Below are 113,344 nucleotides of genomic sequence, written 5' to 3' on the forward strand. Positions count from 1 at the left end.
AACTTTTAAATAAAACTCTTTTTTATATATAAAGTCTTTTTTATCTTATATAATTAACTTTATAGATTTTCTTAGGTAATTCTATTATATATAAACTTTAAATACTGCCTATAATACTCTATAAGCCTACTTACTAGTACTTAACTTATAGATTAGTAAGGATATAGTTTATAAGTATATTAATACTTTAGATCTAAAAGCTATATTTATTTTTTAACTTATAATAGTATAGGTTTTCTTTACTTAAAGTATTTAGTTACTATACTTCCCTATTAAGCTACTTTTTATAGAGAGAGCTTTTAAGTAAATAGTAAAAGAGCTTATACTTAAAAATAACTAGCTAAAGTAACTGGTTATTTATTTACTAACTATAGCTAATAGCTAATACCTATCTAGCTTTCTTTTATACCTTAAATTTAGCTTTAAAAGTTAAATTAATTTAAAGGAAAGTAATATTATTACTATTAATTAGTTAGTTATTATAATAGCTAGTAAAGATAAGCTATAAGTATTATTAAATAACTTTTATTAGTTATATATTAAGTAAGTTTAATATCTTAACTATAATTAAAGTTAGTATTATTAATTTTATATAGTTAGGTAAAGAACTTATATTTAATAAAGGCTTAGTTAGTTTTTTAATAATTTTATAATTATTAAGATAACTTTAAGGATAGATAGATTAAGAAAGGTTAAAGTTATAGGGGAATTATAGATTCTATTAGTTAAGCTTTTTATAGCTTTTTAACTAGTTAGGTAATATATTTATTTTAATTAAAGTTACTTAAAATACTATAGCCTAAAGGTAACCTTATTAATTAAGTTTATTAAGATTTTAGTCTAGCTAGAGACTTTATAGTTAATACTTTTATAGCTATTATTAAAATATCTAGGTCTTATTTATTAGTTATTACTAGGTAAAGGCTATAAAATAAAAAAAGTAAAAAAGGTTATCTTTATAGTTAATATAAGCTTAACTAGTTAAAGAGTAATATTAATATAAGTTATTAAAAGAAAATATTATTTAATATATTTTAAATTAAGGTTATAAAATAAAGCTAAGTTAATATATAATATAATAAAAAGGAAATATTAAGTAGCTTTATATATATTTAGAAAATTTAAAGAAATAATATATAATATTAAGTTTACTTTAAAAACTAATATATAAGTCTTAATATACTAGCTAAATAGTAAGGTAAATAATATACTAGGGTCTTTTATCTTTTAATAAATTAGCTATTTATTTCTCTTTAACTTTAAAGTAAAGTATATACTAGGCTTAAAAAATAGAATTATTAATAAGCTATTATATAAGCTAGTAAGGCTATTTAATTAGTTAAATATAAAGATTAAAGAAGATATAAAAGATTTTATTAACTTTTACTTTAATATAATTAAAATTAATAGATCTTTTAAAGTCTTAAATAAGAATTATATATTTAAGTTAAAATACTTAGCTTAATACTTATTAATATTAAAAAGGCTACTAAGGATAATAGATTTTTAATACTATACTTTTTAAAAGTAAAGTAAAGTATTTTTTATTTAAAGTTACTGACTCTAGAAGTACTTATAAAGGCAGTAAAAGTAGCCTTTATTAATTAAAAAAAATTTAGTAATTTAAAAGTAAGTAATTAAATAATACTATAAAGCTAGTAACTATAAAAAGTATAATATAACTATAAACCTTATTAAAAGAAGGTATTATTAAAAGAACTTTTAAAGGAATATAGTAGCTACTATTAAGTCTTATAAGACTTATTAGAAATATTACCTATAATACCTAAAGGAGAAAGTCTAATATATAGTACTAAATAATCCTTTTATTAAAATCTATTTTAATACCTAATATATATTAAATAACTAAAAATATAAGTATTTACTTAAAATATATTATAATTTAATAAGCTAGATTAAAGTTAAGCTATTAAAAGTATTATTAATAAAAGTAATAGTATAATTTATTAAAAGCCTTATTTTATACTTTAGAATAATTATAATTTTTTTATAGCCTTTACTTAATAATAACTAATAAATAGGACCTAGATATTCTAATAATAGCTATAAAAGTATTAACTATAAAGTCTCTAGCTAAATTAAAATCTTAATAAACTTAATTAATAAAGTTACTTTTAGGCTATAGTATCTTAAGTAACTCTAATTAAAATAAATATATTACTTAACTAGCTAAAAAGCTATAAAAAGCTTAATTAATAAAGTCTGCAATTCCCCTATAACTTTAACCTTTCTTAATCTATTTATCCTTAAAGTTATTTTAATAATTATAAAATTATTAAGAAACTAACTAAACCTTTATTAAATATAAGTTCTTTACCTAATTATATAAGATTAATAATACTAACTTTAATTATAATTAAAATATTAAACTTACTTAATATATAACTAGTAAAAGTTATTTAATAATACCTATAGCCTATCTTTACTAGCTATTATAATAATTAATTAATTAATAGTAATAATATTACTTTCTTTTAAATTAATTTAACCCTTAAAGCTAAATTTAAGATATAAAAAAAAGCTAGATAGGTATTAGCTATTAGCTATAGTTAGTAAATAGATAACTAGTTACTTTAGCTAGTTATCTTTAAGTATAAGCTCTTTTACTATTTACCTAAAAGCTTTTTTTATAAAAGGTAGCTTAATAAAGAGGTATAGTAACTAAATACCTTAGGTAAAGAAGACTTATACTATTATAAGTTAAAAAATAAGTATAGCTTCTAGATCTAAAGTATTAATATACTTATAAACTATATCCTTACTAACCTATAAGTTAAGTACTAGTAAGTAGGCTTATAAAGTATTATAAGTAGTATTTAAAGTTTATATATAATAGAATTACCTAGGAAAATCTATAAAGTTAATTATATAAGATAAAAAAGACTTTATATATAAAAAAGAGTTTTATTTAAAAATTAAAAGAGCCTTTTAGTAGGTAAATAAAGCTATAGTTAATTAAATAGAATTTGCCTAACTAAGTATATTTACTTTATAAAATAATAACTAATACTAAGGTAATAAATAGTAGTATTAATAGTAATTTAATAAAGGAAAATAATTATAATAATTATAATAAATAAGAGACTTAAAATAAAAAAGGAACTATTAAAAATACTTTAATAATATAATATAAAGACTATTAAAATATTACTATATAATCCTAAAGCTAATAATTTAAATAAGTATAAGTATTATATACTTTAGAAAGTATTAAAAAAGCTTAAATATAAAAAGAAATATATTTAAGTAAATAATCTTAAATATACTCTATTTATTAAATAAATAGCCTTAAAAAAATTATATAGATTTTTACCCTTTTACTTTATATATAAATAAAAGCCTATATACCCTTTAAAAATTAAGTATTTTATATAGTAATTAATTAATTAAAATATAATTAATATATTAAAAGAAAGGCTAAAAATATAAATCTATATTTTAAAAATAAAAAGGTTAAATATAAAAAAAGCTAAAATAAAAGTTATTAAATATTAAAAAAAAGCAGCTACTTAATATAATAATAAACTTTAATATAAAATATAATAATAATTACTATAAGTTAAAGACTTTATTTTTAAATATAATATACTAAAAGTAAATAATATATTAATTAGGTATAAGTTAATTAAAAAATAAAATAGCTTATTTTATATTATTAAGTATTATTTAAAAGCTAACTTTTATATACTTTAAAAGCTAGGTATAATATTACCTTTAAGTAAATTAGTTTATAAAAACTAGCTTTAAAAGTTTATTAAAAATAAAGATAAATAGTAAACTTATAAAAAAGACCTAAAGCTAGATAAGGAAGTAAGAGGTATTATATCTCTATAAAGCTTAATCTTTAATATTAAAAGTACTAAACTAAATAATTAGCTAAGATTAAAAATAACTTAATTAATACTATAAATAAAAGTAATCTTTAATTCTAGGAATAAGATTAATAATAATAAAAATAAAAAGGAGGATTTAAGTATACTAAACCTAATACTAAACTTATATAAAGAACTACTAATATACTTTAAGGTATAGCTAAAAGAGCTCCTAAAAGCTAAAAGAGATACTTATAAACTAATTAATTAATCTTAAGATTAATTAAAAAAAGTAAAAAGTAAAAGCTTTTAGCTTTATAGTAATTAAAATATAAAAAGTAAAACTAATAATACTAAAAGTATTTAATATTAATTATATTTTTAATAAAAGAAAAAGAAGTAAATAATAATAAGAAAAAAAGAAATAAAAATAACTGCTTTTATAAAGACTTATAATTTCTATAAGTAATTATTTAATTATATTAAAAAAGAAAGAGTAAGATTATAAATTATAAATTATAATAAAAATTATAAAAGCTTAAAAAGAGAATATAAGATTTAGCTAAAATAGGGAAAAGATACTAAATAAAAAAGCCTTAAGAAATATAAATAAAAGACTAAAAGTAAATAATTACTTAATATATAAGAAAGATAAGCCTTTAAATAGCTAGTAGTTTACTAAAATAAAAAATATAAAGTCTAGACTTAAAAAAGATAGATTAGCCTTAATATACCCTAAGAACTTAAGATTTAGACTAGATATTACTTAAATACTTAAATAATATAGAAAATATATTAAAAATATACTTTTAATATCTTAAATAAGTATTAAATATATCCTAGATTTCTTAAATATAATACTAAAATTATAGATTTTTAAAATATAAATTTTAAAAAATTTAAATAAAGTAAGATTTATTATAAGGAAAATATAATCTTAAAAGCTAAAATATTAACTAATTACCTAGCTTTATAAATCTTATATTAAAAACTTAATCTCTATTACCTAAAGATATTTTATTTCTTACTTTTTAGCTATTTAATTATAAATTTAATACTTTTAATTATTACTATATTATCTAGTTTATTACCTTATAATATTATAAGCTATTAGTAAGTAATTCTTAAAAAAAACTAAAAGTTTAATTAATTTATAAATACTTAATAAGATCCTCTAGCTTATAAAAAAGAACTTACTTTAGTAATACTATCTTTTTTTAATAAAAAAGCCTTAAAAGGGCTAAATAGGAAATTATTAATTTAATAAATAAAAAGAAAGTACTAGTTATAATTAGCCTTTATATTTTAAATATAGTTAAAGTATTAACTATTTTAAAAACCTTTAATTAAAATATAATAATAAAAAGGCTAAAGGAAATATTTATTATTCTAACTAGTAATAAAAAAGTAAAAATTAATATAGTTTTAGTATATTTTAAGATTATAAAGGCTAAAAGAACTAATTAAAAAGGCTTTAAAGTAAGGCTTACTTTTAATAAGCTTAGAAAAAAACTAGCCTTAATAGTAAGCAAACTTAGCTAAGATATATATAAGCTAGAGCAATTAATAAATATACTTAGCAAGCTATATAGTAAAGGTAGTATTACTTTAGCTAGTAAATATAAGTATTTTCTCTTAAAAAATAAAGGCTAATTTAATAGTTAATATTAAAGAGTTAAAAAAAGAAAAATATAAAAGCTTAATATATAGGGGATACTATATTTAGTTAAAAGCTATATTAATATAGATTTAAATATTAAAGGAATTAAAGATTTAAAAGATTAGTTAGTATAAAAAGTAATATAAAAAGTAATAATATATATAAGTATATAAAAAGTAGAGTTCTTAAAATCTTTTATATTAATTTAAATACTACTATATAACTACTAGTAATAATTAACTTTATAAAAAAACTTAAATTTATAAATACAGTAATTAGTAACTATAATAAGATTTAAAATAGCTTTCTTTCCTTTCTTTAAAAAGTTAAAGCTATTAAAAGCTTTAATAAATATAATAATAGGTATTAGTATTAAAAGGTTAAAGTATTAAAAGAGATTAGTTAAATAAAAAGAATTAAAGTAAAAATTAAAAAAATAAAAAAAAAAAAAAGAAATAAAAAGTAATAAAAAAAGAAAAGATTTTAAATTTAAGATAAAAGCTTTAAGTACCTAATTATAATAAATTACTAATATAGCTATATAAAGGGTTTCTATAAGTATAAAAAGCTCTCTTTTCTCTCTTTTAATTCCTTTTTTTTTCCTTTATCTAATATATTACTTACTTCCTACTTTATTAACTAACCTACTTTCCTACCTTTATACTTTAAGGCTACTTAAAGCTATTTTTAATTTATATTAATAATTACCCTTATCTCCCTTTTATACTAACTTATACTCTTATTATTATAAATCTTATATTTATATATATATTTCCTCTATTATACTAAAATTAAAAGTACTTAATTAGTTAGTTTTATACCCTCTAAGTCCTATAAAAGCCTTATTATACTAATAACCTACCTTACTTTTAAAATAATTACTACTCCTTACCTTTAATTACTTATAATAATATTTAATAATAACTACTAGACTAGTAAATCTTTATATATATATAATAAAAACCCTAGCCCCTTTAATTAAAAAACCTAGACTACCTAGCCTATACTTAAAGAAAATAATAAGTATTATCTCCTTTACTTTATTAATTAAACTATATAGTATCTAATTATTTATAGTAAATATTATATTAAAAATAGTAAAGGAAACTTTTATAATATTAAAGAATATAATAATACTAATAACCTTTACCTTAATATAGCTCTTATAATATAGCTAGCTATAGTTTATCTATAAAAGAATTAAAAAAACCTTAAATTATTTAATCTTTTAATATATAATATTACCTATATCTTTAAATAATATAAGGTAATTACTAAAAAAGCACTAATATTAAATAGCTTTAAAAGATAGCTAAAAAATAGTAAAACTAATATAACCTAGCTTAGCTACTATTCCTTACTAGTTTAATTACTTAAGTAAATAAAGTAAAGCTAATATATTAGTAATAAGGCTTTAATATAGCTTTTAATAATAACTTTATATAAAATAACTAATATTTATTATATCTATAAGTAAGCCTTTACTATTTAAAGTAATAAAAGCTTTATTAACTTACTTTCTTTAGCTAATACTAAATAATTAAATAGATAATACTATAAAAAGAAGCTCCTAAATAAAGTATTAAGAGTTAAAATAGACTTTAGCTTCTATACTTTCCTTATTAATTAAAGACTTATAGTTATTAAAAGGAAGTTTATTAACTTAATAGTTTACTTTAATAATACTAAATACTAAGTCTTTATTTTATAAAACTAAATAAAAAGCTAACTTTATATCTTTAATACTTATAAAGTAAGCTAAATATCCTATATTAAGGCTATAGTTTTAGCTTAAAAAGAATAGCTAGTAATATATAATATCTTATATAACTTTAATTATTTTACTTTTTTATTAATATATTAGCTTAACTTTAATAGCTATAAATTACTATCTATTTAATTACTTAATATAATAATATAATCTTATATTAGTTTTAAATATATAACTATAAAAAGATTTAAATTATTTACTATACTAAATATTAATAATAAAAAAGAGTTTCTTTAATAAAAGGCCTACTTATAATATAGTAATTAAGTACTAATCCTTTAAAAGACTATAAAGCCTAGTTTTATTATATATTAAAAAGATCTAGTATACTCCTTAACTTAAATAGTAATTCTTAAAAAGCTTAAAGTAATATCTAGAAAATACTTTTATTAAAAAAGAAAAAAAGATAATAAGCTAACTAAAGCTATACTTTAAAAAAGAATATTTAAGTAAATTAAATTATTAAAATAAAAGTAAAATATCCTTTAAAACTTAAATAAGCTATAGCTATTTAATTACCTTAAAAAATATAATTATATCTATATTAAAAAACTAGGCTTAAAAATAAAGCTAGATTAAAGTAAATATATACTTTAATAAATTAAGTCTAAGTCTTATAATAATATACCTATTTAAAAAAAAGAGAAGTTTTATAAGCCTATTATTATAATAAAGCTAATCTAGATAATAAGCCTTTAAGCTACTAGGCTTATAAAACTTAAAGTAAATATTTATAAAACTATACTAGATTTTAATAGTATTTCTTTTTAATTTAAGCTTTAATAAGTAATTAATTTATTTAATTAATTAAGCTCCTTTTTATAAAGGTTATTACTAATTTCTATTTATAGCTAGGACTATAGCTTAATAAAACTAATATACTTATTTCTTTTACTTTTAAAGACTTTTTTACTTTTAAAATCTCCTATATCCCTAAAAGCTTAAATTTACCTAGCTTATATAATAATTATAAAGCTAGCCCTAAAATCCTTTATAATAAGCTTACTTCTTTAAGTTAATAAAAAACCTATTTAATATCCTTAAATTACTTTTAATAAAAAGAATAAAAGACTTATTTAATATCCTTAAACTCTAAATAACCTTATTACTAATTAATAGTTAGTTAAGGTTACTTTAATAAAATAATTAATACTTATAAGCCTTACTTTACTACTAGAATTAAATAATTATATAGATCTTAAGTTACTTATATATTAGCTAAGGTACTAAAGCTTTAGTCTTTTCCTTTTTTTACTTCTATTACTTAGTATTAAGTATACCCTAAAGCTAATTATATAGTTAAGCTTATAACTAGAAAGCTAAGAACTAGTAATTTACTTAAGCTTAATATTAAGTTAAGTTACTATTATAATTATAATTAATAAGCCTATAGCTATTAAAAATACTTTATATATAATTTATTATAAGATAATAAATAGGAATAAAAAAGCTATAAAAAAGATAATTAAAAACTTAAAAGTTTATATTTATAAAATAATTAAGGAATTAAAAATATAGTACTTACTTATTTAAAGAATCCTTAAATACTTTTACCTTTTAACTTTAAAAACTTAAGCTAGTTTTATACTTACTAAGCTAATAAGCCCTAATTAGTAAGATAATATCTAAAATACTATAATAATTACTTTCTATCCTAAAGCTTAGCTAGGTTAATTATATAAAGAATAAATAGTAATAAAGAATTAAAATTAATATAAAGGAATTAAGTAGTTTTTTAAAATAGTAATTAATTAATTAATTAATTATAGAGAATATACTAAAGTAAAAAAGCTTATTATATATATATAATAGCTTTTAATAAATTACTTACTTAATATAGTTTCTTAAGTATAAGGGTATATATTAAAATTATATAAGGACCTGTATAATAGTTAAGGTATATAGCTTAAGGTAAAAGATCTAGCCTTATTAATAAGAATAGAAAACTATCTATCTTAATAGATATAAAAGGATAGGACCTTAAGGGGGATTTTAGCTTTTTTATACTTTTTTAGACTAAATTTTATATATTTTATCTTTATATCTATTACTATTAAACTAATTACTTAATTCTTTATTTAATAATAAAAACCTTATTTTAATTAAACCTTTATAGCTAGTTATATAAAACTTATAATTAAAGATATATTAAGAAATATTATCCCTTATAGTCTTTTCCTTATTATTATTCTTTACTTTTAAAGTAATAAGCCTTTATTATAGCTATTAGATTAGGTAATAATAATAGCTAATACTAGGTATATTTTATAGAAGTAAAATATATAGTTAAAGTAGTTAAATTAATAATATAAATATTATATTATAAGAATTAAGGGCTATTATAAAGTAAAAGAAAGGAAATAAAAGGAAAAAAAGAAATAAAAAAGCAAATTATAAAATAAAGGTTTTAATATTAGGGAAAAAACTATAAATATTAGTAAACTAAAGCTAGCTTAATAAGTTAGTAATAGATTAAATTAAGTTATAAGGTAATATAAAGCAGTATGAGAAATATAAATTAAAAGTAAATATAGCTAATTAATACTTAAGAAAAATATTATTATAATATAATAATAGTCTAACTTATAAATTATATATTATTTAAAATTAGCTATATCTTTAAGCTTAAGAAGTTAATATAACTCTTATAAACTAGCCTTCTTATAGTTTTAATTTTAATCTTATTAAGAGTCTTTAGAAAATATTAAAAAAAAGGATTTATAATAATTATTTTAACTTATTATTATATTCTATAATAGAAAAATCTTTAAAGTATCTTATTAAAGTAGCCTAAAAGGTATAACTTAAGATTAAAGTTAATATTATTAAGAATATAATAGATTTAATTAAAAACTAACTTAAAGATTATTATTAAGTAAGAGGCTATTATATTAAGTATTAAGTTATATTTCTAAAATCTCCTTTTAATTTTTTATAAATTAATATATATTTTATTATAATTAAGTAAATATTACTTAGTTAATTATATTATAAAATAGCAGTTTTAATCTAATATAGTAGGTATAGATTAATATAGATCTAGAAGTCATTAGAACTTTTGCACAGCATTATACTGTAGACCTACCTACCTTAGGTAAGGTTAGTACTAAGGTGCCCTGGAACGTTTCCTATCCCACGCTAGACCTAAAAGAAAGTACGATGGGCACAATTCACTAACAATTCTTTCTTTATATTGATTCTATCCCGTGGATTGAATATCTTTACCCCTCTACCCTTGGCATCTACCCATAAGGAACTAGGCAAAAGACATTTCTGTTGTCGAGTTAACAGATAGGATCTTCTGTATACCTTGGGCGTTTGACTTCGCGTTGCTGACATCGCCTCATTAAGATGGCCAAAGGACCCCTCCCGTCCACAAAAATGACCAGGACTCAAGCTTTGGACGATCTGATAATGGGAGTAAGTCTTTCACTTATCACCACATATCGAACCATTCATATGCTGAGCTGAAATTTGCACTTCTGCAGACAAATAGCAGTAGCATCGTTTCTAAGCGGAGCGTAGAAAGGCTCTACTACCCAGATGAACTGCACTTTTTCCGCTACTTCGTGAACAAGTTCCAACGAAGAGCCCCTCTCATCAACCGTGGTTACTGGCTAAGGCTCAGAGCCATTGATGTGATCGTCCGCCAATTCGTCACCTCGCCGAAGCCTGGGCGTAAGAAGGTAGTTATCAACTTGGGAGCAGGAAGGTAAGTCACTAACTATCCTACCCCCCTCGAGATGCATATGCTCAGACACGTTCACAGCGATGTTCTTCCGTGGCAATCCTACCATCGCTATGGTGACTCTTGCGAGAACACATTGTTCATCGATGTCGACTACCCGGATCTCATGCTCAAGAAGCGGGCTATTGTTCTCGGAACACCGCAGCTACATGAGTTACTGGGTGGCAGTCCGACCATCAGCGAAAAAGTCACGGATCAGATACTCCTCCGTAGCGACAAGTATTGCCAGATTGGCTGTGATCTCAGGGAACTGGAGTCTCTTCAAAACTGTTTCGAGTCATTCTTGAACTTGAATGAATGTTCTGTGTTGTTTGTTGCCGAAGTATCCATAACTTATATGGACACATTCTCGGCTGATGCTCTGGTTCGATGGGCTAGCTCTATGGGACAAGGTAAAGAAATCTCCAAGTCGCTATCGGAATGGTACAATTTAGACTGATCGAAAACAAGCCGAGTTCTGTCTTCTGGAGCAGATTCTCCCCCACGGGCCTGAACACCCCTTTGCCAGCACAATGCTGAAGCATTTCAATAAACTCAATACGCCCCTAAAATCGGTTGACGAATACCCAACCGTAGAAAGCCAGCGCCGTCGCTTTCAGGAACGGGGTTGGAGCAGCGTCGATGTCTGGGACCTTTGGGAGGTCTGGAATAGCGATTTGTTTCTTGACTCAGCCGAAAGAGCTGCCCTTGACGACGTCGAACCTTTTGATGAATGGGAGGAGTTTGTCCTGTTCTCAAGACACTATGTCGTGTTGCATGCCACGGCTTATCATAAAGCTGAGAGAGGTGTGGGCCAATGTGGTCAAGCTGGTGTTTGCAATAAGTATGTCAAAGCAAAGGTGACAGCATTAGGATCGTTGGGCGCTCCCAAACGTCGATTTGGTGCGCCTCTGGTAGCCTACAGTCCAGAGGGAGACAAGTTTCTTATTAACGCTTTGGGGATGGGTATCAAAGCAAGACTCGATTCCTGCGATATCTATTCTCTTCAACAGGACAGTATGGCTCTGGAGATATCACCTGCCGGACCAACTGCAAGACTGTGTCACGCAACCGTCGACATTGGACATCTTGGCACTTTACTTATTGGAGGTCGGGCTTCTCCGTCAAAGGCTCTCAATGACTGTTGGATCTTCAAGAAGGACTCCAACCGTTGGGAAAAGACCTTTGATCTCCCTGCACCGCTGTTCCGGCACTGCGCTGTTCATTTACCAGGCTCATCTCTTGCACTTGTTCTTGGTGGCAAGACAGGACCTTCCAATATTTCACCAGATTATTATGTGTTCCACCCTGTCAAAGGGTGGCTCAAATGTTTAGTGACTGGCGCCAAACCCAGCTCTACTTTTGGAACACTTGCCGTTGCTTCACCAAGTCACGGAAGCAAATATGGCACCTTCCAGGGACTGGTGGCAGGAGGAATAAGTAAATATGGTAAAATCAACGAGCAGGCTTATTTCTGGACTATCAACGTCTCGACCGATGTGGTATGTCGACTGTACACAAAAGACGAGTGGCTATTTTCCGACTTGAGGAGCATCATGTACAATTTGCTGACGGAAACATAGCCACACATTCACTTTGAAATAGCCACGGACTCTCATGGCTATGCAAGGTCACTTTCAGTCTTTGGTGCCCAAACAGCAGCCGTGGAGTCCTCGCACTTCGTATGCGGTGGCGTGGGACAGGACCCATCTTCACAAGGCCAATCTATGACTTGCATTTCGGTCAAAGAGGGGCATTTGGAAGTATTCAATGTCGACTTGAGAAGTGATGCCAAGCGATTGCCTTTCATGGTTGGCTCTGCGACTGTTTCTTCTGGCTCTGAGCTTGTTGTTCTGGGTGGAGGGGCGACCTGTTTCTCCATGGGAACATTCTGGGATACCGGCGTCTACAAGATCGATCTCACGAATACTCTCTCAGAAATGCCACATATCCGGCCGGCGACTTGTAGCTCAGTCTCAGTCAACTACCAGGATTCGCCTAAACTTACACATCCAACAATCATCATTGATTGGCATCAGCCGACTCTCAAACCCTCGATCAAGTCGATTGCAAGAATCAAGCTACAATCGAAATTTGACTTTGAACAACTGGTCGAGAACAGAAAGCCAGTTATCATTGAAAGCTTAGACCTGGGTGGCTGCGTGGATAAATGGAGCCCCGAATACATGATCCAGCGCGTAGGTCAGACGAAAGAGGTTTGTCCCTGAGTTTGCCCCAAGCCTAGCCGCATCTACTAATGTGAGGCACCAGATCGTTGTGCATGAATGTCAAAGTTCAACAGGCAAGATGGACTTCAATTCCAAGAACTTTCGTTATGTTACCGAGCCATTCTCGGCGTTCATGGCCAAGGCCGCTAGAGGTGAAGCGGTGTATTTACGAGCTCTCTCGGAAGCAAAGCCTACTGAGTCCCCAGCCAATCTTCAAGACGACTTCCCAACTCTTGCCGACGACTTTCAATTGCCAGAAGAACTTAGTTTGATCAAGGATCGGATGTTCAGTTCCGTGCTGAGGATATCCGGCCGAGCAAAGATGTGGCTACACTACGATGTGAGTAAACGTGGAGATTATGAGCTGCCCCATTTGGCTAATCAACCGAGGGCTTCAGGTCATGGCAAACGTCTATACTCAGATCCAAGGATCAAAGCGGATGGTTCTCCTTCCGCCAACGGACGTTAACAATCTGGCATTTGCGCCGGGTGCCTCAAGCTCAAGCCTTGATGTTTTGGAAGCCCTAGACAAGCAGGAGTTGGTGTCGACGACAAATCCGTACGAAGCTATTCTTAACCCGGGTGATCTCCTGTATATCCCAGCGATGTGGCTTCATACTGCTAGCCCTACCACCGATCTCAGCGTTGCGGTCAATGTCTTCTTTCGTGACCTGGACAGCGGTTATTCAACAGGCCGAGATGTGTATGGTAACAGGGATCTGGCAGCGTATGAGAAGGCACGGCAAGACATCAGCCGGATTGTAAAGAACTTTGACCGGCTGCCATCTGAAATCCGGGATTTCTACCTGAAAAGACTCGCGGATGAGCTGTTTCACAAACAGCACTGATGAAGGAAATTGATGGACGGACCCGAACGATCGGAGGCGGAAGGCGAGAAGACTCTGTGATTAAAGATCACACACGCCCTTGGCTCCATGCGCTATGTTTCACCCCATTAGCGAATTTACGAGGACCCTGCTCGGGCTTTCTTTAAACTCCAGAGAACGCTGCGGGTGAACTCAACGTTTACCGTTAAGATGAAATTTGATTCAATGAGACGTATTGTCTTTGGCTAAAGTCGAACGGCCACTGGGGCTAAGGTTGACTTTGGATGGTTGGATATACCGCGCAGACACACACATGCACACCCACCCGCCAATTCATGGCAAATTAAACGATTAAAGGATTCTCCTGTTACGAGGTTCGACCACACTTGAAAACATCATGATTACGCTTGTGTTTGCATATCACGGATGCATCTCTCGAATGGGAGCGTTTCTACATGCCACAGTGCTGTTTGCCCCTTGCAGAAGCGTCGGCTATTAGCCCCGAGCCCCGCCCAATGCCCAACTAAGCTCGCCAGACGGACGAGCTGAAGCAGATAGCTAGTTCCCAGATCCACATTCAATGCCCCCTTCGATCGTGCGCTTATCCGATGGATCTTGGAAAGGGTATAAGCGACACTATGATCATTAACAAGCCTGAAGGCTCCCGGAGCCCGTAAAGAGACACAGGGGCTGCGGCTTGATCATCGCATATACATTTGGCGTAAGACGCATCAATCGGGCGATGCCAGTATGCATATGGGACGAGGAGACATGCGGAACGTCAAAAGACCTTGGTTGAAGCATGTTAAAAAAAAGAAGCTTTGACTTTGTGGATTATATAACCTAGCGGTGTAGCTAAAGTGAGATATTCCCGGGCCCTCATCGTCACCAGCCAGCCGACATCACGGCAAAGCAAAACGCTGGTTACAGCGGGCCGGCCACAATTACGTTCGTCGTTAGGTTTAAACAATAACCCAAACAGTTACTGTACGGTCCAGGATATGGTGCCCCCACAGTACATGCTCACAAGCGATGGCATGATGGCATGATGGTCAGCTTGCTACACTCGCACCACGACAAGTCATTGAAATCCTTGAACGTCTGAAGGGCTATCTCCTTAGAGGCCATAACGCTTGTGGGTCCCACTGACGTGATACTGTAGCTAACCAGTATATTTCCTTATATTAGCTAAGCGATTTGCTATAAGACCCTGTATGCCTCTTAGCGTGTCTCCACAAGCGTTATGGCCTCTAAGGAGATCTTGCGATTAAGGTTTACAAAAAGGGAGAGCAAGACAAGAGGGAGGTGGAGGGTTTCCCTTTCGGATACTTTAATGTGATCCAATAGACTGAATGGATGGGTGTTGGTGGCATTGCATTCCTGCCTGAGATCTGGGCTGGCTGGCTGGCTGGCTGGCTGGCCGGCCGGGCTCTCAGACACCATCTCCATTACGTACCGAGCGAGTACCGAGGATTCTCACAGCTACCTTACCTACCTATCCGCCTCATGGCAACACATGTCCCCTCCCTCACGTCCGTGCTTAGAGTGAGACCGAGGCTTATTGTTGAAGCGGGCTGTGACGACACGGCGGGAGAACCGAAACCAAAAAGCTTAACGTACGCAGAATACAAAGATGGGGGAAAGTCGAGCATCGTGCCAGCAGCACTGAGCTTTGAAGCATGGCCGCCATCGAGTGGTCACCAAAGAAAATTCAATTGCACCACTGATTCGGCACCATACTTTGCCTCCTGTTAACACTGTCGGCAAAGCCAAAAACACATGCAACTTTCAAAGATAGACAGACAATGCCAATGCACACCCATCTCTCTAGATGGTTAAGGCCGGCCGACTCTTCCGCCCCTCTCCGAAAGGTGTTCCAAGAACGACCTTACGCAAGACAGACGCCATCAAATTAATTACCATGGTGTGCTGTGTTGTGTATATTGCAACTGCTATCAGCTGAGCTTGTCCTCAATTTTGGTAACATGGCAACAACACTAACACAGACACAGACACAGACACAGACAGTGACACAAACATGAAATGCTGTTGGCTTATCAATTCCGCAAGCCCACTGGCTTGCAGATCAATACTCGAATGGATTCTGCAACCCGGGATCCGTAGCGAACGAGACTAATGATGAGAGGGAAAACAAAAACAACAAACCGCAGGCGAGATCTGACCAGGTACCTAGTCTAGGAATCCTAGCTTGCGATATCCGTACCCAGATATCAGGATCTTGGATCGACATTGTGTCGCTAATAAAGTTTAACAACAAACGAGCGAGCTCAGACCACACACACAGACCCATACTGTACTGAACAGAATACATTTATCCCCTACGTATTTGCAATTTCCCGGCAAAATGGTAAAGCCGGATCCTCTTAGTTGTTTGTCTTCAGCGCAGGTTCCCGTGTGTCCGGCTCAGAGGGAAACATTTGTGCCTCGTTAGGCCAGCATCCGTCTCATTGTTAGGGTGGACAATGCTGAAGGAGTGGAAGCAGAGATGTAAGATAAGCGATAGATCTCTTTGCTCAATCGCCCTTGGCTTGGTCGGGATGACCTGTTATTTTTTCTTCTTTTACCCGTGTCCTTGCCCTTACCCTTGCCATCCGTTAATGCTCACCAATGCAGCCGATGCCTAGCTGAAAGTGAACTAGCAACAGCATGAGTTCTCTCTCTTTTTTTTTTTTTTTTTACATGTACTTTGCCAAGCCTCCAACTTCAAGTCCCGAATCCTCCGGCCTCGACGAATCGCAAGGCGTGAAACTCGAGGGTTGAGGTGATATGAGACACCTGGCTCCGGTATGCCGTGCTGTGTTCCCCGCTCTCCCTGCAGGTCTGATCCAAATCATCTTGGGGTCTTAGCTCACCCCCTGCACTCAGCTGTCCATCCCCTTGCTTGCTTTTCCCTGACAGGAAGGCAGACAGGGGAGGAAGAGCATGATCGGCTTTCCAGCACTGGTCCCAAGAACCTGGTAAAATGATTTGAATGTCTGTTGGTAGCAAATGTCGATGTCTTTTGCAGATCCAGAATCGCCATGGATGTTGGCTATAGTACTGTACAGTACAGAACCTACTTGGTACATTGCTTAGTCTTGTAGAACCGAGAAGACGACATTCAGACCAACTTTATGCTATCGCCTCTTGTCCAACCCTTCGTCATCCCCGAGGAAGCAACTCCATCACGCTAGCAGGTTGGTGAGATATGTTGACAGCCTCCGGCACTAATCTCTAGAACTTAATGCCCGTTGTACGAAATTCGGGAACCATGGCTTGTCTTAGCGCCGTCATCTTAATGAAGCAGGGAAGCTATCAAGCCACAGCTGGGCGGCCACCATGCTCCATTAGTCCAAGACTCGAGGTCCTCAAGAAAGCGCACTTACTAGCTAGCACCTTTGTCTCTTGCTGAGCGCCAAGCATCTCATTGTCCACGTCTTGTCTCTTTGTGGCAACCAGAATGCAGGCTTCTCCCTTGCGCTGGATCCAGAAACCCCAGCTGCTGAGTGGACGGCCAGCTCCCATCAAGTCCTTATTGCCTATCCGTAGTGGCTAGGCCAATATGGCAAACTCCACCAGAAACAGCCCCCAGGTCCTCGTCCTCACTACCTGACATGCGGGTGTCAGTTAAGAACATATGTTGTCCCAGATGGCTTTCCTGTCTTGTCAGAAATCTTTGCTTTCCTCAAATACGGCAGCAGCAACTTGTCGTTGCTCTTCCACGTACCTGCCACCATGTCTACAGAAGAGTTGCTGCAACGGTATGAAGGTCATATCGTGCCTCAGAGTTACAATGCTGGCTTCGTTGCCCTGAGTTATGTCGTCAGCCTGGTCGGCGCTGGTTCAACCCTTGAGCTCATCAATCGAAGAACAGGTTTAAGGGGTCTGTTCAATCAGTATGTCTCTACCTTAATAACCAAATCCCCAGATTTCTCCACACAAGGGTCCTAACCAAAACAGCCTCCTGCTCATGAGCTCAGCAGTTACCATGGGTGGAGTATCCATTTGGTGTATGGTAAGTCAGATTGCGTCTTATTTCAAGATACCTGGTTAGACTTATCGTCTCTTTGTTTCTGTAGCACTTCATCGGAAACAGAGCCATTGATCTCGCCGATGGCCAGCCAGAATTGCAGGTTGCCTATTCCAGCGGCTTCACTGCTATATCTTTCTTCGTCCCCATAATAGTTCTTCTCGCTGCCTTCATGGCCGTTGGCACCAACAATGTCGTTTCTTGGTGGAGGCTTGTCGCAGGTGGTGTACTCTGCGGGTCTGCGGTCTGCGGGATGCACTACCTTGGCAATGCTTCTATCAACAACTATACGTGCGTGTACCAGCCGTCATACGTCATCGGATCGGCTATCATCGCCATTGTTGCAAGTAATGTGGCATTGGCCATGTTTTTCGTGTTTCGGTCGATGTGGGCGAATGCCTGGTGGAAGCGAGTCATCTCAGCCGTTGTCCTCGCCGGTGCCGTGTCGGGGATGCACTGGTGCGCTTCTGTGGGCACCCGTTATCGACTGAAGGGGATCAAGCCCAACGGGAACGAGCCATCGAGGACAGGGACCGTTGTTGTTGTCATTTGTTTGGTAAGTACACGGATGCCCCGGTCTCTTGTAAGACCAAGAGCAAGGAGTGCTAACACAGAAAAGTCATTAGGAGCCTGCTTCATCATTGCCATGTCGGCTATTCTTCGAGCTAGGAACATGAGAAGGTCCGCCCTTCGTGCCCAGCAGATCACTCTCGCAGCAGCGGTCTTCGATAAAGCAGGAAGGATTCTCGTTGACCCTGATGGATACATCCCAAGTACCGTGGTGACTGATTCTTTCCTGGAAAAGGTAAGACTGGACTCCGCCCAGGTTATCGCGAATGATGCTGAACATAGCAGGATGCCAAAGAGGGTTTTAATACCGGCCACCCGCTGTTCCATTGGATGTACCAAGCGTCAAGAAACTGGAACATGATATGGAGCCTTGTTGGGGGAATGAGACAACATGTGTCACAACTTCCACATTTCCGCACTCATAAAGATGGGCGACGAGGCATCCAGCTTGTGAGCGAACACGGCGAGACTATCGACAGCTATGACGTGATATTCAGAGAGCTTTTTTGTCTCGCCGCAGCTGCTCTTGCTGATAGACTTCGGGAGGACTTGGCATCCATCGGAGTCTTGTGGGATCAAATTCTGCTGACAGGTGCCAACGGTAGACGGCCTCGGCCCCAACTGCGCAAACAGTCAAATGTTGGGACAGGCTTGGAAGGCAGTGGCGTTAACGAGGAGGTTCAGAACAGCCTGGACATTACGGAAAAGGGCCTGCATATGGAGAGCCACGACTATGGGCGCGGATCTCTGATGTTCCTTGTCCGCCGTTCCGAGTCGGTTCGCGATACTGAGCGGCTGATATCCACTGGATATCGGTTTGCCGAGTTACATCAAGTCAGCGACCTCATCAAATCGAGTATGCAGATCAAAACCCATGACTTTGAGACAAAGCTGAGGGAGATGGCTACATATACAAGTGAACACAATCACATTCGCCAAGGCACCCACCTGGGCTTCTTTGCTGTCCGAGCTCGTGTCAGTTCTGGCTTCGAAGTCTTGGTGAGGAAAGGCGCACGCCATTTGCTCCCATCGATGCCCTTCCCTTTTGAGAATCTTGAAGACTGGCAAATGCACTACCTCAGGAGGTTCGAGAACGTGCCAGTATCCAAGATCGTGGAGAAGTGCAAGGAAGACTCTCAACGGAGTGATCGAGAAGCTGAGTTCGCTGGGCAGATTGCAGACACCATCAAAGCGTTGCGCGAATCGACACAGGAGCCCTTGCTCGAGGATGCACTTCTCACATCCACAGCATTCCGCATACCTTGTCGTGGGGATGAGAAGCGATTGGAGGCAACCATGATAGCTGTGAGACTGGTGATTCCCATTCATTCCGTACTATCAAGCCCCAACTGCGAGTTCGTGCCCCTCAGCTTTTTCAGAATGCGTCAGGTATCAACCCAGTCCTATCAGGAGTTTACTCGAGGGCTGCACCAGGAGTTTGGCCACATCGCGAAGACGGCGAAGCGCCAGGAGGGCTCCCAGGACAAGATCGGCCCCGCCTTGTCCAGTCGGTGGCCGTTCGGGCGATCAGAGACGACTCGAAGTTTACGAACTAGAGCAAAGTCGCTCTCAAGAATATCTGGGCACGTTGTATCATCAAATGACTCGGCGAGGTCCAGCTCGACCATCAACCTTTGCTCGCCAGGGACTAACGCACGAAGGCAGTCAATCGACTCAGGGGAAGGATCGAGCACATACGTTCCGCGACAGGAGCCACTACAAGCAACTCCATCATATGGCGGCATCATGGTGTTTCAAGAGATTACTGTAGATGTACAAGAAGGGGGTGAGACGACTGCAAGGAAGCCAAGTCATGGTTCTGAGGCCGACACAATAACGATTGAGAGGACAATATCCAAACCTTCAGCTGCAGCAGGTATCGAGCTGCAGTCGATGGGGCATTTTGGCGCCAACGATATTGGCACCCAGTTATCCAACGATATCGAGGCTGGTAAAGGGGGGCACAGCTATGTTACGTGTTTTGTTGATATCCTATTTGCGAAGACGGTAGAGAGTCGCTAGGGAAGGGAGAGACTGGGCTGGATCGGCGGATGGATGTTGTTTACAATGTACGCGTGCATTTCCACTGCATTGCGTGTTTCCTTTGCTTGTTTCTAATGGAGTGCTGGGCAGCGAGGTTTGGTTTGAGGAGTGGGTGGCGTTTGGTTTCTTCGATCAATGGATGGTCTGGCAGACAGGCAGGCAGACATAGAAGATATTGCTACAGATGGAGCAAAATAACGCAACTCTACAATTGAGATTTCAAGATTGGGACCAGAAGATGTAGAGATGTCAGTTGCCTACTAACTAAAGTACTACCTACAGTTAATTGATTGTTGGTGGAGAAGCTTACCTATTGCCATACTAACGTAAGTACTAACTTGGGTACCTTAGGTATTACCCAAGGTATGGAAGGTAGGTAGGTAAGGTTCACCTACCAACCTAGGTAATTTTGCTCTGCTTTGATAGGTAAGTAAGGTTGATATCAACCTTTGGTACGGTTCATCGCGCTTACCCCAAAACCAACTCAAAACCCCAGGGCACACTCAAGGAGAAGGAGAGAACCCGAACATAAGAAGGAGGCCTTGTCTTGATTTATTACATGTGCCAACACCTTTCATCATTTGGAGGTGAGGACCTCCCCCTCTCTCCCTCTCTCCCTCTCTCCCTCTCTCCCTCTCTCCCTCTCTCCCTCTCTCCCTCTCTCCCTCTCCCTCTCTCTCTACTCTCTACAGATATCTTCTTCTTCTTCTTTCATTCTCCCACTTCTTTGTCCCCTTTCTTCCTCAAGTAAGGTACTTACTTAGGTATCTCTCTATAGTAGGTAGTTGCGGGTGTATTCGATCTGCGATATCGTTCGTCATTGCAGTACGACCGAGACATCGTACCCATCAATGTCGCATAAACAATCCAACACCTAGTTACCTGTTCATTCTTACAGACACACAACTTCGCATACAGTTTCGGTCCAGATACCACACAGCTTCTTCATCGCCATATCGCACCAAGTCTCTGAATAGACTACCGCTGAAGCTTGTACTGTACTATTGCCACAAATGCCGACCTTTGCAGGCGTGCCAAGAGGACTCGGTCGTCGGTTCTGGCTACCAGGCGTTGCCACTACATCTGCAGCTGTTCTCATCTATAGCTACCTTCCCGTGATTTCACTGGCCATACATCACCCGCAGTTCCGCCTCCAACCTTTGGTGCCGATGGCACTTTCAAGCTTCCTCGGTTTCCTCGCGTCAGAACACGCGAAGAGCAGCTAGACCTACTCCGAGGGAGCTCACGGCCTCAAGTCCAGCAATATGACATACTTGTCATTGGTGGTGGTGCCACTGGTGCAAGTGTCGCCCTTGACGCTACTAATCGTGGCCTCAAAAGTAGCTATCGTCGAACGTGACGATTTCAGCAGCGGCACGAGCAGCAAAAGTACCAAGCTGGTTCATGGAGGTGTCCGTTATCTCGAGAAAGCCGTCTGGAACTTGGATTATAACCAGTACTTGCTCGTCAAGGAGGCTCTGAAGGAGCGCAAGTACTTCCTACAGACGGCTCCCCATCTGAGTTCCTGGCTCCCCATTATGCTGCCCCTCGATAAGTGGTGTAAAGCTCCCTATTACTGGGCCGGCACTAAGTTCTATGACTTTCTCGTTGGCAGTGAAGGCATTGAGGGGTCTTACTTTCTGACTCGAAGTAAGGCACTTGAAGCCTTCCCTATGCTTAAGCCCACGGATCTTGTCGGTTCTCTCGTGTACTACGACGGTGCACATAACGATTCGTGCATGAATGTTCTATTGAAATGACCGCTGCCCTCTATGGTGCAACTGTTGTCAATCATGCTGGGATCACAAGACTTATAAAGAATGGTGACGGAAACCTTTGCGGCGCAATAGTCAAGGATCTTGTTTCCGTAAAGGATGGTCAATCAGCCAAGCCCATCACTGTTGACGCAAAGAGTGTCATCAACTGTACGGGGCCTTTTACTGACTCTGTCCGAAAAATGGACGATCCAGGCTGCAAGGAAATTATGGCCCCAGGATCTGGAGTTCACGTTGTTCTCCCTGGTTATTTCAGTCCAGGAAAAATGGGATTGATCGATCCGTCAACGTCTGACGGCCGGGTCATCTTCTTCCTCCCATGGCAAGGCAACACTATCGCAGGCACCACCGATTCCCCTTCGACTATCACACAAAATCCTCTACCCGACGAGAAGTCTATCGAGTGGATCCTGAGCGAAGTCAGCCACTATCTGTCCCCAGAGATAGATGTTTGCAGAGGTGATGTCCTCGCAGCCTGATCCGGTATTCGCCCGCTCGTCAAAGATCCCAAAACCAAGAACACTGAGTCCCTTGTTCGAAACCATCTGATTAATATCTCCGCTTCTAGATTGTTGACTTGTGCAGGCGGGAAATGGACAACCTATAGGCAAATGGCAGAGGAGTGCGTAGACTTGGCCATTCAAGAATTCGTCTCGAGCCCCAGCCTGTTACAGATGCACCTCGCGTCAGCGGTACCGATCTAGTTGACGATGGGGCAATATTGGATGGCAAATGTCAGACGCACAAGGTTCGTTTAGTTGGTGCTCACGGCTTTAGCCCAACACTATTCATCCCTATTAACCAGCACTTTGGGGTTGAGACTGAGGTCGCCAAACATTTGACCGAATCCTATGGTGATCGTGCCTGGACTGTTGCCTCACTTTGCAAGCTGACTGACAAGTGCTTTCCCGCCCGCAGTGAACGCATCTCTCAGCTCTATCCATTTGTTGATGGCGAGATTCGATATGCTATTCGACACGAGTACGCCCAGACGGCCGTTGACGTTCTCGCTCAACGCGAGCGACTGGCCTTTCTCAATGCGCAAACAGCCCTCGAAGCCCTCCCCTAGGTAATAGACATCATGGCTGAAGAGCTCAAGTGGAGCCGTCAACGAAAGAACCTTGAATGGAAAGAATGTGCGTACCTCTGACTAATGTCCCATCCCATCTGTATCTGTATCTGTATCTGTATCTGTATCTGCCATGACTAGGTTACCGCGCTCACATAAACCTTTAGCTGTTGCCTACTTAGAGTCTATGGGTTTGCCGAAGTTGTCGACGCACCAATATATACAAAGACTGTTGATTCAGTCAGGTTTTTGTGCTTGCCCTGCGCAAGTTGGAATGTTGGAACACCTCATCTTCCAAAGTCAAAGATTGTCTTTTGCGTCTGGTTTGATATTCGGCCTGGCATTCCAGACCAACACATTCCGAAACTTTACTACTGTCCCGGGCTTGCTCAACTGGACTTTCTGTGGTGTTACGTTCTTGTTACTGATGGCGTTGGCCCATTCCTTGGAGTCATACTGAAGCCTATTTCTTCTCATGTTTATTAGCCGCACAAGAGTAAAGACAGCGAGGTTTTGTTCATGTAATATGTTTTAAGACATTAAGTCTAGGTTCCCTCCTGTTCAGGAAGGATGGGGGTATCATGGCTAACTAGACACAAGAGTCCTTCTCTTTATTTTCTTTGTCCCCATTCGTATTAGTCCAAAATCGTAACCGAAACCGAAAGGCCGTAATCGTCATCGTCAGACCGGGCCATTCATGGCTTTTCTTTTTCTTTGCCACCCGTCCAGTCGTTCATTTCTCGCCTTGTGAAAATGCAGTCTCAACACCCACACCCTTTGAATGAGTGGCCCAATGCGTACACTCAAAGCCAAATGATCTTACAAATGAATAAAAATGACCTTACAAACCCAACCCGCGCGATGCAATTGAAACCAGATGACAAATAATGAACCCACTAACGCCTTGCCTGCCGTAAACGGCCACAGTTGTCATGATGGCCGGTGACAATCTCATGTATGCAAAATGCCAAACTGGACGTCGTAACAATGAAAATCAAACAATAAAACTGGCCTATAAGCAGGTCCAGGCCCCAGCGCCTCAGGCAGCTGTCTCCATCTTGCCCACAGATGACGAAGAGCCAACGCGGAAGACTCGCTGCAGCAAGCTGTGCTTGCTACCATTAGCTCGCCTGTAGCTGAGAGCAAAGGCATCAAGACCTTCGGTGGAGCTTGTCGAGTCCCGGCTTGGTGAAGCTTCACGCCTTTCGAGTTCCGCATCCCATCCATACATGTCCTCTATTGGAGAAGCGTATCTGAATGCTTCCGTTTCTGAACTTGTCGATGGGTACCTCATGTCCTCGTTGCTGGTAGTGGGCGTGGGCAGGTAATTTGACACATCAGCCATTGGCATCGAGGTGTTATCGATGTTGTTGTTTCCTGCATAGTCGGAAGATACTGGCGGAGGAAGCAGATCAGGACGATATGAAGGTGTGGCGGAAGCCTGGTGGCTCTGAGGAGTGTACTTATTCCCCCCCGACTGCATATTGGTTACAAGCGCTGGGGGCTTGTTCTGTCGTCTTCTCATACGTATGTTCCTTTGCACGAGAGACGCCTTCGCACTGCTTCGAGCGGTGTCGGATTTCGCGGCCGTGCCGTCACCAAAACCACCATCATGTTGGAGGTCAGGGTTGTGGTACCAACCACCATCCGCTGCATTCAAGTTGCTATGCAGTGGGTGACCATGGTACGAGCCTTCAGCCTCAGGAGCTTCTTGAGAAATCTCATGAGCCCAATAGGCTTCGTTGGATGATTCAGGCAATGACGCGACCTGTGACCCTCATAAAGAGTCGTGATGCATATGATATCCCTCAGGTGGAGGAGGATGAGATGAAGTAGGGGCGGAGCGTGTTCGTGAGCTCTTGCGATTGAAACCCAGTTTGGCGCCCATCTTCTTCCAGCCCTTGTTGTGAGCAGCCACAGCACGTTGAAGACCTCCTGGAGAAGTTGTAAAAGCCCATTCAGAAGTAGGCGGTGTGGTGGGGGGAGTCATGGGCTCCATACCAGGAGTCGAGTTACAGTCGCTGTCGTCAGTCAGGGACTCAGGGTCAGTATGATGCATGGAGTTCATTGAGCGGACGGGCGCGCCCATTCGACTGTTGCTGTTTGAGGAACGGCGAGATCCACGTCCATGCTCGTCGACGGGTCCATCAAGCTGCATGGGGGCGACAGATTGGAGAAAAGGTAAAAGTAGCGAATCGTTCATGAGTTCATAGAGGATCCGACCGGCCTCATCCAATTGTGCTGGGTGAGGGGGTGTTGGGCCGCAAGGAAGGCTGAGCAGCTGATCGCGGATACGGGCCGGGAGATTGACCTCTCGAGGTGCACAAGGGATGATGTAAACCTGCATAAGTTTTTCCCACAAAATACAGACACGGTCGTTGGTCTCTTGTGTGCGGTTCGGGTTGTTGGTAATCATCTCATTGTAGAAGGCGGCGTACCGTTGCGAGTCGAGCGTGAATTCGAGACTCTCCATGCAGTGGTTTTGCGAGAGGTAGGCCATGAAGGCGCTGAGGGTCCATGGTGGCGACGCAACATCGAGAAGAATTTCGGTCAAAGATGGCGGCCGAGAACCTATTGTGCCATTTGGTGTGGAGGCTCCAGACATAAAGGCCTCGCTGACAGGCCTTGACACAGGCGAATCGACGTCGAAGATGTCCTCGAAGGCCGAAGAAGGTTGAGGGGATGGCGGAGGTATGTTGCATCCGTGGCATTCGAGAGATTGCCTCCGCGAGCGTGATACGCCCATCATTCTGGGGTCAGGAACGCTTCTGCGCGTCCCAGGCCAAGTAGTAGAGTAGTCAAAAGATCAAACAGGGAAACGGACCAGGTCTTGGAGCGTTTCCAAGGGAGGGGACCAGGTCAAGTAATAAGAGCGACACCAAGTGGGGACTGTATATTCGACGCAGTAAGACTGGCCCAGATGCTCATATGGCACAGAAGGAAGAGGCGTCGGGTCTAGAAGTAGGCTACCGCAGGAACGATAAGGCCATAAAGGACAAACTATCCTGTGAACTTGTCGATGATAATCACAGAGTGGACAGGCAGGGAACGGCCGCAGTGGTGACGAGAGATATGCGGAGGAAGGTGGCTTGTTATGGCGTCAATCTGTACCACAAGAGGGTGCACGATGAAGAAGACCAGGAGGCGAGAGATAGGATTTAGAAAATTGCCAAGATCGAGGGTTCAGGATCGCAGATACGGAACCAAAGTCGGAAATGCCCAACAACAAGATAGGTAGTGGAATTGGTGATCCGACGTGATCACAAACAAAGTCCGCCTGGAGGCTGTAGATGTGAATGTTTCGAGGGCAATCAATCCCAAAGCGGAGATGGCGCAAGGCAGGGTCGAGGCCGTCGAGGTTGCTGTGTGGTCCCTAAAGGATTGGAATGTGAGGGTAGTTGGAGCGGCGAGCCGGCGAATGTCGTCGTAGACAGATTGCGGATGGTGACCTTCTCAGAGGGCTTGGCGAAGGCCGGGCAGAGAAGAACAGAAGTAGGAGGCGGACGAAGGCGATGAGTTCGACGATGCGCAGCCGGCCGTGAGTCTATCGGGAAGACAGGTGGACGTCTAGGGCGAAAGAGTGATTGGGTTTGGGCGAGAGGCAGTTTTGAATACAACAGTAGGAATGCGGACCTGGGGGATCCAAAGTGTAATAAAGGTCGAGACCCAGATATACTGTAGAGTAGGCTGTGGGCTGTGGAGGTGAAAGGACGAGTGAGGGACCGTGGGCGCGGCGGGCGTATGAGCGGCGTTGGAGGAGCGCTAAAGTTCAGTCAAGGCGGCAGATCTGCTGGTTGGTTGGCTGGCTGGCTGGCTGGCTTGTTAGTTTGGTCTGGTCTGATGGTATTGGGTTTTGGGGATCTTTGTCAAGAAAAGGAGGGGAAAGGAGCTTACAGTTGAAACAGGACAGGACAGGTGCCTGGCTGGTATGCTAATTGTGCTTATAGGAGTATCGTGTCGGAGATTCAGATCAATGGCGAAAACAGAGCGTGCTCTGCTCTGCGTGCGTCTCGATGTCGATGTGAGTGAGTGACGAGTTATAAGGAAAAGGCCGACAATGTCGTGTGTGTCGTCACCTGCGAAACCAAACTGTACATTCAATACATACAGTACAGAAGGCGATCAGAGCGGGCGATGAATGGGGCTGGGGCTGGGCTTGTCTTAAAGAGAAAGCCCCCGACGAGAATTTGCCTTTTCACCCCAATTCTCTCTCCCTCTCTCTCTCTCTCTGTCTGTCTCTCTCTGGAACAGCTTGGGCTACTAGTGAGGGATGAGGAGCCAGACGGGGACAGAAAACAACCTAGGGTGGAGAGGTTGATGTGGAGATGAAGGACAAGAAACTGAAAGAGGCCGGGATGGAAGGGAAGGGGCGGATAGAATTGGGGGGTGTACTTAGTAAGAACGACGTCAATCGACGCCAGTGCAGCGGAGGGAGCGAAACCAAACCAAACCAAACCAAACCAAACCAGCCAGACCAGACCAAGCCAGACCAAACCAAACGATCGGGAGACCAAAGAATTACTGTACCCAGGGTACGGCAGAATAGCACTGGGATCCCCCGTTATTGACGGAGAGAGCAAAGTGCTTCAGGTCTCATTCACTGATTCAATCAATTCGGTCAATAGTGACTGGAGTGCACGTAGAAACGAAGAGTGTCTGAGGGACCGTCTCCAGTCTGTGCCTGCTACGTTTGCGACACCAGCCAAGTTACAGCGAAGAAAAAACCGAGCCTGGCATGACGGGATCAACGAGAGCCAAACATATGACAGATACAAACCAGGGGCGGGGCCGGGGGCGACGAGACAGGCCACTCCAATTGGACCTGCCCTACCTAATGTATCCCTGCGAGGGTATGTATGTATGTAAACAGTACGGAGTAAATGTACATGCATACCTAACCCTTACCTACCTACCTAGATAAACCTAATGGATGGAAGATGGAAGCCGACAAAGGTGAGGTCGGGTATGCTTAGGTGGCGAAGACGAAATGGAAGGTGCAAGGAAGGGCAGGGGCCACTCAGCACTCACCACAAGGCCATATTGGGCCCGGGCGGGGCTCTGTCAGAAACCAATACTGTACTGTAGTTAGCGCCCCTTACAGCCCAAAGCCACTGGACTGAACTGATCTGCCCCAGTGCCCCGGTGCTCTCAGGGTAGGCCTCCACTAGGTAATTAGGACAATGGACATCGCATCGCATCGCCACGACTGGACGAATGCTGCTGTCAGGGGGTCACCTACAGTACAGTAGTAGGTAGTTGACTAATCGTGCCTGCAGAGTACATACATAGTACGTATACAGAATTGCCCAGTTGAGGGTAAGGTACTACCGTTTAAGAAAAGAACTCCTCTGGAAGCAATTTCTCTTCCTCCTCCTCCTCTTCTTCGTCTTCTTTCTTGTTTCTTCTTCTCTACCAAGGGTCCAGCTTAAACATATATTCTCTTTGTTAGCATGGGGTAGGGAGGTAGTCGAGTATGTAGTTCCTAGGGCATATCCATACTTAAAAAGGTACTGCCTACCTAATGTATTAAGGTGTCTTCCGGTTCGACTTCCCTTCCCTTCTTTCTATATATGGAATATTCTATTGTCCATCCATTGGAATTAGTAGATTGCACCGCCTCGTGACTGAGTTAGTACAGAGTAAAGCATCAAGATAAACTCTACGAGCTGTTGTGAAGTATGATCCGAGAACCCATGAGTGGCTCAAAGCATCACAGCAACATCAAGCATTTACCAGAGAAAGGCGCTTTCGCAGCAGCATCGATAACCTGACACGCGTAAAAGAGTTGGGGAAAATCCCCTGATTCAGGCACGTGGCTGCCTGAAGAGAGCATGGCTCATGAAATTGAAAACGAGCGACCACGAAAAGTTAAAAAAAAAAAAAAAAAATTGAAAAAACCCCGACTCTTCTAACCCAGGTTACCTATGGACGGACAACGCCGAAGGCTACTTGAGCTGAGATCAGAATTATGTAAGTCTTGTGGGGACAGTGAGGCTCGAGCACGGGACGGAGGGACTGAGTGTGGCAAATTACCTAGGTACTAAGTCGGCAGGGCGTGACGCAGTGGCACTAATAAGACGGCGGGTGAAACGGATGGTCCCTAAAGGAGCAGCAGGCAACGCACAAGGACGGTGAAGTGCCGTGCCGTGTGCATTGCAATGCAATGCAGTGTAACGGGTGATGGATGGCATGGCTAGGCCTGACTCCCTGAGGGCGATGCTTGACCATCATCGACAGGGACACCGGGTTGGTTCGTATTGTATGTATACACATGTCTGTAAACTTACTGTTTTGGTCATCCCATCCGTCAGATCAGATCAGACACCTAGACACCCTAGACCCCGTGATCGATATATGGAATCACGCTAGAAGGTTAGAAAGGGCAGAATTGTGGCTAATTGTGGAGGCTCAATGGGGTCTCTCTATGTACCAAGTTTTGTTTTGTTTTATTAGGTGTTTGTGTCTGTCTGCCTCTCTCCTTCTTTATCATCTTTGCTCTCTGATCTCCTGGTGATCTGTTCTCGACCCTCACCTAATCTACTACGTAGCTGTTGTCATCTCGATCGCAGTGGTCAGGCCAGTCATTCATCCAGGTGAATTAGCTCTACCAGAACAAGATGATCACAGAGGTAAATGCAGCGCAGCGCGGACAGGACAGGACACAACACAGCACAACACGCCATTGCAATGCACATTTTATTACATATCAATATCGGCGCGGGGATAGGTACATACATATGACGAGCCAATGGTGGCAGGTTTCCCCGCACACTCTCACCTCCAATGGTCTTTTGTGACGAAATGAAGGGATCGATCGATGGCTCTTGTGAGAAGAATGTGTGCCGTACCATCAAGGTAGATCAATGAATGTGGTGTGTTCAATCACCTACTCCTCATGATCTTTCATTGCGATACTCAAAGTATTCATTGATCTCTAGTCTGGGTATTCAAAGGAGGCTCGATCCAATGATCACCAGGCAACCAGGGCATGCAATAACGGGAGATTTACATTCCATGTCAAGTTAATTACTGGCAGCCCTAGCCGTGAGTGATCAGTGATGTCCTCCGACCCGACCTAATAATCCAATGAATGAATGAATGAATGGGTGAGTGGGCGGGCGGGCTGTGGGCAACCAAAAACCAAGGCGGGATCGTCATCTCTCGGGCTTGGCCTTGACCTTGACCTCGACCTCCACTGACTGCTTTGGGTAGCTGGCATCGACTTTTGCGTCACAAATACCTCTCACTGATCAATATCAAGTTCTTGACGTCGGAAGGAGTTCATAATCAGAGCACAATGCATGCATGCATCAGATGCGCTGCATTACGATATCTTGTTAATGCCGAAAAAGTGGTATGCAGATTGCCTGCCTTGCCTCGAAACCGAAAGTGTGTAGTGTAATCAGTGATGAACAACAAACAACCTCAGCAAGCACAATCCATTGTTGCATTGATGCCTGTAAATAATCCTCAGAAGGCCTTTGTCTTTGCCAACTGATTAAGTCGATGACCTCTTGGCAGCCATTTATTGCCTTGTTGTCAACCGCCGCTGTCCCAAACCAACCTCACCTCTACTAACTAATCTGGCCCTCTCACAAGATCAATCAAATGCCGTCCCTCAGTACCAGGTGGCCTTGCGACTGGGCCTTCAACCCTCAAATTCATCTTGGCTTTGACGCTAGAGAGCGGTAGCTCGGCCGATCGCGATGATAGCATCCTGCTGTCCCTATTGGCCGCGTCAAGAATTATACATACAGCAGGCTGCGTACTGTACAGTAGAAAGGAAACTGGGCTTCTCCAAGCTCCCATCCCCAGCACCCCAGGCACTCCTAACTCCTCTGGTATAGTGGGAAATAGGTGTGCTTGTTTGTCAGTTTGTATTCATGGCTACCGAGCTTCGGAGACTTCAAATAAGCGGGCGCCATCTTGCCCAGCTGCCCTGGTTTGCTATGCACCAAAACCGCACTGCACCGCACGGTACCACGATAGGACGCGGCTTGTAGAGTTTCTGATTCCACTGCGACATCTTGGTCGATCGTGCTGGATGCAGCGTACATTGTGACGGCCTGAGTGTGATTTGCTGGCCCCTGGCCATAGTGGTCAACGGGCGAAAGGTCGGTGAATGTTCCAACACCAACCCTTGGATCCTTGATCTACCTTACTTTGTATGTAGGTCAGAGACCACCCACCCCCTCGTACTGGAGGCGGGGAGAGATGCCGAATCGCCCAGAAGAGCCGCAAACTGCGAGATACCTGAATTCATCACGACCTTTTTCTTCTGCAGCACGGTGACCAATTGACATTGCGCGATAATGGCTCAGGTCGAGAGAACAAACGCCATGGATAGCCGCGCTTAGGCGAGCCACTGCGGCTTCAAATTGAACAAGTACCAGTATTAGCAATAGAATGCATCTAATCCTTGCAGTCTTGTCCCAAATGCTTCTTTTTCAATCACCTTGTGTGTCATATTCCGAGGAGACCAGGAAAGTCTCTGTTTTCAGTGATGAGTGCAGATTGTGGAGTGAGTATAGACCCTGAAATATATTCGGGTGTCAAGAGTTGACAATGGAGATATCGAGATGCCCGATGTCGAATAATCGTGACCGTGTTACACCCGTTCTTTGATCAAGCACCTTAGCCAAGGTAGGCAATAGGGCATCGAAATTTCATCTCGGCGCACCCCGAGCCTCTGCTCTGAAGTACTTATTCATTCATATCTCGTTACCGGACCGGAATTCGTCAGTGGAGTTCTGACCCATTCAACGAAACATCTGACCACATTGTGGCGCCATATGATCAAGGAGCTTGTCCTCAAGTCTAGGGTGACAATATCATCTCAGCTGGAGGCCAACAAAGGTCGGTTGAGTTCCCAACGCACGTATGTAAGAGCAAGGTGTAGTTGGTGGCTGGTTAGGCATGCTGATGGACGGACGACAGCATCGGCTGTCGATCATGATGACAGTGATTCACGCCCACATACCGACGTCAAGTTTTGTGTAATGAGAAAGCTCCAGCTGTCTTAGCCGTAACTGGCCTTGCCCTTCAATGGGGGACATCTCTGAGAGGGATCCTTTGGAATGGACCATGCCGTCATTCTGATCACCCAAACGGTTTTTTGCATGTCTAACCACGTTAGGAGCATGGCACAGGGCTGAGACTTCATTTTGCAAACGGACTGATTCTGGGGGTTCCTTGAGAAGGAAAACGGACACGATGTTATATGTGTTGATGTTGGTGTTGGTGTTGATACTCAAGTCTTGCCCCTACCATCGAATTGTCTCTTGATGCTCGCCATAAGTAGTTAACGATTATTGGTACATGTGAGCATGAGCCATCATCGACAACACACCAAGGCAGCCACAGTTTACGAGTGGACATAATGGCACTGACAAGTAGTCTCGTAGGGATCAAACCCGTGTGCGTGCAATGCACTACGATTGTGCCCAATACAATACCCACGGCGGTCGAGATCAAGAACTACCCTACCCATGGTGCAATGCTACATACATACACAATGTGCGCCAGGGTTTCGGGTAATACAGGAAGCCAGGTTCAACAGCACAGGACAGTACGGCACACCATTTCTTTCCAACGGATATGTTACTACCTGTACGTTAGTAAGTTGTGGTCAACAGCCATGGATGGATGGATGGAACGAGGCCAAAGAAACAGGTAAGGAGCAGAAGCACGAGCCATGACAATAATGAAACCGACAGACAGAATGCCAACCGAATGAGGAGATGCTATGCTTCTCTCGGCTTGGGCCTGAAGCTGTTTGTTCGTTCGTTTGTTGGTGGCTGTGGCTGGGCTGGACTAAGCTGACCTGGCTGGCTCATTCTGGAAGCCTTCCCGTGCTGGATTCCTTCTAGAAACATTCTGTACCCAGATAGGTAGGTAGGTACTCCAGCTTCCGTTCTATTTCGTTCTGGAAGCCTTCCTAATTGGACCAACCGGCCCTGGAGCGCTGGAGTATCTGTTCACATAGGTACGTGTACACGAACCACACCACACCCGTCCTTGCCCTGCTACCCTACCCTCCCTACCTTACCTAGCCTAGTCTAGGTACCGCAGCCCTTGGATTGGATGGGGAGTGGGTGGTCTAAGAGTGTCACCACTCATCAACTCCAACCGGCCTCGCCGTGTCTCCATCTATCACCACCAAGTCCAACGAAACACATCGCACCCGAGCCGAGGAAGAAGGGTTGGAAGCTGAGAAAAATTCTTTGTCGTAATTGCGTGCAAGCCTACCCACGATCTCGTTGTCGCCCCGGCAGAGTTGGACCCAATTCAGCCAATTCCGCAGCCCTCCGCTCCCCCTCCCCTCTCGGCGCGTTCCAGAAGACTTTTTCGAAGCCCCAAAGAAAAGCTTTTATTGAAACTAGTATCGATTTTCCTGTCTCCAATAATTGCAGCCAGACCATCCATGTCAGGAAGCTTCCGCCGCTGCAACGGCCCGGAACTTGCTTGCTTGACACAGGGATCTCACACCCAAGCTGGAGACATGAGTCGGGACCCTGCCTACGGGTATCAGAAGAGGATGCCGTTGGCGCCGTCATCTCTTTGCAAGAGTTATATCGCACCGCCTCACATTGCTGACGTACAGCCTAGACTCGGTGCGATCGATGCCTTGTGAAAACGCTATGCTATCCAATGCAAAGCTCTCTCCCCCCCCCAGCATCGCGTGGCCCAGTAAGCGGACGACGCCGTGTATATTTGCGACATTTAATATGGTGTCATATCCCTGGCGTCTCTAATTCTTTCCAAGATCGGTCCGCATCGGCAGAAGGATTGTGAGAAGAATCAAAGATGACCGGACGGACCAACTCCGTAGCCTGCCTGCCTGCCTACACAGAGTCGCCATGTACCGGTAGTTGTGGACGCGATGCGATACCCATAAGTTCAATCCAACAGGCGGTAAAAGTTGACGAGGGTAACATCGTTTCGCACTGCCCCGATTGGTAAAATACAGATCGTGTCATTCAGGACAGACAGACAAGCAGGCAGGCAGGCAGGCATCTGACTTATCGAAGTCTGGTTCGTCTACAGCAAACCGTGCGTATGACAAACAAACCAACAAACAGAAACCTTTTGCCTCCAGCTCATTTCAACTTTCGTCTAAACACCAGAACCGGCCATCGTCACTGACTTAGGGCGTGGATATCGACGGGCCTATGTCTCGATCCGCCTCTTTCTGGTGCATTGCCTGTGGCAAAACCGCTTCCACATATTGAATAGTGCCCTGCGGCTGAGGACCCTGGATCACCACGCGCCTATTAGTGTCGGCGTACCATGGCCATGGATGCGATGCCTACCTTATTTCGAATGGCTCCAAGTTCCTGAGTCAACTTAACAAGCATGCACGCCGCTTTGCATGGGCCTCGGATATGTCAAGGCTTTTGGGCTTGGTGGAACGTCCAAGTTATCAGTTAGTTCTACTCAAATGCCCCTGGTAGACCCGGCCTTTCTTTGTCGGAATCTGTTTGCTACAGTCTTTGTATAATCCCATTGCCAAGCTTTTCCAAGGGTCTCCATGAGTCCTATGCGAGCCACCAACAAATGCCAAGGTTGGATCGAACTTTCTCTCTGACAGCACATCTGAACTGTCCTCGTCTTGAGGGCCATCATGGTGGACAGTGTGCCTGTGCTGTGGCTGAATGAAGGTTCTATTCTTCTAGGGCCTTTGGGTTTGTCCTTTCTTGCCTATAGCCATACCGAGTTGAGCGAATCACCAAGTTTTGCTACATTTATCCTCCCGAATAGAAGCACCGGCTCAAGCGCCTACTGTTGACACATGTTTGGGCCACGAGAAATTCCTCAATTCGACACAACCTTTCGATCGTCTAAGCGAAGGGTCAGATGGTGACACCGAAACTTATCGATGGCCGACCTCGGCGTAATAGAATAGTAAGAGAGGGGACGACACGCACGACTTTGATCCCACAGTCCCAATAGATTCAGAGGCCCACGTATCGCCCACTTGGCTTGTGGTGTTGTGGGGGATGGCATCACAGACCCGTTGTTGCTGTTGTCTCTGACGCTCGTTTATGACGCTCGCTTATGGCTGACGATTTAGCAACTGTACCTAAGGGAATGCGGAATATTACAATGGCACGCTAATGGCACAGAAATCTGCGTGATCGTCGCCTTCGTCATGTAGTTCTTGGCTCACGCTTCTCTCGAGACTGCCTAAAAGCACAAAGAACCCATCAGGTCTTGTCTTCTCAGGTTTGTGATTATTTACAAGCCACTCGCAGCATACCCCGGTCGCTGTCTGTGGCAGACCAGAGGTTAACACGCGAAAATTTGTGATAGCACGCAAATGCAAGCCTCGTAAGCAAGGGAGTCTAGAGGGTGATTTATGTTTTCTATAAAACAGTCACAATAAACACCAAGCCTTATCATGGGCTAGGCACCTAATCACGAACATGCTTCATGATACAGAACAGAGAAAATTGGCTAACGAGAATTGTATTTATGTACTTATTCATCCAGCACTGCGGCTAGGCTAGATCAACAGTCGTTCTTTCGTATATCAAATAATAGCTATAACTCCGACAATGAATGCAATGCAGTGGTATCTCACCCGAAACACTTTTCCCCGGTACTGTCCCCGGTACTGTCCCCGGTACTGTCCCCGGTACTGTCCCCGGTACTGTCCCCGGTACTTCCTCTGCCTGAACGCCTTGTACCAAAGAGCCATGCCTGCCCCTTCCATAAGCCATGATAAAGTAGTCTATATTTGATAAGTGTTATCCGATGCGTGGTATGGGAATCCTAATAAGCTCGTAGGTCAAAATCATTTGTAAACCCGCCGTTGAGAAGCATGCAAGCAATGCGAATACGCTGAGTGGGCATGTCATCAGCAGTGTATGCCTCAATAGGACTAATGCCCAAGGAGAGGCACATTGCGTTAGTGATAGTATGAACACCGCAGTCGTGGCCATTGTTCTGTAGAGGAGCCTCGTGGAGAATGGTCTTCCATTCATCTTCAACGAACTTTTCCTCCAAAATGTCTCGGATCCACGCCATGGCACGCGCGGTGTAAGAACGGTTGCCACCTGCATTGATCGAATCCATGTGAGCAACAGTTCGCTTGGAGGGCCGAATAACGAGTAATGTCCAGTGCGAATGTTCGCAAATGGGTAAGAGAATAGTGTCGATGTCGAGGAAATTTCTTTTCTCGATACCGTATCGGCGCAGGGTCCTCTGGGTATTGCCGGTACCCTGATCTTGAAGGCGTTTGAAAAAGAATGAGCCCGGAGTCCAGATCTTGCGCGTGTTCCGCTTGACATCCTTAATGCCGGCAGCTGAGTTGATAGCTCGATCGAGCCAGACAAGAGACGCGTTGACAATTTCGTCATTTAGCCATTCAGTTGAGGACACAATCTTGGCGAAGTCGTGTTTTCGGAGGTCGACACCCTCGGCAGACTTCGCAAGGCTCGTGGACGATGCAGCATTGAGTGTGTTCATTGCCCTTGTGTGCCATTCTGGTGAGACTGGTGCAACGAATGTCTGATTAGGTTCGCGAAGTCCTCCAGATCGAGCGAGGCGTTCCTCGCGCTCTTTCCGAGCCTTTTCTTCCGCCTCAAGCTGCACTGCCTCAGCAGCCAAACGAGCCTCTTCAGCAGCTTTCTGGGTAGCCTCTTGGACTTGATGGTCAATTCCGGCCCTAGAGTCGTCACTGATCTGGAGATCAATGGAAGGAAGCTCAAATAACTCTCTGATACGCGTATGAAAGTCACGTCCATCGTGTTCTTCTAAGCGGCGACGGCGGAGACATTGATCAATGCTCAAGGGATTGAATGTGGTCTTTTTGGGTGGTTCCTCGGCGGGAGCAGGAGCTATGTTGAGCCATCTACGAGTCCAATGAGGGCGTTGCTCCTGAAATGCCTGGGTCGGGGGAATGGCCTCTCCCGTTGCCTGATCATAGTCAATCTGTTTTGGCACATCTAGACCTAGACGTGTTCTTGGTTTCGGACTGATCGTGTCGTCTGTAAAGCGTACAGCCTTGGGTCGACATGTTACGCGAAGACGCTTGGGCGTGATCTTTGACGGATGCTTTCGTCGATTCCGAAGAATAGATCGGAGAGTTCCGGTTTCACTTGAGGTAAGAGGAACCTTAGGAGTGAAGTTGGTGATGTATTTGGTCTTCAGGGTTTGATGTTCGTTGCTTTCCTCATAAAAGGTTTGGCGATAATCCGCAGGTGTTATCCGCTTGATCTTCTCATGAGCAAACCCAGCGCGAAGAAAGTCTGTTTTGTAGTAGTGAGGGCGAGGCACATCAGGACGAGGATACGATGGCACTGGCTCAGGCAGAGTAGCCTGAACGGCGGGTTTTGTAGTTCCTGCCTCAGTGGGCAAAGCAGTTTGTTCATCAGGTTTTGTGTCGATTTGCTCCTTAAGCTCATCGGATTCAGGAAATGATCCTGGCAATAAGAAACGCGTCTCAAGGTCAGTTCGTGGTGGGGTAGGGAACATGTCCTGTAGCTTGCCACGGTACTCTTCAGAGTCGACATAGCTTGGGGCAGGAAGGTTGCGAAGGATAGCCTTAATATCAAGCACAACTCGATCCAGGAATGCCTGTGAAACGTTCCAGTAATCTACCCCATACTTCTTGAGAATATTGTTGCAAACAACAGGAAGCGCGGGACCGGATAGAAAGTGCTTCATCGATTCGAGGTGTGCGGCGAACTCTGTAGAGAGTCCGTAATCAAGAATAGGAGGAACAAATTCATTGTTGTCTCGAATTTTGACGATAACGCCGACTTCGTAGATTCTGTTCAAGTAGTCGTAAGTCCTCTGCAGTTGCAAAGTGAAGATATCGTAAAAGTCATGGTTTAAAGCGTCAGAACGATTGACGGCATCGACTATGTCGGTGCTCAGCGGTGCCAGGTCTTTGTTTGCTTCCTGTCGGGCTCCTTGCTCGAGGCATTCCCAGACTGTCATGAAAGACTTGGCGAAGTACTTGTAGTCAGCCAGCAATGTGGTAAGGCCATCTTGGCCGATCCAGCGGAGCCCAGCACTCTGCCCAGGAGCGCCTGTGTTGGAGACCGCTTTGTCATCACAACTGGTGCTAATCTTGACACGCTTGTTGCTGACTTGGTTTTCACTCAAGTAAGAGCGACATTCTGCAATTTGATAAGACTGAGGTCGTACTAGTAACGAGTTAGAACAGAAAGAACGCAAGGTTGTCAATGTCATGGGGAGGTTGAAACTTACAGATTCTGGTGATCATCTCACCAATGCCTGTGAAGGCCGAATAGAGGCTAGATATCATCCTGGTGACAGACCTGGCTCCCGTTGTGATTCCGAGCATGCGGCTAGAGGTCTACAATATCAGGTTAGTAAGGGCAAGCATGCAAATAATACAGAGATGCGCTTACATGGGCCTGTTGGCCAGATTCCTTGCTAGGAACAGTCTCTCCTTGGCGAAGAGTAATGATGGGGGTGGAAGTGTCAGTGACACCGATTTGTGCGGCAACAAGGTCGATCTCAGTATCTTCGGCGCGACGCTTACGTGTCTGTATGCCATCGACAACAACAATATTGGGGTCAGAGATAGAGGAAGAGGTAGTGGAAGTTTTGGGTGTGGGTGTGCTGGGGGCACCGTCATTTGTGTTGACAGTTTCGGGCTGTGGTTTGGGTCGGGGTTTTTGATTGCTGTAACGATCAAGATTGGGGGGAGACTCTGTGTTAATGAATCTTTGGTGAAGAACGGGATCTTGAAAAATCTCGCGGCGCGGAAGTGGTGAGTCAATCAAAAGACGCGCAGTAGGGCGCCTAATCTGCCGGGGAGGAGTAACAAACTCAACCTTTGGCGAAGACAGGGAGACTTGGACCTGGGTAGTTGCCTTAGCCTTGGAAATGATTTGGAGCTGCTGTCGTTCGCGTCTCCTTTCGGCAGCTTCCACGATATGCGAAGGCACGTAGCTTCCCCTTTGGTTAGCGGACTGGTGGACCGAAATGCGCGATTGAAGCGAGAAAGACATGACGAGCGAAAAATTGGGTTTGAAGTGAAAATTCGAAAGTGCAATGTGGAACTTGGTCCAGACGAAGCAGTAGCGTTCGTGAAAGAAGAAAAGGGAAGTGAAGTGGTGAAATGAAGTTATCGCGATCCAGTTGGAAAACGAGGAAAGAAGTAAACAGCCGGCAGGGAAATTCGATGTCAACAAAGCAACCAGGGCTACCAGCAACGTGCTTTTGTTGTATTATATCGCAGTGACAATAAAGCAGATGCAAACCGTGGTGCAGGTGCCAGCAAGTGTCAAGCAGTGTTGAGCAGTAGGTATCGAGCAGTGTCAAGTGTAAAGTACGAGCGGTGAATCGAAAGAAATCGGGAAGCTGCGAAGCCAATGCGAAAATGTTCTTACAAGAATCGAAGTTACGAACGAGTCAGAATGAAGCTGATCGAAGATGCAGTTGATGTTGATGGTTGGAAGAAGAAAGGAGGAGGGTTCGTGTCGAAGAATCGAGTTCGTTATTCTACCACGCCAGATCACTCGAGCTCGGGCCCAAGACGCGTGAGTGCGACGACAATGACGTCGCGTCGAGTTTTGCTACAGCCACTTCCAAATTAGGTCTCCTTTATCCAAATCGGTCCGGTGATGCCATCACGACCACGCAAGCCCATAGGGGATGATGTCCTGTGGAAGGTTACCTACAGTGGTCAGCTGAAAGACGTGAAGTCTTTCAGCCTCTCAGGACGTGCAGATGGAGGTCAGTGCGCCCGCACTGACAGGTCAGGTGGGGCTACGCGTGACGTCGCCGCGATTGGTCAAATTCACATAGCTACCTACCTTAGTAGGTACCTTACCACCTAAGGTATCAAGTACCTACTTAGGTAGAATTGGAGGACCTCAGGAGCCAATTATTCACCCCAGCATGATGGAAACGACAGTGACGAATACTACTGTTATCTGAAATGGGTCTTCTGAGCGCGCGAGGGTAAGATTTGATGGAGTGAGATGTTTGAAAAGATCTCAGTTGATCGATTATGAGACTGTATAAAACGACCTGGCTGTCCAACCTAAATAAGATCTTGCAACTAAAATAAAATAAAAAACATACAAAGACCCCTTGTTCTATCCGTCAAGTTATGAATCTACCCCTGGTAAGTTAGTACGGAGTAGTGAATGGTTCCCAGAATAGGTGGGCTCAAGCCAAGAAATTATAGGACAAAGACCAGTAAATCAATGCTAACTTTTGACGTTATAATTGTTCTCTAGAGGCAGGACTCTCGATCGCTCACCCCCATGTCTGAGGTTATCGGATTTTGTTGGCGCCTCCGAATATGCAATGGCAGGGTTCGCGATTGATTTGCTGAGCTTCTTGTAAGGAAGAGACACATGGCCACCTGTCAATCGCTTCGTCGAGAAATTCTTTTTCTTTGTATACTTATGGAGTAATTTCAGCCGTAGGATGATCTAAACACTGTATATGCACATTCGCTAAAACATCATTTACATCAAATCAGCGTGCCCCGACAACCTTTTGTGTCAATAATCTCCAACCCCTACAACTGTGCCAAAGTAGGTCCCAACTTCTTTGTGCAAAAGGTCGAGAAATACTCGTTCAAAGCATCCACTGTTCCGCTACCTTCGACAAGGCTTACCACGATTGCTACATATCCATCAGGTCTGACAACGACCACTCCGCCAAGCTCTTCATCAAGACCCATTTTGGCATGGGCTACAGCATTCGCCTGAGGGAATCGTGCATCGGACCGGTCATCAGCATAAACATGGTCCCTATATCGGGCAAGTACTCCAGGCACATCGCGAGAGATTTCGATTTCAGGTCTCTTGGACGAAAAAATCGTGGAGATGGTAAAGAATCGGCTGTGTGGAAGATGCTTCTCATGGTATGAGACCTTGCCGATATCGGGCCGCTGGTAAGCTGCGTAGAACGACCGCTGGCTACCGAGATGATTGGCGAAATCTTTCAAAGCCTGGCGGGTCTTCGAAGGGACACCTGCAAAGACAAACAATCGGAATGCGCCGTTCAGGGGTACTTCCTGCTCCAAATGCACAACGTTGGCGTCAACTACTCTTGTTACATTAGAGTTGATAAAAAGGCGGCCGGTTCGTAGCTTAGTCCCCTTGGGGTGAATCAGTGGGGATTGTGCACTATGTTCTGGTGACCAGTTGAAGACGTTGGGCTTGTAGTAAACACCGTATCCACTGGTAAACTCGCACGACTCCTTGAAAACATTGATGAACTCGTTATCCTGAACATCGTTCTTGCCATGGTTGGCTGACGCTGCCTGGACCTCAGCAGCCGCGGGTGGTCGCTGAGAGAAAAGCTTCGCATATCGGTTATCAAAATCGAGGAGAGATTCAGCGACATGCTTGCGTTCGGTTTCATATGTCTTGAGGACTTCCCTGTTGGCGAAACCGGATTCAACGGCGTGGATCTTCCAAGCAAGGTTTTGGGCATCAAGGAATGCTGTGTTCATTCCCTGGCCGGCCTTGGGCTGTGAGGCGTGTCAGCGCGTGGTGATAGTTGGAGTACGGGAGGACTTACACTATGTGTATGGCAAGCATCTCCACCAAGGAAGACTCGCTGGTCCAGAGTGTATCGTTCTGAGATGCCTTGTCCGATAGGATAGACGGAGTACCACTCGACACGCTCCCACTCAATAGAATAAGGCTGCAAGATCTTCTTTGCCGATTCTTGCACTTGCTCCTCGGTGGCTGTTCGTCTGGGGTTCCAATCGGCATCTGTAGACGATGCAATCTGAATATAAAGACGGACCATGTTGTCCTCTCGCGGAATGACCATGATGGAGCCGTGCTCGCTATGGATGGTACATTTCATCTGAGCGTCGTCAGTAAACTTTAAAATAAGGCATGTTGAGCAGCTCAGCTTACCTTGATGTCAGGGAAGTCGGTTTTCACGACACCATCCATGACACCCCAAACATGAGCGATGGGATCCTTGTGGTGAACGGCAATGCCTAGCTGGTTGCGGATAAATGACCTTGCACCCTCGCCACCAAACAGATACTTGGCGTGAATGGTCTCCTCGGCAGTACCGTCGACATGCTCCAATTCGACAGTGACAGGGTATTCGGGGTTGGACTTCTCATCAGATGTAAATCCCTTGATTGTCCATGGCCGTTGGACCTGTGCTCCATTCTTCTCGAGGTCGGAGATGAAGACACGCTCGATCAGACCTTGGTGTAACAAGGTTGTGAAAGGGTATCGAGCATCGATAAAATCAGGGCAGCTGGCCCATGTTCCAGTCCGGGCGATACCCTCTCCTGACGAAGCTGGATCCCAGAAGGCCACTTCATAGACGCGAGCTGGGTGATGAGCCATGATTGCTGACTTCAAGCCCATGTTGCGAAGAAGGTCCAGAGAGCGTGGCTGAATGCCATCAGCTCGACCGGTAGGTGTTGGCTCAGCTCTGTTATCGATATGCTTGATCTTGTAACCCCAGCGAGCAAGGCATGTTGCGAGCATGAGGCCAACCGGGCCAGCTCCAACAATGACTAGCGATGTCAGAATTCAACTGGTTGGTATGGCCAACAGCGTCAGACTACTCACCAATGTCATAGTATGGGGCACGATCGGGCTGTGATTGAGACATTGTGTAGTAGAATAAGAGGCGTGGGTTGAATAGTCAGGTATCTACTGGTGTGATCAAACTGAGGAGACAAGAGGCAGAGTTGATGGGGGGTCGCATATTATATGCTAAATGCGAAAGGCATGATATCCAGAGATGCCGGGGGTCTGGCCGGACATGCAGTAAGCAGAAGTCCGGTGCGACTCAGACCCGAGGGGAATTGACGGCATCAGACTTCGGTATGGGATGTGGAGTACATATCTGCTGTGTGGCGCATGGTTTTTAGATAGAGATTCTGGCCGAAATGTTCTAGCCAACGGAAAATATCCGCTTCGTGGTTTGGCGAGACGAATAATCACTTGTCGTCATGGGGTCGAGCTGTCTTGAGTGTGGGGTTTCTGGGGCGAAGAGGAGACCAGGGAATCGAGACTGCCTATTTGGGAAATCGGGAGTTGATTTCGGGAAGCCGCAACCGGGTCCGGCTTTTGTCTCGGTTGCAGGGGCGGCGGAGAACGATGGAGCCTGTTAGTATCGGGCCATGAAATACTGCTGCATCTTAACATATCTTAACTGTCGTACTGCAGCGCCCGGGAGTGGGTCCTTCGAATGCCGGGCAGGAGGCCGAGATCTCATTTCACCAAGATCCAGTCCTACCTGACATTTGACAATGAACGGTCTGGCGTTAGTAATCGACTGGGGTTGTGTTGAATGAAGACATGAAGGTCCTGGTCCTGTTCCCAATTTATGGTGTGTAAGGAATTCCGTTCGCCATATTGGACTGGCAGATTTGACTGTGATGATTCTCTCTACGTAATACCCAGGTAGCCTTCATCGAGTGAGTGCGCGAGAAGGAGTCTTCCCATTGGCTTAATTACCCAGTATTTCTATGCTGGAAAGCCTAGCGACCTACGCGACACCACCTCTGATACAGAATTGCTCTCCTGACTCAACGAACCATTTCCTGAGCTTTACTAAAGCTGTACATATGACTACCCTAGAGGTCAGGTAATGTAGAAGGAACTCTGCCTTTGAACTTCCCTGTTGTGTGTCAAGTGCCGAGTATTCGAAAATGGAAGTCGCTATTCTTTTAATACCTAAGACGCAGGCGATATCACGAGTGTCGTTGCACTGGGAGCACATCCTCAAGATGTCCCTTTCACTAGGTTCGCCAGCTTTGCCCTGTGATTTTCCACGTACAACAAGTAAAAAAGTTCACATAATGAATGTCGAAACGCGACATATTTTGCGAATCACCCCTTGAGAGGCTTGTAAGCTGCTATTCGGACCTGAACGAACGATTATTCAAGACCAAGTGATATTGGAAATGGGCGATACCACACAACTTTCTGTCTGTCTCGCAAGAGACCGGTCCTTGAACATCACAGATATCTTTGACGAAGAGAGTCAGTATATGCATGAGATAAACTTAGAACGTCAACTAACAGATACCTCGCAGAATGCCGCAACGTTCTTGTGAGATATTGTGCCCACATACCTCGCAACTACCAGTACCGTGATGGAATTCGGCTTGTCAGATGCCTCTGCAACGACAAAGAATGCTTTCTGACGTGATTTAGGTCTTCCTACTACTACGAGACCACCTTGGCGATGAGTTCCTTGGGTACGCAGGAGGCGTACTCTACGAGATGATTGAAGTCGATTGCCATCATTCGGATGACCCAGGTGCAGCATTTCAGCGTTGGAGACATGATCACTTGAACAGACATGTGGGGAATCCCTCAATGGACTCATGACAACCATTAGTTGACAAAAGGAGCAGACTGATCTCGAACTTCCTCATGTCCCGCACCTCACAACTGTCACGTCCAATATTGTACCGACAACTGCCCTGGTAGACTGGAGGAAAAGTCACCCTCAAAGATATCGCACTCGACTTTCAGACTACTCACCTATAATAACAAGGTCATCGCTTTACCCAAGCGGTATCGGTATACGAAAGAGCTGGGTGATAGAACATACAATGTATATTTCATCTCGCGACGGGGGTACCCGTGCGTTTCGTCAGCTCAAGGCCAGAGAGTTTCACGAGATGCAATGGAATGAGAATACGATTCATAAGGGCAGACTGGTAGGTGAAAAATCAATTGACCTCGGCGAACTACCCAAAAGGAGAGCCACGGAAAAGCATCAGGCACAGGCTGAGCGCGGTCATCACCGTCGATCACTAAGCTCCAAAATCGTCCGTTCGGAAAAGATGACTCAAATTATACATATGTTCCGCGTGACAGACAAAGGAAGCGGAAAGAATGAGAATCAAAAGCCTGCGCTGGTCCAAGATAATCATTCCATCATTATGGCCCATGAAGCATTCAAACAGCAGTTCGATGCTCAGGTCAGGGACTGCGAAATACCCAACGCCAACTTTGCAAGGAAGTTTGGGTTGTTCACCAGCGACATGTCGCTTCCACCTTTCATAAGAGAACTGCCTGTCGCCGAAGATAAAGCAATGGATATGGTAACTGCCTCACCAACAAAAGAGGTATTAAACTCTTTGAGGTTCCACGGGCCTTTCACACCTCAGCTTTGGTTCGACAGTGGCATTGATTACAGATGGCAACACCGCTCTCATTAGTTACAATTGATGTTCCCGACGGCGTTGCAGGGTGTGTTAAATTATGACAAGCAGATGAGGTGAGTGTCTCTGAAAAGCCTTGTTGGGGACTTATGGATCAGTTCAACCGCAAGGCAGCATGAGTAAGACTCCAATGAGGCGGTACAGGTCTCCCAAAATCGAGGCAGAGGATCGTGAGTGTTGCATTATCATTGACACTTGTTGCCAGCTGACCACAATTCAGCACCCAAGTTTTCAACCGGTCCATCCGAAGTCCCTGATTCATTCACTCATTCATTCATGCATTCATTCATTCACCCTGCTAGCATTTCTTCCCCCCTGGCTTTCGTTACAGTACTTTACCTGAACCTCCACCGTGATATGTTGCCATCAACCTGTATTACTCGGAGCTACTGTTAAGTAGCTACTGGGATAAGATTCTGGGCTCGATGCAACAAGACAGTTCGATTAGAGGGCGCTACTCTGACCCTTCAGCATCTGCATTGACGCCTTTGAGAAGAGACTTCCTGGATATCTCACCAGAATTCGAGTCGCGAGCGCGGTCGCTATCCCCGCGCAAGCGTCTTGTCAAGCAACCCCTTCATATTCGCATGAACTTGACTGAAAGTCAAGTTGACAAGATTACGGACGCGTATGCCATATTTTTCTATTAATCTATATTTCCAACTAATTTCCCTGAAGTTTCAGTCATCAAGTCGATAAGAGCCCAACCAAGGCCGCTAAATTCAAGAAAAAGTCTACGATGGCCACTCCAAGAACCACTCCAAGGTCGACACCACGAAAGAACAAACCAAGACTTCTACAGCATGAGTATTCCTACGGTTGGACTACTAGAGAAGATGGTCCCTCTGATGTGAATTCTCCAACCTTTTCGGAGCTTATGCCCGGTCGCCATTCGGGTTCTTCCAAGGACTTGTTCTCTGCCAGTTTAGCAGAACGTCGACATATCAACCCGCCTTCTCCGTTGCAGCTTGGGAATCTCCGTCATAGTGGGGCAGTTCCTCGGCCAGCCGAGATGGAAGATATTCCCGATTCAGTCTCTCCTTTGGGGCAGGGAAGCTTTGAGCGTGAGCCGATCTTCGACGATGATACCTCTTCGGTCTACTCCCCTCAACAAACTGCCCGCCCATCACCTCTTCGCCTCAGCCACGCCAGATCACAATCCAGATTCAATGGTGCTGGAGAGGGCTACTTTCAAGAGTGGAAAAGGACCCATGATTCCTCCATGATCAAGGAGTCGGTAAGCCATCCAGAGGATGTAGTCAATAGGCCTCGACGCTCGAAGAGCTCTGCAGATGGGCTGAGACAAGCTCGAGCCATCGCAGTGCAGTCTACACCGATCCCACAAGTCATAACAGTGGGCTCTGATAACGGCAACTATCGTCGGGCTGTCCAAGACACTCCCGTATTCTCACCACTGCAATTCTATTTCAGAGGGACAGACTACCCAAGCTCCAAGAAGGGCGAAAAAATAATGATTGGGGATAACGGGTGGCTCGAACGCCCTGACGGCGGCCCTGATCAAAGCGCAAAGACGCCCCAGAAGAAGACCGGAATTTTGGACAACATCAAGAAACTCGCAAAAGACATGGTATGTTGGTGAAATACAGCGTCAGATATTTGTACTAACTCAGCCGCAGACGGAGCTTCATTATACCTCTCGTCGGGCGCAACCCGCAATCCGGTCTCGCCCGACATCACAGGTCGCCATTTCACTAAATGCCAGAGAGCAAAGCCTTCTCTACTGCGAACTGGAGTTCAACCTGAGCACTGCATTGAATGACTATATTACGGTGCAACTGGACAAGGGTCGGCTTGTGCCTGACAAGCTCAAGAAGGTAGCAGATACGTGGCATAACAAAGGCCGACCAAAGGTTGTTGGTTTCCGCTACGACCTGGAGACGCAGCTTGAACTTATCAACTTGCACGTCGACGATTTTCGCTTCTATGGCCGCCGACAAGCCGATCATGTTGAGATTGGCGGGCTCCTGCACGCCATGAAGGTCAATGCCCGAGCAATGTGCGTCCGAACACTTTGCCAGCCAGATTCTGTGATTGCGAAGCAGTTGGTCGACACCCAGTCAACCTTCAAAATGCTTGATGTCCCTGACTATCAGCAGCGCGCGCTTGCTGACATAGCTCAGTTCTTCAAGGTGATCGTGGAGCGAGAGCAGGATGTTCGAGAACACACTGGAGGCAATGGCAGGGACTCCAGCAACCGGGGCGAGCGACGGTGGACAGCGGTTCAGGAAGGAATATGATTGAATGGACTTGTTACTTGTGACAAGTCATGGTTTTGGTCTTGTTGCTTTCGATGGAGTTGAATTGGTTGGACAGCACGTCATCATGGAGTTGGAGTGTTGCAAATAGGGCAGGTGATTCAGCTGCGGTAATCCTTATCATGATATGCGAATGCATTGTAAAATCGATACGAGAAGTAACCCCAGAATTCGCCAAAGAGGACTCCAATAGGTACATGAAACCATACATGACACCGTAAGCACTTTAAAAACATAACAGTATCGACTATGTAAATATCCAAGAGGCGCCAAGTCATGTTCTCGTGAGATCCCCCAAAAGTTGATATCCAGATTGATGGTTCAGCCTGTGGTAATGAAAAACACTTCTAGTACGGCTCGCAAAATTTAAAACGTCACCCAACATAAACCAAGAGAAGAAGTAAACAAGAAGAAAATAACGAAAGAAATACTATCGTGAGACGTCATAATGAAGCAGTAATCGGTTGTCGAGGGGCAAAAAGAAGGGTCGACTATTGGCGATAGCGGTAGTTGTCCTCGCTTCTACGTCGCCTAGGTTCTCGATCTTCGTATCGCGGATCATCGTAGACGAAGTCATAATCATCATCATCATTTTGGGGTAGTGCCCTGCCGCGATCATACCGGTCACGGTCACGGTCACGATCGCGACGGTCGTCCTCTCTGTCACGGTCACTGGATCTCCGTTGCTCATAACGGGGCATCTCCTGCTCGCGCACGTAGCTGCGCTCACGCTCCCAGTCGAGTTGGCGTCGTCGGTCTCGCTCCCTAGAATCTTCAACCCTATTGGCGAGAGCATTGGCTCCTAGGCCACCGGCGACAGCGCCGAGAATGGTGGAAACGAGACGAGTGCGGTCCTCATTCTCGTCTTCGTAACCCCGGGTCTTGTGCTTGCGGCGTGTTGCAGCTTCAGTCGCCTCGCGAGCTACAAGACCACCAACGACAGCGCCTAAGATACCGGCGCCGATGCCGCCGGCGGAATGAGAGAAGTTCTCATCAACGACGTTCCGAGCGCGGGTAACGGGACTCTGTGAGCGGTTTCGTGAGCTCCGTCTGTCGTCATAGTCGTCGTCGTCCGAGGGAGGACGGGAACGAGAGCGGCTGCGTCGGACCATGGTGGTGTTTGGTGGGACAGATCGTGGGCGGTTCTGTGACTCGGGAGGCTCGAGGGTCATGCGCTCCCGCGGAGGAGGAGGCATGCCGCCGTAGTAAGGATCATCAAGACGGGAGGTTGAGGCATAAGGAGGAGCGCCAGGAGGAGGAGGGCCTTGTTGCTGAGACCCTGGGGCACCACCGGAATAGTTGTCGGGAGAAAAGTCACGTCGGCGACGAGAGTATTCTTCGTACTCGTAGTAGTCTTTTGACATTGTATGATAAGGTAGGTAAGGGAGAGGGGGGATCTGCAAGTAAGTGTAAAGTGTAAAGCGACGCAGACCTAACGAGACGGTTGGTTCTGTTATAAGGCAGGTAGGTATAACTACTCCGTAGAGGAGGGGAAGTTGGAAGCTTATATTATGTGGCTGAGGTGAGGCACCCTAACTCAAAGGATGGACGTACGTCAGCCTTATGAGGACGGGATAAATACTGTATTGCACTCCGAACACGCCCTGTAGGCAGGTACAGTTGGGCATTTCAATGTCGTATTTTAAGCCGCCTCCCGCTCAACTCAACTGAACTGAACTGACCTGGGGAGGCCGATGACGTTGTCAAAGACCCCGCGTGTGGCGTAGCATTTCATCTCATCATTAGGTTGTTACACAGCCTCAGTTCAACACGTGTATTGTGATTGATGATGAAGAATTCTCCAAGAGTCTCTTTTCCCTTGAGCTGTTTGACGACCTCAAATGATGAGAGCACAAACTACCTTAGGCATCAAGGTATCCAAGGGAGGCCAAGTCAATCTTGACCTCCCCATTTTTCATTAGCTGAGAAAATCACAACTGTGCCCCCGAATTGACAGTCTTGCTTGTGATGTATGAGCTTTGGGTTCAAACGTTGCGCCCGAGTATCAGCCACACAGATGATCCATAGATACCTTAGGTAGGAATGGTTCCGCCGATGTCTTCTGACAGCATGGTCAAATAGGAACCTAGCTCAGACCTGTAATCACAGCACGTTTCGGGCTACCGTCCCGTTGCCCCGCCCGGGTTTCCAGCACCCAACCTTATTATGAAACAAGAGTCAATATTGGATTGGATGGATGCTCAACTCAACTGGCAAATAAATTATGGATCTCTCAGTGGGTAGGCCCGGTACTGTAGGTACTCCGTACTAGTCTAGGTACTGTACTCGAACGGCTGCATCCAATGGGTTATTCATTCTAGCGAGAAATTTACCCTACCTCGGTCGTGTCCAATAGGTACTTATATACCTACCTAGCTAGTAGCATCATGTATGTGGAATGCGGTCTCGTATGAAGAGACTTCATATCTCTTCCGACAAACATATCTGTACTACGAAACCAATCAGAATCAACGTTCAAGCTTATTATTGACCCTTCAATGAACTCGAACTCGAAGTCTTGCCAGATAGAGCAAACTCAACAACAGAATCATCATGACGACGAGTTAGAAGAGAAGCTGGGCTCTGTGGAGGCCATGCAGCAGCCCGACAGCGGAGAGTCGATCAATGAACTTGAGCATTGGAACAGCCCTCGAATAAACTCGTATCGTTACTATGCCACCAATTTCTCATTTCTCATCATGGGCATGAATGATGCATCTCCAGGGGTAGGTCAACTTACTGCCTCTACCAGACTGACTCGGTCTACTAACTACTATACCTGCCCACACACAGGCTCTGCTGCCATATGTGCGTGTCTTCCACTGAATCGTCTACTCCTCATCTCTAATGTGAATAGATCGAGACATACTATGGCATCAACTACACCACCGTCTCTACTCTCTTTCTCGTACCCGTAGCTGGTTATGTAGTCGCTGCACTCACCAACAACTGGATACACTACACCCTAGGCCAACGAGGCGTTGCAGTTCTTGGGCCTCTCTGTCGCCTCGCCGCCTACATTCCCGTGGCACTTCACCCTCCATTCCCAGCGCTACCCTGTGTGATGCTGTTTACTGGCTTCGGTAACGGCATCCAAGATAGCGGCTACAATGCCTGGATTGGCAACATGCACAGAGCCAACGAGCTCCTGGGTTTCCTCCACGGCGCCTATGGCCTCGGTGGTACCATTGGCCCTCTGATCGCGTCCGCCATGGTAGCTGAGGGGAAACTGAACTGGTACACCTTCTACTATATCATGATAGGACTTGCTGTGGTTGAGCTTGTTGTCGGAACAGCCGCATTCTCGGGTGCAACCGGCCAAGTGTATCGACAGCGAGTTCGCTACGACGAAGCCAAAGACCGTGCAACAACACGCATGGCACTCAAGAAACCCATCACCTGGATAGTGGCCGTCTTCCTCCTGGGGTACGTTGCGACTGAGGTCAGCTTGGGGGGTTGGATTGTCACTTTCATGCTTCGAGTACGACATGCCAAACCTTTCCTTGCTGGCCTGACAGTGACACTGTTCTGGCTCGGGCTGACATTGGGTCGGGTTGTTTTGGGCTTCGTCACAGAGAGGACTGGTGAGAAGACGGCCATCATGGTCTATCTTGTGCTCTCCATAGGGTTGGAACTGCTGTACTGGCTTGTCCCCAACTTCGTCGCCTCCGTCATCTTCGTCATGCTTCTTGGGTTCTTCCTGGGGCCTCTGTTCCCTGCTGCCATGGTTGCTGCAACCAAGTTACTCCCAGCTGATTATCACGTCAGTGCCATCGGGTTCGCGGCTGCGGTCGGAGGAGGTGGTGCAGCTGTGGGACCATTTGCGGTTGGTGCAATTGCGCAAAAGACCGGAGTCCAGGTTCTACAGCCTATAATAGTCGGGCTCCTTGGTGCTATCACTCTGGTATGGCTTCTCCTTCCAGGAGGGTTCAGAAAGGGGGGTCTCGAGAGAGCAAGGGAGCAGAACTTGAGGCCTGGAGGTGATGTGAAGGAGGCTTGGTTGTGGGTCCATTCAAAGGTTGTTTAAATCTGTTATTTATGTACATAACAAGTTGAGTACCTATCTAAGTATCTATCCGTCATTTTGTAAAAATTGATGCGGCTTCTTTTATGCGATTTGATCAGCGTAGGTACCTAACTTGAGTCTACTCAGACCCATGCTCAGTACGTCACTGACTCAACCTACTACCTTAATGACGGAGGGGTTCTCGCTATTAACTAAGGTAGTTAACCTTAGGTACTACGTCCTTATCTTATCACTCAACCGCCCCCCCCCCCCCCCAATCCATCATCCATTAATCACATTGTCAACTTTTTGGCCCAAGGAGGGGAAATGCTCAAATGAACTATTAAACTTCACCACCTCAACTCTTTCTTGGTCATTACCTTGACAGCCTAATCCAGCCGAACAACACTCTCAAACATTGAAATCTCCATCGCCCGTCGTCAATTGCCCTCGCGGCTTCGCTCATCATGGCGCCGACTTCGGCCTCCATCACTGCCCTCACGCCCCTCAAACCTGACCTTCACGAACGCGCCTGGGCCTCGGTTCCTCACCCGACTCTTCCTCTGATCGCAACCGCCCACGGAAAGGCCGTCACTGTGTTCTCTCTCTCGACTGCTTCGGCCCACAGCGTCCTTACCGGAGGCCACACCCGCTCCGTCCGCTCTGTCGCATGGAAGCCCCATCTGCGCCCCGGCAACCTATGTCTCGTCACTGGCAGCTTTGACTCTACAGCTGGAATATGGCGCTGGGAGGGCCAAGAACAGAACGAGGGGGGGCTCGAGGTTGAGGTCACGGCGCAGAGCGTGCGGAGGAGAAACGATGATGATGGCGACGATGATGGCGATACTACCAGCAAGGAGTGGGAGTTTACGCTTGTGCTCGAGGGCCACGACTCGGAAATCAAGTCTTGCGCTTTCAGCCCCTCGGGTTCTTATCTCGCTACCTGCTCGCGCGACAAGTCAGTCTGGATATGGGAGGATATCGGCGCATCCGAGGAAGACGACGAGTGGGAGACTATCGCCGTGCTTAACGAACACGAGGGTGATGTCAAGGCTGTCGCTTGGTGTCCCGACGTCCCTGGTCGCAACGCCCGACGCAGCTACTCGGCCGACGTGCTAGCCAGCGCAAGTTATGACAATACAGTGCGCATCTGGCGAGAAGATGGCGATGCAGAATGGGTTTGTGTTGCTGTTCTTGAAGGTCACGAGGGCACTGTCTGGGGGCTTCAATGGGAGCAACGACCCCGGGAGGGAGACCGCTTCCCGCGACTCTTGACATTTTCTGCCGATAACACTATCAGGGTGTGGACATTGAAGCAGGACGATGAGGCGGAGGAGAATAGTACGGGAGGTGATGCCGGTGCTCTTGGTGGAATCCCCAATACGATGCGGAGATCTCTACGAGAAGAGTGGGCATGCACATCTGTCTTACCCAAGGTGCACACCCGTGATATCTATTCTGTGACATGGAGTGCCCAGACAGGGCTCGTAGCGAGTACTGGCAGTGACGGTATCGTTGCGCTTTACGCCGAGGACTCGGAGCAACATGTCACGACAATCGACCCCCAAGACCAAACCATGGGTAACACTGAGGAGGGCAAGCAAAAGCAGACGAATTGGAGACTCCTAACTTCGCAACCCGGAGCTCATGGACCCTTCGAGGTTAATCATATTACCTGGTGCCGGAGATACGATGCCGGCTCGGAGCGGCGCGGGGAAGAGGAGATGCTAGTTACAACGGGCGATGACGGGATCGTACGACCGTGGCAGGTTGAGGTTGAGATTGACGCGCCAAGGTAGCATTGCATCTTGTTGAGATACTACATACAATCGAAGAATAAACCCACCTACTCACTTACTTGTACTTTGAAACACATGTGAATATCAGTAGGTGGGATAGATGTATCGTCTGCGCAACGCCAGATGAAGAAAATGAAACGAACCGTCAGGTGCTCTGTACTCTTAAACTGTGAAAAGAAATCATGCTATGTCGTTCCCAAGCCCATGCCAATATAGGGCAAAAATGTCCTTCGTCTAGGAGGGTATGATACAAGTGGTTTACATGAGAAGCTCAATTGCTCCCCAGATCCAGCGGCTTTTATAAAATTCTTCCCTCCCAAACGATTAGTGGCCATGCAATTACCATACCATACTATCCATATTGCAATCCCCCATTAAACCTATTCCTTCAGTCTTCATCCGCTTACTCGCCCTTGAGCTTGTCCTGCTTAACAGTGAAAGCCATCTCAAGGAGTTCACGCTCCTCCTTCATGTGAACTTGCTTGAGACCAGTGGCGACCGAAGCACTGGGATTTCGGCCAGCGTACATTACGTGCTTGCGGGTGTGGTGCTCAGTGTTGTTGAGCAGAGTCTCGATACGGGGCTGAGTGAAGCTCCAGGCACCGGCGTTGAGAGGCTCCTCCTGGCACCAGACGATGGTCTTGGCATTGGGGTATTGGTCGAGGTTCTCCTTGAGTTGTTGCCAAGGGAAGGGGTTAAGCTGCTCAATACGAGTGATGGCGACGTTATCCAAGTTGTTCTCGGAACGGTGCTTGTGAAGGGCAGCCCAGACCTGACCGCTGCAGAGAATAACGCGCTCAATCTCCTCGGGAGCCTTGATGGCACCAGTCTCATGCTCAGGATCCGGGATAATCCACTGGAAGCCAGCATTCTCACCAGTGAACTCCTCAATGTTACTACGAGCCAGAGGGTGACGGAGAAGGGATTTGGAAAAGAAGATGACGAGGGCTGCAGACAAGTTAGCACCTAAAGAAAACAGAAGAGTATCCATTCTACTTACGCTTGCGGTACTGGCGGTGCAACTGGCGGCGGAGAATATGGAACAAGTTGGCAGGAGAGGTCATGTAGGCGATCTGCATGTTGCAGTCCTGGTGTTGACGGACAAGCTTCTCACCAGTGGGGAAATCACGGGGATCCTCGTTGCTGAGCTGAAGGTATCGCTCCAGACGCCCAGAAGAGTGTTCGGGTCCCTGGCCATCGTAACCGTGGGGCAGAGACATGACAAGACCGGTTCGCTGCATCCACTTGACCTCGCCAGAGGCGATAAACTGGTCGATGATACATTGAGCGTTGTTGGCAAAGTCACCGAACTGTGCCTCCCACATGACAAGGGCGTGGGGCGAGGAGAGCGAGTAACCATACTCAAAGCCCAAAGCACCAAACTCACTGAGGGAAGAGTTAGAGATGACGAACTTGCCCTGGTCCTGGCTCAGGTGCTGAAGGGGAGTGTAGGTATCCTCGGTCTCTTGGTCGTGGAAGACAGCGTGTCGCTGAGAGAAGGTACCACGCTCGACATCCTGACCGGAGACACGGACGTGGTAGCCCTCAGTAACGAGAGAACCAAAGGCCAGAGCCTCGGCAGTAGGGAAGTCGATGTTCTTGCCCTCAACAACCGACTTGGTTCGGTTGGCGAGAATGCGCTTCAAGTTGCGGTGAACGTGGAAGCCCTCGGGGGTGCTTCCAATGACTGTGCCGATATGCTCGAGAGTAGTACTCTTGACACTTGTCTCGTTAGTAGCCAAAACTTCGGTGGCCAGCTCCTTTGGAGACTTGAAGCCGTTCCAAGCAGAGGTGGTCCACTCCTTGGAGGTAGGAGTGTAGTCCTTGGACTTGGTGAAGCTCTCCTCGAGCATGCCCCAGACCCACTGCTTGTGCTCATCGACATCCGCCTTGGAGAAAGAGCCCTCCTCGATGAGCTTGTTGACATAGATGTCGATTTGAGGCTCCTTCTCAGTGATGCGCTTGTACATGAGCGGTTGGGTGAATGAAGGCTGGTCGGTCTCGTTGTGACCGTACTTTCGGTAGCAGTTGAGGTCGATGACAACATCGTGTTGGAACTCGGCGCGCCAATCGGCAGCAAGCTGACAGACAAAGTTGACAGCCTCGACATCATCAGCGTTAACGTGGAAAACAGGCGCGTCGATGGCCTTGGCAATATCGGTACAGTAAGCGGTAGATCGGGCGAATCGAGGATCAGTGGTGAAACCAATCTGGTTGTTGACGACGAGGTGAATGGTACCACCGGTAGAAAAGGCGGGGAGAGAGTGGAAGCCGAGACACTCGTAGACGATACCCTGGGCAGCAAAGGCGGCATCACCGTGAAGGAGAACACTCATGGCGGTGCGGTGAGTCTTCTCGTCGTTGTTGTAGTGCTGAATAGCGCGGGTCTTGCCCAAGACGACGGGATCCTCAGCCTCGAGATGCGAAGGGTTGGCAACCAGAGAAAGCTGAACACGCTTGCCGGAGGGAGTGGGACGTTCAAAGTTCATACCAAGATGGTACTTGACGTCACCAGATCCCTCATCCTCGGCACCGTTTGTACCAGCGAACTCGCTGAAAATAGACTCGTTGGGTTTTCGGACGACGTTGGAGAGAACATTGAGACGACCACGGTGAGGCATACCGATGACAATGTCCTTGACACCATAGTCGACACTGCGGTCAATGAGAGCCTTCATACCAGGGACAAGCGTCTCGCAGCCTTCGAGACCGAATCGCTTGTCGTTGGGGTACTTGGTGGCCAGGAAAGACTCGAAGCTGGAACTCCAGATAAGTCGGTCAAGAACACGGCGCTTCTCATCGACAGAGTACTTGAAAGGAGTAGGAACCTCAAGACGTTCACGGAGCCAGTCGCACTTGTCACGGTCAGGGATATGAATAAACTCAACACCGAAAGAACCACAGTAGATTCTCTCGCAAGCATCGATAATCTCACGGAGAGTCATCTTCTCACGGCCATCACGCTTGAAGCGAGGCAGGATACCAGGGCCGAGGGTATACTCGGTGTCCATGTCCTTCTCTGTGAAACCATAGTGCTCGAGAGTCAATTCCTTGGGCTTGATGTTGGAGAAGCCCTTGGCGTCGTTGGTACCTCGGATACCGAGGGGATCAATCTTGGCGGTATGATGACCGCGAGACTGGTAAGCACGGACAAGAAGCTGAACCTTGAGATGGTTGGTGACATCGGAGCCATCCTCCATGGCCAGGTTGCCAGCAAGGCGAGGGACGCCACCGGTCATGTTTGGGACCAGGTTAGGAGGAGGCTGGAAGGCTTGAGAGATGGGCATCTCGCCGCTCTCCATGTTCTTGAAGTAAATCTGCCACGAGACATGGACACTCTCAGGATCTTGCCTCCACTGCATGTACATCTCATCGATGTAGCTAGCGGTGCTTCCAGAGAGGAAGTTATCGTTAGGATCGGGAGGCGCAGAAGTTGCGCTGGTCGCATAGTTGCGACGAGCAGCAACGGCCAGAGAACGGCGGGAGGCGGCGAGCTTCCATGATGATGTACGGGCCGAGAGAGTCGAGATAGAGGCGGAAGACGAGGCAGCAGAGCATCGAGCACCGCGGAGGAGCTGCGAGCTAGCTCTACAGAGCGAATTCCTCAACATGATGAGCGTTTGTGTTTGTGTATGTGGAGAAACAGAACAGGTATGGGGAGGTAAAAGGAACTAGAGGATACGAATGGGAAGCATCCCTCGACGAGCTTGATCACGGCACGAAAGAATGGCGGAGTAAGTCAACAAAGGGTTCCCCGTGAAGACTGAGGAGAGAGGAATTGATGGATGGACAAGGTGGATAGGTAAGTAAGTATGTAGGTAGTTGGGAGGGACACGGGAAGAACAAGTAGACGACGGGAAGAAATTGTTTTAGGTATGAGCAGCGCTGGAGCTCAAGTCGCTAGGTACCGTACCGTACGTACCTGGTCTGGCCTTTGATGTCCTCCTGTTGATAAAAATTACTATGACGACCCCCGGCAAACCCGGTTCTGGCCGCCAGGGATTGAGGTTCTCATTGGCTAGGGGCCCCCGCAGCGCTTCGGTCACCGAGAAAACTCCGTGCGGCGCACGGTGCAGGTCAGGCAGTGTTGGGAGGTTTTCATAGGGAGAATTAGGTAAAATCCAAGGTGAAAGGTGACCGGTCTTGATTGTCCGGGAACCCACATGACACACTGTTTTGGAGGTCATCGTGGACTTTTGCGGCAACTGTCATTGGGGCACGTCCAATATTATTGGGGCTTTGGGGTTCCTTTTCGGAGACTTGAGGCTTCTTTACCGAGGATCACCGTGATGCTTTAGCAAGGAGAGAATGATTCCCGGAAACGCTCTGCCGTTCAGTGTTCACCATCCATGACACCCGTTGAGCCGGGCCATCGCTTGTACTTCCCCATGATCTTGCTTGGGGCATTTGGTTTCCAATGCCGACAAATTCATGATGATGGTTTTGTGCTTATGTACCAGCCAGTATTATGTATAGTCGAGGGGGGCTAAAATAAAACCTGGTAGTGCAGTGCATTTGTGGAAATAGGGAGATCTTCCTCAGACGGTCTAGCCTCGAAAAAAGACGTGTCAGTATAAGTTGGTGAAAACATGGAGTGAATCGGGGCGGCCAGGAAAGCAACTGAGATTGCGGAGTATAAAAACCTCGATGAGGTTTTAGTTACGTGGTTCAAACAGGGTCAATAGCCGACGCCACAAAGGTCGAGTTTGAGTTGGGACAGTACCCAGGTACCTAAGGTATGTATGCATTTACTGTAGGTACCTACTTACTGTACCTCTTGTTGGTACATGCATTCATCATCTCATGCATTTCAGGTTTCGGAGAGCGCTTTGAATGCGTCTAGGGTCGAGCCACAGTGAAACAGGTAAGGTAGTTTGTAGTTTATGATAACTCACCAGCCACATTCAAACATAGGTACCCCATGCAATGCGCACCCAAAGCTCTGACGTAGTTATGTATGGGGATCAGTTACAGCGTCTATTCTACTGTTAAGATGTGCTAAAACTGAGAAAATAGCTAGCAACCCCACTTACATTTTTGCGCCATCACCTGATTATGTACTTTGATTGGCTTGATGATGGTTTTGATGTGATGTTGCAGTCGTATATGCAATTTGAACAAGGCAACCATTACATACTGGGGAGTGACCTTGTGTATTCTAGATGAACCTCCTGCTTTTCAATTCTAGGAACCGAGTCCTGAGGTCCGTCCTGTACCTAGGCACGGAGCTAAGGTATGCTATGCTGCCTTAGGTAATCATGAAATCAGTGCAGTGGTCGTAGGTGGGTCTTGACTAACAAAGCACTGAAGAGCAGGCATCCAATCCAATCTATCTAGGTAGGTAGGTACCGTACCACCTCTATTAGCTGGAAGCGTCTTCTCAACGGTGAGATATCCGTATCGAACCATCGCATCAACAAGATACCTAGTCCATCGTGGATATGGCCATCCCAGTGGGACGTACCCTTTTCAAAAAGAAGGAGGGCATTCTGACTCTCACAAGTGACCATCAGCTGGTCACTTGGACTCCTAACTCAGGAGGCCCTGCCACAGTCTCGCTAAACATAAATAACATCACAAGTAAGCTGAGATGCGGTTTTCGTCCTCTGATTCGACTCGATTATTGACCTGAATCCACGCCAGACCTCCAGCAGACCCCAGATTCTTCACCAAAGGTTATGCTCAAGATCTTTGAAAAGGTTGGAGACGCAGAGCCTGCTACATATCTCTTTCACTTCAATACCGCCGAGGCCAAGGACGAGGCAAAGGCTGTCAAGGATCTGTTATCCAGCCTATTAGCGTCTACGCGCGGCAACGATGGTTCTGTTCAAAAACAATCCGGCGCAAGTGGTGGCTCTTCAACGCCCAATCCAGGCGCTGGTGGTGGCAGCGGTTCCGCATCCATGGCCTTCGCCAGCGCTGTCAACTCACAGAATGCTTCATCCTCGCGCTGGTTCGACGACTCGCAGCTCAAGAACGACATCGAGTTGCAACAGTCGCTCATGAGAAAAGATACAAGTCTCCATCAAACATACGTTGAAGCAATGCAGACCAAGCCCGACTCCTTGTCAGGAGCCGCCTTTAATTCACAGTTCTGGTCAACCCGGACAAATCTTCTCCGAGCCCATGCTATTGAGATAAACCAGAAGAAAGGAGCCTATAATGTCCTCTCAACCGTCAAACCCAAGACTGTTGATGGCGAACTAAAGTTAAACATCAGCGTAGAGCAGGTGCAGATGATATTCGCACAACATCCTCTGATCAAGCGTGTATACAACGAGAATGTCCCCAAGATATCCGAAGCGGACTTCTGGTCCCGTTTCTTCCTCAGCAGACTTTCCAAAAAGCTACGCGGTGAAAGAGTCGCTGAGAACGACCCCAATGACCCTTTGTTCGACAAATATGACCCTGCTGAGAATACGGTTGCCTTTCAGAGCAAAATCATGGCAAACCAAGTACCGCATTTTATCGACATCGAGGCCAACGAAGAGAATCAAGGAGGCTTCAAAAGTGGAAACGCGAAGGATGTCGAGATGCGTCCAAGGGCCAATATACCAATTGTGAAGACCCTCAATAGCCTCAGTGAGAAGATCATGGCCAACGTTGCCCCTTCTGATGTCAACACTGATGATCCCGATGGCGGCTACAACGCTTATGTCCAGTTGGCTTTGCGTGATTTGAAGGGCGACGCGAAGGAGCATCGTATCATGCTCAACGTGAAAGAGCAGAACAAGTTCTTTTCAAAACATGACTCTGCCCCCTCGAAACAAGCTGCGGTTTTCGAAAGACAAGTTCCTAGCGAAGTTCTGTTCGAGATAGTGGGAGATCTCGAGACTCTTGAGAGCGATGGTGCTGGCGGAATAAATATTCAGGCAGCAATGGGATTTGATGAAGACAGCGAAAGTGATGAAGATACCCCCAAACGGCCACATGTTGGATCACGCTTCGCTCTCTTAGCTGCTGACAAGGACATCATGAAGGGCGTGCGCCAGCAACGCGCTCAAAAATACGGCCACGAGACGGATGCCGCTGAACCCATGGGGCTCCCTGTTGAGATTTCCCGCAAGTGCAGCCTTACCCACGCAACTACCATCGAGTTCCTGCATCAATTCTGGAACGCATTCCTCTCGGGAGACCCGGACCGCGCTGGTGAGCTACAGTACCTAGCTGAGTCTCTCGGCCGCTCACTGGCACGTATCAATGCCGTCGCAGAAGAAGCCGACAAGGAACGCGAGGAAATCATTCGCAGCCGGAAGAAGGAGATCCGAGACCATTTCCAGCGAACCGGCAAGAAGATCAGATGGCGATCCGATAATGTTGGAGGTGGCAAAGCTGCCGTGATTGCTTTGATGCAACCAACTATGAATGCTTTGGAAAAGGCTCAAGCCGACTACTCAAGGGCTCTCGCAGCAGAAGGGATACAGATATCGACTGAAGCATGATCCTTCTAAGCCCGTTTCTGTGAACGTAATGATCAGCTTAGGGAAGAAAGCATGGCGGATCGATGAAATATAGAAAGGCTTTCATGCAACATTTACCCTGATTTGTCGAGGACTGTCGTAAAGTCATGTTTTTCGTCATTCTACTCATCATTGATATTCTCTACCCAATTTCGACTTGGGCTTCTGTCTCTGCTTCCACCATGATCAAAGATTAGCCTGCAATTGCTTTGAACTAACGACATATTAGTCGTGTCTTTGTGGAGATGCCTCGGCCACTTTCATAGATCTCAGATATTTCGTTGCCATGGATAGCCTCAGAGATGGCCGTGATGTTGCCCATTATCATCGCGGCAACCCGAGTCGGACTATCAGTGTTGAGGGCTAGATAGGTCAGATGAGGCCTGTTTTGCAGTCATCTGAGGGGCTACAGGCTGAACAATCCCCAATAGAGTCTAAGTGACCCATTACGACAGTCATTACTGGGCCACAGGATCGTGGCTCAGTGTCTGGTCATATCGTTCTATAGTTTATTAGTTGTTTTTACCCATGCCAAAACCAAACTCGCCATTCAGTTCAATCCATCATAAGTACCTCTGTGTTGGCCAAGTCTATATGCGAGTGTATTATACAAAGAAAATTTCCTGCCTGACGCCATGATGCATAAAAATGTGAAAGCAAACCCAAGCCCAACATCAACATCAACATCTTCATGGGCCACGACGAATTCTTACCTCCTCAGCATCGGCAAACTTCTTCTCTACGCCGACGCCAAATCCCATTGTCTTCTTTGCACCCTTCTTCTTAGCCCCGTATTCTTCATCAAACTTGCGGATCTGCTTGAGAGACTGCATATCCTCGCTGATACTAGCCGGTATTTGGCGAAGGGCCTTATCGAAGTGGTCCTGGCGCAAAATACGTTTCTCGGGGTATTCGTATGGCTCAGGACCACTGTGGCGTGCAGCAGCTTCATTCTCCTCCTCTACGGCAGCCATGGCGGCAGCGACGCAGGCATTCTTGAGGTCGGAGCCCGAGTAGTAGGGAGTTCGCTTGGCTAGCTCTTCCAATGAGACGGCAGCGTCGAGGGTTTCGCCTTTGAGGAGGATCCTCAGAATGGCAGCACGGTCTACTTGTAGAGGCAGATCGACAAGCAGACGACGCGGCAAGCGGCGGAGAACAGCGTCATCGAGGTCGAACGGACGGTTGGTGGCAACCATGATGAAGGCTTCTGTCTCCTCGAGGCCGTCCCACTCTTTTAGAAACTGGTTGATGTGAGAGCGGTGTGATGCGCGAGCACCGAGCATGCTACGGTTTGCTAGTAAAGAATCGGCCTCGTCAATGAAGACTACACACGGTGAGATCTTCTTGGCCAGCGTGAAGACTGCCCGTATAAGTTTCTCACTCTCCCCTACCCATTTGTCATTTATAGTTGCACCACTGATTTCGAGCATGTTTGCGCCGCTCTCCTTGGCAACTGCCTTTGCGAGCAACGTCTTGCCTGTGCCTGGAGGTCCGTACAGAAGACATCCAGGGATCTTATCTTGGGCGAGTACGCCATAAGAGAAGGCATCAGGTCGTACCAGCGCCAGGGTTGTGAGAAGCTTGAGGGCGGATATGGTTTCCTTGGGGACATGAACATCGTCGAAAGTCGTTCTCAAATTCTGACGATTAATGTGGCCCGATGATATCCGCTTCTCGTACTCGTTCAGTTTCATGGCTGCCCGGCCGCCCGATTGCGAATCTTCATCCTTCTTCTGCGAGTCCTCGCCCTGCGTCTTGCCGTCCTGCTCAGGCTCGTCGAGATATCGCTGCCCAGGCCTCTGCCTTAAAGGACCCATGAGAAGTCGCTCATACACTCCTCCTGGTGCAGCACCTGCGGCCTCCTCCTCGTGGCGTTTTGCGGCGCATGCAATGTTGTACACCTCTGGTAGAGGAAGAACTGATTTCTTGAGCATCTGAGCCCGTGTGTCTGTGGCGTGCATAAAGATCTTCATGTGAGCGTCTGAGAGTTCAAGGGTACATTGGCTACCTAACGATTTTAGCATGCGGTTGATGTTTTGAACATTCTCCACGAAAATGTCTGTGTCCTGAAGAGCAAAATGGCCATTGGAAGTTTGTAAGCCGCCAGATGGTTTAGGTTGCCTCAGGGTGCGAGAAGGATCGATATGTCGAGAAATCACAAAGTCTCCGATTGAGAGGTCTCGAAGCGTGCTTTGATACTCCTCTGAAGGCTGCTCACTCGAGGAAGTTCCCAGAATTGCAACCTTGGAACCTTGTTGCCAGGCTGAATCCACAATATTTCTTAATCTCGTGATGAGCATTGAACCCTCAAGCGTCATACTGAGTTCAATGAAGTCGTGGATATGGATGATGAGAGGCTTCTGGCGCGGGGAGCCTTGCTTGATCTCGGCCGCCTGTATAATTTGATCCAGGACCTTGTCGATCTTGAGGTTCTCCCATTTGCCAAAAGGGTCATAGCCACCCTGCTTGATTTTGGAAAGTTCGTCTTCAAGCGAGCCCGAGGCTGCGCGAATGTTAATCACGCCCGTGTCGGGGTCGTTGTCCTCCTCCTCGTGCCGTGTCACCACATCGGGATCCTTGTAGAGCTTTCCATTCATCTCTGCAGCACGGAATCCCATGTTCGCGAGTGAACCTCGCGAATAAGCCCAGTCCTGGTCTAGATAGTCTCCTACTATGACGGATAAATCTTGGGCGTTCAATTTAACCAGATCGGCATCGTTGAAGTAGGCGACATGTTCTGCGACAGCCTCTGATATGGCTTGTCCACTATAGCCAGACATGGACAATAAGATAATCTGACGCTTGAGGTTTTTGGACTCAGAGTCAGGAGGGGGTGGTGTCGTTAATTCTCGGCGCAGAGCAGATCGAATAGAGGAGAATGTGAGAATAGGTAGGTCGGCGATGGCTTGGGCTAGGGAGTGGTCAAGTCTCCAGTCATAGTCGAGAATGCTATCGAGGCCTGTCTGAACTGAAAGAAACTGGTCGCGAAACTCTTGGGCATGTCGGTCAAAATCCTTATAGTAGTGCCACCACCAGAATGGCTTTGAAGTGTATATATATTCCGCGTGTCGGGCAGGATAGAGCGAATCAGCCAGATGCCATGCTGAATCGAGCAGCATGTCGTGGGCGCGTGTCAGGCTCGTCAACTTATGTACGAGCTCCTCTTTGAGGCAATTGGCATCAAGAGCAACAACAGCTTTGACACGATCAGCAACTTTCTCGAGCATGGCAGAGAATGTCGCATCGAAGTAATCTTCCAGGGCTCTGTTGGATTCCATTGTTCGAGTCTTGTTATCAGCGACCTGGGGATCGACAAAGATAGAGGACGTCTTTGGTTGTTTGGCATCTTCAGCGAGGGCGATTGGGAGACGTGGTCTTCTCCAGGCATGGTGAAGAGTGACGTTGTCGTCGAGGAACGTTTGTGGTAGTTTGACGGGGGGTAGCGCAGGGGCGGCATGTTTGCGAGCTATTCTGTTTTTCACAGAGGTCGAAGTCCGAACTCGTGAACGACCTGGTGCGGTCTCGGTTCCGTTCTGAGGCTGCACATCTTCTTCCTCTACAGCTGCCGGCTGCCCTGGTGGTTTGTCACCATTGTTTGCGCCTGCGCCTGTATCTCTCCAGGTTGACGATGTCTGAAAAGATCGATAGCGTATTCGAGATCGGGCTTGTAATCTTGCGGCGACGATAGCAGGATTGAGCAGGGCACGGAGCCCTGTCGATGGCATCCGTTCGACTTTCTCGTCGGCCGGGACCGACAGGAGAGAGATTGGGAGACTATGGCGAAGCCTTTGAAGCTCAAGTCGCAAGGCTGTGTCTGAGCTATGAGCTAACTTAGTTATGACTATGAGCCATGAGCCATGAGCCCTGTCATGTCTTGCTTAACAATTTCCCCAAAAGTTTCGACAAAACCGGGGCCGGATTTTTTGAGTCGGCCGAATCCCGATCGAATTTCGGGTCTGGTTTGATCAGTTGACAACTGTGACTTCTACAAGATAAGAATGGAAAATATAACAAGTTCTATGACCTAGGTTACATAGAGAACACCTCTGTCACCTGTATAACGTCTTGGAAGTCTGTTGAAGAAAAAGGCTTGGGGGATTTCCTGTTGGCGTAGGGTAGGTAGCTAACACAGTCAAAGGATCAACAGATACGTGTGTGTAGGTGCCAAAGCACGTATGATAAACCCGATTTTGCTCCTCGTGTATACAATTCACTATCCTGACACTGATCAAGTACACAATTTCGGGGATATTATTGAGGCTTTGCTTGGTCGATGACTCCAAATTCTGCTATCATCTCTAGTTTGGTTCCCCCCTCTCAATTTACCACTGGGCTTACGAGAATTTCATAAACGACGGTCCAGCTTGACCAGGTTCCTCAATAAGGGAAACATCGGCTGTATATATCGACATTGCAGAAACCGGCGAGTAAACGTCCTTTAAACATATTCTTTAAATATTCACTATTGTCGGGACTCTGCAAGACATGATATAAGAAACCACCTCTATCCGGGAATGAGTTTTCAATAATATAATGATACAGCAATTCCACTTTGGAATGTTTTGCATCTTGGAGAAGAGTCAAACTATGCAAAGCCAGGATACCCATTACTACAGTATGCTCCCTCTTCCTATGGACAGATATTTAGGCTGCTGGCTGATGAGGAGTAAGACGGGCTCTGCAGATTGCCGACTTTGGTAGTGGGCGTCCTCTTCGTTTTCAAAGATTGTGCCTCGTGTCGAACTACGCAATAACTATGGGAGGGGATATTGCCTGATGCATTTTTGAATGCCATGTAAGTGTGTAAACTTGATGCTGGGCTTTTTCGAGTCAAGCAACATGTTGACTGTAGATCATAAACCCACTTACAAGGAAGACTCAACAGCCTTGGAACACCTTGGACGACATTGGATTACAAGGCCTGTCTTCACTTACTAAGTTAATTGGTAGTCTAGCCCCTCTACCCGAATCCTACAGTATCTACAGATCTTATCGTCATCATAGACTAGAGTCGTCATCCAGTCACAACTGCAATGGAACTAACTTGGAGTGCTGCTAAGCCTTGTTTGGTTCTGAGACCTGAGACGCACGTACGCGGGGTTTCCACTGTCTGTTGGTGGGCAACTCATCTCATTCAACCTAACGTTAGCATGAAACTTAACTCAACTCACTCTGGTCATCTCATACATAAATCCGTTCTATTTCGTTCTGTCCGTGATAGCCATGTTATAGTCTTAAACAGCCATGGACAACTCTCAGACCTCATCAGAGCAACCCCAGTCGGAAAGTCCAGAAGAATCGCCGCCTAATTACGATAACAATAAGCCCTACCATTCTAAACGACCTCACAAGAAGTCGCGAACTGGATGTCGCAATTGTAAAGCTCGCAAGGTGAAATGCGACGAGGCTCGCCCTGTCTGCCGATCATGCAGGTTGCGCAAGGCTGATTGCGTGTATCCTACTCCCGCAGCCTCAACTGCTCCCTCTGCAAATAGCAGCATCACCACAAATTCTCCTCAACGACCACTAGAACCTCTATCCGCTCCTCAGAATGCTCCTTCGCCAGACGTCGTCTCTGTCTCTTCTGGTGATGAGCCTACGGAAGAGTTTGGGCCGTTGACCGTCTCGCCCGTGTTCCGCCACGGCCAAATGGACGTGACAGATATGAAGCTCCTTTGGTTCTACACTAGTTCAACGTGTACCTCTTTCTCTGTGGACCAGGGACCCGCGAACCCCATCAACGAGGTCCTAAGAAACAGAATGGTTCAGGTTGCATTTGAGAACCCGTTTCTCATGGATTCGTTATTTGGTCTCGCAAGTCTTCACATGCAGAGTCTTGAGTTGAGCCATGACCCTGCACGTGCTCTCACCTATCGCGCCCGTTCCTTTGAGGGATATCGCTTGGCTGTGGAAAAAGCACAGCCGGAGACGTTCCCGGCGTTATTGGCCAATTCTCTATTGCTCACTGCTCTATCATCCCAAAACTTCCGCGATGAGGATGGTAAAAAGCTTTACTTGATCGATTGGATGATTGTCTGGAGGGGAATCGGCCTCGTCATTGACCTCATGGGTGTTGAGAAACTCATTGACTCAGGCCTCTACTGTTTGTTTAACAGACCTTCTGTCGACGTTGAGCAGGCCACAAACCACATTCCTGCTTGCCTCGTCTCCATGCTCAACTCCATCGAACCCACTGATCCAGACTTTCTCAACGTGGAAACCTACTACGAGACACTTCAATTCCTCGGCTCTTTATATCAGAACCTACACGACGGTTTCGGGCCCATCATGATGCTGCGGATCATCACCTGGTTCACCTTTGTGCCCCGGAATTTCGTTCAGCTCGCACGCGAATTGCGCCCTCGGGCTCTCATCATTCTCGCGTACTATGCAGCTTTTCTTAAGTTCCCGTCTGATGTCTGGTGGATAAAGAACGTCGGAAATCGTTCACTGCGAGATCTTTGCGAGCACATCGGCCCAGAGTGGCAACAATATCTTCTCGTCCCGCACATGGCACGCCTCGTTGAAGGCGAGCTCGAGCTTGGAAGAGTCTTGTTCGAAGATCCAAATTGGTCACCGCAAAAGCCCAACAGCCTACGATTAGACCCAACGGCATCTGTCACCCTTGTTGATGAGAAAGGACGACGTGTTGAGTGGATACCTGCTGAGAAGAAGCTTGTGCTCATGGATTCAAGAGGCCAAGTTATAACCAAGGGAGAGGCTATTGAGAAATGGAGGACTGACATAAACTCTACCTTTACATTCGACCCATGACTGAACGCGTTCAATGGTGGCCAATTTAATAAAATTTATGATGCAGGGAGTCAGGAAACGAAAGAATGTTTGGGAACGGTTCATTGGATACCCGTGAGACTTGAAGGTCTCCCCTTTAGCAAAAATAGAGTCATATTTATGTATAACTAGGAACCTTCCACTTCTGCTACAAACTCATCATGAGGTACCAAGATATCATGCTGGGAGTCATCACTCAAGGTCATGGAAAAGAACGCCGAGGAGGAATTCCTTTCACGGATGTTGAGTAAACAAAATGAAATAGGCCAACTGTGACATCGACTGGAGATTGGTGGATATTAAGTATAGTCAGGTAGGCATGAGGTCTACGGGAAGAATGGAAACTTTGGACCTTGATCCTAAATGATGAAAAAACTTAGGTAACTTTATTCAAGCTTAGGATATCTTCACATAAGTCTAGTATGATACCTAATAAAAGCTGATATTTTCTCACACCCTGAGGGCGTTCATCACATCACGGGCAAGTCGAAATGGTTCACATTTGGTAAAAAAGAAAGCTTGATATGGCTACAAGAGGAATTTTGTTGATTTCTTAGTACACAGCTCACAAAAGAGACTCGGTGGAGCTTATGAGAAACCTCCCGGGACCTTTGTTCCTCTTCTCTATACACAGGTCCTTTATTTCTCTCCTCCCGTCTCCCGCGGCATTAACTTCAATACTTAAACCCCTTACTGACCCTCAAGCTCAGCAAGAATCTTCTCACCCTTGGCCTTGGCGGAGGCGAAGTCACCAACCATGTAGAAGGCACCCTCAGGAAGGTTGTCACCTTCACCGTTAAGGATGGCCTTGAAGGAGTTGATGGTCTCCTTAAGGTCAACGAGCTTACCCTCGATACCAGTGAAAACCTGGGCGACAGTGAAAGGCTGGCTCAGGAAACGCTGGATCTTACGGGCACGCTCGACAGTAAGCTTGTCGGCCTCAGACAACTCATCCATACCCAGAATGGCAATAATATCCTGAAGAGACTTGTACTCCTGGAGGATCTGCTGGACACGGGTGGCGACGTCGTAGTGCTCTTGACCAACAACTCGGGGATCCAACATACGGGACTTAGAATCGAGAGGGTCGACAGCGGGGTAGATACCCAACTCAGAGATACCACGAGACAAGACAGTGGTGGCGTCCAAATGGGCGAAAGTGGTGGCAGGGGCAGGATCAGTCAAATCGTCAGCAGGGACGTAGACAGCCTGGACTGAGGTAATGGAGCCCTTGGTGGTAGTGGTAATACGCTCCTGCATACCACCCATGTCGACGGCCAGGGTGGGCTGGTAACCGACGGCAGAGGGAATACGACCAAGAAGGGCAGACACCTCGGAACCGGCCTGAGTGAATCGGAAAATGTTGTCAATGAAAAGCAGCACGTCCTGACCCTCTTCATCACGGAAATATTCAGCCACCGTCAAACTGGCGAGATATTGCATTAGCTGGCGTCCAACAAGAGTCGTAAACAAAACATCGTGGTGTAGTATGAGTATCAGTATATGTACGTGTATGTATGTGTGGGGGGTGGGGCTGGTGTTGAGGCGTTGTGGCAGGAAGGGAAGGCACTATCTATCAACTTACCCGGTAAGGGCGACACGGGCGCGAGCTCCAGGGGGCTCGTTCATCTGACCGAAGACCAGGGCGACCTTGGACTCGCCATCAAGCTGAATGACGGAAGTCTCCTGCATTTCGTGGTACAAATCGTTACCCTCACGGGTTCGCTCACCGACACCGGTGAAGACGGAGTAACCACCGTGGGCCTTGGCGATGTTGTTGATGAGCTCCTGAATGAACACAGTCTTGCCGACACCAGCGCCACCGAACAAACCAATCTTTCCACCACGGGCGTAGGGAGCAAGAAGATCGACGACCTTGATACCAGTGACAAGAACCTCAGCAGAGGTGGACTGCTCGACGAACTCGGGGGCTTCGGTGTGGATAGGAAGGCGCTTGTCAGTCTTGATGGGACCACGCTCGTCGATGGGGTCACCAGTGACGTTCATGATACGACCAAGAGTGGCGGGTCCGACAGGAATGGTGATGGGAGCACCGGTGTCCTGGGCGGAAGCACCTCGGACGAGACCCTCAGTACCTGCAAAAATGTGTTAGGGGCTGAAGTATGAGAAATTTCGAAGCGATCATAACGTACCGTCCATAGCAATGCAACGGACGACGTTCTCTCCCAAATGTTGCTTGAGGATGTTAGAATTGACCAGTCATACAAGGCAATTGGACGTGAACATACGGAAACCTCGAGAACGAGCTTCTGGCCATTGTTCTCAGTCTCAAGAGAGTTGAGAATGGCGGGGAGCTTCTGAGTATCGAACTTGACTGCAAAAACGTCAGTATTGTTTTCGTCGTCTTGTACCAGGCTCGCCGAGAGCCTATGATAGATGATTGACTAACCGTCGACGACGGCACCGATGACCTGCGAACAGTCGGGTTAGCGCGGAGTTCTTGTGCGGTCGGTATTGCCCGGGCGACCGGAATTGACTGAGGAGCGGCTCGTTCTCACCTGGTGAATCTTGCCGGTGCCGACGCTGGCAGTGCTCGCCCATCGGCTGGAGATGGGGAGTCGGAGAGATGAAGGTCGGAGGGCACGTCGAGGGACGACGGCCGGGCGAGCCGCGCGGGCGAAGGAGGAAATGCCGCTGCCGAGGGAAAAACACAAGGGTCAGCTCAATTGGGCTTCAATTGGGAGGGAAACGTCATCGAAAAATCTTCGACATTCGTTCTTGCGATTGTTACTCACCTCTTGAACATCTTGCCAGATGACAAAGAGCGATCAGAGATGGGAGTGGAGAGAGGTTGGTTGAAGCTGAGGGAGAACTTTTACGGGAGGTGAGCAGTTTTGCTCGGGAGGACGACTTGGTCGGTTAGAGCTTTCGCAGAGTGTCACGTGGAACGCTAGCCCGAAATTACCTCTGGCCCCGCCCCGCCGGGGAAAGCTGCGATGCCGGCAATTTCCCGGGATGAACATGACGGGATTATTCGCAGAGACGCTCCCACCTCGTCCCTCGGGGAGCAAGAAAAGACCGTACCTTGATATAAGGTGTTAAAATAAAGTCAGTAAAGGATATCCTAAAATTGTGCTAAGTTACCTAAGACTTTTAATTATTTAGGATTAATATACTACCTAGGTTTTCTTTCCTCCCCTGTCTTGTGAAAAGAGCCAGGCATTTCGGTAGACATGTAAACAGCGACAAGGGGGAGAAGCTGAGAGATGCCTTACATATAGTCGTCACTGAGTCCTTATTCCTTAGGCCTGCAGGCAAAACTAAGTGGCTTTGTTTTCATCTTCAACTTAATCATGGGGACGATCCATTCTTCCTTACATGGAAAGGTGAATGACTGAGCATCGATCCACACCCGAAGTCGAATCTTTAGCCAGTCTTCTCATCCTTAGCTCTATGCGGAGAATTGACTCAATTGTTGAGGTTGAAGGCATCGGTGATCTCGTAGTCAGGTAGGGAACCCTGGATGCCATATTGAGAGGGAACATACAAGACAGAGCGGGGAAAGTAGCATTAACCTGGTTTGGTTTACTCCGTACATACATGTCTGCTGCTGAGTTCAATGAGATGGTGGTGAAATCTCAAGATGCATTGGCTGATCAGAAAACCACGGAAGTACGGATACTGCATAACAAATAAATACCGTGCTCAGTGGAGATAACGAGCGTAGCCTGATCAAGTCGAAGTGTTGAGCGCTATATCGATTCACATCTCCATTACAATATCATGATTTCAATCATTACCAGCGTCATCCACGTTCTTTTCCACATGAGATGCTGTCAATTCAAGGCTTTTCTGGGGCAACAAGACCAGTCAGGGATCCCCATCTTGCATCCCATCTTCTTCCCTCAGGTGTTTGACCCTATTGGTCTGGCTGTTAGCTATGGTCCTGGCTCTAACCAATGATAACGGGCAATTGCGAGCTGCAAGTTTTAGGTGGCCCATTTAAATTTTGGCTGAGATTTGCCAATTGTTCCATTACCATACTCCTCCGTACGTACAGAGTACAACTTTTTCCCTTACCTACCCTTGGCTGTTCAGGCCGTCCCCCATTAACCGACCCCGGTTCAAACCTACAGTATTGGATCTCAACCTGACGACATCCAGATTAGCTTCGGCAACCGGGTTTCAAATAACACTTATACCCATTCATTCCTTGCGCTTGGAAAAAAAAGGTAATGGTCCAGACACTGGAGTTGACTTCGACTTCAACAATTGAGCCAATTCCACGTATACTTTGAGGCTATCGCAGGATAAGTCTTTTGCAGCTCCCTTTAGGAATTGATGCCCCATTTTATTATGTAGCTCCATCATCAATTCGGGGCCAACTGATTGTAGTGTATCCATATGGTAGGCATTCCAATTCCTCTTTGTTTGGTGATTTACTTATTTTGCGATTGGCTGTGATTCGAGCCTGGTACTGCACGGCACTGGCTGCGAGAGCATTTCACTGCCACCTTGATTCAATGTGATAATGTAATATGTTGATCGGTCCTTGTGTCGTATAAATGATGGCCTTTCGTTTTGAAATCTTGATCTTCATTCTTTACTCTTTAAGCATTACAAAAACTTCGATATGTGCCCTTATATTTCGCCGCGCGATATCTAGCTACGTGCTATGTAGTCAACAAGCGTGATTCCAGTACTCGCAGTGCCTTGCTATCGTTTGCGCAGTATGCAGATGATTTCCCCCCTCCCCCCATCCTAAGAGTCTCCCAGCGGTTGAGATGGCAAAGTATGTCATTTTCGCCGCTCGAAATGACAATACACTGACTTTATTATGCAGGACCGCCGTCAATAAAAAGGCGAATTGCCAGCCCTGCAACGCCAAAGGAGGTAACTGGCGGCAGGGTCACCAAGCCAAAGGAAAAGGGGACGCTTAAGGGGAAGAAGAGCAAGTCAAAGGACGACGAGTGAGTTCGCCCTTTGTTTTATTGTTTTGTACTGCTAATCTCAACTTACCCAGTCCTCGGGGAGCAGGAAAGCATCGGACCTTGATATAGAATGTCAAAATACCTAAACTCAGCAAAGGGTATCCTAAACCTGTCCTAAACTGATTCTAAACTTAGATCTACATAGCTACCTCAGTCTCTTTATCACTTGGGATCGAGGTCCCAAGTTTTCTTCCCTCCCCTAGGTACCTCACCTTGCCTAGTAGAGACCTGAAGCCTGAAGAGCGCATTCCTCCTTGCCTCCTGTGCTTGAACAGTCCTACAGCTGGCAAGAGTACATAACGGCGAATTGACCCAGACTAGAACCGCTACGTGCGGTGTGGCAGGGGTGACTCGTGCCAGCCGATGTGTGTTAAAGATACCTTACTGTTCTACACTTCGTTTTGCTAATTTGCATTGCCTTTACTAGTCCTCCCGCTACAATGCAAAGTTTCGCTCTTCTTCACCTATCAACACGCCCATCCGACCGTCGATGATGAGGATGATGAGGATAGCTCGGTTAATATTTTACGCTACAAATTGGTATTTTAAGCCTTGCCAATTAATTCGGCACTTTAGAGGATATCGGAAAGGAGAAGAACCGCCGTATTGCTACCAAGACTAGGTATTCTGAAAGGTATCTCCCGAGGATATTTCCCTGCTACTGGAGATACTCGAGGAGAAGAAAGCGCTGAACCGCCGGCAAGAGTGTTATGAATGGCTCTTGTGAGATGTAATTGATTGGGAGGTAGTAAATGCCCCTGTGCTACCTAAGGCACCTTATGATGGTGCCAACTTAAGGGGGTAACAAAGACCTTTATCCTCAGTGATGAAAATACTAAGGGAAGTTTAGTATCTTCTAATAGAACTTTAGGCCAGTTGAATCTGGCACCCTAATTCAACATGAGAAGTCTGATTTACCCCTGATGAGTACTAATTCAGTCCTGATTTGAGTTACAAAACCTAGAATTGAGTTTTAAAATCAATAGTTCAACAGCATCTCTGGGTTTATTTGCTGTAAGATCAATGATCAATGCCTTGCGACTGGTAAAAAAAGTTACTCAGGACACTGAAATTGCTGTTCTTGATGACTTTTATTATCTCAGATGTTATAATATATCTGCAAAACAAAACAAACCACCGACACATCAACGGTCTCAACCAATAACGGCGCACTTTGTAACAGTCCCCGCCCAATGAAGGAATCACTCTCGCCGGATACTTCTTGCAGCTTCATAACGGCCCCCGTTTCCATCTCTTCTTATCTTCCATACTCAGGACTACTGAGAAATTGTGGACTCAAGAGCCAGGACCTGCAAGATCATGTTAAGAAACGCAAACAGTCATTTGAAAACCGAGTTCACTTACCAAAGCAGTTCGGCAGGGAATATAGATATGAGTCCAGTTCTTCCTGTTGTTCCATTCCATAGGGGTAGTGAAGAATCGGGTGTTCTCATCAACACGGTTGTGACCACCAACATCCTTGCTATCTGTGTTGAGAACGACACGGTAAGTTCCTGCGACTTCGATTCCGATACGGTAGTCGCTGAAGCTGTTGGTTGGATGGAAGTTAAAGATAAAGACCAGACCGCCGCGTTCAAACACAATAACTTTGTCACCTTCATGTTTCAATGAGATATACGCCTGCGGCGCATGGAGCCAACCATATTTGGCCTCAGCCTTGTTCATCAAGCGGTCAAAGTGATCAAGGAACTTGTATCGGAGCAAGGGATCATCCGTGAGGTTGAGCTGTCGTCGAGCATACCAGAATGAGTTGTTGTTGCCCTCACGTGGGAAGTCGAGCCACTCAGGGTGACCAAATTCGTTACCCTCAAAGTTCAGATATCCCTCTCCGCCTAGGCCATGTGTCACAAGCCGAATCATCTTGTGGAGCGCCATACCGCGATCAATGACAGGAGTCAGGGGCGACAGAGTAGACATGTTGGTGTACATTTCAGCGTCACATAGATGCATCATGAGAGTTTTGTCACCAACAAGCCTGTGCATGTTAGTGGCTGAAAGTGAAACGAGTCAAAGGAGCATCAACTTACGCCTGGTCGTGGCTTTCAGCATAGGCGATAGTCTTCTCGCCGTGTCGACGGTTGGTAAGCGTATGGCAGATGTTGCCAATGTCCCATTCATCATCCTTGAGTTCCTTCAAAATCTTGATCCACATATCAGGAATGGCCATGGCAAGGCGGTAGTCGAATCCGACGCCACCAAGAGAAAGTGGCAGGCAAAGTGCCGGCATACCAGACACATCCTCAGCAATGGTAATGACCTCTGGGTAGAGTTCATGCAGCATTTCATTTGCAAGCATCATATAGACAACAGCCTCCTCATCAACATCTGCGCCGAAGTACTCATGATAACCACCAGAAAAGCCCCTGTTGATATTAGCACAATAGGTCAACCAGACTGTGATAGTGTCACTTACGTGCCCATGCCATGATGAACATATAGCATGCTGGTAACTCCGTCAAATCGGAAACCGTCGAACTGGTACTCGTCCATCCAAAAACGTAAGTTGCTCAGCAAGAACCGCATCACCTCATGGTGGCCGTAGTTGAAAAGCCGGCTGTCCCATTGATCGTGTCGGCCCTTGCCGCCACCATGGAAGTAATGGTGATCGGTGCCATCAAACTCGTTGATGCCATCAAGCACGTTCTTGGACGCATGGCTGTGAACAACATCGAGTAGCATGGTAATTCCGAGGCCGTGAGCGGTATCAATGAGCTCCTTGAGGTCCTCGGGAGTACCGTATCGGCTGCTAGCAGCGAAGAAGTTATTGATTTGATAGCCAAAGCTGGCATAGTACGCATGTTCCATCACAGCCATGAGTTGAATCACATTGTAACCTAGGTTCTTAATTCGTGGAAGCATGTTCTTGGTAAACTCCTTGTAAGTCGCAACCCGCTGGTCAGGGCTGGAGATTCCGACATGCGCCTCGTACACACGAACACTTGCAGGCTTCTTGGGCCGTGCATTTTTGAACTTGTATGTCTCGGAGGCTGGAGGGTTCCAGAAGTGAGCATCGTATGCGGGAGACACAGACAAATCCTGTGTCACGTACTTGATCCAAGCTGGAAGTCGGTCGACATGCTCGCCATTGGGCAAGTTGAGCGAGATCTAGCGAGACATATCAGAGGCTATGTCTTATAGTTGTGTCTGGATTGTAACATACCTTGACTTTGGAAAGATGAGGAATGGCAGGCTGTCCATCTTGGGCAGGAATTGTAATTTCAAAGACGCCAAAATCGTTCTTGGTCATGGTATGAGCATTGCGGTCCCAGTTATCTGAGGCATATGGTGTAAGCACATTGGGTACACGATCGAGTTGGGAGACGTACTAAAGTCGCCGATGAGGAACGCGGCAGTGGCATTGGGCGCCCATTCGCGGTAGACAATATTGTTATTAGCATCGACGTTGAAGCCAAATTTCTCAGCGCCCTATAGACAACAAGCATCAGTAACGCGACTCGCCGCATGGGAAGCTGGAAGCCTACCCTGCTGAACTTCTCAAGGCCACCTTCGGTGTCGTTGATGGTCTTGATCCAATCTTGGGTTTTAGAAAAGCGCCTTCTGAGGGCTTCGCTGAAGGGCTCCAGCCAAGGATCGAGCTTCACAACACCTAGAGTACATTGTGAGCGTGGTGTTCTTGGATATCAGATCATCACATGTCAGGCCATGCGTAGACTTACCTGTACCGTCGTTGGGAATGTCACCCGCAGCACCGCCAGAGTGATTGGGGTCCAAGGAATTGGACGAGTTTTCAGCAATTGCGGCCATTTTTCGAAAATGAAATGAAAATACGACACGGTTGTAGAAGGGAGGTAGGTCTCAAGGTGGGCGGGGTAGTCGGGATATTTGGTGTTGCAAGCTTCAGACAATTGTTGAGCTTCAAGTGAGACACAATTGAGGGAGATGAAGAAACGACACAGAAGCACAAAGGATCTTGAAGCAACTTCCCAGAAGAAAAGAGGCTTGAAAATTAAGATGAAGAGTCAGAAAATTGTGGCAACAGAAGTAGAACTGCAATATCAGAGACCTTGCAACCTCCTATCTAGCTCATTCGCCTAAGGTAAGGTAACCTACCTCTCAGTTTCAGTTCGGTTGCCCACCCACTCAGAGCTTTATCGATAAGTTGGGATGACGTCGCGAATGGTGAATTTCTCTCAACGGCTACGGTACGTATCTGTACGCTGTCCCTTAAATGGAAGGCATTTTCAGTCTATGTGCCTGCAACGCCCAACATGTGGTTGAGAGGGTGACATTGGACCCAACAGAGAGCCTCGCAATATCGCCACTTCCTGTAAAAGATCCTTCTGATGTTGCGCGAGAATCACGGTGCAGTTCGAACGGGTCCCATCAAATTCATGGAGCAAATAGTTAGGTACGTAACTACCAACCTACCTTGGTAGTCTAGGGGAGGAAAGAAAACTCAGTACCTTAACCCTAACTGATAAAAATACTTAGGTAAATTTAGCCTAAATTTAGTACTCTATTTACTAAGTTTATTTCGACACTGTACATCAAGGTTCGGTGTTTTCTTGCTCCCTGAGGGTAGTCTGCGCTTTGGGGGGAGGCCGGGGGCTAGTATCAGATCCCCCATGTCGGCCCGGCTTGTTTAGCGGGGACGCCGCTGCAGTCTAGGCCTGTCAGTGGCTGCAACTCGCTATCAGCTCCTGCGCGCAATGCCTTGACGGTTGGTCTGGGCTCTAAGGTGTCTGGGCTCTAAGGTGCCCAGCAGCCTAGCAGCCTACCTTAGGTACACACTTACCTAGGTAGGTAGCCATCCGACCCCCCCGATAGCGGACGCTGTTGGCGGAAGGACCCCGTCCCGGAGCTGGAGGTCAGACAAAGCGCAAATCGCTAAGGTACCTAGGTATCATATAATCCTCAATTCCGTAACTACCCCAGGTTCAATCATAGAAGCATCGCCTCCCTACGCCAGTCCTATAACCAATCTCGCCGTGACTCTTTATTTCCATGCTATTGAATCGATAGGCTCTATCGTCGGCCTTGCTCTCGCACGACCGCATTAAGCTGTAACGGGTCCCCGCATCCCGTCATCGTCGGCCTTGCTCTCGCACGACCGCATTAAGCTGTAACGGGTCCCCGCATCCCGTCATCGTCGGCCCAGATATACTACAACTCAGTCGACTGTCGCCTGATCCTCCGCTCTGTATCATCCTTCAATATTATGCAAACTGAATATATATCACAATGTTGCCCTTCGTAAGGGCACTACCTGCCGCTCGTTGCTGTCTTTGCCATCTCTCACGCTGTGCCACACGGCCGGTACCTACTACGACACGTTGCCTATCCTCTTACAATACTCGATTACGACAACAGTACCGCCGTATCTCAGGCTCCTCTATAGCTTCACGACGCAACAACGACTTTAATTCAGGCTTCAGCAGCAGCTATGACCCATCAGTCGATGCAGGGCGTGGCCCCATGTTCAACAAGACCAATTTCGGCGTACCGCAGTTCTACCCACGCGATCTCAAGAAAAGAGTGGACGACTACGTCGTTGGCCAGGACCGGGCTAAGAAGACAATATGCGCAACCATCTTCAACCACTACCAGAATCTACGGCGAAGACACCAACATGAGCACGAAGACCGGAACAGGCGGGATAAGGTAATGCGCCAGAGGTTTGCGAGAGACAGAGAACTGCATCAGAAACGTCGTGAGATGCACCCTGTCGAAGGTCAGCGTGTACATGGTTCTATACCCGAGCGCTACGCTGCTGATACTCTTAAAGATGAGTTCCCGGGCCACAATGAGTCAGTCCGTGCACTTCACGATAACCACGAATTCGATGACGACCCAATGGACCATCTCTACGTTGCAGAGGATATAACAGCCCCCGACCACGTCAAGATAGACAAGAGTAACCTCCTTCTGGTCGGTCCCACGGGTGTTGGCAAGACTTACATACTAGAGTCTGTTACTTCTATCAACTGTTAAAACTATCATACTGACAGAACTTAGAACGCTGAGCAAAAAGATAAACGTACCCTTCTCTATCTGTGACTGCAACTCCTTCACTCAGGCTGGATACATAGGACAGGACGTTGAGACCTGCATTGAGCGGCTCCTTATCGAAGCCAACTATGACATTAAGGCAACAGAGCACGGTATTGTTGTCTTAGATGAATTCGACAAGATTGCAAGACGCGAAACGACTACTGGTCGGGATGTTGGGGGAGAGGGTGTTCAGCAGGCGCTGTTGAAGCTCGTTGAAGGAACAAAAGTCACCATCAATGTCAAGGACAACCGCTCATCCCGATCTACGCCACCTATCACGACGAACTATAGCGCATCTGGGCCATCTTCCTCGACTCCGCAGGCGGCTCCTCCAGGCGGCAAGGTTGACCAGTATACTATCGACACTACTAACATCCTCTTTGTATTTTGCGGCGCCTTTGTCGGGCTAGACAAGGCGGTCCTGAAGAGGGTTGCAAGACCGACGATGGGGTTCGGCGGAGAGCTTAGAGGGCGTTCCTCTATGTCTGGCAATAAGCAAACTCTGCCGGCAGAAAGATATACGCATTTGCCTCACCACAACCCTCAATCAGCTTCATCGTTCACGCCGTTAGATCTTACCACTCCTGCTGATCTACAAAGCTTCGGTTTTATTCCCGAGTTGATAGGGCGTCTGCACAATATCTGCGCTCTTAGCCCGCTTTCTAAAGAAGATCTTTTACGTATTCTGACTGAACCCAAAAACAGTCTTGTTGCTCAGTATACTGCTCTTTTCGAGACGTACCCTTCGCGCTTGTTCTTCACAGAAAAATCATTATATGCTATCGCGGAGCGAGCTGCTGTTTCAGAAACAGGGGCCCGAGGTCTCAAAATGGAGATGGAGCGTGTCCTAGCAGAGCCCATGTTTGATGCTCCAATGCCCTATGTGCTCATCACCGAGGCATGCGTAAAGGGAACGGAGAAGGCAGGATACTGGGGTAAGGACGGCCGGTTTGAGGTCGACAGAAGAATGCAGGCAGAAGAGACAGCCAAAAGGGAACCCGAGAACACATTCGAAAAGTATCGAGAAGCAGGACAGAGCGGTGGCTAACTTCACTATTATTTATTGGACGAGGCCCTCAAGGAGCAAAAGGTATCCCAAGTCTATACTAAATTTATCCTAAACTTATCCTAAACTTATCCTAACCTAATGTCAAGTTACCCAAGTCTTTTTATTACTTATGATTAAGGTCTTAAGTTTTCTTTCCTCCTTTAGGAGGCTTATTGGAGCAATTACTATTTTGATTAACTGGATTTAATGTCGACAGAATGGTCAGGAAAAGCTTCGGGTTATGCCCCCACAGAGATAGGCAAGCGAACAAATTCAATCAAACAGATGACTCGACTCGGGTTTCGTTGTTGTAGTACAGTATTTACACCAAGAGGACTTGATATCTCTGGAGCGACCGCGAAACCTCCGGTCATGTCCATGCGCACCAGAGGCCCTTTACACATCAATACGTCTCCGTAGAGTCACTCCAGCTTCTATCACAAAGGAAACGATGTTGTGTATTGAATTTAGTTACCCTTGGGGGGTGACTGGACCATACCCTTGCCAGCATAACCAGGAGAGGTGATACCAGTGAAAGGATCGGATTTTTGGTTCTAAAGGTTCTGGTTAGCCGGGCGACCAGAGGCGATGTAGACAAGATGGAACATACCTTGAGGAACTCGTTGGTCTCCTCCTGGTACTCCTGGGTCATGGTGTAGGGAGCGGGCTTGGCGAAAGCACGGATAGTACCGAAGAGAGCGACACTGGCGGCGAGACCAATGAAGACACCCCAGGCGACGCGGGCACCGGTTCCAGGGGGGTCGACAGCGCGGGGACCGTGAGGACCGAATGCAATCCAGTAAGCTATTGAGAGAGTTTGAGTTAGTTTTATAGTTATGACGCAGTTATACATGGTGATGCAGGGAATGGGCCGTTGATGTAACGGGCGAAGCTATATCGAGGCCCCGTCTACCAATCAGAAAGACGAATTGGGTGCTTGGGTTCTACATGATGCAATTGAGGCTCGTAGAGGGTCCAATGCAAGGCTGAAGCTGTGCAATTGAGGTGTTGCCGAGTGAATCATCAATGACCGGCAAGGCTGAAGCATATATTGCGATGTGTTGTGGTGGTTGTGACCCAATATCTCGGCTACACGTGCGGGATGGAGGTATTTTCGCAGTAGAGGAGAGTTTGTGACGCACCAGCTTTCTTCTCCTGAAGGGTCAGCTCGGTCCAGTTGGACTGCATGCGATCACGCAGAGCCATCCAGAGCTCGGCCTGCTCTTGGAGAGGCATGCCCTCCCATCGCTTCTCGATGTTGGCGAGGGTCGGGTTAGAGATGGCGTGAGTCGAGGCAGCTCGGTAGGCCAGGGCGGGAGTGCTGCGCACCAGGCTCTTGCGCAGCAGGTTGGAGGCTGATGTGCGCAGCATCGTGAACGGTTTATGTTAGGTAGTCGGCGATGACGAGACGAGCGGGAGAGAAGCTCAATTGGTGCGCTCGAGAGCGTGGAGTGCGAGTGCGAGTTCGAGAGGTTTCGTGGAGAAGAAGGCGAGTTATTCGGGGAATGTCAGAATTAGCAAGACGGGAGCAATCATACGATGGGTCCCTCTTGCCTCGGGCTTGGATTGGTGCATCTCTTGATCACGTGATCTACTCTTTTCCTTGTTGCCGGTTTTGCACGAACTTGATGAAATCGCCTTGCCCATGATTGGCCAAAGCTTCCAAGACACTGAACCCAATGGCATGGATCAGATGTCATGAATTAATTGGACTCGATATTGACAAGTACCCAAGTATGTATGAAATTTGTCGAGATGAAACAGGTTCAGGTTTATCCTGGGTTCCCTCGCATATCTTTCCTGCATCCAAGAGTTATTACATTCAATCTCCCATGCAATATCAACCAGACAAAGTTTCATGTCACGATGGGTATGGTGACTTCACCCGTCAAAGAACAAGGACCAACAGTAAACACCAAGTGTGCTCAGCTGATTCCGGCAAGGTTCGGAGGTTGATACCTGCAACGGGCTCTGGAGACGTGAACATGTCAGAACCTGGCAGGACTCTCTCTATCACTAGGCCGATCGATGAGCACTTCTGGAGTTGTTACTCCTGTTCTTATTAACCATCACCTATTGCTGTTAACTGCAAGTGTGATTCCTCCTCTATCTATACTGGAATAGAGATGCTCCTATATGCCCGCCTCAGATCCTAATGCAACTTTTGCTCGTTTATCGATGCGTTCCCACAAGATCTTACAATCATAACATAACTGTGCATATTGTCTATCCATCTAGAACTTGACGTCAAACAAGTTCTTTCTTCGAATCCTTTCGCCGTACTTGTAAAAGATAAACGGCAATGGGATTGCTGCAGCTGCAATGAAGCCCAGCAATGAGGTTCCCCATCCATAACCTAGGCTCTTGTACATACTTCGTCCTGCAAGAGGTAATAATGCTCCAACCAGCGAACGGAGTACAGTACTTGCAGCAATTGCAGACGCAGCATACTGAACGTAGGCATCGACCAGGTAGACTGAGATGCACATCTGATCAAGAGTCAGCAAACTGAAAATGGGTTGCAGCATGTAGAGGTAGAGCACTTACAAATACGATAATCATGCCACATCCCAAGAATGAAGTACCAATGATGGGCACAATCCAATGGTCTTTATTCTCAGCAGACCACCCAAACATAAACAATCCAGCCGGAACGATAAAGCAGGCTCCCCCCATGAACGGAAGTCGATACTCTGGTTTGGGCTCTCCACCATTCTTGCGAGTGAGGTACTGAGCGAAGCGGTCTATTGATGCTCCAGAAATGGCAAGGCCTGTCAGAGAGCCAACTCCGAGACCAATATACGACAGACCAACTGATCCGCTCGAGAAATGATATTCTCCCTCAAAGAGTGTTGGCATGGCTGTAAAGAGGAGGTATAGATACCCGTACACCAGAGCCATATAAAATGATAGAAGCGACACGATCGGCGCGAAGAGAAGCATCTTGGTAGGTCTCGTGATAGCCAGACGGAAGACTTCCTTCGTGGTCGTGCCATTGTCAAGGATTGACCGAAGCTTAGTGTTCCCTGTGTCTTTGCGCAGCTTCTTGGCCTTCTTTTCAAGGAGAGCGTACGCATACGTTTCCCTCATAAAAATGAAAGCAGCAATCGTGATCGCACCAGCCTATTGATAACCAGCGTTAGCCTTTGGTTCAATACTCAGTATTCAAGTATAGATATGAGGTTTTACTTACAACAATAGCAACAACCCAGAAAGACCATCGCCAGCCCTTCGCTGCCGAAAGATATCCACCAGCTGGAGTTGTCAGCTTTGAGCAACACTCAATCGAAAGTTTCACTTACCAATCGGTCCAATTACTGGTCCAAAAAGGGGTCCCAGAGCCCACGAAGACATGGCAGCTCCACGCTTCTCCTTGGAGATCATATCAGCTAACGAGCCGGCTCCGATTGTCAGTGGGCATGATCCAGCAAGGCCAGCAAGGAATCGGAACGCAATAAGTCCCCCCAGGTTAGGGGCCTTGGCGCATGCCACAGTGAAGGCGACGAAGAGAGCATTGCAGATGTGGTACAGCGGGAGTCGGCCGTACATTTCGGACAAAGGCGCGATGACTAGGGGGCCAAAGCAGTAACCAAGAAGATATACTGAGACGATGAACGATGCCAGTTGCTCGTTTGTCGAGTGGAACTCCCTCATGACTTGATCGATACTTGGGGCAAAGATGGAAGACGCAAGTGGCCTGGAAGTGTTAGGTAAATGAGCTTTATGAAAGGGAAATGGCCTGTTCGTACGTGACGAATGTAACGGATGAGACGAGGATGACATTGATTGTCTTCTTCTTCGTTGACCAGTTCTGGGGGTTGGCTGGGTCGTCAGGGCCGTCCCAATTAACAACATTGGGGTCATCGGAAGGAGGATCATCGAATTCGACTGATGTTGATCCCTCTTCAAGATCCCTTTCGCTCTTCTTGAGATCCTCCTCGAGTATTGGCGCTGGCGTGGCAGCACTGACCAGCTGGTCATCAACTTCGACGTGTTTCATGCTGTCTTGTATGTACTCGTTGGAGTAATTCGACACTTATGAGCAAGTTCTGCTCGTCCGATAGTCTGAGTTCTGACGGACAGCATCAGGCAAGAAGATGCTCGTGTAAGGCTGAGGGTCTAAAAGGAGTTTGGAATGGTAGGGTAGGGGCTTGTTATTATATGTTCGATCCCCATCAGCTCTAAAGCTTCCCTAGAGGCACTAATGCATACTACAAACGAAGGGACCATTTGACCGGGAGCCTCAACGGCAAACTGTTTATGTCCGTGACTTAACGTCGAGGCCGGTCTACCAATCTGGAGGCCGGGAGTCATTGGGAAGTGGGTGTAGATGATCCAAGCCAGTCTTGACAATGGTATGGATTGGTAATAGTGAACCCTCGCTATTCATCCAAAAGTACTTATCATACTGAACCAATAGTTTCAGTCAAATCGAGCAAGTAGGAGGGATAAGCAACCCCAAATGCGTAAGGAAGTAATGTTATAAGTTGTCCCGTATCGGAGTCGGGGCCATGGATGTTCCGCGGAGTTTCCATGGGGAATGGTGCTTTCGCCCGTTCTTAATCACTGCCTATTCATTCTTCACAACAAAGCCAAGAAAAAAACCACCGTATCAGTGTGACCGAAGCAATGGGTCGTCAGCCTCGTCAGCGTCCTGTGTCTTGCAACTTCTGCCGTGTGCGCAAGTTGCGCTGCAGTAGAGAATTTCCGTGTTCCAATTGCACAAGCCGCGGAGTTCAATGCCAGGCTCAAGACCCACCCCGGGCACCGGGCCCGTCTTCACGGCCGGTATCTAAACGTGCAGGCGGAGGTGTAAGCGGAAGCGGAGGCGGAGGCGGAGGCAGTGGTGGTGGAGGACCATCTTCTGGGGGCAAGGAGGCGGACATCCTCTCACGATTGGAGAGGCTGGAAGCTCTTCTCGCAGAACGAAACAAAGGGACTGACTCTAACTCTCACTCTCACTCTCGAACAATATCATCAGCCCCTTCGAGTGTAGAAGGCAGTGATGTTGCTTCCCGGACACAGCTGGAGCCTCTGCAACCGTTGCCAATCAATGTCCAGAACTTGACGGCTGATGCTCTTTGGCTCGAGAGTTCATGCCTTGGCCCAAAGCCATCAGTAAGTCCAAAACTCTTGGCACCACTCAACAAGTCGGCTCACACAAGTTACCTATTTAGGAATCCGTATTGGTGGACAATATTGTTTTCCGCATATGTCCTATACGCTCAATTGCACAGCCGTCATGTTACATCTTTCAAAACTCAAGTGTCCCCTCAGGTTTCCTCGCTTTGGAACCAACAAGATGCATCTGGTTGCCTCAACGACATGAAACCAAGGTTTTGGTTCACAAGTACACCTCGGTCATCACTTTTATGCATCATGTTGTGCACACTCCAAGCCTGTATAAACTCGTCGATGAGGTCTACGACGCCGTTGAAAAGGGGACACAAGTTTCGCTGTGCTCAGTTCTCCTGATGCTTGCAGTCTGCACCAACGTCACATACGCATGGACAGCAGTAGACAACAACATGACGCCTCTCTTCTCTGACTATACAGAGGCAAACAACCAATCATTCGGATGGCTCAAATCAACCTTTGATGTATTCGATGCATCGCAGCGGAGGTCGGAGATAGGTCTCGAGTTGGCTCAGGGTCTCATCATCGTGAGCTTCGTCCTGTTGAACTTGGAAGGGGTTTCCTCCCGAGCTCGAAACTGTTTCTTCAATTCCATCACCATTTGCCGTGAGCTCGGACTGCACCGTCTGGATCACCCTCACAACCCGCCCTCGGTGCAAATACCCCAGCTCAGTCCTCTCAAAATGGAGACTGCTCGGCGAGTTTGGTGGTACCTCATTGGTACAGATGCGTAAGACCTCCATGCCCAGAACTAAATAGCGCTTGATCTAATGGTTTACAGCATGATATCTCGATTTCCAGGCCCGCATGAAGGCACCTACCTGATCAATCCAAGGCAAATGAATGTCAGAAAACCTCTGAATGCCGACGATGAAGATCTTGTAGAAGGACAAGAGTTGGTGGGAAAGCCAATGAATTGTTCCACCACCATGTCTTATTTCTTACAGAGGGTACGACTCGCTGAGGTCCTCCGCAACTTCACTGACCGAGTACCTCTCACAAATTCTTCAAATCCAGATGTCCACTCATACGACCTGGTTTTGGAAGTTGATGCGGCCATCGAGCAATTCATTCAAGACCTACCGCCATTCCTCAAGTTTAATACGGGTGACCTACAGCAGCTCCCTGCTACAGAAGCACATAAAAGTCCAGGGCTGATTATTCAGCGTCATGTCATGAGTGTCTTTGTCCATGGCCAAAGATGCAAACTTCATCTTCCATATCTAGCCCGTGGAGCAGTCGAGCCAACGTATGCTCGCTCCCGGCGCGTGTGTCTTGATTCAGCACGCATGGTCATACAAACAGAACACCAGCTCGAGAAGGAAGCTACAAGTTTTAACTCGACACGGCTCAGGTTGTGTTTAGTCTTGCATAGTGTATTCATCGCCAGCATTGCTCTTATTTTGGACTTCTGCCTAGGCGCCGATGCCGACGAGAAAGAGCAAAGACGAGAAGACTTATTGGAAGCATGGGACATCTTAGAGGCGGCCAAAGAACTCTCCAGACCCACAGCTCGCATACAAGATTTATTGACACAGGTGATGAAGAAGCATAAAGTGACGCTGCCAGTAGGCAAGGAGAGGCAGAGACCGGCGGGATGTGAAAATCTTCCGCTTACACCAAGCTCGTCCACTGCCATGTTGTCAAATGGCACGACACCAAATGATGCTATAGCATCTGTCCAAGACTTGAGTGACATGGGATTGAATATGGACTTGGAGGGAATGGATTGGGAGAATTTGCTTTGGGGTTTAGAGGCTCCTTTATTCTGAGGCTCCGCCCGACAGCAACCGACAACATGGTTGGTAAACTATATCATCTAATTAACAGTGTTGATTTTATGCCTTTGTCTTTCCAAAAGATAGAATTCAATCATCGTTGGGTGGTGTCAAGGGTGACCAAATTGTCGCGAAGTACAAACTCTTACAGTAATTCGCAGAGGGGTCTTCACTTCTTGAACTTATCAGGCTATCCCACAGTAATATCTGATCTAAAATTATACGGGGTCTTGTGTGGAACTTATCAAGTATCTGTGGACTGTAGTTATCTTGCTGCAAGTGAAGACTCCTCTACAGATTCTCTATTTTGCCAAATACTGCGGATATCATCAGTGCCTGCTTAATAAGGACAGAGCATATATGACAGCCTTTTATCGTCGCAGCCCTCACCCACTACCATAACTGCTCTTCATCAATAGCATATCATCATCACCCATCATCTACGCAACATCTTACACCCTGCCACTTCCACTAACTTATCGATACATCCTCGTAACGTTTCCATCATCAACGTAGTAACAACAAAAAAACATCGCGTCCTATATCAAGGGTCTGGTCTTTCCTTACTTCTTGAGGGAAGGAAACCAAGCCAGGTTGCTTCCCTGAGCAAGGCCGCCATCCCTCATCCCAGGCACAGACTTCAGCTCACACTCTCTCCATGCCCCCTCCTCGTCTTCATGAAAAGTCCAACTTAGAGCACGATTACGTTCTTTCCCTTAGACCTCCAACCGTGAGACTGGAAAGATGGCACTGTTGCTCATAGAGACTGTAGTTGCCGCTATGGCATTGTCCACAGTTTGGCGGGCCTGCCGGATCGTTTCTTTATAGTATCTTCCCTTGAGCTCCCGAAGAAGGTCAAGTTGCCCTCTACAACTTCTCTGTTACCTGATCGAGCTTGCAAAACGTCTCACAGACCACGCAGCACTACCTAGGTTCAGAGTTAGCCATCGATTTACATGGGGAGAGGTAGCCTAAACTCTCAACGTTAACCTGGTCAAAGAGTGACTAAGTCTCCTAACTACCGCTGAGCCAGCCCAGTATTGCACGCCTAATCTGGATCCCCTAATTACAAGATCACGTTACAACTCTCAGTGTTCCATTTAGATCTCTGCATCATTATCCGGGTCCCTCTGATTCTAAGGCTCTCTCTATTCCGGGATTCTCCATATCTAAATCTCTTCTGGTGCAGGCCGTTCTGCTGTTGTTGAATTCGCAGCAAGAGTGCTCCGCCTTCTCCTCAGTCGAGGGAGAGGGAGAAGAGGGAAAAGACAGGCCTGGTCTTGACCATATCCAAAACTACCACGACCTCTATCTCTATCTCTAGCACCAATCTTATTACTGTTGGGTAGTGTAGACCTGCTAAAAGAGGAAAGAAAACTTGAAATCTTACTTCGAAATAATAACCAAAAGCCTTAAAGGCATATGCAACATAGGCCAGGCACTTCCATCCTTATCCTTCACCAATGGCTTAGTCAAAAAAATCTGCCACCACATCATTCGTCAGCACTCACTTATACAGCTTTTGTGGTTGCAGTTATTGCTGCTGCTGTTGATCTTGTTTCTGCACAGGGTATCTGTAGTATTGAGATGATCTCACATTACCTGGTTACAGGAGCTCCAGGTCAGACAGTGCCTCCTGGGCCTTAATATAACTGCCGTAGGGGCTCTGCCTCACCATAACAATCCCATAATGGTTCCTACTGGCCAGGAGGCTAAGGGGCAAAGAGAGCCATCAGAGCAACCACAGTAGAAAGTCCTGCAGTTTGGCCCGCTCCTTAAAGGTCAAGCGGGTATGAGAACGGTGTGGCTAAAGGAATTCCTCGGGGTCGTATTAGGGTCACCGTGGGCCTTCAGAATATAATTCTCAGGATGCTTGTCTGCCTGCGTACAGAAGCAAGTCATATTGTAAGATAGATGGGACCCTGGGACTTGATGCAATGTACATATAAGTTCGATGTATTTATTGCAATGCTATTGCTAGTGCTTACTAGGAAGAGGTTGGTGGTATTATTTGAGCTCTGTGACAGAAATGGTTTGGGGTGTAGATATTTGAAGTCGCCCGGGCACTACATCAACGTGTCTGAGAACATTTTCTGCTGGGAGGCCCGTCCAAACACAGCGATCTCCTTCCTGCGGGCAATTGCTAGTTACAAGTTTTAATAAGTAGCCGGTTTAGATTTTGGCCGAGATTTGTCAATTGACACTTCCCCCCCTCTCATTCTCACTTGGAATCAAGTCCCTCGGTGGAGAGTCAACCTTCTTTTGCGCATCATTTGCAAATATTGGCTGAAAAGTGTAGAATCCTGTATTTTGCTGAGCATGACGACTTTGATAGAACAGACACTTCCAGCGAAACTAACCTCCAACCACACCGCAAAAGACAGTCAAAGCCAATGGCAATGCTCTCTCGAAAACATGCATTTTGAGGATACTATGGATATCAGAAAGAAGGATAGTCCTGAAGTATTTCGACCAACCTCTCTTCCTGAGTAGTTCTGAGGTCGTTAAGTTAAGGGTAAGTAGGTAAGGTAGGTAAGGCAAGGTACCTACCTAGGTAGGCCACCTCAGACTAAAACCTGGACTCGAAATAACTGGGACCCGACCAGATTTATAGTGGACCTCATACGCTGAAGCTTCCGGAACGTGCTCCGCCAAAACTTTCTTAAGGGACCCGATGGGACCTCGCGTGTCTGTAAGCACTGGGCCCCGACGCGTCTCCCGCTTTCCTCGACCGCGTTCCCCGCCACGCCCTGGCCCTGAAATCAATTAAAGAGTTACGTACCTTACCTGCTGAACCTTGAACACCACTCTCGGTATCGATCGATATTTCCAACTCCATCTCTTTATCGGTTCAAATCGGCTGAGCAAAAAACTCACAACTCCATCATGTATGCGACAAGATAATGCCACATGGACAATGAGTAACTGGAAGGAACTGGGAGAAGTCCCTGATTCTGAGGAAGAAGATGGATTCGAGAGCCAAGAATTACCATCGTTACCTACGATCACGCAGACGATCAAGACCATCAGTGAACTATCCAGAAATCAACAAGTTGACACGGCCAACCATCAGGAGAAGGATAAAGATCGCGACATCTGGGATGTCCCCAATTCCTCACAGGAGCTTACACAGCACGCTCTTTCAGCCAAGACACCTGCTCGAATCCCAGAAGTAACGCCAAAGCAGCCCGAAAGACACGATTTCCCCTCTGATATTTATGATATTCAATCATCATCGCCTCTATCATCCATATGCTCGGATGTTGACCTACCTGATATCGACAGCCTTGACCTCGAACGACCGAATGTGACGACTGAAGCCACGCTGTCGAATGAAGTCCAGGAGAACGATACGGCCAGTAATGAAACACCAAACATAGCGATTGAACGATCCTCACCACCCTCAGCTCCAGAGTTCGAGGACAGCCGGAATACTGAGAATCCATCTTCGTCGCTAGTCCTTGGAGATAACCATGCGAGATCTATGCCTAGTCGAATCCTGGGCACTACCTCCGAGGACCAGGCTGCCCAACAAGCCGCTATTCGTTACGAACGGTCATTTCGCCCTAGAAAGCCTATTCAAGAACGTCCTTATGCCATTGAACTGTCCCGCTACTCCAATACACTCAAGAGCCATGGCGTCCGGCCAATCAGACTTGCAATGGAAGGAGAAAAACGACGTCGACAACAGGCCGAGCAAGATTCTTCGCAGGATAAGGACTTTGAAGATGATAGCCAAGGCTCACACATACCGGACATATCTGATGAGAGCCAGTTGAAAGGTGCGGATGACTTTTTGGACACCCTGGACACACTCGATCTTCCTTCGCCTTCACCGCCGAAGACGTCGCCAATCAATCGTGCTGGGCCCAGCAGTCAGGCAAGCTCGGCGGGCGATACAGAAAACACGAGCATGGCCGGCGATGATCTTCCAGCCTTACAAGATTTGCTGAGACAGCCGATAACCACGACTTCGAGGCAATCTGGCAAACGGAAATCGTCACCGTCTCGGTCTTCAATAAGGAAGCGCAAGAGATATGATATCGTTGATAGTGATCCTCTTGAACCTGCATCTGTTTTCAAACTTGGGCCTAGCACAACAGACTCACCTGCCGCAGCGCGTAGTTCTAGACGACACGCCGATGATGAGAAACATGAACATGAGTCTTCAGAATCTCCATTAGTGTCAGCCAAACAGACCGAACCATTTATGAGGTTGACACAACGACCCGCTATCTTTAATGTGAGTGACTCCGAGGATGAACTTGCTGGCCCCACCACCACCCAGCAGCTGGACCACGAAGATGCCGCATCTCAATCTGAATCTGACTCAGGCTCTGAGAGTGGCTCTGAGATTGTAAACACGGTTGGTCGTCGCATCAGAGGAGTCCTTCCTGCATCTTGGCTGCGGTTGGATCAGCAAGCTGGTCACAAGAAGGCCCTGAAGGACATTCATAAGCGAGCTGTTGCCTTTTCGCCCGAACGAGAAATAAGACGTGGTGTTGCTCAGAGGCGTGTCGCCTCGTCAAATTCTGTCACAAACTTTGAGATGTTCTTTGAAGACTCTGATGAAGATTCACCGACACCTGCATCAGCCCTCCGACAGGAAACGACTGATGATGTGTTCCACAACCAAACACGCTTAACCATCGACGACGGGTCTATGACCATTCCAGAAATTCTGTCTGATGATGAGGGATCTTTGGTCGAGGACAATGCTATTGACCCTATGTTTACGGGACGGAAACGACAATTGAAGCTTGCGGGCTCTTTTCGTGGCCCAGCAAAACGACACAAAACTTCCGATGCTCAACGGAAACAAGTAGCATCCAAGGGACCCAATCAGCCCAGAATTACTAGCATACTCACTGGGACTCGGGGCACTTCTGTGCCTGCACCCGATCTTGTCAAGAAAAGGTACCGCCATCCTACATTGGGAGGCAAGTCCAATGGGAAGAAACTGTCCACGAGGAACAAGTCACATGCACCACCTCGACTAAGTATTCTGGACGTTGTCGAAGCAGACGCACCACGGTTCCTCAAGATTGCTGCGAGGTCTGCTACCAGGCGCCGAGATATGGGCAGGAGTAGTCCTGGTAGAAAGCTGATCAAACTTGCTACTAGAGAGGACCACATTGACGCGACATCTGTCTTGAATGAATGGAGGGTCGGCTCGATTCCCCCACGCCAGTCGGTCACTGCTGCTCGAAAAGCCAAGAAAGCCAAAGCCAAGCCGAACTCTAAGCACAGGGAAACGAAGCAAGCTCTGTGTGAAACATCTGGGAATGGCTCTTCTATCCCACGACGGATGCCATTGGTCTCAGGAGCATCTCGACGCCTGGTCAAACAAGTGAGCCAGGCAGGGTCAGTCAGGTATCAGCCGGACAATACTCATGCAGAAACTCGAATGAGCCAGAACGCCCTAACCAGCACACCCTTGTCCCGTTCTGGCTCAGGAGTCGTGCGTCCGGCTCAACTGGAAACGGATGAAACAGACCAGACTAGTCGCTTCTTATTCAACGCAACTAAGAAACGTCTGGATCGTCTGTACCGGAAGCAACGTGGCGACCTCTCTGCTTCAAGCATTATGACCTTCGACCATGAACCCGATTCGTTTCACTCAGCGAGTCCACCTCCCGAACAAGATCCAGTGCCTCTTCGAGTCGTTGAGGAGCCATCTCAAAACCTAAACAAATCGCGATTTCGGAAGAAGACCAAACCTCGACGCATTGATATCGAAGCACCACAGTTTAGTCGTGCGAATGATCCCATCCCCGTCGAGTTTGCCTCAATCTCAGAGCCCGCTGAGTCTATAGTGGCGAATGAGGAGAAACTTCAAGGTTTGGGACCGTATGGCACACAGTACACACATCATTTTGAGACTTTCCCTCTGGATGCCCAGGTTTACTTCCACGAGTCAACTCTTATTGGAAGTGGTGTGTTTGAATCTGTATCAAGTGCCCCGTGCTGCCAACATCTACTGGAAACTCGGCCACGGGTATCGTTTAGCTTTGGAGAGCAAATTCTCAGATGGGGCCGTTGGGACTCGCAAGTGTCCTCTGAGCTGGGTATGCTTCTCGATTCCATCGCAGACCAGCTCGAATACACATCAGTCAACAAACAAGTCCAAGACCCGAAATTTGTAAAAAGTGCTGCAGGGTTCATCATGAACTTCATGCTGAATTCTTTGAGCCTCACGGATCATGCACAGGCGAAGTCTTTCGTTGGGAGGGTGCTTGAGGCGTTCCAGGGATTTAATAGCCGCATACAAGCGGTACTGGGGCGTGGCGATAACACCACACAACCCCAGTATCTATCTATTGCAAGCGTCTATGACTACTTGCTTCTTGCTGCGCTCTTTGTTCTGAGACTTTGCCAAAGTGAACCCTCTTTGACGAGTGATCAATTTCAAATGGAGGATTTGGTGAAGGGCTCGGCCAGAATTGCAATTCTATCACTCTCCATGGCTGGAATGGACAACATCACAAAAGTCTACAGTGACCTGAAGAACTCGCGGCTACGAGAGCGAGGATTGAGAGATGATGTGCCCGCCGTTCACTCCTGGCTTGTTACCATGAAGACTCTGGAACATGCCCATATTCCTCGGGGCTCATTCTGGGACATTCTGTACACCGTCATAGCCACGCCTGAGGTTCCAGAAAGCCTCGATGTGACTGAGCACGAGCGGTTGTGGAAAACCATGTTTCTTCTCCTCCCACTCACTGAGTTCAACGACCAAGGTATCGTTGCTGCAGGTCGAAGGCATGATGCAGTTGTCGATGGCTGGGCATTGCCACAAAAACTTCTCAGGAAAGTTTTCCAAGTTTACAAGAATAACCCACGGCAGTCACCAAGCTTCAACAATTACTGTCGGGCACTCGTTGGCCGTTGCCACTATCTCGTTCAGCAATGGGGTTGGCACAAATGTGTAGCCGTGATTGGTGTCATCTTCGACTTCTTTGGCTCCCAGGACCTCGCTCATCTGCGCAATGAAGAGGTGTTCGCTTCGCCCAAGTTTCTGGATGAGCTCGCGAGAAGCCCCTCACTGTCTGTTGATAAGGCCGACAAGGGCTTCCATATCTTCCTCAAGCTCGTTGCGTTGAGTATTAAGAAGTTAGGCGCCGCTGGTTCGTTTAAAGACATCCGGAATCTGATAGCCCGAACAATGCCAAACCACAACCGGCAACTCTTAAAGGAGCAGACGATCCAGAAGCGTGATTTAGCTGCGTTACGAAACCATCATGATCTGCTCTGCACCCTTTTCTGGGCTTCGCCGGCAGACCTTCGCCCAGGCGCCCATTTGATCGAACGACTCGTCGCCCCGGCAAGCTCCCACAAAGAGGCGTGCTTAATCAATGTCAGAGCCTGGAACCAGTTGGCCAAGTTTATCATCGCGACCGGAGAAGCTACGACCGCTTTCAGACCGTTCACACAGTGGCGGAACAGCTTTTTCCAATCCATGATGCAGCAGTTCGATTCCGTACAGTCTGATATGCAACAGCAAGTCTTGGCCATGTCTAAAGATGCCAGTCACACAATCGACCCAGACTTGATCAGTGCCGTGGTAGCCACGAACAAAAAGGCTACAATGGACGTATTGTATGTCTCGGTGGCCGCATCGTTGGATGTTATGAGGCATGCGCCTAATTTGGAGGCAGCCACGTTTGCCCTAAACACACTGCAACTACAGCAAGTCTTCAGGCGATCCAGTGCGTATCCCATAGAGCTCGACTGGTCTATTCTCCGTTCTTCACTATCCACCTTGGAGGTTTTCCTCTCCCGTGTTGAGGAGTTCAAGGACGACGAGGACAGCCAACAGAGCGAGAGCCAAATCTTGAACTCAGCTCAAGCGGACGATGCTATCTTGGTGATTGATCACGACCTATCCAAAACCTACTTCTCAATGGCAAGATGCATCCTCTCCTCACAGGGAGAAGTTAACGAATTACCTTCTGAAGCTGTGGAGAGATCCCAATGCACTGAGCAGGTCATAATCTTGACAGCCCAGCTTGTTGTAAGGTTCATTACTGGTGGACTTTTGCGCCTCACCGATCTATTCAAACCAGGGAAACATAGCCTGTTCGAGGGTGTTCCAGCCAAACTTAACCTCGACCAACGACGACATCTTGTCTTATTCTTAGCCACGCTCCTTAAGCACAACTTTGATGATTTTAGCGAGGCAGACTTTTCTCTTTCAGAGGTCTGGGCTCTGTCAATTGTCAAGCCGAGGCCATACCTATCGTACGAAAACCAGCTTGCGGAGCAGTTGCTCCGAAAGCAGAAAGAGTTCGTCCCAGACGCAGTCGTTGGACTTGCTATCAACCCGGACTACAACACAAACCGAGACCTCTTCGAATTCCTCATAACGTGGATGCGTAAGTCCTTGCGAGATGCTGGACCAGCGCTGAAAAAAGTCATCATGTCAGAACACTCCAAAACCCTCAAGTTGGTGATGCAGCAGATGATCGTAGATTTGCGGACCATGTCTCACGATGCTTCTGAACATTCTAGCTACGTGTTCTTCGTGCGGGATGTCATTGCGCTTATTAGAGCTCACGGCTCTGATATTTGCGCAGTCGACAAATATTTCTATCAGATCAGTAAGGAGTACTCGCCGTCTATCCAGGACCCGCAACTGCAAGTGGCTGGTATGATGTCTTATGGGCTTCGGCTGAGCGAAGGGGACACCAAGGTCATACACCAGGTATTCTTCTTCCTCTCTAACAACTTCAAGATCGCACTTAAAGACAACAAGCTTCAAGACGAAGTTGAGCTTTTGTGCCGAGGGATGGAGAACCCGGGTATTCTATCTTTCATTTTGAACAAGATGCTACCAGCAATTGTCAAGACTGCGACAGTCGAAAGCTCGGTATTCCCCATGGTTGAAGTGTATGCAGGAGCACTGCGAGTTTTCTTCACCCGCGATGTAATTTCTCGAGAGTTGACAGAAAGCGAACTGCCGTATGTGGTTGTTCTTTTACGTGCCATTGTCAACTTCTTTGATCAACTGAGTAAGAAAGACGGACATCTCCGGGCTGAGGAAGTCCATCTGGTTACACAGCTGTTATCGTTGTCAAACAGCCTATGGTCTCCTCTGTATGGCCTGTCACTTTCTGGAATATCTTGCGGTTCTTGGACAGATACTGTGCAAGTTCTCAAGCATGTGAGGGACGGGTTGTCCAGGGCCGAAACATATATCTCTGACATGGTCGACCTCGAAGACTATTCTGTGAGAGCAGAAACCCTCCTATCCGGCTTTCGGCAACAGAATATGGTGCCCCTACAGATTGGTGATGGTGTCAGAAGCTTCACAGATAACCTCCTCAACGATGTTCGGAAGATCTGGGTCAATACTGGAACAAGAATCACCATTCAAGCGCCTAGCAGAGGGTTTACACAGACGCAGACCAGCCATGGAACACCTGTACCAATATGGAATGCAGAAGTCTTGGTGACTGCCTTGTACGGGGAGTTGAGGACATGGAATCATTGGTGGAACAAAGTGTTTAGCAAGGAGCCAGAACAAGTAGACGTGATTGAACCTGTCTTGTTTTAATCAGCATAGCAATGGCGTTGGGGTTACAAATGTTTGCGGACGATGGATTGCATTGCATGTGTTTTCGTTTCTCGGAACGAATAGAGAGTCTATGAAATGATGTAGATATATATAGTTATGTCTTTATGTATTATATATATACCTGTCAACTTGAACTTGTGGAATATGGTATCCAAGAAAGTAAGATAAGGTAGTGTTTAGTTGTTACATGTAGTTAATAAGTAACCATGCTTCTAAGCGAAGTGTGTGATGGGCGGCCCGGTACCTAGGTTCCATTATTCCCCGAGTGACGTATCTTGGACCGTGCAACGCGCCAAACGCGTCTCCCCGATAAGATCAGTTATATATGCGTATCTCGAATAATTCGTCAACTTCAAACAACCTCAGCAATTATACCCAAAGACGGTGGAATTGCCCAAATGCAGGGAACCACGATGACTTCATTGTTTGGCCTTCCAGACGAGGTCATATTAACTCACTTGTTGGAATCATTTCCTTGTCGAGAGCATCAAATCCGCTCCCTAGCAACGCTGCTGCATGTATGCCATGTTTACTTCCGTCCTCGTACGCCAACTTGACAGACTGACAACACATAGCCCAATGCAGCTCCTTGTCGAAATCTTGTCGTCCACGGTGCAGCGGCTACAGGCAAATCCACCATCACCTCTAGACTCGTCTCCGATCTCGTTACCAGTATTAATAGCGATGAATCCTCAGGGGGTCTACAAGCTGCTGTCGTCAACTCTGTACAATGCATCACAGGACGACATCTCTTCGAACGCATAGTTGGCCAGGTCGCTGAGGCGCTGCAGTGGGAGGAGGCACCTCGACGATGCGAAACGCTGGCGCAGTTGACGGTTGAGATGGTCAAGATGATTCAGTATCCAAAGAGGGATGCGAGGTGGCGTTTTATCTTGGTGCTGGATGCCATTGATCGACAAAGAGATGCCCCGGTCACATTGCTACCGGCTCTGGCGAGGTTATCAGAAATTGTGAGCTCCCAACTGCCTACCTACACACACACACACACACACACACACACACACACACACACACACACACATCCATGCACAATGCTTACAATAACAAATGTCCAGATTCCATGCCTCACCTGCGTCTTCATAGTCACATCTCCGCCCGCTGGCTTCCTACGGTCACCTTCGTCAGCGCATCTTCTTTTTCCTCCCTACGAAAAGAAAGAATTCGTTCGCATCCTCTCGCTCACGCCACCGAAATCGATTGCTACATGCACGCAGCAAGAAACCACCGATCTCTGGACTCGATTCTGCGCCGCGGTTTACGACTCCCTCACAAAATCAGCGTCTCGCACACTGCCATCGTTTAAGCACAGCTGCCATGCGCTTTGGCCGCGCTTCACAGCGCCCATTCTTGCGGGGACACATCTGCCGAAAGAGTTCTCGAAGCTGCTGATCGCAGGAAGAGTGCATTTCCAAGATGAGTCTTTGCTCAACCCAAGCATTGTCTCTATTCGGACAAAGAAGAAGCCCATTGAAGTCGCCGCAACCAAAACGACAGCCTCAGCAGCCGATCTCACGAACCTCCTCCCCACAACAGCTCGTCTCCTGCTGCTATCAGCTTATCTCGCCTCCCACAATGCAACCCGCCATGATCTCACACTCTTCTCGACATATCACCATGGCCGCAAGCGCCGCCGAGGAGGCATTGTTGCTCGGGGAGCCACACGGACGAAGCATCGCAAGATCGCCCGCAAACTCCTAGGCGCACACGCCTTCGTCCTCGAGCGAATGATGGCTATCTTTGCCGCTGTACGACATGAATGGGCAGATGGCACTGCCGTAGGCGCTGCCGGCCTCGATGCAGATGTAGCCATGGCTGTATCAACGCTTGCGAGCCTGAGACTGTTGACACGAGTAGGAGGTGCAGGAGATGTCATGGATCGAGGAGGCAAGTGGAGGATCAATGTTGCATGGGAGGTGATACGAGGAATAGGGCGAAGTATAGGTGTCGAAGTTGAAGAATGGCTGATAGATTAATACCCGAAGTATATAGTAGACCGACCAGTAGGGCATCTCTATTAAAGCATAACATATATCAAGCAAGATTTTAAACCAGATCGTTAATACGTCATGCTCGAGTTGTGATTGCAGGCCCATCTATCCAAAATAGTCCAGCATTATCATTCCATATCCACGTAATGATACGTTGCATCCGGCGCCCCCTTTTGAAAAAGGAGGGCCTCACAAGTGTCGTTGTGCTTGTCTCTCAAAACAAAAAACGCCATCCCATGATATTTCATGCAGGAACCCAAACCCCTTCATCTAGATATCGGGACATAAAGTAGTAGCAACACCTTACAAGAGAAACTCTAGCTCTCACATCTTTTGATTGTTTGAATTCGAAACACCAAACCTGTTCACCAAAGAAATACGCTATCCAATACACACTCATGAGAAACATCATGCAACGCCAGCAACTCGATCGCCTGGCTGCCATGTGTCTTCCTGTTTAGTTCCTGGAGGGAGCCAGCCTCCGTTACCAGTGCCAGGAGTACGGCTGCGAGAAACACCATCGTCTGACTTTTTTGGATCTTCTGCCGCGGATGGCCGACCAAAGTAGCCTTCATGGTAGGGATAAGAACGGGCGTTGAGGTCAGTACTTTGAGGGGATTCCATGATAGGCGTTGGGCGCAACCCATTATTTGTGATGGGAAGAATCGATGATCGCTTAATCTGCATCGACTGAGCCTTTTGATCGGCCTTGTTACCAGACTTTGTTCGGTCATACAAGTACAGACCCAGAAAGGTGAGAGCAATGCCCACACCTTGTAGGGGTGTTGTGGGACTCCTGAACCATACCAAAGCCAAGACAATGACGAACACACGCTTTATGAGACTGGCTACTGAGTAGGTCACAGGGGATACCATGGAGAGTAGGATGAAGGCGAGAATGTTCTGGCCAAAATGGAAGACACCGTTAAACACAAACTCAAGCGTGAGTCTTCCATGGTCCATCGAGTTGGGTTGCTCATTCAAGTCTATCGAGCCCTCGTGGTAGAAGTTCATGAGAAGAGTGAACCCTTCAGACCAAAACCAGATGGGCAACGTAAGAAGGAAAGCCATGCCAGAAGAGTAGCAAAGTAAGTTGAGCTTATCCAACTTCTTAGGTAGTGAATGGGGAGACTCAGCCTCAGCTTTAGCAGCCTCGTTGAAGAGCTTCTTAGAGAAAATGTTTTGGGTAACGAAGATGACGGTGGCCAAAAGAGCATGAATGACACCAATGAGCTCTCCACCATAGGTCGTTTTGCCCGAGCAGGCCAACATGACACCGAACGTGAGAGGGATCAGAGACAGGTACGTCGTCTTGGGATACCGAATGTCGTACACGATCCTATAAGCGAGAACGGTAAAGAGGGGTGAAAGACCCTTGATGGTATGGACAAGTGACACAGGGATCTTTGAGGTAGCTGTCGAACTGAGAAGGTGACCACCGATCTGGAATGCGGCTAGAGGCAGAGTCGTTCTGATAACGTCGCGAGTTGGCTTTCGAATCGGGTGCTTGAGAGCTGTAATTTTGGTTCGCAAGACTGGGAAGATGGTCGCAAGCCATGCCATGAAGATACATAATGAGGAGACGAAAGCGAATTGGACCAGCGTCAAGGTAGCGGGCTTGTCAAAAGCTATCAAGATGGACTTGGAGGAGGTGTTTGTAAGAGCAGACGAAGTGTACCACAACAGGCACAGAATCTGTGTACCGCAACATCAGGTCAGCATATTGAACCGGTAACGTAACTCAACATTTGGCTTGGGACTCGAGAAGAAGGGGCGTACAATAAGCTTCGGAGAGACGGGGGCACGGAGGGCATCGGCGATCTCGTGGGCGTTCTGGCTCACGCTGCCATTGCGACCTCTTATTGTACGAATAGCATCCGTGAGGCTCTTTTGTCGATTGTGCCCTCGAGGAGCCGTTGACCAGCCATTATCTGACTTGGAGACGGGTCGCCATCGATCTGAGGGACGAGGAGGTGCGCCGTTTGCCCAACTGGGAGGATTTAAAGGGCTCTCTGAGGGTGACTCGCCCAGGGGCGTATCGATGAAGTCGGGGAACTTTTCCATCACAGGAGAGTGATAAGAAGGGAGAGAAAATTAAATTGCGGCGCAGAGGCCAGATATTAAAGTTGCGTGTTCAGTTTGAATTGATTCGAAACGGCTGTTTAACGAGCGACAGATGACCAAGGTAAGATTCGAGTGACTCGTTATAATCGTCGACGAAAACGTATGCTCATCGCTTGTCGAAGGGTCGACTGGTAATGGCTATCTCCCAAGCTGTACCTGAGGCTGTAAGCCAAGGCGCGAGCTGCAAGTCGAATGACGAAGCCAAGCCTGAGAACGAAAGCGGGAGGGAACAAACGACAGCGATCGAATAAGGCGACGAGACGTTGCTGCTGTATGCAAATACGGACCAGAAGCTGGTGAAGCTGAAGAGAAAAAAGAATGCCAAGTGACGACCAGGTGCTGTAGCTTTTGTTGGATGGATGTGGATGGTGTTCACGTCCAAGCGGGAATGGTGCAGGTGGGATAAGCAAGGTACAGTCTATAATTAAACCAAGGGGCTTGCTCCAATAGAGGGACGAATCGATGCCAGATAGATTGCACACGGGGGCTACAGGGGCCCTTCCCTGGGGACCTTCTGTAATAAGCCTGTAACCAACATTACGTGGCTTGCTAGCCTCCCTCCGCGGTTAGTCCGGCAGCCGCCGCTGATAAGCTGATAACACACCTTTAGCCGCCCTGAGCCGCCATTCATTCTATGTGAGCTAACCAAGGTAGGTAAGTTAAGGCTCCCTAACCTAAGGCTAAGCTGCTAGCTACTCTGAGGTTGACGGGGGACAGACTTTGAAGGCGTCGCGCAAAAGTCGTCTCCACCTGCATCAGCTAAACCAATCTCTCTGTTGGCGCATCCAACTGTGCTTTTGTTCCAACATCACTCTCCTTCGATCCTTGTGTATATTATCTCTCCAACTTCAGGGCATGAACAGGGACCCCAAGCAGGCCATTCTCGCGCTCGCCTTGTCCTACGCCACCTTTCAGCTCACGACCCAAGTCTTTAATCCAACTACAAGCAAAAGACAATCCCTGGTCGCGACTCCAACGTCGCCAGCCTCTGATTCACTATGGCGGCCCCAAAGATGACCAAGAACCAGATGCGAAGGGCCAAGAAGAAGGAGCAGAAGAAGGCTCAAGCAGAGGTACGTTCTGGTCTCCTCGCCCCCGTTGCGACACCACCAGCTGACGCGCTGCAGGCTACCTCTACAAAGACCGAGGAAACCGCCGAGACTACCAACCGTGAAGAAAGCGATGCTGCCGAAACTACGACGACAGATCTCGAAGTGAAGAAGGGGTCGACAACCGAAGATGCCGCCACCGCAGATGGCCATGCGATCGAAGTTGACATGGATGAGGAGGATCCTGCATATGCCATGTATAAGGACATCTTTAACAAATTCGGCGCGTCGATGGAAGAGGACGAAATCGCCAAGGAGGCCAACGCTGGCAATCAAGGGACAGTGTTTTACGCGGATGACGACGAGATTCCAGACGAAGACGAAGAAAACAACGGACAGCCAAAGTTATCCAAAAAGAAGAAGAAGCAGCTCAACACCATCTCTATCGCAGAGCTTAAGGCATTGGTCAAGGTCCCTGAGGTGGTAGAGTGGCAGGACGTATCCTCATCGGACCCTCGACTACTGGTCCAGATCAAAGCCCAACGAAACGTCGTCCCAGTACCAACCCATTGGTCTTTAAAGCGAGAGTATCTGTCTTCAAAACGAGGTATCGAGAAGCCACCTTTCCGGCTACCCCAGTTCATCGCAGAAACCGGCATTACCCAGATGCGCGATGCCGTCCTCGATAAACAGGCAGAACAGTCATTGAAGCAGAAACAGAGAGAACGTGTTGCTCCGAAGATGGGCAAGCTCGATATCGATTACCAGAAACTCTACGATGCTTTCTTCCGGTTCCAGACCAAGCCCGAATTGACGCGATTTGGTGAGGTTTACTATGAAGGAAAGGAGTCTGAGGTCGATTACCAACATTTCCGGCCAGGTGACCTCACCGAGGGTACTAAGGAAGCCTTGGGAATGCCTCCTGGCGCACCACCACCATGGCTCATCAACCAACAACGGTTTGGGCCTCCTCCATCCTATCCTACTCTGAAGATACCTGGACTGAATGCGCCACCACCCGCTGGAGGCTCATGGGGCTTCCACCCCGGCGGTTGGGGCAAACCCCCAGTTGACGAGTTCAACAGGCCTTTGTTTGGTGGTGATGTCTTTGGCCTTGCGGCACAGGGTGGACAAGGAGGGTCACAAATGCACGCGGGGACCGGTGAGCCTGTAGAGAAGAACCTGTGGGGTGAGCTGCAGCCACGAGAAGAGGAATCAGAGGAGGAAGAGGAAGAGTCAGACGAGGAGGAAGAGGAGGAAGATGAAGATATTCCTGGCGGAACAGAGACACCCAGTGGCCTCGAGACTCCCGGTGGTTATGCCAGCACAGTGCAGGCGGACTACGGGCAAGGTGTCGAGACGTCTATTGCTGGCGAGATGGACTTACGAAAGGAGCGCCGTGGCTACGACACAGAAGAGTCTAGTGCTCCTCGATCCGCCTACACGATCCTGCCAGAGCGCCAAGTTCGCGCCGAAGGGTTTTTTGGCAGTGACAGGGTATATGACCTCAAACAAGCACATGCAGCTCAACGAGCAGGCGTGCCTGTTCTCGGCGCCGAGGACGATTCACGCAAGCGCAAGAAGCCTGGTGACATCGACGTTGCTCTTGATGCTGACTCGTTGCACAACCACGATGGTATCAGCAAAGACGACCTGCGGCGCAAGTTCGAGGAGGGTAGGAAGGAAGAGGGCATTGGAGCCAAGTGGGCATATGACGATGACCTGAGTGAGATGATCGCCCAGGAGAGCAGGAAGAGGCAGAAGACCGAGGCGGAGCTCAAGGAGAAGCGGAGGGAAGGCAAGGGCAGATACTAATATTGACAGACGAGAATCGTCAGACTGTACCATCGATGGGGACTGGGTTTAGTGACTAGGCGTTTTATTATCTTGTTTGTAAGGGGGACAGACCAGCTCAACGGCTAAAATAGGATGAACGCCGTACCTCTTGAGGTTTGGTAAATGCATCCAGGACATGGTTGTAGAGTGAATATCAAACGAGTGGCCACGATGAGACTTTCTCGGTTAGGGATGCATTGGGCTTTCAGTTCCTGGCTTTGCTGCAGGCAAAATGGAACAAATCCGACAGTCCTCTCAGAATATGTTATGTAAATGTTGGAATATTGGACTTGTATCGCAATATGTTGATCTATGGCATCAAAGAGTTGCTTTGCCTGACAGTCAATTCGACGTTGTGTTTGATGTCAGTTTGAAACACCAACTTGACCCCGTAGAAGTCCCCTTTGTCACCGATCTAGATGATCTCGATGAGACCCTCAACTATAATGTGAGGCTAATGCCTGCGTTGTTAGTGGTAAACTTACCGCCTCATTCCTTTGTTGGACTGGTGTTTTGCGTACCTGATTACTCTAGAGTCGGGAGCCTGGCGGTTTTCTGGAAAGAGAAAGAGAGAGTGACAAGTGAATGGAAGCCTCACATGTTACTAGAAGACGCAGGTACATATGTAATGATATGTACTTGGCAACGGGTACGTGTGCGTTCAAGTGTGATGTTCATAGACATAACCCCGGCCTGCAGATGCTGGTTCTGGTGCTGGAGCCCGTCACGCAAGGCCATTGTTCACAACTAATGAAGATGAACACAAAATGCCCTGCAAGCAACGTTAAAACTCGGGGAATATTAAGGCTTAGTTTCGAGGCTGTTGCAGGTGTCAGCTCTGATAGGTTGTTTGTCTGGGCTGTATTGGCAGCGGTTCACCTGTCGTTAAAGCTACCATGATATAAGTCAATCTTTTGTTTTAAGAAACCAGCAAAGCCAACAGCTCTTGAGCCCTTGCCCGTTGCAAGGTTGCTATTGGTTAACAGTCATCTGCATGTGTCAGAACAACGGAACTAGCGCGGCCAACTGCTCAGGCCAGCCAACGGCCAAGAAAGGACAGGCCATCACATATCGCAAACAGACGCATGTGTACATGGCGGTCGCATCAAGGAACAAAAAGACAGAGATTCAGATGAGATGTGCAAAAACATACAACAGCGGGGATTCGCTGGTCGTCACCGACCCAACTACTAATCCGCCGGTTAGTGGCTTGACTATGGGAGAGCGGACGGGATCCCGTATTTTCCACTACCTTTGGTCGTATGTGAAAGAACGCGGTCATCATTCAGATTATATCCACGGGTGCTAGAGCGAGTGGACGAGATTCCAAGAACTGGAGAAAACGGTTCCAGGAGAGTAGGGAGGAGTCATAGCCTAAGTAATCTATCTCTGTTCACTTTTTTTTTCCCCTGGTACTAACGCTCGTGATTCTGGATATGAAATCTGCCGCAGAAGGGCTCGTCACCTCGAATTGCGTTGCGTTGTGATTGTCTACAGCCCATGGAGTGTCCAACATGCAACGGCTGGACCAACTTTGGAAGTCTAATACGAAGACTCTGTTATAGATCTAGCATGGCTGAGCTGATGAGTAAGGTAAACGTTTGCCTAGGTACCTATCTCAGCTAGCTACCTACCTACCTACCTACTTATGTAAGAGCCTCCTTCACCTCACAGAGGCTTGCACACGTGAGGTGAACCAGGTGGGGTCGCAATGTGGGAGGGATAACTAACATCCAACCACATCGGATCAGATCGTCGGCGGAAATGCGAGGATCATGTCGCGACGTTGTCGGCCTCGCTGAGAGTTGTCCAAGAAGAAGCGATAAAGTAGCAGAGCACGATGACTTTATCGAGACTGGCTGCCTTATCAAGCCAGTACTCGCCCAGCCTCTGTATGATCTTGGCAGACAGAGTTGGGTGAAGAAGATGTTGGAACACTGCCAGATGGCACGTTGAGAGAATGACCTCTGTTGAGTCTATGTAGGTACTGCAGTTGGATAGTCATGGTTGCTTTTGCAGGAAACGTGGCGATTGGCTGATGCTGATGCTGACAACATGAGGCTATCTGGTACCTACCTACCTACCTAGGTACCTAGGTAGGTAGGTAAGGTAGGTAGGTATTGATCATGCACCGCGTCCGCACTGTGGTACATTTCTAACCAGGTTCAGGCATCTCGTTCATAAAAGCGCGCCGTAGACATGAGTGTGCGGTTATCACAGTCAGTCAGTCCTTCACTACGACACCGCCTCATATGTAATGGATCGATATGGTGACCTGGGTTGGTTCTCATGATGGGCATTGCTTGGGCGTGGTCACAAGGTGGTCACCCAATGAATACAAGCAAACTCTGTGACGTATATGGCAAATAATCGCTCCAACTCGCACAATCCATCGAGGCCACCGTGCCCGATATACCTAACATACAAGAATCTTTGGCTCGCTTGTACCAACGGATGTTGATCTGCTGCCCAATCGCCCCTGATACCCATGGCCATGACATGAGCTGGCGGTAGCGAGGTGACCATGATGAAACCACCCACTTGGTCGACAGAGTTTATATCATTCTGGGCATCCTTCATTGATCGTATTGACACGGTATGAATACTTATTGTGGCATTTTATTGGTGTCGAGGCACTTCAATGGCACTGCTCATCCAGCTCATGATGGCCTAATCATTCTGCCATCTACCATGGAAAGGTCGTATCACCTTCAACATTCCCTGAACCTTACAGAAACTTTATTTTCTCGCTCTCAGACTTGATATAGTCGAGCCCATAAATATTCTTTGCATATGCAATACATTCTGGTCTGGGTGTGTACGCCTGTGAAATATCTTGGCACGAAATTAACAGCAGAGGGACTTCAAGTTACCCAACAAGCCTTGCATCGTCAAGACAATAATAGCACAGAGGCGAACACGACTGGGATACTCACATCATGTCTAATACCCGGGAAATTGAAAACGATATGACCATTTAGACACTGTCCGTCCACCTGAATGCCACGCTCCCATCCCAACAAGCAGTTCGTCAAACCTCTCGTCATCTAGCACATGCTGTAAAATAGGTAGACCAACAAGAGTAACCAGAGATTGTCAAGAGTGTTCCTATTTCATTCGATTAGAACTTGCATTTGCCACTTCCCCGAATCATATCATTTACCCTTTGAAACTCGAACCCTATTGCTACTGCTCTCCCTACATTGATTGATCTGCCCTGGTCGTTCAGTTTTGTCGATATCCTTCCACTTTGCATTCACATCTGTGACCTCGATAGATCTCAAATCAATCCATGACTTTAAAGAGCTAAGTTCAACTTGAAGGAGGCTCTCTTTATGAAAAGGGTTAATGCGTAAAGAAGAGGTTTGATCCAAGAAAATCAAGCTTGAGTTTCTCTCCATCAGTCTTTGATCTTGAACAACATCCTCAATTCTATCGGATGCACCAACATCTGAAAACACGCCACTATTTCTAATTCCTATCAATACACTTCGATTCCTCCCCTGTACTCATGATCCATATCTTGGAATCTATCAGACTGTTATGCTGTCCCGTGACAAAATATTTGGCGATACCATCAATTTGGTGATATGCTGTTATCATCCTGAGGATGTCACTTTTGTAGCAATGGCCGAGACTGTTATAACAACCGCCCAGCATGCCTGAAACTTGATTAGCGAGTACTAGAGAGCTCTTTTTCGACATCTATATCAAGTGAATTCGACTTGCAGCTTTTCCGAGTATTTTGAGGTGCAACGGGTGAATGAGCCTGCCAGTCTGGAAGGTATTTTGAATTTTCCATCGACAATGCATCTGTTGAGTAGAACATATTGACCACTCCCAGATCGTGCAGACCGAGGTCGTTTCGTCAAGACCGGAACTGGCATGACTACTTGTGCTGAAGTTGTGGTGGTGGCCATCAACTGTCGCATAACTTAACTATTCATCCATCCTTATATAGGTAACTAGGCAGTCTCCCTGAGTTGCAGATATTGCAGATACACTCAAGTGCCAGCCGCACCAACTGAGTTGCGCTTTGCTTACTGTACAATTCCCTTGAATCCAACGTTACAGCGGCGTCTTCAACTAGCCTTGCATGTCCGCCTGGTCGTGGTGATACTCGAGGTAATCATCGCAATGGTTTGCCATTTCATCGTCACGCTGAATTCTGTTGCACACGCAAACAAACAGCAAAATGCAGGTAGTATAGTTATATAATACAGACCTCCAAAAGCTTGCATGCAGTACAAGCTGCCTCAACAGAGATGAGCTGCGAAAACCCAGCAATGTCCACGCCTGAAATAATCCACCCTCTACCTCAATCCTGATCAACCGACTCCGGGCATGCCTTCTCATCAATGTCCCGATCCCAATAAGCGCCGAAACGACTATAAAAACATAAATTTAATGCCATCCTTCCGCTCACGATATCTCCAAGTCTGGCTATATTCCCCACCACAAAATCTCGAGGCGATTCTTCACATCTTTTTGGAGCTCGCCGCTTTCGTGTTAGCTTTTCGAAACCTGGCCCTCTTCATGGCTGTAGGCTCATCAGATTCCCCAACAGCCACATTCACACGTCTCTTTCTCAGCGCTTGACGCGTAGTCATCGAATGGGAAGCTTTTGCGCTTTGAGAACCAGTGCTGCTTCGTTCGCCTCCTTTCAAGCTTGCTGAACTATGTACTGGGATGCTTCGCAAGGATAGGGACACCCCGCTCTAGGAGGTTGCTTCCGTTTTGCTACACCCATTGCAAAGCCATTTGGGACGAGTGACCGGAATGGATGCTGACTTTTCGATGCAACTAGCATGGTATAGTCGATTTGAGCATTTCTAGAAAATTGTTAATAATGGCTTGCCGTCAGACGGCGTTGGCATTACCTTGTTTGAACAGATGAGTAGAGAAGGTCCGAGAACGGGGAGCTGACACACTGTACACCCATTCGCGCCTCTCGTAATTTGTGAAGCTCGAGGTGAATGTTCCAATGTGGCATCCGCCGTATTGACACCGTTCATCTTCGCATCCTCATCTGATTTCAATCGAGCTCGTGCCTCATCAATCAGCTTCCCGGCTTTCTCAACACTAGCGTTATCCAGAACATCCCGCGCCATCAGAACACACAGGTGCTTGCCATACTCGTTCATCCGATAATTCGCACCCACCAGCCAAGAGGCATTCTCTTTGACAAACTTGACCCAAGCACGCCTGAAATATTGTCCAGATGTGACGTTTTCTTGAAGAATAAACGCGTCCCATCTGCGAATGTATTCCTTCTCTTCTTTTGAGACGTCGGAGAATTCGCCGATATCTTCGCGATGCTTCTGTAACAACCATGCATTATCCACCACGGGCTTTGGTAACTCATCACCAGGTTTCAGGCGAGCTTTGCTGACAGGGTCAAAGAGAGGCTGACAAGACTCTGGAATGATGACCTTCTTCTTTTCCGGTCGCGGAATCACCGCCTGGGCTGCAGCTGGGGGCTGAGGAGGACTTTCGCCAGATTTTCCAAAGAGTTGTCGTTCGGTGCTCTGCTTCGGTGAAAACCGCAAAACATCTTCCATGTGGTCTGGGCCATAGCGTGAAGTTATCCAGGAGTCATCGCCGTTAACGTAGGCCTGCTGATCAAGCGGTTTTGTGGGTTTTCCGAGCTGCAGCTCTTTTGAAGGCGAGACTGCAGACCCCGAAACATGAGTAATCCGGAACAGCGGCCCTTGACTCGTCTTTTCCAGTGTGTACACATAATTCGGATGGTATGTCATTAGGTGAGCTCTCAAAATGTCCAATGACTCGTTAGCGTTGCCACAGGCACAACACTGCCATGAGAGTAGGTGAACCGGTGCATTAGCTGACAGCATATACGTGACGAAACCCTCGCCTTGCTCAGATTGCCCAGCCTTATCTCGGGGTTTGCGCTCTTTTCCATGGGCTTGCGCAGTCAGTACCTTCAAGTTGTATTGCTTGTTATTCCGTTTTCGTAATGCTCGATTAGGAGTGTGGTCGCCTTCTAGCTCTTCCTCTAGATCATGAGAGATGTCATGCGACGAGTCTTCTTCGCCAACATGCCCGTTCACTCCATTCGTCTCTTGTACTCCGTTCACATCCTCAACCTCATGCATGACCCCATTGATGCCGTTCACACCACCCATTTCTTCGTCATCGTCATGAAGACCATTGATGCCGTTGGTGTCGTTGGTGTCGTTGGTGCCGTTTATCTCAGGAATATCATTTGTGAGATGGGTGCTGCTGGTGTCATCGATACCATCCTCAAGCTCGGGTGGGCTCGCGCTGTCGAGAAGATCATCAGATATAGTTTCAAGAACACCATTGGTGTAAATCTCGCCGTCTGAATCGAAAGCAGTAATACAGTTTTTTGCAGTCTTGTCAATTCGTCGGGTACCCGAGGCCCATTTCAATTCTACATCCATCGTATAATTAGTCAGACGTTCATGGCGCTGTGGGTGGAATCCAGCTGTGAGCTTGACGGGTTTCTTTATCCTCCCAAAGACCTGGGGAAACTCGCTATGCAGTATCCAATTTTGCTTGGCAATTGCTTGGACAGGCCCTTGCTGGCTTGCGGGGACACCAAGCTCATGGGCTTCGAGAGGCGGCCAGTTGCCATCCTGAACTGAAAACATTTCAACGTCCAATCTATATGCGTTCGAGAAGTCATGGGATGGGTCATCCTGCCTGTTGACTAAGATACTTTCCTTAGGGACAAGGAATGGCTTAGGTGGCTTGATGTAAGCAATCCGATGAGGGCCTGACGGGTTCGTGTGAGCGACGATGTCACAGCTCTGGCTGCTGCGATATAGGATGTGAGTGAAGCCACCGCTCACATCGGAAACGGTGATTTGGCATTTGGCCTTAGTTTTGATGATATCGTCTGGAGGAAGAGCATTGAGAGGTCGGACTTTCTTAGAGTCCTTGTGAAAAATCTTGTGTATCTCAACACGTAGAGCCGTACGATCTTCTGTATCAATGAGTGAGGCGTCGCCGTTGGACTGGGAAACCGAGACCTTCTGACGCTTTTGTGGAGGGCCACTGTCATCTTGGCTCTTGGGCGTTGAGAGGGTCGCGCCCATATTTTTCGCGTTATGAGCAGCTTCCCAGTTGCGCTGGGTAAAGGGGACAGTCCTTGTGAAAGGCTTTTTCTGGGTCATGGCGGAGAAAAGCAACGCCTTGGGGGTATGAGATGATCCGAGGAGCAGTGCTCAGTCCAGGTAGGAAAAGGTGCGTAATGCGACAGACAGACAGACAGACAGACAGACAGACAGACAGACAGAGAGTTGAAAGATTGGCCGAGAATGTGAGAGATTGTGACTGTGCTTATTGGTAAAGCGGGTTGAAACGTCGCAGTCCGTAGTTGCGATTGTGAGGAACAAGGCGTAAGTAATTATATATTAGTAGTTGATGGCCTTGACGCTCATGGCTGATGTGTTTTTGTTGTCGTCATGCGAACGGGTTTGTCAGGGCAGGAAAAATGACAGCAGATAAAGGCCAGTGAAATAAAGCAGAAGCAACGGATAGAGGCAAGAGCGAGAAACAGCAACGCCACAAACTGCAGAATCGGACCGGGAGGAGAAAAGTGAAGAAGGCGGGATAGAGATGAATATAGTTGAAAAGAAAGAGCGCTTATGAATGAATATGAACAGGAGTGAGAACCTAAGGTTAAGGCAGGGAAGGCGACTGCAGCTGTGCTGTGCTGTGCTGTGTGCGTGTCCTTGGTACTCGAGCGAGGTGGATGTAAATAAATGGGTTAAAGGAGGAGATGCGAGAGCCCGGTCGCGTGTGGTGACAATCCAAATTCTGTAGGTAGGTAGGTAGGTACCTTGGTTTCGGTTCAGTGCTGTGGCCAAGGTACTATCGCTCGCTGCCCGTCACTCCTTCTGTGAACTGCCCTGTCTGATCCCGATACGCGCTGTAGAGTTACAGAGCGGGTTTCAGCGGTCTCTATTGCATCGAAATGAAGCAGCAGTAGGCGAGAATGAAGCCTGTAGAGCGTCCTCATGAGAAGCGACGGGACTAGAGCTGACAGTAAATGTAGGGTTAAGGTAAGGTAGGTAGGTAAGGTAGGTAACAATGAAGAGCGCGGTAAGAGACGCGTGCCAGTGGCAGGTTAAGAAGCAGCCCTGCTCGTGAGGTGGGAATTCTATCGCGACTCCCTACTACGGACTAGAGCCTATAGCCCTCCTAGCGTCATGCCTGGAAACTGGAGAGTCCCGTCACCAACGACCGCCATTCAGAGGCGATGGCCCAGCGGGGTGGATCCACTGACCACTGACAGGGCAGTGGAGCGAATTAGAGACTCTGCTTCAAGCAAAGACTTAGTTAACCGCTGGAAATGATTATGCATGCGGGCGGGGTGTTGTACCAGTACGCTGTGTGGTGAGCGTGAGTGTGAGCCCCTTAGCCTCTTGTTAACTGCAGATGCAAATGTGTTTGCAATTGGATCCCGGAACACCATGAAAAGTTCAATTTGTCTACCTACCTATCCTCTAAATTGCTATAGATATGAGCCGGTTTCAAGCCAGATTTTCCGATTGAGTCTCTCAGCACTAGGCCTCCTCTAGTCAGAGACCATTTCCAATAAGAAACTCTCCAGGATCATGGTCCGGTCCCCCTCGATTATGCATGTAGGCGAAGTGCCAGGACCCCTTTAGCCTCATCGTACAATGCCTTCATGGATCTTCGATGATCCATCATGAGATGAAGAGGGTCATCATGGCTTGTCGCTGGCGGCTCATCTACATTGTACAGGACTTGCAGCACAGCCTTGACTGGTTCGGGGTTTTGATATCTCCTTGGGGGCTATATTGAAGGAGGGAAAATCAAATGTTTGCTTTTCGTGCCGTCCGCCCTGTTTGAGTGCAAGATATCCTAGAGGCAGAAGCAGAGCTTGCTGTCTCATGGGGATGAGACGTAAACTTCCAACAACATAAGACTTGGTACTTAGTTAGTAAACAATGCTGTTCCGACAGGATAAAAAGTATCATGATGTCCTGCCAATTCAATTCGTATTCTTGCTCTTCAATATTTGCTTTGATATTTCCTATCCCTCCCTGTCCCTCAGCGAACTTTGGGTCTCGCAGATTTACAGAAACGTACGGATACGGGATTGGTACCTAGCCTTGATTGGCCACGACATATCGACTCCGTTCTTGGAGCTCCACACAGACCCGACCGTGGTGCATCACCACAAGGCTGGAGTGGGAGGCTACTGGTAGGTAGGAAAGGAAAGGAAAGAAAACTCAGGACCTTGGACCTATGGAAATGATAAAAAGACTTGGGTGATGTGGCATGAGTTTAGGGTATCTCTGCTACGGTTAGAATACTTTTTGCTGAGTTTATTTTGACACCCTATATCACGGCCTGCTGTTTTCTTGCTCCCCGGTGGGAGGAAAGAATAAGACGGCGCATGCGTACGAGCGAGATCATTTATAAGAAATGATAGGACATGTTTTTAGGTAGATATAATGGATATATAGTCATTAAATATACGATTAATCATTACTGACTAAATTTGATTTTTTTTTTTTTTAAAAAAAAAAATAAAAAATTCAAATTCAAATTTAATATTGCTTTACTGTTGATCAAATCCTATAATTCATTCCTCCCCTCACGTCCGGGTGCCCTGCAGTGGCCCCAAGTCTTCGACCTTGCCCCTCCAACAAACAAACACCCTAATAAGCTAACAACGACATCACACTCAGACCCAATCTTGGACTTGCTTGATACGGTCCACCACTTCATGACCTGACAACAAACCGCAGCGCG

The 113,344-nt window shown here is 46.7% G+C and overlaps 26 protein-coding genes across 26 annotated transcripts; 13 read left to right on the forward strand and 13 right to left on the reverse strand.

Annotated features, from left to right (window-relative positions):
* Window positions 1-10,645: 10,645 nt before the first annotated feature.
* PPM2 (tRNA methyltransferase ppm2) lies at window positions 10,646-14,067 on the forward strand (the record flags this gene model as incomplete). Its single annotated transcript, XM_044829301.1, has 7 exons — window positions 10,646-10,684; window positions 10,753-10,976; window positions 11,034-11,435; window positions 11,521-12,493; window positions 12,575-13,207; window positions 13,263-13,559; window positions 13,618-14,067. 7 exons carry the CDS (start codon window positions 10,646-10,648, stop codon window positions 14,065-14,067), a joined length of 3,018 nt encoding a protein of 1,005 aa, XP_044675976.1.
* A 3,714-nt stretch (window positions 14,068-17,781) lies between these two features.
* J7337_011766 (uncharacterized protein) lies at window positions 17,782-20,668 on the forward strand (the record flags this gene model as incomplete). Its single annotated transcript, XM_044829302.1, has 5 exons — window positions 17,782-17,942; window positions 18,007-18,061; window positions 18,126-18,632; window positions 18,696-18,881; window positions 18,932-20,668. The coding sequence occupies 5 exons, from the start codon at window positions 17,782-17,784 to the stop codon at window positions 20,666-20,668; spliced, it is 2,646 nt and encodes an 881-aa protein (XP_044675977.1).
* Window positions 20,669-21,954: 1,286 nt separating this feature from the next.
* On the forward strand, window positions 21,955-23,533 carry J7337_011767 (uncharacterized protein; the record flags this gene model as incomplete). The annotated part of the gene is made up of 3 exons (XM_044829303.1): window positions 21,955-22,408; window positions 22,540-22,883; window positions 23,072-23,533. The coding sequence occupies 3 exons, from the start codon at window positions 21,955-21,957 to the stop codon at window positions 23,531-23,533; spliced, it is 1,260 nt and encodes a 419-aa protein (XP_044675978.1).
* A 1,039-nt stretch (window positions 23,534-24,572) lies between these two features.
* Window positions 24,573-25,147, reverse strand: J7337_011768 (uncharacterized protein; the record flags this gene model as incomplete). Its single annotated transcript, XM_044829304.1, is given in 2 exon segments — window positions 24,573-25,043; window positions 25,061-25,147. The coding sequence occupies 2 exon segments, from the start codon at window positions 25,145-25,147 to the stop codon at window positions 24,573-24,575; spliced, it is 558 nt and encodes a 185-aa protein (XP_044675979.1).
* Window positions 25,148-25,310: 163 nt separating this feature from the next.
* J7337_011769 (uncharacterized protein) lies at window positions 25,311-26,282 on the reverse strand (the record flags this gene model as incomplete). Its single annotated transcript, XM_044829305.1, has 1 exon — window positions 25,311-26,282. One exon carries the CDS (start codon window positions 26,280-26,282, stop codon window positions 25,311-25,313), a length of 972 nt encoding a protein of 323 aa, XP_044675980.1.
* Window positions 26,283-36,307: 10,025 nt separating this feature from the next.
* J7337_011770 (uncharacterized protein) lies at window positions 36,308-39,522 on the reverse strand (the record flags this gene model as incomplete). Its single annotated transcript, XM_044829306.1, has 3 exons — window positions 36,308-38,688; window positions 38,753-38,861; window positions 38,917-39,522. 3 exons carry the CDS (start codon window positions 39,520-39,522, stop codon window positions 36,308-36,310), a joined length of 3,096 nt encoding a protein of 1,031 aa, XP_044675981.1.
* A 1,523-nt stretch (window positions 39,523-41,045) lies between these two features.
* Window positions 41,046-43,123, reverse strand: J7337_011771 (uncharacterized protein; the record flags this gene model as incomplete). Its single annotated transcript, XM_044829307.1, has 4 exons — window positions 41,046-42,005; window positions 42,056-42,349; window positions 42,403-43,025; window positions 43,081-43,123. 4 exons carry the CDS (start codon window positions 43,121-43,123, stop codon window positions 41,046-41,048), a joined length of 1,920 nt encoding a protein of 639 aa, XP_044675982.1.
* A 3,584-nt stretch (window positions 43,124-46,707) lies between these two features.
* On the forward strand, window positions 46,708-47,953 carry J7337_011772 (uncharacterized protein; the record flags this gene model as incomplete). The annotated part of the gene is made up of 2 exons (XM_044829308.1): window positions 46,708-47,283; window positions 47,333-47,953. 2 exons carry the CDS (start codon window positions 46,708-46,710, stop codon window positions 47,951-47,953), a joined length of 1,197 nt encoding a protein of 398 aa, XP_044675983.1.
* Window positions 47,954-48,462: 509 nt separating this feature from the next.
* Window positions 48,463-49,335, reverse strand: J7337_011773 (uncharacterized protein; the record flags this gene model as incomplete). Its single annotated transcript, XM_044829309.1, has 1 exon — window positions 48,463-49,335. One exon carries the CDS (start codon window positions 49,333-49,335, stop codon window positions 48,463-48,465), a length of 873 nt encoding a protein of 290 aa, XP_044675984.1.
* A 1,335-nt stretch (window positions 49,336-50,670) lies between these two features.
* On the forward strand, window positions 50,671-51,998 carry J7337_011774 (uncharacterized protein; the record flags this gene model as incomplete). Its single annotated transcript, XM_044829310.1, has 2 exons — window positions 50,671-50,697; window positions 50,829-51,998. 2 exons carry the CDS (start codon window positions 50,671-50,673, stop codon window positions 51,996-51,998), a joined length of 1,197 nt encoding a protein of 398 aa, XP_044675985.1.
* A 446-nt stretch (window positions 51,999-52,444) lies between these two features.
* Window positions 52,445-53,776, forward strand: CIA1 (Cytosolic iron-sulfur protein assembly protein; the record flags this gene model as incomplete). Its single annotated transcript, XM_044829311.1, has 1 exon — window positions 52,445-53,776. One exon carries the CDS (start codon window positions 52,445-52,447, stop codon window positions 53,774-53,776), a length of 1,332 nt encoding a protein of 443 aa, XP_044675986.1.
* Window positions 53,777-54,179: 403 nt separating this feature from the next.
* On the reverse strand, window positions 54,180-57,387 carry KGD1 (2-oxoglutarate dehydrogenase E1 component; the record flags this gene model as incomplete). The annotated part of the gene is made up of 2 exons (XM_044829312.1): window positions 54,180-54,724; window positions 54,777-57,387. 2 exons carry the CDS (start codon window positions 57,385-57,387, stop codon window positions 54,180-54,182), a joined length of 3,156 nt encoding a protein of 1,051 aa, XP_044675987.1.
* Window positions 57,388-59,217: 1,830 nt separating this feature from the next.
* On the forward strand, window positions 59,218-61,218 carry J7337_011777 (uncharacterized protein; the record flags this gene model as incomplete). Its single annotated transcript, XM_044829313.1, has 2 exons — window positions 59,218-59,356; window positions 59,420-61,218. 2 exons carry the CDS (start codon window positions 59,218-59,220, stop codon window positions 61,216-61,218), a joined length of 1,938 nt encoding a protein of 645 aa, XP_044675988.1.
* A 707-nt stretch (window positions 61,219-61,925) lies between these two features.
* Window positions 61,926-64,961, reverse strand: J7337_011778 (uncharacterized protein; the record flags this gene model as incomplete). The annotated part of the gene is made up of 1 exon (XM_044829314.1): window positions 61,926-64,961. One exon carries the CDS (start codon window positions 64,959-64,961, stop codon window positions 61,926-61,928), a length of 3,036 nt encoding a protein of 1,011 aa, XP_044675989.1.
* A 1,519-nt stretch (window positions 64,962-66,480) lies between these two features.
* On the forward strand, window positions 66,481-68,010 carry J7337_011779 (uncharacterized protein; the record flags this gene model as incomplete). Its single annotated transcript, XM_044829315.1, has 1 exon — window positions 66,481-68,010. One exon carries the CDS (start codon window positions 66,481-66,483, stop codon window positions 68,008-68,010), a length of 1,530 nt encoding a protein of 509 aa, XP_044675990.1.
* Window positions 68,011-68,718: 708 nt separating this feature from the next.
* On the reverse strand, window positions 68,719-70,795 carry ATP2 (atp2, beta subunit of the F1 sector of mitochondrial F1F0 ATP synthase; the record flags this gene model as incomplete). Its single annotated transcript, XM_044829316.1, has 7 exons — window positions 68,719-69,454; window positions 69,614-70,124; window positions 70,182-70,224; window positions 70,278-70,363; window positions 70,439-70,460; window positions 70,548-70,683; window positions 70,785-70,795. 7 exons carry the CDS (start codon window positions 70,793-70,795, stop codon window positions 68,719-68,721), a joined length of 1,545 nt encoding a protein of 514 aa, XP_044675991.1.
* Window positions 70,796-74,257: 3,462 nt separating this feature from the next.
* Window positions 74,258-76,766, reverse strand: J7337_011781 (uncharacterized protein; the record flags this gene model as incomplete). Its single annotated transcript, XM_044829317.1, has 8 exons — window positions 74,258-74,290; window positions 74,346-74,976; window positions 75,029-75,364; window positions 75,415-76,106; window positions 76,162-76,274; window positions 76,328-76,427; window positions 76,484-76,608; window positions 76,679-76,766. The coding sequence occupies 8 exons, from the start codon at window positions 76,764-76,766 to the stop codon at window positions 74,258-74,260; spliced, it is 2,118 nt and encodes a 705-aa protein (XP_044675992.1).
* Window positions 76,767-78,203: 1,437 nt separating this feature from the next.
* Window positions 78,204-80,061, forward strand: J7337_011782 (uncharacterized protein; the record flags this gene model as incomplete). Its single annotated transcript, XM_044829318.1, has 3 exons — window positions 78,204-78,215; window positions 78,333-78,928; window positions 78,978-80,061. 3 exons carry the CDS (start codon window positions 78,204-78,206, stop codon window positions 80,059-80,061), a joined length of 1,692 nt encoding a protein of 563 aa, XP_044675993.1.
* Window positions 80,062-80,528: 467 nt separating this feature from the next.
* On the reverse strand, window positions 80,529-81,432 carry CYA4 (Cytochrome c oxidase polypeptide 5, mitochondrial; the record flags this gene model as incomplete). Its single annotated transcript, XM_044829319.1, has 3 exons — window positions 80,529-80,615; window positions 80,672-80,865; window positions 81,204-81,432. The coding sequence occupies 3 exons, from the start codon at window positions 81,430-81,432 to the stop codon at window positions 80,529-80,531; spliced, it is 510 nt and encodes a 169-aa protein (XP_044675994.1).
* Window positions 81,433-82,295: 863 nt separating this feature from the next.
* Window positions 82,296-84,061, reverse strand: J7337_011784 (uncharacterized protein; the record flags this gene model as incomplete). The annotated part of the gene is made up of 5 exons (XM_044829320.1): window positions 82,296-82,550; window positions 82,609-83,184; window positions 83,255-83,316; window positions 83,364-83,758; window positions 83,811-84,061. The coding sequence occupies 5 exons, from the start codon at window positions 84,059-84,061 to the stop codon at window positions 82,296-82,298; spliced, it is 1,539 nt and encodes a 512-aa protein (XP_044675995.1).
* Window positions 84,062-84,690: 629 nt separating this feature from the next.
* Window positions 84,691-85,931, forward strand: J7337_011785 (uncharacterized protein; the record flags this gene model as incomplete). The annotated part of the gene is made up of 2 exons (XM_044829321.1): window positions 84,691-85,179; window positions 85,299-85,931. 2 exons carry the CDS (start codon window positions 84,691-84,693, stop codon window positions 85,929-85,931), a joined length of 1,122 nt encoding a protein of 373 aa, XP_044675996.1.
* A 195-nt stretch (window positions 85,932-86,126) lies between these two features.
* On the forward strand, window positions 86,127-86,536 carry J7337_011786 (uncharacterized protein; the record flags this gene model as incomplete). The annotated part of the gene is made up of 2 exons (XM_044829322.1): window positions 86,127-86,446; window positions 86,503-86,536. 2 exons carry the CDS (start codon window positions 86,127-86,129, stop codon window positions 86,534-86,536), a joined length of 354 nt encoding a protein of 117 aa, XP_044675997.1.
* Window positions 86,537-89,892: 3,356 nt separating this feature from the next.
* J7337_011787 (uncharacterized protein) lies at window positions 89,893-98,546 on the forward strand (the record flags this gene model as incomplete). Its single annotated transcript, XM_044829323.1, has 3 exons — window positions 89,893-96,507; window positions 97,128-97,523; window positions 97,629-98,546. The coding sequence occupies 3 exons, from the start codon at window positions 89,893-89,895 to the stop codon at window positions 98,544-98,546; spliced, it is 7,929 nt and encodes a 2,642-aa protein (XP_044675998.1).
* A 423-nt stretch (window positions 98,547-98,969) lies between these two features.
* Window positions 98,970-100,625, reverse strand: J7337_011788 (uncharacterized protein; the record flags this gene model as incomplete). The annotated part of the gene is made up of 2 exons (XM_044829324.1): window positions 98,970-100,256; window positions 100,341-100,625. The coding sequence occupies 2 exons, from the start codon at window positions 100,623-100,625 to the stop codon at window positions 98,970-98,972; spliced, it is 1,572 nt and encodes a 523-aa protein (XP_044675999.1).
* Window positions 100,626-101,683: 1,058 nt separating this feature from the next.
* J7337_011789 (uncharacterized protein) lies at window positions 101,684-103,549 on the forward strand (the record flags this gene model as incomplete). The annotated part of the gene is made up of 1 exon (XM_044829325.1): window positions 101,684-103,549. The coding sequence occupies one exon, from the start codon at window positions 101,684-101,686 to the stop codon at window positions 103,547-103,549; it is 1,866 nt and encodes a 621-aa protein (XP_044676000.1).
* A 4,853-nt stretch (window positions 103,550-108,402) lies between these two features.
* J7337_011790 (uncharacterized protein) lies at window positions 108,403-110,730 on the reverse strand (the record flags this gene model as incomplete). Its single annotated transcript, XM_044829326.1, has 1 exon — window positions 108,403-110,730. The coding sequence occupies one exon, from the start codon at window positions 110,728-110,730 to the stop codon at window positions 108,403-108,405; it is 2,328 nt and encodes a 775-aa protein (XP_044676001.1).
* Window positions 110,731-113,344: the final 2,614 nt, after the last annotated feature.

The sequence above is a fragment of the Fusarium musae genome, chromosome 9, assembly GCF_019915245.1.
Source record: "Fusarium musae strain F31 chromosome 9, whole genome shotgun sequence".
Classification (NCBI taxonomy): Eukaryota; Fungi; Ascomycota; class Sordariomycetes; order Hypocreales; family Nectriaceae; genus Fusarium; species Fusarium musae.